Source organism: Rhinolophus hipposideros (genome assembly GCF_964194185.1).
Source record: "Rhinolophus hipposideros genome assembly, chromosome: 8".
Lineage (NCBI taxonomy): Eukaryota > Metazoa > Chordata > Mammalia > Chiroptera > Rhinolophidae > Rhinolophus > Rhinolophus hipposideros.
In genome coordinates this window covers 27208849-27353027 of record NC_138054.1, presented here as the reverse complement: position 1 = coordinate 27353027, position 144179 = coordinate 27208849, and the positions used below count along the sequence as shown (strand labels likewise).

Below are 144179 nucleotides of genomic sequence, written 5' to 3'. Positions count from 1 at the left end.
TCATTTGCTAGACTTAATGGTAGGCAACTCTTATCTCAGGTTGGGGGAAAAAGAGAATATGTGGCTTTGATTTTAAATAAAAATATAGTGTTTTCATTTACATAAAACCAGAGTCCAGCATGCCATATAAGGAATTAGGCCTTTTTAGGAAAACTTTACATTCTAAAATAATTAAAATAATATCATAAATCCCTTCAATCATGCAAGTCCTTTAAACTTTGTTTTAAAGTTTTAAGGAAAAAAAAATCATGTACTGTGAATAAACTTTCTGATTTCTAATTTATTTTCTTCTCTTGATTTACTAACTTGAGAGTCATCAATACGTTTCCATTTGTATAAATGAAAGGCCAGTTTTTAACTCTTTCATAATAATATTCCTTGAGTTTTTTGGAGGAGAAGATAAACATGTTTTAGTCACATTTGAACAATTATTTATTAATGCCTATAGGGAGCATGTTCAATCTCAAAGTGAAGTGGAAGACCTATAGCAGGTAATGAATAAATGCTTACTGAATTGATGAATACAGGAAAACAAAACCATATCTTGAGTCAACACATATGGAGTCCACTGTAAAATTAACTCCTACAGGATTTGGTCTATATAAACACAACTTCTAACTATTATGTAACATCAACTCTAAAGCATCTGCTTAGATTTGGATTACTTTAGATTTCAGAATTCATTCATTAGGGCCCTAGCCATACCATTGAACCTAATCACTTGTTTTAAGTGACTCCTGATATAATTAGTCTTTAATACCCATCAGTAGGTAGTAGTCATTAACAGTGGAGTTTTACAGAAAATTTACCTGACTCCCATACCTGAGATAAATTGATCATTTCACACATGCAGCACTTGTGCTAAAAGCATATGGTCTCTCATTTAAGCTAGCATATGAGACTACCTTTCACAGTAGAGCTATAAACATACTAGTCTCCTAACTTTTCCAGTTATTCCAGATTTAGAAGATGTTTGATCTCATAAATAGAGCTCTCTCACTGACTTATGGACTATTTGGTAGGTCCCATAACATCTCTGTTTCTCAGTTTATATGATAGAATAGGAGGAAGAAGAAGTCCTCCTTCCTATGGGGACTTTTGTGAGTACTTATCAGTATTTATCAATACTTACAAAATGATAAATGCTACTACCTCTTTCAGCATTTTGAAAGATGCCAACCAAACAAAATATTTTTGGTGTGTGAATTAAAATGCTCCTTCCTGACGGTCTCAGATGTTTCCTTGTAAGAAAGCACGGCAAGAACCGGCTTATATATTATCCGTCCTCCAGAACGCACTGACAGCACACTTCCTAAGAGCCAGGTATGATGGTTGCTGTCAAAATCGCCTGCACAGACACATCCGTGCCCTAGATTGACATACTGTATTAGCGTGACAGAGGACTAAAAAACCAGGAACACCTTGCGAGGCACGACTTGGAGCACACGGGATAGAGGGCTACTCTATGTGTGAGCCGAAGGGCCGCAACCCTTCTTATGGTTCAACTTCGGAAGAGAACGAAAGTTGCCAGGAGGTCGCGTGGGCGGGGGTAGGGAGGCCACATCTGCGAGTGCCTGCGACAGAAGCAGGAAAAAATCAAATTCGAAACCCACTCGGGGATAGGCCTTGGGGAGTCTCGTCTCCATGAGCACCACACAACGGCACTCATTTTGCTGGGACAGGTCCTGGAGGCAGGAGGCTGCGGGGCGCGACCGTTCCCGAGGCGGGCGGGGAACTCGGGACCACGGAGAGGTCGGGCAGGGTCGAGTCCACCGGCTCGGCCTCGCGAAGCGCTCCCCGCTTCCCAAAGGGTGTGACCCGCCGCCCTCGCGACCCCGCGCACGGGCGGCCCCGGTGGCGCCTGGCGACACCGCCCAGCTGGCCCGCCCACTCCTCGCCCTCCTCTGGGGTTTGCGGGGGGCATGGCTTCCTCCGGTCTGCGTCTCTCCATAAGCCCCCTCCCCAGTTGCGGCGTGAGAACCAGAGCCACCCGAGCCGCGGGCGCAACTGCACACAAAACCCCAACGGGGCCGCGGCTCCTCCACGCCTCGCTCGCCCGGCTCCCGGAGATGAGAGCGCAGCGCGTGGCGTTACCGCGTCCGCTCCCGCGGGGATGCCCCACTGAGGAGAAGCCTCAGCGCCAGGTGAGATCCGGCGCACGCGAGCACCCCCCACCCCCCAGCAGGGCCCTCCGCCCGAGGCAGACTCTCACCTCTAATGAACGGGCGCTGCCGCCTGCAGGAGGAAGGCGGGTGGGGAATAGTCACACCGGGCCGGGCCGCGCAGGGACCTCGCTGGGAAGGACACGCAGGCTCGCGCCGGGGAGCGGAGCCCCAGCGGCTTGCGCCCGGATCGCATCCTCGGAAGGGAGGCCTCTACTGTCCGGCCGTGGACCTGCAGCCCCCGTGCTCGCCGCCGCCGGCCCCGCCCCGTCCCGCCGGCCCCGCCCCGTCCCGCCGGCCCCGCCCCGTCCCGCCGCCCCGCCCCGCCCCGCGGCGTCCTCTTCTCTTGCAGGCTCCCGCCCCTCTTCTCTGCCTGCCGGGTGCCATCGGCTCTCCGGGAGACAGACGCGAAGCGACGAGGAGATCCTTCCACCAAAATGAGCTGTGATATCCTTTTGATGGCTGTAATTTATTCCAAATCCTCCCTGGACTGAAACGATCAATTAGCAGCCAGAAACGCACTGTGAAGTCAATTGTCACACTCTCCATTACAGGATCGTTATCATATATTTATAAGGTGTGTTTTCTGCAATGAGAACCAACAAGGTGTTGAGCGATCAGTCATAAACGTACTTATTCAAAAAGAGTGGGAGAGAAGCTCCAGCATTGTGTGGCAGGGGAAAGAAATCCGTATGACAGTTATTACCTCTCCCATCCTCTGCCCAAGGGTGATATTTCCGCTTGGCAACTGGGAAGTGCAGTGAGAGTAAGAGCTCTGCAACGACTCTCTAGGCCACGCGTCTGACCCCACGAGCAGCGAGCGCGGGAGACATATTCGCAGCCCCAATAGGGGAGGTTTCCTTTTCAGGGTAAATACGGATCAGGCAAAGAATCGCTAACTCTCTGTCTTCAGTCCCACCCCGGAGAGTAATATCTTACTCTTGTTTCTAAGCTTCTAGCAAAACATTTGCATTCTATACTTAAAGTTTCTGTTCTTCCTTGGGTCTCAAGGCCTTGCCCTCCTCTTTCTACTATTTGGGTGATATGTACTGTAGAGATTATGCCAGGGTACTATAAAGTTTACCCACGGAGAGAGCTGTGCATTCTGAATTGGAACCTCTGCAAGAATGCTTCCATCACACATACCTGAGATGACACAAAGTTCTGAGAAAGTCCTAAGAAATTCTCTTTCAGTCTGAAAGGTTGTTTTGACTGGACCAAGTCACGGAGACATTGTTATTTTCCTTTTAGTCATCCTCCATGGTCACGAATATACATCCAGATCGTCTGAGTTTCCCCTTACAAACTGTCATCACATTGTTGTCCCCCAACACCTACAAATCATTTTTTAGAGGGGTTCTGGTTTGTATCCAGTTAATATTCCTTTTGCCTAAAAAAACATAGCTCTAGAGCCCAGGCTACTGATTACTGATTGTGAGAAGTTTAGCAACCAGAAGTGGGCAATAAAATGGTATTTGTGGAGAGTAAGTCACAAGGTGGGGGATAAGATGCAGAGTTGCTACCACATACTTCTTAGGTTAACTGCCCCCGTGATTTGTGCATGGCAGGGTTTATCTGCAACACCAACCTCTGAAGAATGGAGAGAAAGGAAATCCGGTTGGGTATTTGAGTTATAGGGGCAGCTATTGCCACTGGGCTTCCTGCAGCAGAAATGGGCACCGTGTTCCTCTCAAAAAGTCAGGGGTTACCGACGCACACCTCATTTTGGAGTACTGGCACCTTTACACTGTACCTTCCAACAGTATTGATTTAATTGGCATTGAATAGTTAAAATTTATTGAGCAGTTACTCCATGCTAGGCCCTGTGCTTTCAATTATATGTGCTACTTTATTTAATCCTATCAATAATCTTATGGGGAAGGTTCTTCATTTTGCCGGTAAGAAAACTGAGATTTGGCAAGGTTAAGTAACTTAACAAAGGTCAGCCTGCAACGCCCATGCTTTTCACCTCAATAACATAATGCCTCAAAATTTAAGATTTCGATTTAAGATTTTCCACCAAAAAGATTTTAGTGGAGCTGATGATACAATGAAAGTGGTGAATTCTAGAAGAATGAAAGAATAGCTAGCTGTTTGCAAAGGAAAGACACAGTAGATACTTATATACCCCAGCCTGGGTAGATTACCCCTTCTGTGTTCTACTCTTCCTACAGCCTATGGTTTCTTTTTCGGAGTTATCACCTGCCATCTGGTGTCTAGCCAAAGAGACCTTCCCCAAGGTCAGTGGTGGCTGCTAAGTTTGGGGGCAGGGAGTAGGGTGGATGCAGCAGACCCCAGAGAAAGCAGAGCACCCTGTGGAGGAACCTTCAGTGGGAGATAGAGTTGGCCAGAGGCCCTTGGCCCAGACCCCCACCTCTGAGAGTGAAATGTTGCTTCCTAATGGACTTTAAATTATCAACATCGCTAAACTCTCCCTTAATAGACTTGTAAAGATCTGCTTGCTACCTTTTTCCCCCTTCATGTAGAATTTGTAATCAAGAGCCCCATTTTGTCATTTGGAAATACTAATTATCTAATCACGCCATGCTGTATAACGTACTTGTCTGCCCAATTAACTAGGACAATTATTAAAATTCAGAGGCCTAATTATGTCTCAATTTAATGCTGGCAAACTTGCATACAGAGCAGTAATTAAAATCCTCTCTTTCCCTCTGCCTTTAGGGCAGGGAATGATTAGGCCCTGTCAGGGGTGTACTGAACTAAACCAGTGAAGCGTATTGTGCAACATGACCCGGCATTGTTAAGTATGTCAACATATTAACCTGAATTCCCTTCAGCCCCCACATAATCACATTTGGTGGAGGAATCAAGGAGCTAAAACATGAAGCATTTTATTAAAAAAACATAAATTCTTTTTAATTAATGATATGAGGGTTCTGATGAATTTCATGCTTCTAAGTGCTGGAAGACATCAGACTGGTTCATCTAATTACTAGCAAATTTGCTCTTGTTAAAATTACTTGTTTTTTTTTTTCTCATTTAAAGAAAATGCTTTTTTTTGGTGGCGTAATAAAAAGAACCCCCCCCCCCAAAAAAAAAAACACCCTAGCTAGTTGGCTTCCAGTAATACAGCTGATTACCAGTTTTGTTTGATGATGGAACACAAGTGAATGTTGACTTCCAAAAGAATCAAACCCAAGACTGGAGGCGTTAAAAAAAGGACTAGAATTTAATACTTGAAACATGTTAATAAAAGTCAAACATTAAAAATCATAATATTGAAACAAATTCAAAATATTTATCTTTTAAGCTCTAAAGTTTGATGTTGGAAATAAAACCAGCATGAGGAGACCAGAGCACTGCACAAATTCATGTTGTTTTAGAAGTCCCTCAGCATGCCGGCACCCAGTGTGTGTCTTCTCTGTTAGCTTCTCAGCCCTCTTCTCTACAAACTAAGGAGAGCCACAAAACCCATTAAGACTTCCTTCCGTGCTGTCCTCTAAATTTTGGTTTTCGTTATGATGGAATACATGATAATTATGTATTCATATATTGTTCCTATATTGACCTGAAGAAGGAAAGCATTCAGTCTAGACCAAAAATGTATTATTCTGGAGAAAGGAGGACTTCTTTCAGCTATTTCCAAACTTCTTGCTCTGTGGGTAGCTTCCAGAGAGCAAGACACACACACATACATACACACACACACACACATACACACACACACAGTCAGTTAATTGAAGAGAGCTCTCTCTCAATTGATCTCATGACATGTGACATAGTAGGAAAGGCAGACATGTCTCCATTTTATTAATGGGGGGCAGGTAAGATACTTGTCCAAGTTCACCAGTCTATACCCTCTAATTATGGGAAGGGCAAGACGAGAGCTCAGTTCCCCTTGATACCCAACTGCATCAGACAGAGTAGCTGTGGATATGACACCTATGGGGGGTGCTTGGTTTACTAAAATAACTCAAGTTGAGAAGAAAGTACAGATAATGTTATAAATAATGAGGCAACAAGGGAATAGTCTACATACCAACACCAGAGGACTTCTGTCAGCCCTTCTGTCAATACTTCTCTGTAACATGTTTAGTCACATTTGTTCATACTTGGTGCCTTTGGCCCATTTACTTCCTCTTTAAGTTTTTATATTCTCCAAGGTATGTACAGTGATATCTGAGTTGGTGTTAGTAAAAGTAGAGTTCCTTTCTCCAACACCTTCTCTGGGTACAATGTAGGATAGAAGACGGTTGTAGGAACAATACTGGCTGGTACATGCCCACTTACTAACAAAGGCAGTGACGATGGACAGTCTGCTACAGGAGATGGTTGACTGGAGCCAGGACAGGCCCCTAGGTTCTTGTGCTATAAAAAAACGGGGAGGTGTGGGTGTTGCCCCTCCCTTAGGCCTCCCACAGAGTGTGCCCTGTGTCTTGAAAATGGCCTTACTCGAGTCTCTTTGGATGGCAAAGTGAAGTGCAAATCTGTGTTCTGACTTGTTCCCGTGGCTGTCAGCATGTTTTCCTCTTGTCAGCAGCAATTGACTGGTCAGGCTCACCCCTGTACAGCAATTGTAACAGCTCATTGACAGACCAGTGACCCAGCTGGACCTGATAATGGAAAACTATTGATTTTTGTGGGCTCCACGAATCTAAAATGAACGACTGATGTAATGTCATCAATTGTCTTGGACTTTGATAACCCAGGGGAGAAAAGTTTCAGGGATTGCTCGTATTTCCTGACAATGGTGTTTCAAAATCTCACTTGAGTATATGTAAGAAGCAGCCCATGTCTTGGGTGTTTTTCTTAAATGACCTCTATTAGTCATCAGGGCTCCCACACCTAGCCTTTTATATTAGTAAAGTGGGAATTAGCACTGCCTATTAGCCAAACTGGGGCATGATACACCATTAGGAAAGATACTTGAGGGTCGGCACTTTGCAAAACAAATGTTTATTTATTGTAAAACAAACTCACAGAAAAGAAAAAAACACTTGGGATTAAACCAAAATATATTGGCTCTCAAATAGTTTTGATGTATGAAATTTTGATAAACCATTAGGCTGCTTCTGCATGCCTGGGTTGATTTGTTTTATAGTAGAAAGAGAGGCTTGATAATAATGAAGAGGTAACTTGGGTGTGTGGTGGGGGAAAACACTATTTACTTTTGTTTTCTAAACACTCTTCTCCTTAATTGACCATTTCAAAACTTTCAAATGTTGCTCAATGTATTCTTCAGAAACAAGAGCTGTTTCTTCTTGAGCTGAATTAGCAATGGTTTGGAGCTAATTTTGCCCACTAGACGAATCCAGAAAACTCTAAGGACTCTGTGCTGAGTTACAGACAGAATGTCTGTTAATGGTCTCCGCTGAGGGGAACTTCCTTTAAGAAAAAAAAAAAAAAAAAAGAGGGAAGGCTATTGATCTGGGCTTCCAACCTGATACATTTAATTCACAATCCATTTGTAGTGAAAACATAATCATCTTATGGTCCTGATCAAATTCAGACATTCTTAGAAGAGTGTTCTGAAGGCTAGCTGAATCAGAGAGCACGGATATAACGGGTGCTTCCCCAGCCATTTGCTCAAAAAGGACTAGAGAGAGAAGTCTCAGTGAGGAGCTGGAAAGAGGTGATGAGTCCATGTGTGGCTGGGCTCCTATTCACAGGATGCGGCAATCTTCACACTCTCCTATAATGGTCCCTTTTATGGCCTTTGATTAGCTTCACCCTTGTAACACTAAGTCTCTGGTTTCCTATCACTATCAAAATTAACGTTGCTAACTGTTCGCTGCCTATGAGTAAGGATATACAAGGTTGAGATCTGAAAGAAATTAAGCTAGACCTAAAAAAAATATTCATGTATCCACTAGCATTTTCTTTAACAAATACAAAACATTTGGTGCAAAGAACACAAGGTTTTCCTGATTGTGTGACATGTCTTATGGCCCAGCCAAGGTAATAGCAGCTAAAGGTCAGAGGCTAATTCTGACGTGTTTTGGGGTTCTCCAGAGTAGCTGCCATAAGGCCTTACATGTCACAGACATAATAAACAGTCACTGAAAGAAGAAGCGAAAAAACTACTTTTCAGTATAGAGGGATGAAGGGAAACACTTTCTAGTCTATAATAGATTTAGGAGAAAATTGCTGAAATTAATGGCTCGTGGCAGTCTTCAAAGAACTTTCACCTGTCTGTGAAAAATATATGAACAAAACTAAGTTAATGTGATTTTATAAAGCAAAATTTAATTTTTTAGAAATTCCACGGTTATATCCTTTCTGGGTGTTAAACATTGTTTATAAATGATAATAGGTAAAAGATGCTTTTAATTAATATACTTGACAAGGCAAGATAAAAAGTGGACAAAATCATACGTTGGTTCCAATATCTTAAAAATTACTCTTCTATAGAAACCAAAAGAATGAGTAAATCTTTAAGCTATTCAAGTACCTAAAATTGAAACAGTACAGTCATATGACTGTCAGTAAGTAGAAATATTTGTGATAAAGCCATACAGCACGAGTCGTGATAAGTGTGACTGCACTGGATTAAGATCTAGTCATTTGGAGCTTTTTAAAAAGATTTTTATTAAAATATAGCTAACATACAATATTAGTTTCAGGGGCACGCCATTGTTATTCAACATTTATACCTAAAGAAGTGATCACCATAAGTCCAGCAACCATCTGACACCATACCACACAATCACAATATTATTGACTATATTCCCCATGCTATACAATATATATCCATGATTTTATACTTGTGTATTTGAACCTTATTCCCCTTCACCTTTTCCCGCCTTTTAATTTTCCAATTACAGTTGACATTCAATATTATTTATATTAATATTTTTCATTAATGTCAGGTATACAGCATAGTGGTTAGACATTTATATAATTTAAGAAGTGATCCCCCTGACTGGTCTAGTACCCACCTGGCACGATACATAGTAATTACCATATCATTGACTGTATTCCCTATGCTTTACTTTACATCCCTATGACTATTTTGTAACAAACAATTTGTAATTCTTAATCCCTTCATCTTTTTCACCCTGCCTCCCAAATCCCCTCCCATCTATCACCCCGGTAAATCCAGTAATCATCTGACACCATACAGTTATGACAATATTATTGACTATATTCCTTATGCTGTACCCTACATCCCCATGACTACTTTGTGACAACCAATTTGTACTTAATCCCTTCCCCTTTTTCACCCACTCCCAACCCCTCTCTCATCTGGCAACCATCAAAATGTCCTCTGTATCTGTTTCTGTTTTGTGAGTTGATAGTAATGAGGTCATTTTTGCGAAGTCCTTACATCACTACAGGATGGGGGCTGGTTGCCAGAGGAGCCGACCATGTGATTAGAGGGTTGAAATTTTTAGTCTCCCACCTCCACCCCCATCTCCAGGGAAGGGAAAGGGGCTGGAGGTTGAATCAATCACCAGTGGCCAATGATTTAATCAATCATGCCTATAATGAAGCCTCCTTTAGAATAAAAATTCTAAAGTCTGGAGTGGGGGGTCAGGGGTGGGAATGTGTGTAAGGGGTTCAGAGAACTTTGTCCAGAGTTCACCGGGTTGGTGAACATACGGAGATGCTGGGAGGGGGGTGCGCCCAGGAGGACATGAGAACTCTGCCCCTTCCTCCATAACATTCCCGATGCATCACCTCCAAATATATAGCTTTTCCTGAGTTTTATTCTTTTATAAGGAACTGGTAATCTACTAAGTAAATTGTTTTCCTGAGTTCTGTGAGCCAATCTAGTTAATGATCAAACCTGATGAGTGGGTAACGGGAAGCTCCAATTTATAGCTGGTCGGTCAGACGCACAGACAATAACCTGGACTTGCAGTTGGCATCAGAAGTGGGGACAGTCTTGTGTAAATTACACTAGACAGTGTCAGACCTGAGTTAAATTATAGGACACCCAGCTCGTGTCTGGAGAATCAGAGATTGGCTTAGTGGGAGAAGACACCCCCAAACATTTGGTGACCAGAAGTGTCAGAGTGAAGTACTGAAAATGGAGTAGCCTGTGAATAGACAGAACACAAGAGTTTTTTCCTGTGTGATATCTATGAAAATTAAAAGCTAACATCATATATAATGGTAATATATTGAATACTTTCTTCCTAAGGTTGGGAATAAGGCAGCAATGCCCATTCTTACAACATTGCACTGGAGTTCCTATCCAGGGCAATAAAGCAAGAAAAAAAAAAGCACAAAGACTTGAAAGGTAGGTATATATACCTTCCTTTTTTATATTTATATTAATACCTTTTTGTAGATGTGTTCAATTAAGTAATAATTTAATAAGTATTAGTTAATTACGTGTCAACTTAGCTGGGCCATGGTACCCAGCTATTTGGTCAAACGTTATTGTGGATGTTTCTATAAGGGTGTTTTTGGGTAAGACTAACATTTAAATCAGTGGACTTTGAAACTGCCCTCCAAAATGTGGATGCACCTCACTCCATCAGAGGAAGAACTGAACAGAATAAAAGACAGACATCCCTGGAGCAAAAAGGAAATCTGCCAGTAGATGGCCTTCAGACTTGAACTGTAATATTAGCTCTTCTCTGGATTTCTACCCTGCTGGTCCATCCTGCAGATTTTGGACTTGCCAGCCTCCAACATGTCAGCCAATCTCTAAAAGGCATCTCTCTGTATGGACTCACACGTTATTGATTCTGTTTCTCTGGGGAAACTTATTAGAGTAAAGTATAAAGATATAAGGTCCAAATATAAAAATGATTTGTATTTCTTTTATTATTCTATACTAGCAGCAAACAATTAGAAAATGACATACAAAAATAAACCAGTTCCATAACAATAAAACCAAAATAACATACGTTTTAATTAATGTAACTAAATGCATGTGAGCCTCTGTCTACACTGAAAACTATTAAATATTGTTGAAATGAAATAAGACCTGGATAAATAGAGGCATTCTTCCACACTTATGGGTTGGAAGACTCAACGTTGTTAAGATGTCAATTCTCCCAAAATGTATCTATCAATTCAACTATAATGCCAGCAGATGGTTAAAATAGAAATGGACAAGCTGATTCCAAAAGTTTTGTGGAAATGCCAAGGACTCAAGGTATCCAAAACCATCTTGCAAAAGAAGAACAAAACTGGAAGACACATCACCTGACTTTGTGACTTATTATAAAGCTAGATCAGTCAAGGGCAGTATGGGATTGTCGTAAGTATAAACAAACCGAATTAAGTCTTAAAAAGAGCCATATATATATATATAGCCATTTGATTTTCAAACCAAGTAATTCATAAGGTAATTCAATGGAGAAAAATAGCCTTTTCAATAAATAAATGTCTTGGAGGAAAATTCTAGAGCTGGGGCGATAGTAAAAGGAGTTCGCGGGCGGGCTCCAATCTCAGTGTGTTCCAGGGGACAGGTGGGGATTACTGTCCTCCTCCTGGCTGTGTCCCTCTCTGCCTCCTGGGGGCATCAAAGCATCTCTGCTCTTTCCCCCAAGACCCTTAGAACCTGTTGGGAAAACCGCCCTGGCTGAGGATGAGGCTTTCTGCAAAGGGTCCATGCCTATGTTATGAGGTGTTCTGAGGGAACAAGACAAATCCTCTACGCACTTCCTAGTCCCCCCTCACTCCACCCCCCCACTTTTGCACAGCTTTTAAGAAATGTGGTAAAATACACAAAGCATAACATTTACCATCGTAATGAGTTTTAAGTGTACAGTTCAGTGGCATTAAATACATTCACATTGCTGTGCAACCATCATCACCATCCATTCACAGATCTCTTTTTACCTTGTATCTCTGAAACTGTACTCATTAACTAGTAACTCCCCATTCCCCCCTCCCTCCAGCTCCTGGCAACCACCATTCTACTTTCTGTGTCTATGAATTTGATTACTTTAGAGATCTCATTATCAGTGGAATCATACAGGATTTGTCCTTTTCTGACTGGTATAATTCACTTAGAGTAATGTCTTCAAAGGGTCACCAATGTAGTAGCATGTATCAGAATTTTGTTCTTTTAGGCTGAATAACATTCCATTGTATGTACATATCACATTTTGTTTATCCACCCATCCATCAATGAATAATAGTTGGGTTGCTTCCACCTCTTGGCTATTGTGAATAATGCTATGAACATGGGTGTACAACTATCTCTTCAAGACCCTGCTTTCAATTCTTTTGGGTGTATACCCAGAAGTAGAATTGCTAGATCATATAATTTTACTTTTCACTTTTTGGGGAACTGCCATACTGTTTTCCACAGCGGCTACATCATTTTACATTCCCATCAACAGTGCGTAAGTGTTTTAATTTCTTCACATCCTTGCCAACATGTTACTTTTTTAAAAAATAAATTTTATTGGGGAATATTGGGGAACAGTGTGTTTCTCCAGGGCCCATCAGATCCAAGTCACTGTCCTTCAATCTAGTTGCGGAGGGTGCAGCTCAGCTCCCTCCACAACTAATCCAGTTGCCATTTTCAATCTTAGTTCCAGGGGGCTCAGTGCACCAACCCATGTGGGAATTGAACTGGCAACCTTGTTGAGAGCTTGCGCTCTAACCAACTGAGCTATCTGGCCGCCCCTGGGTTTATTTTTTTGTTGTTTGTGTTTTATACTAACCATCCTAATGGATGTGATTGTGATTTTAGTTCACATTTCCCTAAATTGTTGAGCATTTTTTCATTTATTCATTGGCCATTTGTGTATCTTCTTTGGAGGAATGTCAAAGTCCTTTGTTCATTTTTAAATTGGGTTGGGTGTTTCATTGTTGTTTTGTGCAGTTTTTTTATTTCAGTTTACTTATATATATTTTAATATTACACAATGCAGGAATACATCCTCATTATAAAAATTAAAACAAAGGCATATAAGTAAAAGCAAAATATCCCATTTACGCCCCCTACACATAGTTAGAGTACTTACTGTGGACTCACGATAGTTTGGCAGGTCCCTTTGCAGAGCTTTCCTGTCTTGACATATATACATGTACAATCAGAAATGGATCATTTGGGAGTCTTTTCCCCAGATGTGAACAATGTTTAACACTCCTGGGATCATCGCACTCTGCCCATCCCAAACCCACATACCAGCAGGTTCTGACCCTTGTCTCACCTCCAGCTTTGCTCACAGGTTAACGTAAGCGGGCCCTTCCTGCAGTTCTCAGGTGGAATTACAGTAGGGGCTGTTCTAGCTTCTTTACATTACCCAAAGGGTGATTCTCCAGTGGCTAACCATAGATTCAGACGGACCGAGTTCCAGTCTATTTTACCACAAAATGTACTTTAAGGCCATTTCCAAATGACTTTATCCAATTCCAAAAGCCTAAGGAGCATGTGTATCCTGCCTTGGCAATTCTCGGCCCTTCTTCCCCTGAGAAGGAAATGCAATATTCTGCGAATAACTTGGATCTTTATCATTACATTATACAATTGAGGGAAAAACAACCCCAGAAATTATTGCTTTAGAATTCATTCATATGAAATATGCTCTCAACAGCACAATTTTTTTCTGTTGGCTTTAGGTCTAACCTTATTCTCAGTCTCCATGGAAAGTCTGGCCTTCACAGTTGGGTTTCTCTATTTCCAAATCACAGGTATTTTAGGCTCACATAATCCTTGAAGTTTGTTTTGTTGTTTTGAAAGCATTAGCTAACTGTTGATCAAAGCTTTGTGGGGAGGAGCAGGGACAGGACAGGAATGGGAAGGACTCCATTGCAAACAGCGATTTTTAGTTATGAATATGTTGGAAAATCTTTTTTTTTTCCCCCAAAAAGCAGTCCCTGGTCAATTTATACCCTTGCAAAAGCCTAACTTTCACTCTGTGGCATGGGAATTCTTGGTCTCCCATTGGGCCACACTGCTCATGCACTGGCAACTTCCTGTGAGATTCCCACTTGACTAGTAAACACCTGTTTTTACCTTGAAGCTTTCCAAGGCTGTGAAATTACTCAAGGTTGATAAGAGTTTCTGAGAGTCACCGCTGCATTTAGAAATCAGTAAATTGAAGCATTATGAATTTAAGCCTCACACAGAGGCTGAGCAGAGCAAGCAGCAAACTAACATTTCCTTCATGAAGAAAAAAAATGATCCATTTCTGAATGTACATGTACATGTGTCAAGACATAGGAAAGCTCTACAAAGGGACCTGCCAAACTATCATGAGTCCACAGTTAAGTATTCTTTAACTATGTGCAAGGGGCGTAAATGGGATATTTTGCTTTTACTTATATGCTTTTAATTTTTATAATGGAAAGCTTTTTTTGAGCAAGCAGCAAAGGACAATTACACCTCACAACACACAAGAACACTCTCTAAAACTCGCCTGTCTATCTGCAAAGCTACACTTCTTGGCCAAACTCAGAACCCCTGTCTTTGCCCTCTGCCCAGCCTCTCCTTAGTGGGTTGTGGCTCTCTCCTCACTGCCTTGCCTCCTCGGCCTGTGTGTGTGGGGGTGGCGGGGGTGGGGCACGGGGAGAGCTTTGTGTTTCTTCTCATGTGGAGTGATCTAGCCTCTTTCCATTCCCATCACTTCTCACTTCCAGGCCCAGCAATGACAAGGTCTAGTAACAACAAGGAAAGAGAAGATGGTAAGGAAAAAAAACACTTTGAATCTTATATATATACATATATACACACACACACACACACACACACACACACACACACACATAATTCCTGGCACATAATTAATCCTGAGCAAGTAATTTTCTTTGCCTGGCCCAGAATCACTGTTCTCCCTTCTTCTTCCCCTCCTGTTCCCCTTCTCTCCTCTTTTCAGGTCACTGTCATGTGAAAGCCCTACTTTCTCTACTCAATACTACTTCACTCCAAAACAAGTTGAGAACGTTGTTGCAAATGGCAGGATTCCTTCTTTTTTCAAGGCTGAATTAAATTCCATTGTGTATGCGTGTGTCTCACATTTTCTTTCTCCATTCATCTGTTGAGAGACACGTTTCCGTATCTTGGCTATTATGCATAAGGCTGCAATGAACATGGGAGTGCAGGTATCTCTTTGTCATACTGATCTCATTTCCTGTGGATATATACCAAAATGCTCTTTCTGCATCTACTGAGATGATCATGTATTTTCCCCCTTTATTCTAATATGGCGCAATACATTATTTTTATATTGCGAATCACCTTTCCATTCCTAAGATAAATTTCACTTGGTCATGGTGTATATAATCCTTTTATATACTGTTGGATTATGTTTGCAAGTATTTTGTTGAGGATTTTTGCATTTAGAAGAGGTATGGTCTGTAGTTTTTCTTTCTTATGATGTCTTTACCTGATCTTGGTTATCAAGGGAATGCTGACCTCAGAGAACGAGACATGAAGTATTTCCTCTTCCATGTTTTGGAAGAGTCTGAGAGTTGCTAATTCTTCTTTAAAACTTTGGGAGAATTCACTGGTGAAGCTATCTAGTCCTGGGTTTCTCTGTTGTTGGAAGTTTTTTGATTAGTAACTCAATCTCTTTACTTGTTACAGGTCTATGTAGATTTATTTCTTCCTGAATCAGTTTTGGTTGTTTGTGTTTCAGGAATTTATCCATTTCACCTAGTTATCTAATTTGTTGGCATATAATTGTCCATAGTATTCCCTTACAATCCTTTAAATTTCTGTAAGGTCAGTAGCAATGTCCTTTCTCATTTCTGAATTTGGTAATCTGAGTCTTCTTATTTCCTTGATCTAGCTCGAGTTTTGTCAATTTTGTTGTTTTTCCCCAAAGAACCAACTTTTAGTTATGTTAATTTTCTCTATTGTATTTCTATTATATATTTCATTAATTCTTGCTGTAATCTTCCATATTTCCTTCTTTTTGCTTGCTTTGGGTTTAGTTCTTTTTCTAGATTCTTAGAGTAGAAGTTTAGGTTGACTTGAGATCTTTCTTCTTTTTTAATGTACAGCTATACAGTTTCCTCTTACTACTTACTGCTTTGTTGCATCCCTTAAATTTTGTATATTGGGACTTCATTTCCATATATCTCAAAATATTTTCTAATTTCCATGATTTTATCTTTGACATATTGGTTTTTAGAAGTGTGTTAATTTCTACACATTTGTGAATTTCTCAAGTTTCCTTCTATTATTGATTTCTATTTAATCTTTCTGATTCATTCTTTCACGAGCACAAATTTGTTGCTGTCATTCAAGTGATTCTTTCATTTGTTATTATACTTTTAAAATTCTGTTTCCATTTATTTAATTTTTTATACTTTCTAACTATTGATGGTCTATATTTGAGAGACATCCTTCACATACTTTTCTTTAGTTCTTTAGGTGGGGTTTCCTTTGAACATATTTAAAATAGCAAATTTGAAGTTTTTGTCCAGAAAGTCCAATGTCTGGCCTTCTTCTGTCCATTTTCTATTATTTTTTCCTGAGCAGAAATCGTACTTTCTTGTTTCTTAGCATGCCTCATTTGTTTTTAGAAAACTACATATATTGGTTATAACGTGGCAAGTCTGAAAGTCAGATTCTTTCCTTAAGGTTTGCTGTTTTGTTTAGTGACTTTTCTGAACAAATCCTGTAAAGTTGTATTATTCTGCGAGGCAATTTCAGTTTCTACTTAGTTGGTTTAGTGGTCTGCTAATAATTGCACTGAGATTTCCTGAAATTCCTGGAGCCATAAAATCAGGCTTTGCTGAGGGGTGTTATGTGTTGAGACACACACCTGCGGCACTCCATCAGGCAGTGCCCGCCTCTGACTTAGTCTTCACCGTCTGCTTCTACAGTCTCAAGGTCATCCAGAGGTGACAGCCTCGGGCCTTCTTGGGACTTCCTGAGCATTCACAGCCCCGTGCGTGTGTGTGGCCTTCTGCATTTCCAGAAATATGCCAAGAGCTTTTCAAAGCCTTTAGGGACACTGCATTCCCTAGCCTTTTCTCCTAAGCTTTGTCCATTCATGTATTGTTTTCCCCAACTGTTATCACCCCTGGCAGCAACAATTAAAACGTCTACCTGTAAATATTTCAACAAACATAACCTGTGTACCAGCTCTAGCACTAGACAAGCTCTAAGTCAGTTTACATAGGTAGAAGCTTCTATTTGTTCTTCTACGAAGCCACCTGTCAGTTCAAATAATGACAATTTTTTGTAAAAGGAGCTCGTTCTGCTCCCTGAGGTACCTGAAATGTGGGCTATTTTCAAAACTACTCAAGAATGGGGAGGGGACTAGGGTATATTTAAATGGCACCAAACTCATGGTTCTTAATTTGATTCAGCTGTTGAATAGCTCCGCCTCAAGTAGCTGCAAGCCTTTGGTTAATTTCTAGCACTCTGAAAAAAATTGATTTAGAATGTTTTGGCCAATTTTTACATTGCTTTTATGAAGGGGTGGAATTTCAGTTTCTCACTCTGTCATCTTCACTGACATCACTCCTTAGCGGTTTTCTTTTAATAAATAGATGTTGCAGAAGTCATGCTGAATGTCTTCCAGGGCTAGGCCAGAGAAGGTGATGCAGTTTCCACCTGGCTTTGTTGAGTCTCTTATCCTTGGAGTGAGTGATAAATGGTGACAACTACCAGTTTGGAAGAATGCACAGAATGTGGAGCGGCTACACGATGGTGTTCAAGGCAACAGCCTAGCTAGAGTCCGAGCTGACAGCTAACATTAACTACCAGACATACGAGTGAATAAGCCGTCAGTAAATTCACCATTGAGCAGCCCCAGCTAAATGGAGGAGGAATGAGTGTTCCCTCACTGAGCCCTGCTCAAATGATAGTTTCAAGGTTAAAAACAATGCTGTTGATTTAATAAAAACTGTATATATTTGAGGTGTACAATTTGTTTTGATATACATAGTGAAATGATTACTGAAGTCAAGCTAATTAACATATCCATCTATTCATATTATCTTTTTTATAAATGGTCAGAGCACCTGCAACCTACTTAGCAACTTCCAGTATTCAATAAAGTTATTATTAACTATAGTCATCATGTTGGATTTTAAATCTCCATCCTTATTCATCTTACAAGACTGCAACTTTGTATCCTTACACCAACATGTTCCCATTTCTAGCACCTGGGAACCACCATTCTGTTCTGTGTATTCACTGTTTTTAGGTTCCACAGATAAGTGAGATCATGTAGTATGTTTCTTTCTCTATCCGGCTTTTTTCACTTACCATAAACTCCTCTAGGTTCATCCACGTTGTTGCAAATAGCCGGATATCCTTTGTTAGGCTGGAATATATCTTTAGCAACAGACACATTGTTTCTGTATCTTGGCTATTGTGAATTACGCTGCAATGAACAAGGGAGAGCAGGTATCTCTTTATGATACCGATTTAATTTATTTGGATATATACCAAGAAGAGGAATCCTAGATCATATGGTAGTTTTTCTAGCATTTTACTATTAGTAAGCATTGAGATAATTTAGCATCTTTTACATATTTTACAAACTTACCTTGTTTCCAAGTTTCTAGTTTTATTAGGTTGAACCACATGCCATGATCATTTTGTAGATCAAAGATGGTTGAGTATCAGCAATTTCATATGGTTCCACATAATTACCTTGTAAATAAGAAGTCATGTTCTCTTAGATGGATTAGCAATTGACGGAAACGCCCAATTTACTTTTGTACTTCTACATACCTTCTGATGCTTTTCCCGTGGTCCTCTCCAACTTAATTTTTATTAAGATCTCCTTTCCTCTTCCTCTTCCTCAACCAAGGGAGCTTAACAATTGTTCTCATCTCTCCTGGAAATAGTTTGTGAACAGGCTGCTTGTAGTTCAGAAATGTCACCAAATCATAGCACTCTCCAAACCTAAAAAGACTACATCTACCAATGGAAGTAAGCAGTTGTTTTTTCTTTTCCTTCTTAATCATTGGGCTTAGATGTTTAAGAAAGTTCTTTATAAACTAAGACAACTGCCTTTCAGAGGCTATAAATGCTTTATCATTCTCTACATAGTGCCATCTGGTGGTTCTACACACACACTATACTTCTTGCTCTGGCTTCCATTTGTAAAACCTAGCATACAAGAGAGCAATACAGAACTGTGACTCCAGATTTGGCTCTCTCAGTGTTTGGAAATCACATATTTACACGTACACGCCCTGAAAGTGGCCCAGGGTTGACCATGCATTCCAGAATTTGGGGGAAGGGTTTGTCTTGAAAAACCTGCAGTGAGTAGTTTTTGGGTTGTGAGACCATGACATTGTACAGATTTCTGTATCTAGTTCCTTTTAAAAGCTCTTCACTTTCTGTCAACATCTGCTAAAGATATGGAGGAGATAACTGTCCCAGAGAAACACCAAAGCTGTCGATACAGCCCTCGCCACCAAAGAAAGCCACTGTTTCATTGTGTATCGAATCTAAAGTTCTTTGGTGACACTCTTAATTTGAATCAGGAAGCTAAATCATCAGCCCCCAAAGAGACACAGAACGATTCCCTCAGAAACTTGTTTCATCCCTGTATGGAGTTTACAGCTCTACATGTCCAAGTGCCTTAACTGTTTCCTAGCACCACAGAGAGGACTGAGCTGGAGATCTGACTGTAAGATTTGTAGAAAGCCTTACTGTGACGCTTCACATGCCTCATCCTCCACCATGAATGTTTTTAATAGCAGAGGAGAAGTCAATGGGATGTTAAGGCAGATGACCAGGAGGCCCTCTGTATGTTGTTTTTAAATTTTCTTCTTTAGGCAGATTGTGACCTTAGTGTGTTAACTAGGAAGTTTGTTTTCCTCCTGCTTCTTCCCTCTCCTTCCTGTCCTCTTCTACATGTCACCTTGTCAGTGACACGTCCTGTCAGCCACATTGGAACTAGCCAATGCATCTAATCTAATACATTAGCCAAAAGCACTGCAGAATAGCCATGCTAACTCACAGCAGTTAAGATGATTGAGTCACCCCGTCATTAACTGTGACTATCGGGGAAAAATTTTCGTGAAAACATAAATCGTACGACCTCAGAAGTGCAGTATATAAAATTCACTGTCTTAGAAATGTGTTCACCAACTGTGATTATTTCCATTAACTAGCCAAACAAAACAAAACCTGCCAATCAAACAAACCTAACAACAAAAAACTTTATTAGGACCATGGCAATGACCATTTGAGCTTAAATTCTCTTCTACTGATCAAATGAGAAAATAAGAGTTTCATATAGTCTAAATGTGTGCGAGCATTTCTAAGTCAAATACTAACGGGTTGGTCTTAATTCATCCTGACCGACTCCATAATGCTTCACCACAGAAAGCACCTATCACCTATTTATTGAATAAATGCATATTAATCACTGGTAGAGGTTCTGAGACTGGACGATGATGACATTTTACGTTACCAATGTTACTATTGTGTAGTGGGAAGAACATTCATGTGCAGATTCACTGTAAATGTTATGAACGTTACCAGTTTAGAATGAAGGTTAACCATACTGTAATTGGAATGACTATGTCCTAAGAATCCATTTACTTTCTCCCCTAAACTTCAGGAGAGGTTTTAGGAAAGTTGCCTAATGGTTTTGTCTTTTAAATACAGAAGTGATTGTGACAGCAATTAGATTTTCCAGTCCTTACCAAAGACTTGAGGCAGGAACTCAAGCCGTTTGGATACTGTGGCATTGGAAAAGTTAATGCCATTTTGTTTTACAGAAAGTCTTTTACAGAGAAACTGAAGATATGAGACACATGTGTTCTGGGGTCAGAAAGGTAAGTGCAGGTCTTGGAATGAGGTAGGAGGTGGGCCAGGAACCGACTGACATGTTACTGTAACAGTTCTACTGTTTCCAAGAAACAGAAAACGGAGACAACCTGGAACTGAGACAACCTGTGAAATGTGTTTCCAGCCAGGCGTTTACTGAAGGCTAAGTAGTATCTCTCGGTGTTATCTGTCTCTTAAACACCAAACGTACCAAAATCCTAAATAAAAATGTGCCTCCAAAATATGTTTCTATTCTGAAGGTTGTGCTTACTGGTTCTAAGCATCAGTTCTGTAACCTGTAAACATTCCTTTTTCTGTTCGTAGCAGTCAGAACATACAAGGGGCTGGATGATATTACTACAAAAGCAGTGTCGCGGGGGAATCTGCCGTTAAATAATGAAATCTTTAGGATTTAAAAATCACAGCTTCCAGATGGAGGAGAGGGCATATATTTGGTTTGCTTTTAGAGCATTTGTCACAAGGCAGAAGTTCTGCTTGATGATGACAATGGTGGCTGTCACTGAATGACACGGAATGATGCTTCTGCACTTGGGAGCTTTAAGTCCACTTAACACAGGACCACTGGTGTGCTGGCGCAGAAGAGACCATTGTGCACAGCTCTTCCCAGCTCTGCCTCCAGTGGTGTCTTTCTGGGAGCTTTCCAGGTGGCCGTGGTGGGAGCATTTACATCATAGAAATCGGCAAATGCTACAAATCAGGTACTTGTGTGTCCCTTCACCCCAACACACACTCCTTGCCTGGAAACCGAATATTAAATATTTACTAGCACACCACTGCACAGGACTAAAACGTCTTACGTTTGATTTGTGATTCTACAGGTACAGACTGTATGGTTTTTAATGGGTTGTTCAAATGAAGTCTAAAAATTCTAATCTAAAATGCCATAATCTTCCTGTATTGATACCAGCAGAAACAGTTCAATCTCAGTGAGGTATCCTAGTTCTCAGGATTCTATTCATCAGCATCCACGCCTTCAGTATAATAACCTGGCACTGAGCTAATGCTGTAGAGTTCTTCGAGTCTCTAAGAGCGTGAATCTTCTGGAAGTCAAAGGCTATACAATAAAAAGGCTATGCATTATGACAGTTTGATACAAAAAATATTCCATTCATGCCAAATGTTTGATTGGAAATTTTCTTCAGTAGATGGCTGTTCTAGAAACTGTCTACAGATCACAGATGTCAATGAGAATCAGACTCAATTCAAAATTGCGTCAACTGACAAAAGCTAAAAACGAAGTCTCCTTTGCTATCCAGTTAGAATGTTTCTAGAGTTTAATTAGCAAAATACTGTTACTATGTTCACCTATACAAAACTCCCATTTCTGTGGTTATGTATTTGCATGCTTCTATCTTGTATTATTTGGTGTTTATATTGATTATTCCCCAGCTCAGAGCCTTGTGCAATTCATCACATCTTTTACTACAAGGCTACCCACGCCGCAGACAATGTTTTGGGTGAGCTAGTAATGACTTCCTAGAAGACTTCCACAGAGTAAGCTTCACTCACTAACCCCACTATGGTTAACAATATTCTTCTTCATTCTTTGCCCAAATCCTTCACACTGCAGCTTATGCCCACTTTTTATTGATTGGAACTCAGGGGAGAAAGAGAACAGCTGGTCAAGCTCTTCCATATAATGGCCCTTAATATTGGGGTGGGGCTTACATTCAAGATAGAAGCTTGGGCCTGTATTGTATTAGACTGGCTAAACAGGCTTTTTATTATTCAAAATGTTAAAACTGCTATTACCCAGCCTACTGCTCTTTTAAATTTGTTAATGAACTACAGTTTTTGGTGTGTTTTTTCCCCCTAGACTAATTTCAGTGCTTTTCCAGACTAGAAAGTCCAAGTGACTAGACATTTGAAAATATCAACATTATGATGTTCTTTCGGGGTCTGCACTCACCTCACTACCCATCACAATAGCGGCTCCCCTATCATTTGGATCTACAATATTTTACGTCAATTCTTGAAACACGAAATGCATTATCAACACTGTATACCGGAAGAAGTCCAACTTAAGTAGGCTTTCCCGAGAATTTATTATTTCTTAGCTTATTAGTCACATTTCCCCTCTAAGTTTCTAATTGTTTACATGAAATTGGCATTAATATTTATTAATATTTCTTCCTTCTCAGATCATTTTGAACCTTTTGTTTCTCATTTATAAAGAGGCCAGTTTCCTTTTTCTTTGAGTCTAAAGGATGATGTTTCCATTTCATTTTACTTCTGTGAAATGCAGCTCAGTTGCTGACTAGGTTCTCTCATCTTATTCCAAGAAAGGGTTATAGTTGAATATAACTTTGTGAAGAAAATGATTTTTTAAAAATTTATCCCCATTTCTACATCATGCTCCTTCTTTAGCATTTATCTGTCAGAAAGTCTTAAGTATTGAACTAGTGATCTGTAGATTTGGGGTGCTTTTAAAATAATAGAAGAGTCTATAATATAGTCTCCTTTTCCTCCCAACAGCTAATAAATATTTAGCAGTATAAGGAATGCCAAAGTCTACTTAAAAGGAAAAATACTTTCCATTTAGGCAAATAATACTGTTCCTCCAGAAGTGTAAAATATTTCCAAAGTAATATAGAGTAAAAGAAGCCCAACAGACCCTACCTCAGAGTCTAGAAAGACTGGATGGGATTGTCTTTATTGTGGAACATGCCTGAAATCATAAAGTATAAACTAAAAAGTCAAAATCTTAGAGAAATTTCTCGAGTGGTGCTCATCTTACACACTTCCCAGTAGGTTGTGACAGAGAACAGAAACTCTGATTTTTGGAACTCAAACTCTGTGTTTGGAGAGTCAGATTACCTAGTCACACATCATTCTTTTTCACTTCTGTATTTTACCACAAATAATGAAAAATTTAAAGCACATCTAATTGGCTTCTCAATTTAGGCTGAAATTTACAATGTACATTTTTTTTGAAATTGTGGTTCTGACAAAGGCAACAAGATCAGTAAATGTTTATAGGCTTACCCAGAAGACTATTGTTTTAATAATTTCCAGAACAGTTTCCAGAATATAAAAGTAGGGTCATAACAGCCTTTGTCGTGAGAAGAGGATGTGCTCATGTTTAAGCAAATGTGGTGCATCCCACTGGGTTACGTGTCATTCAGTGAGACGTGCTCCGAGTCAGGGGCCAGATGGTGGTGCAGAAGTCTTTTGCTAGAATACATCTCTATAGAGGATGATGTCACACTGGACTTGGTGACAAGGCTGACGCTGAATGCAACTCAGTCACGGTATTTAAATCACATTAAGACTCTCTTTTATTTAGGACTCTCCTTGTGATTTTGTCTGGCTTGATGTCTAATTGCTAGTCTCCATGAGGTGATACGATGTGTTATCAGATCTGCCTTTTATCTTTGTGAAAATGAACTCTGCAGTGCCAGAGTTCTGAGATATGGAGGGTCCAGAAAGAGATGTTACATAAACCAATTACAATTAAGCATACACTTAATTAAAAGGATACCTTCCTCTCTATGCTATTTTTCATATTCTTGACACTGTTCAGGCTAGTTTATTAGGGTTAGCGTGGACACCTGCTATTGGAATTACAGAAATTTTAGAGGTAGAAGGACAAGAGATCATTTGGTCCACTTCCTAGTCATAGGGAAAATAAACACAGTATGAATTCAGGGTCCTGGGTTTGGCTAAGACAGGGAACAGCCAGGCCTAAAAATCAAGGTTGGTTCAATATTCTTTCCACTACTCCCAACTTCCTTCGTGTAACAGCCACTAGCCTTCAAATACGCCTTTGTCATTGTCATCACCATTGTGACTTCACCATCATCAACTGACCACGGTAGGAAATGCCGTCAATTTTCTGTTTTTGAAACCATGAAAAAAAGGTCTTCTTTCTTATGGTCAGGGGAATAATACTGTATTTACTCGGTAAAATAAAAAAATCATCTGTTTGTCATTTGGGTGTTTCTGACAGTTGTAGTAGCAGAGAAAGTAGCTATGTGAGAATCAGTGGCAATGACGGAGAAACAGCTACTCTTGCAACAGAAGTTCTCTTCCTTTCTGCATCAGTTTAAACAAAAATTCCCCCCTCGGTATACCTTGGTATACCAAAGGTGGTTTTTTTTGGTTTGTTTTTTTATTCTTCTGGTTGGCTCTTCAAGCATATCCACTGGTTTGAGTTGGAAATTGCTCTAAACGAAGTCTCCTTCCTAACAACATCTAGTGCTATTTCTACTCTCTGATCACCTTTTTCAGAAATAGGACTCTTTCTCCTGTTCAGCTTTGTCAAACCTCCTGTTTTCTCTACCTACCACTCCTACTCAATGCATTTAATTCCTCTGGAGTATTTCTTAGGATAAATATGATTTTTGTCCTCATCTACACTACTTGTATCAACCTGAAGTACCTGCTATAAGGATTAGTATTTACATTTAACACAGATAAAAAGTCCTTCTCTTACCTTCCAACACAGGTACAACTGGATTCATTACGGTGAAATCTTGGGCTACAGACTGTTAAGTTATATTCTTGGCCATTGCAATTCTTGATAATACTGCTCTTCTTTAAACTATTAATATGAAAATACTTTATTTACTAAAAGTAATTATGCCAAAGCCCTAAGACAGAAGTCTAGTAAGAGATCAACTCACCCCAAAGCATATAGGATTTAAAACTCTGAAGTCAAGAATTTCTACCAAGTTATGTATTTTCTTTAGAACTCAAGACAGAAATGTTTCAGATATGACTCCTAAAGGATCAGTGGAGCTTGTTTATCAAGTTTAGGCCTGTTTGGCAAAATTATTCAGCTTCATGTTTTCTAAGAAAGAAAAACTTCCACAGTGAAAAGTAATCACTTCTGAAATGGTTGGGTTTACATTCCACCCTTATAGTCTGTAGGTCAATTCTTTATTCTCTTTTAGTGATTTCATATTAACATCAATTCCTTCTTCTGCTGCTTTTTTTTAAAACTTCTATTTATTTAAGTGTGTTTTTCCTGGACCCATCAGCTCCAAGTCATGTATTTGTTTCAGTCTGGTTGTGGAGGGCGCAGCTCACAGTGGCCCATGTGGGGATTGAACCGGCAACCTTGTTAAGAGCATTGTGCTCTAACCAACTAACCTGCCACCCCTAAAATTTCAACATTCTTGCAAATTGTAATTAAAACACATGAGGGTACAGAAGATAAAACTACATATAATGGGGTACCAGGGCAACAACATGGCTGAGAAAAGCTTGCCTGTTTTATATTATAATGGGAGATTTAAACTATTTCTGATGAGGATAACTTTCGAGAAGGAACCAAAAAAAACAAATCAAACAAAAAACAGTAAATAAGAAATACTAATAACTCCCCTGTAGGAATGGTGGTTGACTGCACAACCTCTTGCACTCAGGAAGGGAAAAGCCAATCAATCATAAGAATGCTTCCGCCTTGCCAGTAACTGTTTAGGAAGGGGCATGTGACCTCGGCCATGTCTGCCATGAGAAGGAGCTTAGTCAGCCACAGTGATTCTGATGTTTCTTTGCTCTTAAAACTTAAAAACTTAACTGATCTTGAGGATTTACTATGTAAAATTTTTTAAATCAGCAGTTATTTATAAAATACTCCTACTAAATGTTTATCTCTCTCCAAAGATGATGTAAGTATGAAGTGACAAACTAATAATGGATTATAGGCAATTCTTTAAGAAGTTCTCTAAGGAAATGTCAGGTTAGGGTCTAAAGAAAATAACTCAAATTGAGTTATTAGTTGGTCCCTCCCCCCTCCCTTTGGTAGGTACTGGAAGGTTCCCGATTTTTTTTTTTATCTACCATCTACTGCCACCAGATTCCAAAGTAGCAATTCAGAGACAGAAATCTTGTTTTATTACTAATCTGATTCAGCTCAGGGATTCTTTTTCCTGGACCAGACATCAGGATCAGAAAACTCTTTCCTATACTTCCTTTTCCCTAGACCCCACTCTGGTTCCTATTTAGCATACTAGGAGCTTCTAACAAAGATACAGTCAGCCTTGAGCGCCTTACCAATGAGAAATACAAAGCATAAGGAAACCAAAAAGAGGTAAAGTCAAAAGATTACAAGAGAGAAAGAGTTCTCAGCCTAGAAGCAATCACTTTTAACCTTCTGGTTACATGAGAAACTCCACTTTACAATGCCACGATAGGCAGTCAGAACCTATCAGCACTACCGCTCATGAGGAATGAGGATTAGGGTAGGGAGTACTCACTCTTGGAAACTGGAATGTGCTGCTAACATGTCTGAAAACTGAGATTTAGAAATACTTTGTTTTGGTTAATAGTTGAGCATAGCCTCTGATGCCAGACTGCCTGGATTTGAATTCTAGCTTCACTATTTGCCAATTGTTGGGAAAGTAAGCTCTTCATGACCTTTTCTCATTGTAAAAGATGGTATTTCCTACTTTACTGGATTGCTATGAGAATCAAACAAGATTAATATATGTAAACTATTTGGAATAGTGCCTGGTACATGGCAAATGCTCAATAAATGTTATTATACATGTTGTCATTACTGTATCTAGCTCTGACAAGGAATTTTGCTGTAAAAGAAAAAATAGAAATGGGTGGTAGCTGAAGAGGGTAGTGGGAGCCAAAAGAGGGCTTTTTTGTTTGTTTGTTTTGTTTCATTTTTAAAGATGGGAGAAAAAAACATCCTAAGTGTACAGAGCAGGTTTAACAGGGGTTGGGGTTCTGTCAAGAGAGTACACAAAGTGAGAGGAACAAGGGATGAGTGATTACAAGAGAGTAATCTTGCTGAGGAACTGATGAATGCAATCTGGTAAGAGTAAGGGAGAACGTGAGTCAGGGAAAAAGGTGGTAAGATCAGTGAATTATAGGCCCTGATTGGGATGAAGAATTACGGGACTCGGAGAATAAATAAATTGGAATAACAGAAAATGTTCAGAGAGTAGGAATATTAAAACTGAGAAAAAAGATGGGGTTGCAATTATGGATACAGACAAGGTTTAGGGCATGATCATGAGAGTGAAAGATGAAAGTAAGATAAAGCATATACATTTGTTAGAGGCTTCATGATCATACATGCCGTACAGTGCCACAGAGGGCCCCTATGACCTAGCTCTACATTATTTCTGTGACTTTATCTTCTACTTTTCCCCTTGCTATTCTCCAGCCATAATTACCTTCTTGCTGTTCCTTCAGCACACTGAGCATGCTCTGCTTCAGTCTTTACACTTGTTCCCTCGGCCCATTTCACTTTTCCCCAAGACAATTGCATGACGAAATCCCTCGCCTTCTTTGGCAATTTGTTGTAATGTCACTTTTGCATAGATTTTGAAATCTTCAAGGTTTAGGACATGGGTTATGTTGCAGAGACTAACTAGTAGCTAAAATATTCAAGGCTGTGGTATACTGAGAAATTGTCAGATAAATGCAATAAGGAGCAGTAGTGAGTAGTATGGTCTGATAGCATGAGCTTCAAAGCTGAAGATTTTTAGAGAGGAGAGAAGGAGAAGAGTCTAGAAGTAGCAACGAAGAACACATAGGATCAGACCTTTCTTCCCTCTAAAGAGTTATCAAGTTTATAAAGATTATTGGTATGAAATTTAATAAATTTATTAAGGTTATTGGCAGAGCTTACATAAAGCGAGCCCTAGCTGAATTTATTAACTGCTAGCTGTACATACTTCATTTTGCCTGTGTTTTTAGGCAATTCAGTAGATCATCTAGAAAATGGGTCATGACAATAAAGTAAGATTTACTGTTGTGCTAGTATTACCATTTAAAACCCTTTGATTTTAGCAGTAACTATGTGAAGAATTGACTTTCTTCTAAACTATGTAGGCCCAATACCATACAGTGGACTGTGTATTCTACCAGAGTTCCCAATCATCAATTCAAAGAGCACATAGGGTTAGTCTTAGGGAGAAGGCATCTGCCTGCTGTTTTGGAAGAGGCCATACAACACATGTCTGATGAGAAATGGAGCTTTAAAGTTACATATAAGAACACAAAAGTTTCATGTTCCCAGTGAATGGCCTTAAGTTCTTATTTGTATTGACCTTCTAGGTGAGAAGATCTCATAAGTTATGATCTATGGACTTCTCAAAGGGCTTGAAAATAACTATATATAATGGCAAAAACTATATAAATAATGGCAGGGGTCTCAACAAACCATGTTAGCAGAATATTTTTCACCTTTAGTAAATAATGTTTCAGTTCTGAAATGATACCACAATCGACATTTCAATTTAGCAGCTTGGTCATTTACAGCAAAGAGAAAGAAATAACAATAAATGTCACTGTCTAAAAATAATGAAATAAAAAGTAAAAAAGCAGAATACAAAATTTAAATCACAGGGTAAAAGATTTACTTATTTTAATCATCTATGTTTTAGATTAACTTCCAAAATAATCAAATACTTTCATTTCTTATCTATTTCTGTGCATCTTCATGAAATATACAGAGGGTGCCAAAAAATTCATATACATTTTAAGAAAGAAAAAAACTGTATTAAAATTATGCTGATGGTAACCACTTTGAGCACCTCCTGTAGTTGCAGAAGTCAAACGTGACTTGTATTCATCTCTTGTTATTGGTATATATTGAATATTACAGTTTGAATAGTTTTTTCTTTTCTTAAAATGTGCATACATTTTTTGGGGCACTCTGTACATTTAGTGACTTCAGAGAGTAGAAGCACTAATCTGATACTCTAAAAGAATGCTGTTTTGAATTATAACTACCATGTCTTCTAACATGACTTCATAATGGTTTAGCGAAATGTATGTACATAAACTGTTCTCCTATCAATCCAAAAAAGGTTTTCACGTAAAAGTATGTCATGAAACTGTGTATCACACTGAGAAGTTTACCAATGATTACAAAACCATTGGAGAAGTGATCTGGGTGAATTAGGAAGGTTATAAACTCATAATAATTTATTGATTAGCTTCTGAAGTTCTGAATTAAGACCTGGATTGAACATATACTTAGGATCCTCTTAATCCTTAAAAACTGGCATAAAGAAAAAATTTAAAAGTCTGTAACAGTACTGGGAAAGAAAAAAGTGTACTTTGATTAATCAGAAATTCTGGGTAATTCCTGAAAAATTAGAAGGTAAATGGAATCTGATTGAAGGATGAAATCTTAACTCAAACTATACATGAGAAAATGGCTCCAAAAGGTGGGAAGGACTCCAGAGGTTCGGATGGTTTTAGTTCAGCCATGAAAGAGGCATGGTATTAACAATGAAATCTCAGAAAAAGAGATAGAAAAAACAATTCCTTTTGCAATTGCAGCAAAAAGAATAAAATACCTAGGAATAAACTTAACCAAGGATGTGAAGGACCTATATGCTGAAAACTATAAGACATTTTTGAAAGAAATTGAAGAAGACACAAAGAAATGGAAAGACATTCCGTGCTCATGGATTGGAAGAATCAACATAGTTAAAATGGCCATATTACCCAAAGCCATATACAGATTTAATGCAATCCCCATTAAAATCCCAATGGCATTTTTTAAAGAAATAGAACAAAAAATCATCAGATTTGTTTGGAACCACAAAAGACCCCGAATAGCCAAAGCAATATTAAAAAAAAAGAACAATACTGGAGGTATCACACTCCCTGATTTTTCCTTGTACTACAGGGCTACAATAATCAAAACAGCTTGGTATTGGCGGAAAAACAGACACATAGACCAATGGAATAGAATTGAGAACCCAGAAATAAAACCACATAAATATGGACAGATAATTTTTGACAAAGAAGCTAAAAACATACAATGGACGAAAGACAGCCTCTTCAATAAATGGTGCTGGCAGAATTGGATAGCTACGTGCAAAAGAATGAAACTGGATTGCTATCTGTCACCATGTACCAAAATTAATTCAAAATGGATCAAAGACTTAAGCATAAGACCTGACACAATAAACTGCATTGAAGAAAACATAGGTACTAAACTTAGGGACCTTGGGTTCAAAGAGCATTTTATGAATTTAACTCCAAAGGCAATGGAAGTAAAAACTAAAATAAACAAATGGGATTATATGAAACTGAAAAGCTTCTGCACAGCAAAAGAAACTATTGACAAAATAATGAGGCAACCAACTGAATGGGAGAAGATTTTCGCAAACAGTTCCTCTGATAAGGGGCTAATATCCAAAATATACAAGGAACTCATGAAACTCAACAACAAAAAAACAAACAACCCAATTGAAAAATGGACAGAGGACCTGAAGAGACATTTCTCCAAAGAGGATATACAAATGGCAAATAGACATATGAAAAAATGCTCAACATCGCTAATCATCAGAGAAATGCAAATGAAAACCACAATGAGATATCACCTCACCCCAGTCAGAATGGCTTTCATCAACAAAACAAATAGTAACAAGTGTTGGAGAGGCTGTGGAGAAAAAGGAACTCTCATACACTGTTGGTGGGAATGCAGACTGGTGCAGCCGCTATGGAAGGCAGTGTGGAGGTTCCTCAAGAAATTACGAATAGAATTACCATATGACCCAGCAATCGCTCTCCTGGGTATCTACCCCAAAAATATAAAAGCATTTCTCTATAGAGACACGTGTACGCCAATGTTCATTGCAGCTTTGTTTACGGTGGCCAAGACATGGAAACAACCAAAATGTCCTTCGATAGATGAATGGATAAAGAAGTTGTGGTACATATACACAATGGAATACTATTCGGCGTTAAGGAAAGATGATATAGGAACATTTGTGACAACATGGATGGATCTCGAGAGAATAATGCTAAGTGAAACAAGTCAGACAGAAAAAGCAGAGAACCCTATGATTTCACTGATATGTGGTATATAAACCAAAAAGAACAAGACAAACAAATGAGAAACAAAAACTCATAGACACAGACAATAATTTAGTGGTTACCAGAGGGTAAGGGGGTGGGGGGTGGGTGATGAGGGTAAAGGGGATCAAATATATGGTGATGGAAGGAGAACTGACTCTGGGTGGTGAACACACAATGGGATTTATAGACGATGTAATACAGAATTGTACACCTGAAATCTATGTAAATTTACTAACAATTGTCACCCCAATAAAATTAATTAAAAAAAAAAAAAAAAAGAAAGAGGCATGGTATTTCTTGACAACACCAAAAAAAAAAAAATAGAAAAAGAAAAAAAAAAAGTGAATGTAGTCTACACTTCTAGAAGACTTCATACTGGTTGTACTCTTTCCCTATAAACACCAGAAACAGGATAATTAATAAAACATGTGCAGAAAATCTAACAAGAAATCTGAAATGCAAAATGATCCAACAAGCAAGAATCACCACATATTTGAGGGAAACCAACACGAAAGAAAGACATCAAACTCAACAAAATTAATCCCTCAGAAAACAATTAATGGAACAAAAAGACCTAAAAATGTATACAATTAATATCCCAAGAAAGCCATAAGGAAATTACATCCATGAAATTAAACAGGCTCTTAAGAAAACCAATTAAAGAACTTATAAATAAAAAGTGTGAGTGCCAAAAAACCAACCAACCAAAACATCAAACCCCAAAACAACTCATCAGATAGACTGATTAGCAGAATGAACATAGCTTTAGAATCAATCAGTATGTTGGGAGACTGAGCTAAGAAATTCTCCCAGAGCACAGTGCAAAAGACAAAGAGATAAAAAATGTAAAAGAAAAAGAGACATGGAAGACAAATTTAGGAGTTCTAATATACACCCTGAAGAAGTTCCACAAGTATATAACAGAAAGCATAAAAAGAAATAAGCAAAGAAATAATAAAAATAAATATCTCAGAACTGAAAATAGACCTAAGTCCTCAAATTGAAAAGGTCCACAAAGTGCTGAACAGGATGAATGAAAAATAAAGACACATCATGAACTTTCAAAATATTATGGAAAATATATTAAAATTTCCAGAGAGGGAACAAAAAATGACTGACAAAGAAATTAGATCAGATTGGTACCAGGCTATCCATGATACTAAATATAAGAGGACAATGGAAGAATATTTTCAGAAGTGTAAGGGAATTTGATCCCTAGTCAAATTGGAAGTAAATACATCTTTAGATGTACAAAGACTCAAAGAGTTTATTACCCATAAGCCCTTTCTGAAAAAAGTTCCTTAAGGATATATTCCAACAAAGATAATTCCAAGAGGATAATAGGCATATATCAAACCATGGAGGGCAGAGAAACTAATAAAAATCTAAGAGTTAAAATAAATTATTGATTAAAAATAATATGGAAGCAGAATAGGCTTGGGGCTCTGTTGGGGGTCCTGTCTGAGAGGAAAGGCAACTGATATGGAACTTTCTTCTCTATGTGTTGAAGCTCAGGGGTGAGAACCAGAAGGTGGTAGGTCCTAGGGAGAGCCTGACTATGAGGGATATTTGGCTCAAAGATGCAGTACACTTCCTTGACTAGGAGGGATTAGGAGGTAAGTGTACTGCATACACTTCCCTGACTAGGAGGGACTAGGAGGGAAGTGTACTGCATCTTTCTGAAGGAATTGCATGGGAAAATCGAATACTCCCTGACTTTGAGACTGAGAGATCCCAGAGAGCTGAGAGGTGAGGGATGCCATTTAGGGAACTCAGCAGGGACTGCCACTTCACTTTTCACTGCTGGAGAACTATTAACATGCAGGATATCCCAAAAAACAGATTTGAACCCAATGAGCTGAAAAAAGAAAAATAACCCATTTAAGGCAGCCCAGCAACCAGAAACAAAAATCAGCAGAATAATCAGAACACAGGAGAAAAAAAAATCAGTAAAATAGAAATGCTAGAAGACAAACACATGAATAACAATAACAGTATTTAAGGAGATTCAAGTGTAGTGAGCATACATACACACACATTTGTAAAAGTTTAGTAACACTTTCAAAACAAAATCTTAAATGATGAATTTAAGAGTAGGCTGGTCATTGCAGTGCAAGAAATATCTCAAAGTACAAAACAAACTTACATAAAAGAAAATCAAGACAGAAAAGATTTGAAGACTAGATCAAGAGATAATGGGATTTCTAGAAGGAGAAAAAGGAACAAATGGAGAAGATGAAATTATTCAACAGATAATAGAAAATTTTACTTGAGTTAGAAAGATGGAAGTCTGCTAAGTTCCAGACTGCACTGATGAGAAAAGCACAAATTTAGGCATGGTTGGTCAAGTTCCCGAACTCTAAGGATATACCGAAAACCTTATAAACATCCAGGCAGAACGAACTAGTTAAAAGGAAAGTCAGACTGGCAACAAAATAGCCAGCCTATGCACCCTGAGACAAACAGCATCCATAAGCCCCCAGAGAAAAGGATACTTTACTCACTCAATTTATTATTCACCCTTCAGAGCAAAAGTAAGAAACAAACTAGGAAACAGACCTCAAGATGGAATAAAAGAAATGGAAACTCTGGTTAGCCATGTAAAATTAAATGTACATGGATGAGGACAGACGTCTCAGGACTGTGAAAAGATGGACTTGAACTCATGAAACAAAAGAGAAGGGTAGTAAAATCGCTGTAAAGATTTCACTGTGGGAGAACAGTGAAGGAGATTAAGTATATTCTAAAGAGGAACAGGGAACCTTACTCTGCCAGTTATCAGAACACAGCATAAAAAAACCTCTGTAATCAAATGTTACTGATTTAGAAAAAGACAAAAAGAGCAGCTGAACAGCACAGAGATTCCAGATGCTGATTCCAAGTTATATGAAAATTTAGTGTGTGACAAAAGTAGTGGTTCAATTGTTAAACAAAGAACCATTTAGTAAATGGTGCTGGCACAACTGGTAATTCATTCTGGAAGAAGAGAGACTAAGTTAATTACCAATGGACAGTGATTTAATCAATCATGCCTTCATAAGGAAACCTCCACAGTAACCTATAATCCGTAGGGTTCAGAGAGCTTCCAGATTGAACACATCCAGATGCTGCGAGGGCGGCACACACACACACAGAGGGCATGGAGCCCCACAGCACCCCTTTCCCCGCATACCCTGCCCTGCGCATGTCTTCCATTTGGCCGTTCCTTAATAACACACCCCTCATAATGAACTGGCAGAGTCAAATATTTTCCTGATTTCTTTGAGCCATTCTAGCAAATTACTGAAGCTAAGCAGGGGTGGGGAGTGGGAGTGGGGTGGGCTTGTGGGAATCCCCAATTTATAGCTGGTTGGTTAGAAGTACAGGTGACTTTATACTTGCTACTGGCATCTGAAATGTGGGCAGTCTTGCAGGACTGAACTTTTTAAAACATGGCACCTGATGCTAACTCCAGGTAGTCAGTGCCAGAACTGAATTGTTGGTGCCTGGAGAATCCGAGAATTCGTTGTTCATGTTGGAAAAAGCTCCAGATCTAGCACTCGAAGTTTAGTCTAAAACAATGCAGCACTCAAATGTAAAATGAACTTTGGGAAAACGAGATACATTGTAATACATCACAATCACAATTATACTGAAACAAGTAAGTCAAGAGAAAGAAATGTAATAAGCTGTTAAAAGTAAATGTCTTTGAGTAATGATATCAAATGTGATTTTCCCCATTTTTCACCTTTTCATTTTCCTAATATTTCTAAAATGAACATATATTACACTTTCCTGTAAGGAAAAACAAATCAAAGCTATCTTTTGGACTAACATGTTTTAACATGTTTGGACTAACATGAGAGGTTATGTGTATGTCTCTTAGAAAAGTCTATTAAATTACTACTGAAAAGCTATCATCTCCCTAACCCATATTTAACATGTGAAATCTAAAACAGAGATGAATAGAGGTATTAGCTATGCCATGGTTCTAATATATTCTAAAGAAGCATGGCGGAAAATATTACTTTCGGAGAACTTAACATTTTGGTCTTGATGCTATTAAATAAATCCACACTTTCAAGTATTAAAGAAGCTGAAATATCTTAGGCAATAATAAAAGAATTAAAAGAAAATCAGGCAATACTGAATACTGAATCGGGCCATTATTTGACATGAAAGCCTATCATGTAACTTAAGACAACATTTTATAATTTTCTTCTAGTGGAAGTCAAATGAAAATATATCATTAAGTTTCTAGCTGCCCAATAAAAAAATAAACTTTGCTTCCTAAAGAATTTTAAAAATTTTGTAATCCAAATATCTTTACTATGCATAATGTTCTTTGTTTAATTTACTTTTCAAGAACGCCTCTATTTACTGTTTCTAATTTGAATTTTAATTATTTTTCGATCTAAAAGGAGAAATAAGTGTTTTAAATATAGGTTAACATAAAAAAATTTAATACAGATTTTTCAAGAAATTTGTGGTCAGACTACCTATTTTATTTGTATTCCTATATCTTGATAGTTGGCTTAATAAGATAAAATTACAGAAGTACAAAAATTAGAGCTAAAAGGGGCTCTAGTGCTAGTCTTCCCGCCAGGAATCTTCTTTTTTTTTTTTAAACTTCTGAACTCTATTTGCTATGTAGTATGTCTTCCAATTCAAAAAAATATACTCAATGAAACTTGCTCAAGAGACAACTAGTATACAGATTTAGTATATTTTCAGTCAAAAGTGTAATTTGATGTGTTAGTCTCATCTTTATTTAAAAAATACAGTTTCTATTAGGCATTTGGATAAATGAAAATAACTTACAAGTACTTTTCCCTTTTCTGTGCCCGAGGATCAGGAGACCCTTGAATGACCCACCTAGCCCAACTCCCTAATTTTACAATAAGGGATGTGAATAAAGTAACTTGCTAAGTATAAACAATTTAAATCAAATGAAACACAACCTCAAGTGGACTACTTCCACCAGTGATAAAAATAAGAAATGCTTCACACTATACACATTATAATTTTCTTTAAGTCTTTTTTTATTTAGAGATTTTTCTGGTAAGGAGATATACCATAGGAAAGCAATTTCACTGGCAGTGAGGTATGTATATACTCTACCAAAATACTCCTTATTTAATGTTTTTAACTTTATTTACATACGAAGAAAAGTATCAATGCATATCCTTGTTTCAACTATAGTATTAGCCATACTACATGAAATAAAATGAAATGGTGCTTGCATACAAAAACTGTTATTTGTAAAGGAATCTGATTTCAGCTTAAAAGAACTAATTTGCTTTTGAAAAAAAAAGTTTAAAAGAAGAATCACGATTTATCATGACCAAGACACCTGCACCATATTTTCCATTCCTCACAGCACATTTATTTCAGTAATTCTGTTATGTCGGTTCTTAGCATAAGCATAGTGTTACACGATTTTCGTACATATAATCACATCCAAAACAAGTTCTAAAATTTAAATTGTAAACATTCTCATCATATGTAGAAATATTTCAATCGGTGTATTAAGTTTTGCTAACTGATCAATTTTGGAAGAGAATATAAATGAGAAATCCTATTCTAAATTGTGTAGTGAGCATTGTTTATTAATTACATTTCTACAACGTTAAATAAAGTAAGAGGCAAACCTGTCCTGTAAGCATGTCAAATTTTAGGTAAAACTCTAAAAAGAAATAAGTCTGTTAACAAAAGGATGTCTTGCCATAAAGAACATTAAATTTTTAAAATCTATTATGATACAAAAATGTAAAGGGTAAATAGCATCTTTGTTGACAAAGTAGGAGGTAGCGTGGACGCACCACTTTATTGTCTGAGAAATGCAACTGGAGTAAAGAATATTTCCTTACCACAAATAATTTCCAGGACTATGTACATATTTCTTTTAGAAATACTTGTTTAAACAAATCTCCCTCCACTTTTTAGTATAAAAAAAACCGTTCCATGTGATTTAAAAAAAACACTTACACATCTAGATAGAATAGTACTCTGCCCTATTTGAGTGAACAGTCGCAATCTATGAAGTACATGATATTTAATGCCCTAAATTGAGTAAATTTAGTTAGCAGTTCCTGGTATTATACAAAACACTAAATACATACAAACAAAATATAATATCTTATTTTTCAATGCAAGTCTTGTGGGGAAGAAACAGAATCTTGATTCTGGTAACACTGCAGAGAACATAATTTTCCAGTAAGTCTGTCTTTAAGTATCCATGTGCAACAGTTTATTAATGACTGCTTACATGTACTGATCTTTTACTGAGTGAATACAGTTCACTGACAAAACCCAGTAACCTTAAAAACACATCTTCCATCCTATATAAAATATATAAACAACTTACTGTTTGAAGTACTCAATTTGCTCTGATGTCACTGTTAATTCACCATTCCCCATTTTCCTGCTTTAGTATTTATAAACGGATAATTTAATGTGACTTAGAAAAAAAAAAAGACAAAGAATTTCAAATTTACATCCAATTCAAATTTGCTATTTAAAAGGTTTCCTTGTTCTATGAAGCTGCTTCTGCCATTAGTAGAGAAAATGAAGTTTCTGTAATGGAGGCAGGCTTTTTAAATAGTGATGTGACTTCCACCATGCCAGCTCCAGTCCGTGGAAGATTAGCGTTTACAATGTGTCGTTGTAAGTGCTTAATCCAGTCTTCCTGAACAGACAATGGTCCACGAAAGACTAGGCCACAAAACCTATAGAAGAAGTTGATGATAGTTCTCTTAACATGACCAATTCCCTTTATTTAAAACCAATACCCATTAAATCCAAAAATATAAGTAAACTTTATATTAGAGATAGTACTTGACAATAGTTTCTAAATATACATATAAAGTCAAAATGATTTAATGCAGTATCAAAACTGCCAATTCGTATGTTTTAATAGCCATAAGTCTCGTAAATTTGCAGAAATGGGAACATTATTACTAGGTTAATATTACATAAAAGGTCTTAACACCTACACATCTTCATACAATGAAAATAATTCTATTTCCAAAATATACCATCCTTTTTAAAAGACCCTTGCCCAATTCAGAATTCTTTAAAATGTATAAGGGTGAGTATGGAAGGAGGTATGAATGGTTTGTATAGCTATATTTAGACGTATGAATGGAGAAAATATGTTCCCAACAAGCAGAAACTCAAGACAATTAAATAACAAACCAAAAAAAGCAAATAAAATACAACACAACAAAAAAGCTACTTTTATAATTCACAGCATCATAGAGGCTCCTGGCTAATATAAAAAAGTCGATCTATTAGTTACTGAAGTACAACATATTATTAACTGAATAAGACTTTAAGCTTGTCTCCAAAAATTCATTTATAATTTGTTAAGAATGCACCTTTGCCACAAATTAAAAATCCCAAATGAAACAACTAATACATCTCAACACAAAATCTGAAGAAACTAAGTAGATTCGGCAATATAGGCATGTACCTGCATCGGAGAATGTAAACCTCGTCAGCACCATGAGGTAATGTTAGCATTTTCTTCTTGCTTCCAGATCTTGACCTTGATTTCTTTTGCTTACAATCTAAGGCTTAAAAAGGGAAGAGAAAGACTTAACATTTCTTATATATTCCAAAATACAGATGTGTATATACGTACATATATACACATATACATGTGTATGTATGTACTTATACACACACACATACATACATTTCTAGAGAGGTCAGACCATGTAAATCAAGTTAGAAAAAGACTGCATTTATTTGTATTCCCTGAAGCATGCACAAACAGTAGTAATGCTATCTGCATACATTCTTCCTGTACTGCTTTTCTAAATAATGCTTTACCATACCAAACTGGAACTGAGAAAATGTAACTAAATAACTTGAAGTTACTAAATTGGTCAATTATTACAATAATGGTAATCTTTTCTCTTATGATCATACACATATTATTTTAACATCTGGTTAAATCTTCCTAATTTCCAGTTAAAGTATAGCCTTTTATTTAAGTTTGCATTTGGTTACTACTCTATTTAAGTAGGTCTTACACGCTTTAAAAACTTAGTAAAGGAACATCAACAATGTAATAAAAAGATCAATGAAAAATCAATTTTATAGCAAATCACTTTGAATTTTATAAGAAATAGCTCTTAAAATTATATGATGTCCTACATTTGAAAGGGCAAAAAAAAGCTCAACTTTCCTTTTTTAACTCAACCAGAATGGCATATACAATTATGTATGTTTCATTTTACTAGAAAATAAATATAAATCAGATTATCTCATCTAAGTTTACAAATGGATTGGGAAGATTAATGCTATTTTGTTTTACATTTTTTTTCATTTTACATTTTCTCCGATAGCTATTTTCAAAATGATTAAAAAGGGGGAAATTTATATTAAAGTGGATCAAAATTTAAGTGCTATTCTTGAAAATTTTCTCTTTTCCTTCCATCAATTATTCCACAAAATCTAATTTAATAAAGGAAATACAGAAATTTTTATAGGTAGGAATAGTCAGGATATAACATTTTATTGGTCTTTGAAAACATCCACACCATTCCTTTGGATAAACCGATGATAGTATTACAGGGTGCTGCTGGTCAATTAACAGGAAGAGAAAGTAAGAGTTTTTATCTAGGGATCCCTAGGGGGAGAGAAACAAATGTAACAGAAGAGTTACAAATGGCTTTTCTTCTGTTATGCTGAATCCCCCAGAAAAATTCTAGGTAAGAGAGAATAGGAACTGGCTGTTCAATGCTTCTGTGAAATGAGTTGTTCAAAGTCCAGATTCCAAAAGAGTAGATGTTATTATTACAAAACCAGTAAACATAGTTCCTTACAGTAGTCAAATGGCCATACTAATGGAAACGTCATACAGAAAATTAAAAACCACAACAAGTCTAAATCTCATTCAAGCCGCTGTTTTCTACTTCCTGTCACCTGCCTCTTTAAAAGTAAAATCTAGGGCCTACAGTCTTTCTCTGCTTATCCTCAGAAGAAGAATCTGATAAGAACTACAGGAAGTCAAGTATTAAAGGATGGCTAATTCAAAGCTTTTACCAAAACCTGGAATAGAAAAATCTTATAAGGTTCTCAGTAGTTATCTCAGTAAAGAGCCTGGAACATAGTAGGAACTCAACAAATACTTCTGAAGTAAAAAAATAAAGGAAAACCCAGTAATTTAACCTTTGACATTTATTACAGACAGCATATGAACGGGAATTTGTTCTACCATCACGTCATACAGGTAGTATTCCAGTAGAACAACTCTGCATCGTTTGTTTACATGAATATGTTGCTAAATTCTTCACTGGTCAGTCTAGTTTAGTTGTAGAAACTAGGTTCTTCACATCCAGTAGGAACAGTGAGGTATCATGTACTTGACAATCAGCACTTTCTTTTTCCTAGTTGCACTGGTGAGCAATTTGAATTTAAATGAATTTTAAAGCAATTCATACACTAGAAGGAAAGAGTTTGAGGAACTCAAAGGCTAGATGTCAACTAATCTTTCCTTATTTATAAGGTAAACCACACACAATCCGTCTTTGTTACCTAGAACAGAGCAAGCATTTGATACATATTGAGATTATAGGTAGAATCTTACTTCCATGAGCTTGCTGGTTGTCAAAATTGCCACACTGTATTCAAATTCCCTTGTAAATAAATTACTGTAGGATACAAATAGAATACATTATAACAATCCTTTATAATATTGTTCACAGAATGCTAATGTTAGGTTGCAGAACAAATTGAGGTAGAAGGGCAGAGGGCAAGGAGGAAGTATGTAAAATACTGTTTTATCTGTTACAAAGTGTTCAACTTACATTTAGATGCTGTGATACTTTTCAATTCCAACTGGACACGTTTACTCTGAAGTGTAAAAATGTTTTTGACTTTAATAGAGGAAATAAATTTTCTAATTTGATTTTATATGGACTCTAGAAACTGAAGTTTACGCTATTTTATGAATGATCAGATCTAAATGTTAAATGAGAATGTCATAGTGTGGTGCAAAACTAATTGCGGTTTAAAACATTAAAGGTAATTGCAAAAACTGCAATTACTTTTGCACCAACCTAACAGTATTTAATATTTGAAGGTATTATGACTTTGGAAAGTAGGATGACTCTGCCAGCATGTCATTATCTCCAGTATCCAGGGTTCCAAGTAAGTTTAGAGACCACATGCACTGGGAATCCTTGGAAACTTGTCCATAAAGGATAAAAACCTGGGGCCACTGGTAATTATACCTAAATACTTCAGTAGAATATCTCTGAGTATCTCTATGATCATTTTTAAATGTCTTAGCCCTTGAAGTGCCACTTATTTACTTAAAAGGTAAAACATGAATACATTTTAGAAGAATAGTTTTTTCTAATAACATCAAACCTTTATTTACCCTTGTAATACTGCCTAAACAATTGAGAAAAAACTTTAAAAAAAGAAAAAAAATTTTAAATGAGTATTTAACATATTAATCTGCACACAAAGGGAACAGCTATATGGTATTCTCTATACAAAAAAAAATGATTTACACAAAATATTCCATCAAATAAAAAAGATGATGTACAAACGTCCATTATACAAATGTTCTCATTTTACAGATTTTATTATACCTAGACGGAAAAGCAGTTTTATTCTGGACTGTACCAGGAATCACTAGTACATTAAAAAAAAATATCACTAACACATTCAGTTTTAATATAATGGGGCTGGCTTATCAATATTAACTGATAAACAGCCAAAGGTTTAACAAAGTTGTTTAATAACCTGTCAAACAGATAGTTTTATACAAAGCTTTTATTTGCACTTTCTTGCTAATGTCAAAAACAAAACACATACACCATTTTTCCTGTTCCACAATACTTTAAATCTAACATTGTTTCTTTACTTAAAATTTACAAAAAATACTAGATTAGTTTTAGAAATTCTTAATTTTCTTCTTCTTAAGTATAATTGCTTCTTTAGAAAGGAACAAACTCAGTTAACTCCAACATTCCTAAGGTTCCTATTCAGGGTGGCAGAAAATGTTTTAAGTGATCGATTTTAACCAGAAGACTGTAAAAAGAAATATTTGCAGTTATCTGATTTATAAAGGATTTAAATTGCTACCAGGAATATTCTACTTGCGAGGAGAATGAATTGAGCTGTAAGGTCACTTACAAAAATTTTGAGAATATACCGTTAGGTAAACAAGCTGTTTTGATCAAATAGGAGTAAGTAATACAATAGACTTATGAGCCCTTAAAAAAACACCATACTGCTGTGCTACACAGAACAACATGAAACACGAGAACCTGAAACACAAGAACAACATCTGTGTCTAAAGCACTAAACTGGATTGGTGAAAAACAAATCAGTCAATAACGTAACATACAAATTCAAGATTGTTTTCTGAGACATTATTTAGTTTTATTTATACAAAGAAGAAAAAGAATTTACTTTGGGCTCTAACATTATGAAATAGTCCTTTTGCCCATTCCATCTTTCTGCCCATTATATACAATAACTGTCTCAATTTTATTTTCTTTTTATTCACTACACAAATGCCCTCCAAGAATGAGGAGTTATTTCTTTAAAATACTTGAAACTTATGTGATAAAGAAGCACATCATAACCACATTAACATTCACCAGCAAAATACTTTTATTTGCAGTTATGCTCCCCTGACCGTTCAGTTAAAAGCTCCATTTCATCTGTTTTGTTCCTCAATGAATCTTGGCATCTCTGGGGTAAAGTGAAACTTAATGTAATGGCCAGTTTATATATATCCAAAATAAGAGGCATGGAATCGCTTTACTAGGGTAGGGAGAAGAAAATTTCTTTCCCATCTAGTCAGCCTGTATAAGGTGGGCAGGCAATAGAAACTATGAACTCATTCGGGAAGACAGTAAGGATAAAAATGACATGACCAGGTAAGCCATCATTCCACCACCATTAACAAGCTGGTGGTGGAGTTGGCAGCGGCAGTAGTGAGGTGGAAAGAGGATGCAGAAGCCCTAAGGGGTACACGGCGTGAGATGGATAAACAAACAAGATTAGCTGTTGCCATTAATCCTTCAAGGTTCGTAAGTCCCAAACACATAAAAGACTGTGCAAATAGCATTTTCTTTCCCTCAGCCTTAACTGAAAAAGAAGCATAGCTTTTTTGAGGGGTGGAGAGAGAAACGTTAGCTTGCATAACAAAGGGATGGGGGGATAGGGAAAGCCATTTGTTGAAAAGCCAAATTCTTATTTCTTCAGTGTACCTTTTTCTTTTTGCATAAAGTGCTTAAAAGAGGGTGTACATTGCAGTGTCGCATAGGGCCCTACACTTGGTTTAATGCTCTGCTGTTGCAGTCTTGAAATTCTTAATAATTTTTGAACACAGGGTACTACATTTTCATTTTGCACTGAACCCTGCAAATGATGTGGACAGTTCTGGGTACTAAGTACCTACCACTGTAAATGAAAAAGGCAGCCCTCACGTCTCCCTCTTAATCTCGTAGCCCGTTAAAAACAAAAAGCAAACAAACAAAAAAACAGCTATTAAGAACAACTGTTAAATCCCACTCTCCTTCAGTCCATTAAAATTGGAAAAGCCTTACTTCCCTACCTCCCAATACCAATTCTTTGCTCCTGTTATACTGCCATAATCGAACCAGTCATTATTCCCAAGACGTGAAAAGCAATGTTGCCCTTCCAATCAGAAGTAAGCCTACATATACACAATTATCAACTTCAAACGTATATTTTCATTATTTTCTCTTGATATTTGCACTCCAAAACTGGGTATTTTTTCAGTACCCTAAGTTACTTTCATCAATTTTTTTTTGTTTCCATTCTCAATAACTAAAAAATAACTAACCTAGAATCACAGAGCAATCGTGGTGAAATTAATTAGATCTGCATGGTTTAACATTTTACCTGGAATAGAATGCAATGCAAAATATCTGAAAAGCAGATTTCCTTTGCTTTAAGCATGAGCTTTATGGTTTAACAATATTAGTCTAGAAGAGACAGGTAGCTTGGGTTTGCCCTATAAAGTCCAGAGGTTGTGTTAAGGGTACCAACAGTGTCATATCCTTGGTTCAGAGAAAGAGTTAAAGCAAATGAAGGCAGCCTTTATTTAAACTTGGGTCACCTTGGGAGAAGAAAAAGCACATTTAATTTGTAGAAGCCTCTGTTATCTCAAAGCAGAGGGGATGACTAGTAAAAGAATATTTTGAGCAAGTATTTTCAAGATGTGAGAGGAAAAGTTAAACAAATATGATACTTCATCACACATTTTTATAAACAGAGAATTGAAGGCAGACTAGTTTTTCCAGCTTGCCAAAAATTAAAAGCTAACAATACCCCAGCTACAAGTTGCTTACTGGTCAGGAGAATAAATACATTATTTCTCTGTGGTGACAAGTAAGAAAAGACATTTAAAATTTCTCCTTAAGATGGTGGACCTGCATGCTGTTTTATTCAAAATAGGTGCTTATTATTATCAACCGCTTGTCTATGAAATCTAAAATTGGAATAAACATTAAAATACATAGTGACAAATCTGCTTTAAATCACTTTTGTTTAAAATGACCTGAGTGTAATCACTCTCTGGCCTCTAAAAGTCTCAGTATTTCCAAAAGTATAATTTCATATTTGGGAGTAATTAAATAATTGTTCCTGATTACAAAATTAGTTAAGAAGCTAAACTGCCTTACTGTAAAATTTCCCATCAAATTACCTTTAATATAATCATGTTCAACTTAGATAGGGCTCACAATAATTATAATAGTAAATCTAAATGTCACAAATCCACGATCCCAATAGATCTGACTTTAAAATAATTTTGAAGTGCTTTACACATTCCAGCCAAAATCCAATCTATAATCAAACATGGTGCTGAGCTGGTATCTTCTGTCTCAGGCAAATTCCTGCTAAGGCCACAATTAAATATATATTCTAAACACTGGACAGAAAGAATTAACTTATCCCTCAAACTCCAGACACAACAAAGACATTGTGAATCCAGCTTTTCTACTTCTTAGATAAGGAGGGACCACCAGTCTCCAACAAGCCATCCTTTTGCCTTAACCTCCAAAGAGAACATCTGCGTACTACCTTGTTATTTCCATAAAGTCGCTTAGAGCAGATTACTTACACTTGAGCTCTGGCCAGGAAAATACCTTGTTTTTGTAAGGCATTACAACTAACTATCTTATTCCAGACTATAAATAGACCTCAAAAAACTGTAAGAATAGAAATCACAGCAAACAACACTGCAACTGAGGATATAAAGATATTAGACATGTTAGAAAAATCCAAATATATCAAATCCAGGTTAAATCAATTGTTAAAAAATCAAAACAAGATATAAAAAGCAAAACTCAGAGAATTAGTAACAAAACCAACAGAAATGCTAAGAGACTAGTTAAGATTTTTATGAAAAACAAGATTTTGGTCAAAAGAGATTAACAACCAAACAGAATTCCTAAATTTTATAACCAATGGTCAGCAAAAGGAGGCAGCATGACATGTAAATCTATTATGCTACACTGGTACAAAATTCTTAGGCTCCATTCTCCTAAAAACAAAACTACTATTTCAGTAAGTATAGTGATTTGCTTTTAACAGTGGATAGCTGGATGGAGAAGCGCTGCATGACAGCGAGTGAAGTAATGAAAACTACCCTTCTCTTACCAGACCCCATGGTAGCAGATGCATTAACTGTACTGGTATAATCATCCTCTTGGTAACAAGATTTAAAACCTGAGCTATTTCTGTCTCTTTCCTCATATTCTTCCACCTCTAACCAATCTGCCAAATTTTGCTTACTGTTACTTCCATAATATCATCCGGACATCTGTCACACTTCCTTTACATTCCTACTGTCATTGTCCTGATTCAGGACTCCTCAAATGACCTCACCTACAATTTCTACATCTCCCCACCAAATCCTTTAACTTGTATTTAAAAGGCATTTTTACAAGCTTTACAAATTCTTTTTAAAAAATTCTTTAAAAGCAAATTCTTAAAAAAAACACACCCACCACCTTTATTAGCCCCTAAGTAAATTAATTCCAACACCATAGGTTAGCATTCCAGCATCCTATGTCCTTTACCTATCCATCGTAATTCCTTTATTTCCTACTTCCTAGTATTTTCAATACATTTCCCACATTTTCCTAACTTGCTCCCTTCCCCAGGTATGCGCTCCTTCCCTATCCCTGACCTCCATCCATTTCCATTTCAATTAGCTACCCTACGGGGTCCAAATCAAATGCTACTTCCAAAAGCTTTGCTGGGTCTTGGTCGAGCTGAAAGTACCTTCCTCTTCCTCTCATTTTCCACAGTATTTCAAGCACATCTCTCCAAAGACACAATTTGTCTTGTGTTACAGTTATGCATATATGTGCTTCTACTATATTGTAAGATCCAATTTATCTCTGTAGTACTTAGCACAATGCATAAACCACAGGAAGAGCTGAAAAAAATTCTTGTTGAATTGGTGAATAAATCAGCCAGTAACTTTTGAGTCTTGTGGGCAGATAGCCAAATTCTTGCTGGCATACTAAAACAATTAGTATCCATAAAGGTGGCTCTAAATACTCAAATGATTAAGTTACCATATTCAGGCTATCGTTTCACAAGGCAGAAATAAGAATGTTTTAGAAACATTACTATCAAAATGGTTAGGATAAAATCAAATTTGACAGTAGTCTTCCATTACCTGGAAAATTTACTCAACTTAAACAATTCATTACCTTGCTAATCCTGCATAAATGACACGTTACTGTGCAGATAAATAATATAATGGATATATACTTTTAATGAAAAAATAGCACTACGGAGATAAGGTATAGCCAAGAAAATACATCTTTCATTCTATCAGGGATAGCTTTTTAAAATACAAGATTGACTACATCATCCCCTTATTTTAAAAAATCCTTCAATGACTTTCTAAATTTTTTAACAAGCATTTAAAGCACGGACCCTATCTTTCCTGCATCACTCTCTTCACAAACACCTTTAACTCAATCTACCAGCATCTCTTGGACTTCAAATTTCATCCCTTTGTGCCACACTATGTTCTTCTCTCTAATTGGAATGGTCTACTCTTATCTCTTCTTCCTAAAACTACTCATCCTTCAAGTTCAGGGCCTGGCTGAGACATTATAAAGCTTTCCATAACAGTACATTTGTACTTATCCTACTGGATCATGATAACGTTTATGCAGCTGGGGTGCAAGGTCATTATAGTTTCAGAGCTACTAGCACAGTCCAGGTATAATACAACTAAAACTTTTGTCGAATGAATGAATGAAATTTCTCTTCGACTGCTGGTTTTATTTTTTTCTTTCATTTTAAACATGACAAGAAACATACCTGCATGAAGTATTTTTCTTTTTTAGGCTCTGTTTAACAAATGAGACAAGTAGTAAAGGCAGCAAGAAGAAAGGAACACAACTTAATTCCCAGCTCCCCTCAAAAGGCCTGGACTAAAAGAAACGCCTTAAACTCCTACAACATTTACATCCTACACACCATTTATTTGTATACTATCTTGCACAGTTTTATAATTTTGATAGTTTTGTATGTGTTGCCAATAATCCTTTCCTAAGTTCTTTGATGATAGGGACATGTCTCACACTGCTCATGTATCCCCCATCATGTATCCAGTCTGGAGGAATTACCAAGGTATTCGCTTTAACTAGAAGCTGATTTGCTCCTTGAGAGTTTAATCAGAATAAGAAAAACTTTCTCTTTGTATTCTTTTGGGTTGAATGAATCACTATAAAAGCATGCAATTTATTGAAGATACAATACTTTAATAATATTTAAAAAGACACTGCAGAGACACTCATACAAAGGGCAAGTAATTTAATGCATCTTGAGAAACTTTCACAAGACTATTTTTTTCTTTCCATCACAGCAGAAAGTGTTCCTACAGCACTTTCCCTAACGTAAGAATTATTGTTCTGATGACCTACACACCCAACTCAGCATTGGGCACTGTGCTGTACGTTCATTAGCACTTGTTGCAGGCCTCTACGGCCAATTATATCATTACAGCTGAAAATAAGGAAAGCTCCTATTAAGCAATATGTAATCTACTATTCTACTGAAAAGTAAATGACTACTGTGCTGTACACCTGAAATTAACGTAAAATGTCAGATGTCAAGTGTAATTCAAAAATACAAACAACAAAAAATAAATGGTATGAAAATAAAACAATGACTCGACTAAAAAATGCATGTAGATATACTGCACTAGGGATATGTATGTATTGATTCAAAGACTCCAGTACTTATTAAGTTATTCTTTTTCTCATTGGAAAAGTCACTCTCTAATTATGATGGTGAGTCTGCTGTTGCAGAATGGCAACAATCATGCTTTATTTCCAAAATATTACCACGGAAGTGTTCTGAAAACAGTAAAATGAAGCCCTTTCCCTAAATATATTTGCATATAAGAATATTTTTCTTACATTAATTTTAAGTAACCAGAAATTTCTAATTTACTTTAAATACCAAAGATCAGCATTTGAGTAACAAAATATGATCTACAGATAAACATTTGAATTCAGTAAGAAAATTCACTTGCTCCCATAGAAGTGTTATGATTTCTAAAATATCACTATTGTTGATTCTAGTCAGTACCAATCCCTAAGAGAAAAGAGTCACATAAGGGAAATGTTTTCAATCTGGGGGTTGTAACTTCTTAGTGGGTAGTAAATCCACTTACTGGGTCATGACCAGCATTAATTTAAAGAAAAAGAATAAAATAGATAATAATAGAGTGTATCACACTCAATACAGGTGAATGAATGACTGAGTAGGCATATGACTGTGTGTTTGTGTACAGGGTCAAGATGTAAAATAGAGTCCCCATAAAAATGCTGAACACCGCTCTTATTCTTTCTTCTTTTCAAGGTAACAGATTGTGCAAACATGCATTCATCTTACTGATATATTTCCTTTCACAAGATTCTCTTTACTCAGATTTTTATTACCTCCCTTTTTTCACCTGTTGAAGTTCATGCTTACTTTGACCTCAAAGTATTTTTTTTTTGGTTCCTGATTGCAGATTAAGTTGACACAATACACTTTGCCTTCATTTAAAATGTTTTAGAAATTTTAATAACCAGGGTGACCATATAATTTATTGTCTAATCCAGGACTCTTATGAAAGAGGCACTATTATTTGGTTGGGATAACAGGGCTAAATCAGTGTGTATGGTCATTCTGTTTATAATTTAGTAATACTGTGTTCTTAATATTGCCAGTATAAAAAAGTTATCACTTAATTAAAACATTATTAATCATTAAAAGGCCAATAGTTGAAAAGTCCAAAAGCATTTAATATATAAAATTTCTGAATTTTAATTAAAATTAAATAATGTTCTTATTAAGACTGTATAAAGAATTAACCAGTAACCAGTCTGTGTGAGCGAACAAAACCTGAAAAATAAATTTACCAATAGTGCTGTCTATGTTACTGTGTTTCCCCGAAAATAAGACCTAGCCGAACAATCAGCTCTAATGCATCTTTTGGAACAAAAATTAATATAAGACACGGTATTATATTGTACTGTATTATATTGTATTATATTATATAGACCCGGTATATTACATTATATTATATTATATTATTATATTATATTAAATATATTAATTATATTATATTAGAACCGGTCTTATAGTAAAATAAGACCGGGTCTTATATTAATTTTTGCTCCAAAAAACGCATTAGAGCTGATAGTCTGGCTAGGTCTTATTTTCGGGGAAACATGGTAATTGGAATAAAACCTTGCATAAGAATTATGCCTTGAATTTACAATACAGGATATAAAGCAAACCTTTTGTACTAGTCTCCTTAGACAAGTATCCACTAAAAAGTAAAACAGCTTCATAAACAATTATCCACAACTGAAAGCACATGGAAATTAGTAAACAATTTATTTGAACCTGCCCAAGAGATGATAAATTGGGTAAGTTCAGGGCAAAATTTTGATCTGTGAAGTTTATTCTTCTTTGACAATTTAACTCTGTCCCAAGTATGGCTACCTCTTCCATGTCTTCAGTTCCAAAGCTTTCCTACTTTCTTCATCGTTTCCTTTTACCAAAATTATGAAGAACGTTGTATTTTAATTTATATCTATGACCATATAAAATTGGTTTTGATATTACACAGTTCTGGCATTTCAAGCATCTTTTAACTCTTAAAGAAAAAAAGATTTCTTAGGGCTACTGATTCCCAGTTGTATTCTTTGCACTTCATTTTTATTTTGGCATTTCCCCTTTCTCAGTTTTCCGCCAGAGGAAAAGTCCATGAATAATAACCTTCAAAAGATATGCAAAGCCTATATATAGAAAACTTTTCATCTGTGATGAATAAGTGCATAAGTTTCTGGGATGGGCCCACTGCTTTCATAAAATTCTCCAAAAGGTCAATAATTCCCCAAACTGAGAACCATCACACTAGAAGTACTCTAGTCACATCCTCTTCAGTCTTTTCAGGCCACTAGCGTATTTCACCCCCTCCAAAGGCTACCAGTTCCCAGAAAAGAGGCCAGGAGCTGGTGGTTTTCTAAGAAAAGGTGGCCAAGCAGGTCTTTAGCATTTAGCCTGGGGCTATCTAAGCTTTTTCTTGAAGAGTAGGCCACATAATCAAAAATCCACACAAATGAGGGTTGAACTATGGATAGAGACACCAGACATTCTTATGGAGGCTTTAGTCCCACCCATTTTCCCTTTACACTCGTTCCTGTTTTGTGATATACTTGGATTAAGGTAAGGTTTTTAAACAAATGATTCTGTATTTTATTCATCAAAACAGCATATTCTTGAAAAATAATGCTCATATGAACTGATGAATCCCTTAAAGGGACCATAGGCTGGGACTTGTGCTTTATACCAGTGAAGCTAATGCAGGGGAAGCGAGTAGGCATGTGGAGTTTGTAAATATAATACAGAATTCTCCATTTGGAAAACAAAAGCATTATTAAAGCTGATTTAAAAAAACTACTTAGTGGCATGAATAAGCAGGAAAGACATCTTCTGTATAGCTCTGCTGGTCAAGAAGATTTTTTAAATCAGGGGAAAGTTTCAGAATTTCCAAGAAAAGAAAGCATGAGTTTTTTATTTTTCTTAAAAGTGGGTATGGGCTGTGGAAAAGATCATCCTGGACTTTTTCTTCAGCTTTTCGTTTCCCTTCTCTTTGTCTTAACACTGCCAAATACACTTTACATTTTCCAATACTTCTGACATTTTGGTTAGTATTTAATGATATTTTTTAAATAACATGCCCTTTTTTTCTTGATGCCCAAAGAAATGTATTCCCATTCATTCTATTATATATTACTTTTTTCTCTAATATTGAAATTTTTTAGGTAATAAAGTATTCATTAGGATGCTCCGTTGGTCAATGGAGGGTTACTACCAGTTATTTATAAACAGTCCTATGTTTTGAAAATATTTCAGATGAGGTAAAAACAGTTTTTAGTGCACTACAAAATCTGCACTAGACAGATCTGCCTTGCTAATGTTCTTAATTGACAGAATAGAATTTTTTCTAAAATCTTCCCAAATCTAATCCAGTCCTATTTTTTGGATCCCTGCTCTAATTTATTCAGACTTCACCGAAATGCTCTATGCCTTAAACCTGACTTTATTTTAAGATTTTTCAATTGCTTTCATTGTGATAGATAACAGATAGTAGTGATTAAAAACAAAAGTCTATGGTAAGACAGCCTTGATTTGAATTTCAAATTTGCTATTTATAATACATAAGTTTGGGCAACTTACTTGAAGTTCTCTAAGCCCTAATTTTCTATAAAACTGAGAGAATTATAGTAGCTGTAACTCATATGGTGGTTGTGAAGATTAAATGCTAGGCACATAAGCTGCATAACACACTGCCTGACACATAGTAAGTGTTAAAGTTAGTGACTATGATAATTATGACGATTTTCTGTTTCTAGTCTTATTTTCACTGCCTCCCTGCCTCTACTGTCCATAATCACCATCTAAGCCTGAAGAAAGTGGGAATCATATCATAAAAACTAAAACCTCAAGGTAGGAGGACTAATCCAGCAAAGCACAACTTACTCTATTCTCCTCTTTTTAATATAAACGGTCAACAGTCATCCCGGGTCATTTGTATATCACGTCAAAGGGTAAAGCAAAGAAGCAGAAAAAGACATTACTATGAATACAAGTATTTTTATAGTAGCAAGAACATACTGGAAGTAGCCATAGGAAGACATGAAAAAAAGAAACAAAAAAGTTGGGAAAACAATTAGAAAGCAGAAGGCAGTGATCTAAAAGAGCAAAAGAAATAAAGAGATTGGAAGAAGAATTTTAGGCAAAAGGATTTGTGTAGATCTATTTCGAAAAGAGGGTACAGTCTAAGATGTGAGAGAAATAGGATCTGCTAAATAAAGCAGGGAAGCTTGAAAGGCTACAAATGAAGAGCAAGGCATTTTGTAGGGTAAGAAGCAGTGTTACACATGCTTAAGCTAAGAAAATTGTCGCAAACTAGCAATCTCAAGAGGTATCTGCAAGGTTGGGCTAACCAACCAAAAATAACACAGAAATGTGCATGTTATGTGCACAGCACTATTTATTAATCCTAAATATAGCTCAGGGGCATGAAAGAAAAATCCATTCAGTTGTCAAAACGGGCCATTATTAAGGCCTGCCCCTTTAAAGATTTGATCTATAGATTAATAAAAAGTCGTTAGTTTGCTTAGTTTTCTAATCAAGCTACATAGCTGAAATTTCATGATAATTTCCTAATAAAGCATTTTCCTAAGCCAGACTTAGTTTTTTGTCTTTGTTTTTTTACCTAAGAGAGGTGTCTTATAGGAATTGACTAACAAAACTAAATTTAAAAGTCAAAAAATAGTATCATTTAAAAATCAACGGAATACTGTAGAGTCAAAAAAGTTCCACACCTCTACTGGGTTCTTTTTTTTCCAAGTCAGTAAGAGCCAAATGAAAAAAACAATAATTTGCTTAAAATTATATCTTAACAGTTTACAAGTTGCTGAAATTTAATGTGTATTCAGACTCAATTGCTGCTTACCAAAGAAAGCTACAAATATCACCTGAATTAGCACCAGTCTGGTGAGAAAAAAAAGTGTACTGGATCAAACAGACTTGCTGTGTTATCTGTTCAAACATACCTGTAACAGTCAAAAGTCCATCACTCTTCTTTCGTGCATAAGCGCGTAAGTGGTTGGACAGGCTAACAGCACTTGTAAACGTCGTATTGCAATGCACACATGTTCTAAGCTTCACAGGCATACCTATCGTTCAAAAGAAAACTATAATCCAGTTCTCACTTCAAAAAGTGAAATTTTCTCAGCTAAAAGCGTGATGAAACGTACCATAATAAAGATGGTTTAAGAAACGTTCATTGAGTTAGCTTGAATTAAAATGCGGAGGGAGAATTAAGTTAACTATTGTTAGTATTTAGAGCCAACCCATGCTCTCTGGAAAGGTGGAAGAAGAGTGTCTTGAACCTTGGAGCTCCTCTAGATTTAACATCTATTACCACTTTCTTGCAGATTTCTGTGTTACGCAGATCAATTCCTAAATCTAAAATGCAACCCTGTGATTTGGATAGCACAGTTCTGTTAAGAAGTTTCAAAGCTCAGAACATTACCAATAAAAAGAATGAAAAAGCCTAGTTAACAAAGTGGTAATTAAAGTGTTTTACCCACAAAACCGTAAAAGACTCAATACTAATTTAGGCTTTCTGATGAAGGCTGGGAGAAAGGTGGTAAAACACACCACTGAATAGCTGTTAAACACGACATTTTATTCAGGGCATTTTATATGTTCATTACTCTGAGTGCGCAATCAATAATGAAAGTTAATGATTTGAAGTTTTTTGCTAAAATCTTTGTGTGAAACAAATGATCAACACACTAGAATCTTAGTCATCACAGGAAAGAAAACATCGACACAATAAAACACCTCTAACTTTTCAGACAACCCTCACTCCCCCAACAGCAACGTTTCCACTGTCTTCAACATTATTGCAATAGCCACGAATGTTCTCTACCTCTCTGAAGTGTACTATACCTTGGTCAACACAGCTGACACGTTTTCCTTACATTTTATCCTTCTGAAAAAGTGACTTTGAAAGACTTCATATGAAGGAAACAGCCCTATTAACCAGAAGTCCATACATGATCAACTACTTTTCAGACCACATACAATACAAGGTAATCTTTCTTTAAATCAGAACTGCACTGCCAATATTTGGGATATCTCAATGTCTGCCCAAAGTGAACAAATCAACATTACAGTAATTTTATTCAGTATTAATTCACTGACAAATTTTTACCTTAGATACATTCAACTCAGGGCTAAAATTGAGACCTTCTAGGTTAACCTTCAACATTCTTAACCCCCAAAAGAAACCTATAAAGACACTTAAAATTTTCCTAGTCTAAAAGTATAAACCAGACTTAGCAACACCTTAGCAAACTTATCAAGTTTGGCTAGTTTATCTGCCACATCATTTGCCAACATACGCAAAACATTCCTTTGAAAAGCAAAAACTATTGATGCATGAACACTCAGCTAAAACATCTCTTCTGTTCCGTTAGAACTATCATGAAATCTAAAACCCCAAACTAATGTTTTCCACGCACAACAGTTGTCCGAAACCAAACTATCCCACAATACAATGAGGATTTGGAGAGGAAGAAGTTTCTTTGGATTAATCACAACACACAACAGACACCAATCCATTCAGTTTAAAGAGTCTGTTTTGTTTTGTTTTACCTAAACTGCAGGAAAACCAACAGCTAAATCTTGAAACCATTATTACTTTTGAGCACTGGCAAAATTTCGATAAAAGGCTTGCCTTTTCGGTAATACTATGCTTTTGAACAATGTCAACCTCCCATCCACAGAACCATCTCCTGGTCATAGCAAATTTTATTTTTATAGATCAGCTTTTTGTTTGTTTGTTTTTGCTTTTGTTCACCTTACATTTTGACCAAGAAATGAGGCGGCACAGAGAATTCAGTGCTGATGCGCATCAACTGATGATTTCTATAGAAATGACAGTATAACCATCTTTGCTCTGCAAAAAAAGCAGCTTAAAAAGATCCTACGCAAGTATTTTCTACAAATATTCCAATAAAGTAAGCATAACTAAGTCATTTAAGTTATATGTAATAGTCATAAACGTCCTCTTACCTGAGTGCATAGTCAAGTCCATTTTTTGTGGTTGATACATCAATGAAGTGTCTTCATTTAATGGAAGAACACATTTCTGAACAAATCTCTTTCTTGCAGTTTGATTATGGATCTTTTGAGGAAAGATAGAATTCCTTTCTTCTCCCATCCTTTTATTTTTAAGCAGTTCTATCAATGTAAGAGACTGATTCTTTTTTCCACCGGGCAGTTCTGGTTTTGTTTCATCATATTCATTTAGGAAACTCAGCCCTTCTTCCTCTGATGCAGACACTGACAAAGCTTCAGTCTTTAGGCCATTACGGTATGCTTCAAGAGGTATAACATTTTGAGATAGAAAGTCATCACTTGATGCAAGTTTTTGAGCTACAAATGGTCTGGGAATAATACGACGACTGTTCAAAGCCTTTAAGATTTTTTCGTATTTTTCTTCATTTTGCATCATCTCATTCAGAACACAAATTGGAGATTTGTGAGCATCCCACTTGGTCTTTCCCAGTCTTTTCAGGTGGCCTCTAACATGATTTGATAATCCAATTTTAGTATCAAACCAACCACCACAGAGCTGACAAGTGTGTTCAGAAGTGGTTTCAGACTTCTCTATAGCTAAAAAAAATTTTTTAAGAGTGGTATCAGAATTTTTTATAAATTGACCATCTTAAAGCCAATTAACTGAAATATGACATTATGTGATGTTAATAAAGACCAAATTTGAGCAAAACTTTGAAATCCTTTGAATGTGAATACAGACATATTAGCACAAGTTATCTACATGAAAACTTACCTTTTCTAACTCGCTTAACAGGTGTCCCTGTGCCAGTTCTTTTGAAATGTTGCATTTTGTCACTTGTGGCTATTTGTTCGGGTGATACAACATGGCGAGCTTCATAGCTTAATCCTGCTCTATGAAGATGGCCCCGGACATGATTTGACAACCCAACACCTGTTTCAAATGTCGCTGGGCAGTAAGGACACGATTTCTTCTCAAGAGACAAATCAGTCCAATGAAAAACAGAACTATGCTTTGACAATGAAGTTTCTGCATTTTCTAAATGCTGAGGATCATGTATCTCATGCAGAAAGTTATTAGTTCCAGCATCTTCATAATATTCAAAATAAAATCCATCATTTTGATCATAACTTAGGGTAGCATTTTCTCCAGACTCCTGACTTTCCACCTTGCTTTTAAATAGAGGGAATAAGTTTACATGTTCTTGATTAATATCATTATAAGTTTCATCTTCTATAGTCTGTGTAGTGTAGTCACCTAGCTCAACATTATCCCAGGAACTTTCATCTTCCGTTTCATAGCTATCTTTCTTTTCTGCAGAATTAAGTTTCTGCAAAACAACAACAGTCATTTTATGCAGGAAATCTGGGTAGCTATCCAAGTCTTCTCCTCCAGCAGAACTTTCCTTCTTAGATTCCTTACCTCTTCTCTTTACAGATACACGCCTATGATCTTTGAAGCTTTCTGACCTTTTGGTATGAGAGTTTTGAGGGTCTGAAATAAAACTATTGTTGTGAGAATTACTTGATGATGAAAACAGATGTAAAGAATTTAATGACCTAGCTTCTTCTTTTTGGAAATGCAGAGGATATGATTCACCTGATTTTTTGATCATCCTGTAGTTTTCATATTTGTGTCTATATAAATAGTTGCTATTTGCCTTGGCATTAGATTTTTCTTTTGCGGCTTGATGAAAATACTTAGGTTTTTGGTCAATGCTGTTTTTATTCATTACAGTCTTGTGAGAATTATTTTGATTGCACACAGACTGGGCAATGCTTTTCCGAGCCTTTTGTATTCTGTGTGGCCGTTTATGGAATTTTGAAACGCTACTTGACTGGGAGGATGACCCAAATGCTCGCTTTACATCTTGCTTCAAAGCAGAGTTCTTTGGAAATGTGGCTGACTGCTGCTTAGCTAACGGTTTAGTGCTATCAGTATCTACAGGTTCTTCAAGGACGTCACTTTTTCTTTTACCAAGTCCAAGAGCTCTACCAAATGAATCAACGCATGATGATGAATGCAAGTATTCCGTGTGTTTTTTCAAAATACTTCTGGTTGAAGTAGTAAAAGGACACATCTTGCATACGTAGGTGGCTGATTTTTTGGATGATCCTATAACAGAGTCTTTCATAAAAGACTTTTTTTGCGTTTTCCTCTGAGCTACATCAGAACTGACAACAGGACATTTTACCACTGCTCCATGGGCAATGCCTCGATGGCATTCCAATTCATTTTCTGTGACTGCCATGAAGTTACACTCTTCACAGCAGTAGTACCTTTTATCTTTTTCATGGGTTTTAGCATGTTGCACAAATGTTTTAGGGCAATTGGTACCAAACACACACTGAGGGCACTGTAATCGTGCACTTCTTCCTTCATCCTGAAGTTCTTTCAATTCACGAATTTCCTCCATCAACTTTTGTCTTCTTTCTTGGTGAATAATCATATGCTTTAAAAGTGAGTTACGATCTCGAAATGTCCGTCCACATTCTCTACAAGCATATGGCCTTGGAACATTAAGATGACGAAAGTGACTGTTCCCATCTAAATGATACATCATATGCCTATGGAGGTGCTTTTTCTCCCGAAAATTCACATTGCACTTTGTACAGGGGTAGAACGATGGCTCTTCGGTGCTGAAAGTAGCAGGTGACTCTGAATCACTTTCTTCACATTTCTTTTTTAAGGTATTTGAAATAAAAGTGCTAGTATGAACAGGTGAACTGTCTTCTCCACACTTATCTGGGTTATAAATTAGATGTTGAAAAGCACCCACAGATTCCAAGTCTTCATCAGTTGATTCAGGCTTCACTTTTGATAATGCATATTTCTGTGAGTCTACTGCTTGTAGTTCTTCATTCTGTTCCAGAAAGTCTACTTCTAGCATTTTTGACTTATTGGGTATACAATTAGAATCACTAAAGCAATCCTCAGTATAACGAGTTATCTTGCTTACATCCATTTTTCGCTTTCTCTTTTTTTCTAGACCTGCTTTAGAGTGAACTGGAGCTTTATCCACTGTGTCTTCATTAGTCATAAGGAACTGAATGAACTCTTTTTGGGGGTCCCAGTTTGTATCATTTTCTGACCTAAATTCATCTGTACCTGAGGAAATTCCTGTTAACGTATTGACACAATCATCTTTTACCAATAACTCTTCGCTGTCCTCACCCACCTCTACTTGATTTATTAAAGTGCTCCCTGACTTTATGCTACTCCCTACAGAATTCTGAATGTCACAACCAACTGAAGCAGAGGTAGGTAGTTTTTTAATGGAATGGGTTGGATTCTTAGCAGGTGCTACATCTGATAACAAAAATAAAACTTGATGTTGACTTGCTTTCTGCGGGGGAGACAGCTGAAGATCAGCTGTCACCTTCAAAGTTGAGCAAGATTCTGTTGTTGGCTGATCCACAGGCTGTCCAGTGGTTAATGAAACACTGCCTTTATTCATATTGGAAGTCTTAGTTAAGGAGGAGTGTGAAACTGGTCCATTAACAGCAGCTCCTTTAGGCAAGATAACGTTTTCAATAGAAACAGCAGGAGCACCAGCATGTATAAATAGAGTAGACTGGCCTCCACTTAAGGCTTTTTCAGATTTGTCCTTTGACAGTTCTTCAGGCAGAGTGAATGGATTACTATTCTGAAATGATGTTTGACAATCTTTTGGTTTATGAACTCCACTCTCTTTGTCTGAGATAAAATTGCTGTCATCTAGGAGTTCTTCTTTAGCACCAGTAATATCGGTGTTTTTCTTCAAATCATCCATATTGTTGGCAAGGCCATTTAACACATTTAGTCTAGAAAATGGAAAAAAGAAATTTAGATTTGCATGAACGAAAAATACTATTAGAATGTATGGAGAGTTGAAAGTATACATTTTTATTAGCTTAATTATACTCTTTATATCGAGATCCTAATAATTTCCTAAGAATGAAGAAACACTGAAAAATAGACTTTAAAAGTGTCTCAAAGGTTAATGTTTTTCTTTGTGCTGCACAACAACGCAATACTGTATATACACAAAATGTCTAGGGAAAAGCAGCATAACCACATATACAGAGGTGTATACGATATAAATAAGATGCCACAGACAGGAGAAAAAAAACCACAACTTTAAAATCTCATATAGAGATTGCTAATAAAAAGAAAATTACCTCACTTAAGTTGATTTATTAAGGGCAGTCACTCTATACTACAGAATAATGTGGATTTTTTTCACTTAAAAGTTCATTCTTGGAAAAAGTTAACAAAACACCATTCAGTAAAGAACCTTACTTGAATGAACACATTTGCTATCAACATCAACGGCTAATGCATGAAACAGGAATTTTTTTGTTCTCAATATTTCATTCTCCTAAAATTCTACTGATTTAAAAAATGTTTTATTATCCTTACGTAAATTATCCTTAGTTCTAAATCAGTAAAGTCAAAATTCATGAAGGTTTATGTTACTTTAAATTTTCATAACCTGGGTTCACAAATTCTAGGCATTTCCTAACGGCAGTTATCCCATTTACGTATGATCTGACAGTTTACTGCAATGGCCTAAAACTTTTTACTCTAAAACATCACAAGTAAGTTATGATTTTAGTTGACTTCATATAAAACATAAAATTTTATCTAGGCATTTTGAAAAAATATTTAATCATTATGAGAAGACAGCAGAATATTTTTTAAAAAGACTTCTAAAAGTTTGGGAAACCTATATACACAGATGGCTATAACTACTGCCCCTACTACGAAGAATTCCTTTGCACCGTTTTTATCCTGCTCCAAGAAATGGCCACATTATACAGGAATTGCCTGTCTCTTTGGAAGAATGTAAGCTCTTTGAGGGCAGGGACTGTGACCCAGTCACCTTTATATCTCTGGAACCTATGCTTGGCATAGGCGCTCAGGCCATATTTGTTGAATAAGGACTAAAAACACAATTGCGAAATCAATGCAAAAGTTCCTAAAGTAATAGAAGGGAAACAGTTTTCTTCCTGCGGATTTGGGTCCCCTGTTCAAACAGTTCAAATTCCATCATGGTTCTGATTTTCTGACTCACCAACTGTAGCAAGGCCTTCAAAATATCCAATAATCAATTTAAACAACCTGCTATTTGGCAACCCGTGTATTAACTATTTGATGTACTGGCATAAAATCCTGTAGTTCTCTTCCTTTTGTACAGAGTAACAAGTACAGTTCATTCATTCTCCAAGTATCTAATGAGCCCTTACTAGGTGCCCAGCACTGCTCTTGTATGAGGGATACAGTTGTAAGCAAGACAGACTAGATAAAGAACAGTCTTCCATTTTCTTTCATAGTATTCTTAATTTGTATAATGAGTAATACCATTTGGGAACAGCAGGAACTTACAATCTGGTATTTAGAAATGAAAACATTTTCAATAAAGTTTATTATGTCTAACGTCTTTTATGGTACCCAATTACATGCTTTGGAAAACAGTAAGTCTAGATCAAGAATAAAATAGTGATTTCTAATTGCTTTCTTCTTGTTTCACAACTTGGAACAAGTACTCATACATATGACCTTATCTTACGAACAAATGTGTTCTTTAATACAATACATATTACAAATACATATTACAAATATCTTTCTTTGGTATTATTTATACCAACAATCATTTTTTTTTCTGCCCCTTCAAGGTCTTAGAATTCTGTTCTTAGATTAGCAAACTTGCACAGTAATAAAAATAGACTTCCAATAAGATCATATTCAATGATATCACCCCAAAATGGTGCTAATGCAGCACCCAGCAGGAGTCTCTCCATCACATACACAGAAGTTAAAAATGGGCAGCACATAAACGTGTTAGGAAGGAGTACGCAAAACGTCAATGAAAAGAAAAGCAAACATTGATGCTATACTATTATTTATTACTGAGATTTCTGATTAAATTTGGTGTAAAAAGTTGAATGCCCAAATAGGAACAATCTCATAAATCTGAAATGGGAAACAGAATTTTTTAAAAACTATACTGAAAGGCACTTTCTGTTCCTACTTATTATGATCACAGAGGTAGACAAATATATGCTCAGTCGATGTGAAAGGCTGTATTAGCTTTTCTCAACAGGAAGCAACGTTGCTAACGAAGTGGTAAATTCAGTGTTAATGAGTGGCTTCACTGTTACCACCTCAGAGGTAAAACCTTCCATGTTCCACGTTCTATCCATCTGTTCTGGTGTTAGAGGTTCAGAGATGGAACAGACGCTTCCCATTTAAAGCAACTTCATTGGTACCCCCTGAACAGCAGGGTGACAAACTATGAGAATATCATGTCGGCTTGAAGACTGTATCCTCATTACCAAAATGGCTTTATAAGAGCCTTCGATAAGTTCACATGCTGAAGATACCAACTGTTTTGCTCAAAAACATACAAACAATATATGTGCATAACAGATCTTTTCTCTATAAAACACATCTAGTGAAAAGAAAGACAAAAGATCAAATTAAATAGTTAAAAATGTAAAACGAGGTCTTTAACAATCAGTTTTCCTTTACACCTACATAATGAAATATGCCTCACTTGCCCTCAAACTAATAATTATTTCTACTCAAAAAGTCTTTCTTTTTCAGAATTTTTTATTAGCACATGAATATTAAAAATCTACTCCATCGGTTTAAAAATATGCTATAAGAAATTGACTCAGTAAACTAGTATTTTAGCAACAATGAAAAATCTTCCTGTTTTAATTTTCAGAATACATTTTAACTGAAAAATGTTCAAAATACATTTTTTTCCTAACAGAATTCAAGACGCATAGGTGTTGCTTTGAGATACAATGAGGAACAATGAATCATCAAAAATATGTTGCACTGAATAATGGATCTAGAATTTGACATAAAAAATTACTTCCCTACATTCATGAATCCAAGCAAGAAAACATTTGACCTATAAGCTAATTTCGCACTCTCATACAGCTTTTCCAACTATCTTTATATAGTCAAATATACATAACAAAGCCATCAATAGCAGGTTATATTAATATAACTAAGTAGGGGACATATTTGAAGGTAGGCATTATTCATTAAGTTTAAAAAAGGGAAACTAATAAATTAATAAACAAACTAATGTTATATTGTTTAGACTCCCTACATTTCAATGAATTTGCTGTATCAATTAGGATCTATTTTATAAAATGTTTAGACACTATTATTATGTCCTCTATGCAATCCCATAACCATAGGATTTTTCTTTGAACTGAATTTTAAAATGTTCTTTTAAAAAACTCACATGCTTTATAAAAAGCTGCAAATGGAATTTTAAATCTACATAAAACATCTTTCACTTTCTAGAAAATCATGATGAGTTCTACAGCTATAACTGCCTGTAGTTATATACTGTGAGCATTATAAAAGAGGTGCAAAGGTCAGATCTGTCTTCAAGATGACAGATCATCACTTATATGCCTCAAGCTAGACTTATTGTCTCAGAAATCTCAAACATCAGTATTTTTGCAAACTATCAGCACTTGCTATAACACCCTCACTACACTACATCTTGAGGTTACTACAGAAGAAATGAGGTGATAATTGCATATTAACATAATTATTCTGTAATCCCTCTGAGCAAGCTTCCTAGGTCACTCAGTAATTCAGATTAGATTCAACCTTCCTGTCATCAAATCTATGCTGTCCACTTTCTGTTCATGAATTAATTCTTTTTTGATAGAAAATTAACTTAATTCCATTCTTTTATGTACATTATTAATTGTATTTATTGCCAAATAGGTTAATATTTTGTGGGTACTTATTACATAATGCCAACCTTGTCATGTAGTATTAATTTCACACAAAAATATAATACAATTTGCTCTCGATCTACATTAGTACACTAATAACTATACTATACAGCTATAAATAAATTACAATGTTGCCCACAAGCTGAATAGGTTTACAGTTAGGATTTGTCACATTTCCATAAACCCTATGTTCATTTAAATTATCCTTGGGAACACATGACAACTTCAATTGGCCATATATGAGACTGGGTTGAGAAGAGAAAACCATTTACAACAGTCATTCTAATTGTAAAACAAATCTTAATTAACTGAAATACTACATCTAAAATTACTGCAGCATTTAGGTCTACATATACTATACTCAATGCACAAGCACATATACCTAAGTCTCACCTAGTTTACAATGCCAAGTGAAGACAAGAGTATACCATATAACCATATCATCCAGGTAGTCTCTTACTCTGGATGTCACACTGAGAGGAAACACTAAAAAAAATACAGAACATTCATATAAGCATTTCTGGCATGCCACATAATGAAATGAAGAGAAACTTGGTATGTTTAGCCTAACAACCAATACAATTAACAATCTTTCAATGTTTGAAGATTTGGAGTAGAGAAGGAAGAACATACAATTAATGTGTTTGAACCATAAAAATGTGCATTTCATCTCTAGATTAAGAAAAACTAGAAACAGGAACCATACAACAATACAAAGGGTTATCTTACACAACAGTAAACCGAATGGCTCAGCAGGCTGTACTATTATTTGTCAGGAACAATGTAGTAGGGAACATGGCATTGGAGGTTGGATGAAATGATTTCTAAGGTTCTTCCTTATATGGACTATATATGTTTAATGACTGGTTTACATTATTAACATTTAATATAACTTCAAATGAGCTAAAAAATAGAAGTGAAATACACTACTGGACTTTAAAAACCTTGTCTAAATTCAAAATTACCTGAAATAATCCTTTAGTTAACTTGTAATATGTGGATAAACTGAGTCTTGAACAAGGAAAAGTATGGCACCAAATGACTAACACACCGAGGCCACAGAGCTCATTTGCATCATGAAAATTACATACAAAGAGGTTTTTCCTACTGGCAATACCAAAAAACATTGTCTCTGAGTTTGAACATCTAGAAAATACATAGATAATAAGCAGAAAAACAAAATACATAGGGCACATGCTTTCCTGTCTGCAATATGTGGCACTGATGTGACAAACTAATGATCTGTGATTTTACCACCTACCACCAAATTATGTTAAACTTGAATAGTTTTGTTCCTGATACCATGTATTTAACCTTCATTATTTAATAAAAAGATGTTACAAATAGTTAGGTACTAGATCATAAGTACTCAGAAACACAAAGTGATTCTAACCGCAGAGTATATAGTAAATACAAAATATAACGAGACACATATCAAAAAGCTGCTGTATGGTAAAACTGAAGCAGGTTACTACAAGAAGGAAGGACAAAAGGAAGGTGGGAAGGACTACAGAGGCGTTATCTTTAACAACCTGGCAAAATTATGTAATTAAGGAGAAGCAACTGTAGTAGAAAAATAAATGGATATTCACTAATCAAAGATTAATTCCTAATGGAGAATTTTGCATTTGGAAAACGCAAAGCAATAAATTACAGCTGCAACCAGTGGAGAGTGCTAAGTCATAAGCAGCATGGGCTGACTACCTGTGTTGTTTATGCTTGCATGTGGTCAGAACAAGTGATCATCTCAGTTCTGACTGGGTAAGGAACGTACCTGTGCACATTGTTCTAACAAGAGTAATTCTTTTCTTTTTAATTAAAATGAGTGGTAACGTTTTAATATGTTTTTCAAACCAAACTTTTGACCACAATTGTATAATTAACACGAGTCAAAAATATATTAACTGCCATAAATCGGTATTCTACTTTTGCTTTTGGTGTTCTTCAGTGTGTGATGAGTTTGCTGTTTGTGCATAGTTTGGGGATATTTTTTATGTATTAACCGATCATGTATAATAAGTGCAAAAGAAGTATGTTAAAAGTCCTAGGAAGACACACATATAATTATATTAGGAGTGAAAACAGAGATAAAAAACATGGAATGAGCTACTTTAGAGTTGAAATAATTCTGATCGACATAGAGAATTCCACCATTAAAAATTACTGTGCCTACACATTTGACAATAATCAGCAAGAGATAAGAAAATGTGATAAAGGAAGCTTAAGAGTACAAAATCAGCTTCGATGTCAGATGTCTATTTGCCTAATGGCTATTCAGGAAAGGCTAGAAATTTCTTTAAGAACTTAAAAGTTAAGAACGTTAAATAGTGCTACTGATGAAACTTCTGCTCCAACCATATTATGATTCCACAGGATCAAGGTCCATTAGAGTATGCACATCAAAGTTAGTGGCATGACTACAAATGCAAACATTCGTGGCTTTCAAGAAATTCCTCACAATAGGTGAAGGGTTGTTTGTGCCTTAAGATAGGTTGCCTGAAACATAACAAATGTTATACTAGTTTCTTCTAAACCTCAAACAATTTTGCTCTTTCAAATTCAAAAATTCAGATTCAACTGTATATACATTTACAAAACGTTTGTAGATTTTAATAAAGTAAAATCTCATTACAAAAGTTACTTTAATTCATTTGATAATCACATATTAATCATATTTAGAAAATATATACATTTATAGTCTAATGGGAAGTAAACTTGAACATAGAATATTATTAAACCAGAGAATAAATTTCACTGATTTATAATTTAATTTTATTGAAAGGGGGTTCAGATTATAAAAAGAAATTCTGTAATAATCTGTAACAAATACTTAAACTTTCACCTATATTATATATATTTAAACTCTAGTATGTAAATTGAAATGTATATATATTTAGATGGGAAAGTGTGACATTTTCATTGAGAACTAGAAAAACAAAACTAGAAATTTTATTTTCTATAAAATAATATTTTTATTAAACGTGAACTCTCCTCTTGATATTATCATTTACTCAATGCTCATTTTTTTCTTTCTAAAATCTGCCCCCGAATACACAATTATCTTCTAAAAAAATATTCCAAGGTAATCACTACTCTACAATTATCTTCATGTAGGGTGTTAAAATTCAAATACAGAAATTTGCTTTCCTTGAAACAAAGTATGTAGTAATATGTACCTCTCAAAGACCAGTTTCTAAAAATACACACACACATGTGCGCACGCATGTGTGTGGGTGTGTGTGAGATGGCAAATCACAAATCAGCCAATAGTTTTTTATCTTATTTAACATTTGAGCTGCTAACAAGTTTTTAAATATTGAATGTTCAATTTTGGAATTTCATTTATAAAACCAGAGACAATTATTTATTATGAATTTAATTACAAAATTTCACCACAAAATGTTACAGAAAACACTACATAATATTTAGAAAATGCAAATAGTTATCAGTAATCAAATGTATAGCCTTTTTCAAGCCATTATGATTTAAAGAATTTCCTTCAGGTTTACTCATAGGAAGAGAGAATGATGGCATTGGTCAAGAGTAGCAATTTTGAACCATAAGACTTACAGAACTCATGATTTCCAATGTACCCAATCCATAAAACCAAAATGTTATCAGTAGTACATTACTGTTTTATAAAAGGTGACTAAAGCATATTTAAAATTGAGATCATTTCAGGGAAATTTTAAAATTTTCTTAACACTAATCAAATGGTATCACTGGTAGTTATTTTTTGTTTATTTTTTACTGTACTGCTATTTAACTGAAGAAGACTGTACAGGACACACATGTAGAAAAAACTGCTGTCAATAAATAGCACTACATTATGTTCCCAGTGAGCAATACGGATTATACATTCTATACTTCAGAGGAGACATAAGGTCCTATAAAATACCATGGCTAAGAAAAGCTTCACAAAACAGACGGTTGGGCTAAAGTTTACACTGCGGTGCCAAGAGACTCTTTGCAGGTAGACATGCCTGGGTCTGAAAAGTGGCTCCATAACTTCTAGCTTGGGCAAAGTTACTCCACCTTCCTAAACTTCAGTGGCTTCATCAATAAAACAAAGATAAAACCTACTTATAGAATTGTGAAGATTAAATAAAACATGTAGCACAGGGCCTGCCATTTAGTAATCGCTCATAAATGTTATTTCCCTATGACCCTTGCCATTAACTTGTTTCATTTATGGAACGATGACACTTAATTTGTGCACTGCTCCTAGCGATGAAAGAGGCCTTCACAAGCAGAAACTTATTCTAGAAAGGCATACCTGGGACTTTATACCACTCCCAGGGTATAATAAACAGGATATGTGAGTAGAACCTAGAGTCAGAAGAAGAAGCATATCTTAAAGAGTTGCTGGGGCTAGAATGGTAACACTCCTGTGGGGATAAAGCAGGGCTTCAGTGAAATAGTTATTCAACAAGCAATAAAGAGGGGAATTACAGCGCTTGACCCAGTGTTCTAATGAAAAAGGACATGAAGCGCCCAATCAGAATTTAAGAGTTTCTGTTTCCTTAGGGTCTCTCAAGAACATGAACTGATCTTTGCTCTCTCATAAAACACCAATGAAATGAAAGCAGATGGACTAGAAAAAAGAGACATACTAAGGCAGAGAAAACCATGAACTAGAATAGTCATCGACAAGCGCTGCAAAGAATGGCATGGTAATCTCAAATAAAACAATCAAATAACCTAAAAACTGATTTTATACAAAAGAATATGAATTGGAATAGCGTCAGACTTTTCACCCTCAACACTAAGTGTTAAGTCAACGGAGCAATAACTTCAGAGTTTGGAAGTAAAATTATTTTGACTACAGAATTCTATACAGAGACACATAACATAATATTTAAATGTGAGGGCACACAGCCTCTAAGACATTACCACTCACCACCATCTTAGAAAAATTTTCCCAAAAGGTTGAAGTGTGTGGGGATCTGCAAATGACTGAAATTCATGTTAAGTGTATTTTTTATTATTTTATACAACAATGAGATTATAGATAAACTTATTAATAGTGACAGAAATATATAAATTTAAATGCTTGTTAAAATTATGTTTAATCACTAGAATAAAAAGAGGAAGTAAATATACTCAATATAAACTTAATATCTTCAGATTCTGTGTTACTGTGTTTTAAATAAGTACAGTATGCTTTGAGTAAGAGGCTGACAAAGAACTTGGAAATGTAAAATTACTTTGAAAAAAATAAATAAAACAAAACCAGAAACCAAAAACAATCCCTAGTAGGTAAATGGAACAGCAGAGTGGATACAGCTGATGAAAAGAGGTATTTCTCCTGAACACGATTGTTTTTAAAAAGGGGTAAAAAGGAGCTAAAAATAATAGTAAGAGAAAAGTTAGGAGACACAAAGTCTAGATCCACAAATTAAACCAAGTTGGAATTATAGAAGAAACTCGGGGACTGGAGAAGAGGACACAATAGAAAACAAATCCGGAGTTCAAAAAAACAGAAATCCTCAGATTAACAGGACTCAATGAGTGCTCAGCAGGAGGAAGAAAAAGACATACCACTTGACAAGTCCTGGGGACATTTTGGAACTCTGAGAATAAAAGGAAGAATTCTACTCATTTCCAGAAAACAAAACAAAAACTAGACTATCTACAAAGGAACAAGAATACACAATTCATCATCAGTAGTGTTGTCAGACTTTTGAGGGAAAATGATTTTTTAAAATAAAATTTGTCTGAAAATATTACAAAAGTAGAACATATTTGTTGCAATCTCCTCTACTTTCCCCATTCTCTCCCACTTTAGACACCAATGTAACAGTCAGGTATATCCGCCTTTTTGTTCTTCATACAAACACATATACATATGTTATTTGTTTTGTGTTTATCTTTACAGAAATGGGATTATATTATACACGATACAATAAATATCCTTGTATAGCCTTATAGTAGTGTTTTAATTTCAATAACATAGGTTCTTCAAAGTTGTATGTGTATTTTTTAGTTTAATGCACATTTCCACCTCATTTGCCCAAATTTCTACCAATAATGCATGTCTACCTTGAAGGTATAAAAATGCCTGTTTCCCCACATTCTTATCATTTTTGCTAGTACTATGCTATAAGGTATGAAAATAATTTTCAAGCCAGAATTCTGTAACTAGATAAACTAGCATTCAAGTATAACAACAAAACATACATATTTTTGGACAAGCAAGGATTCCAAAAGTTTACCACCTACAAATGAGATAATTACTCGTGGACCTACTCAGGCATAGAGAGAAGATAATATATTTAAAAAGAAGACATAAAAATCAATAAAATTAATGAGCAATTAAACCACTAAAACATGCAATTAAATCTGTCGATAATTGTTCACACCAGATTCCTATGAAATGAGAAGCATATAATACTTAATAACATGGGCTAAAGATCTAAAGAGAATTCAGTATGGGAGGTTAGACTAGTAGACACTGATTAAATGAAAATCTTTTTAAAAATGTGTTAAAATCTTAAGGATAACTAATGAAAATCATTAAATAAGATATATATTAGGTTGATGCCAAACTAATTGCAGTTTAAAAGGTTAAAAAAAAAAAAATTGCAAAAACCGCAATTACTTTTGCACCAACCTAATAGTTTCAAATCTCTAGAATTAAAAAAATAAAGAAAATTTGACCGGTCCTATAAAAATTTATAAAAAGCAACAACAATGGAACATACCAAAGAGAAAATAAAAATAAGAAAGCAGAAAAAGCCCAAACACATCAGTATTCACAGTAAATGAAAGGTTAATATATTAAGAAAAAGGCATTTGGGCAGTTAGATAGTTGGTTAGAGTGCAAGCTCTGAACAACAGGGTTGCCGGTTCGACTCGCACATGGGCCAGTGAGCTGCACCCTCCACAACTAGACTGAAGACAAGGAGCTGCCGCTGAACTTCCAGAGGAGCAGCTGGATGGCTCAGTTGGTTAGATAGAGTGCAAGCTCTCAACAACAGGATTGCCGGTTCAATTCCCGCAAGGGATGGTGGGCTGTGACCCCTGATACTAAAGATTTGAAAAAGGCAACTGGACATGGAGCTGAGCTTTGCCCTCCACAACTAGGCTGAAGGACAACTTGGAGCTGATGGGCCCTGGAGAAATACACTATTCCCCAATAAAAAAAATTTTGTTTAATCAATTAAAAAATAAAGAAAAAGGCATTCATATTTGATTTGTTTAGTTTTTAAGGATGCTATAGGTTGTTTATAAAAGAAACATGAAGATTAAAAATAAAATGACAAAAAGATAAACTAGACAAATGTTAAAAACAAAGATGTCACGACTATCAAAAATCAAATGAAATGTTTGTCTTGTACACCTGAAACTAATAAATTTTTTTTAAAAAAAAGAAAGACTAGCTTTCTAAACATTTGTTAAGGGGAAGTTACAGGAGTATTATGTGTGGTCACTGGTCTCTCACCCTTAGCTGATAAAAGGAGAGATGAGTGTCAAGTCATCAAACCTTCAGTCTGGGTTCGCTTTCCTCTGGAGGTTTTAGAAACTAAGCCACTTTACACAAACACACCTAAAATGAAGGAAGATTGAATGTGAAATTGTCAAGTTGTGTAATGTTTGACTTTCTTCTACAAAATATGGAAGGTAAACTGAGTGATTTTTTTTTCTCCTTCTTAGAAATACTTGGAAACTTTGATAAAGAAATCTTGTGGTTGGAGTTAGGGGTTTTAAGTACAGAGAGAGATTGTCTCATCACCAAAAATTATTATCTTAAAGTCTTGTTATTTCAGTTTACTATGCGTTGCCTCCACAAATAAATTGTGTGTATAAATGTAAAAAAAAAAAAAAAAATCAAATGAAATGAAATTTAACAAAAAACACTAAATTTGCTACAGATGGATATTATATATTAATAAAGTATACCATATATTAATATCATATATTAAATTAATACCACATATTAATATCATATATTAATATATATTAAATATATCAATGATATTCATATATTAATATATTAATATCATATATTTAAAAAGATCTACCAAGATATAATATTCATGAACCCTTCTGCATAAAACAAAATGGCTACAAAGTATATAAATAACAAACTTTTATTAGTATTAGAAGAAACTGACAATCACAGGGAAGGCTTTAAACACTTCTCCCCCAAAAGTCAACAGATCAAGGATATTGTAGTTTTCCTTAGGGCTAATACAATAAACAAATTCAGCAAATTTGAAGGTATAAGATCAATATGCAAATGTCAGATGTGTTTCTCTATGCCAGAAATGATCTAAAAAGGAAATTAAAAATAATTTCATTTACAAAAGCATCCAAAGTAAAATACCTAGAAATAAATGTAACCAAGGAAGCAGAAGATTTATACACTGAAAACTACAAAACAATGCTGAAAGAAATAAGAAATTAAAGAATGCCTAAATAAATGGAAAGACATCCATGTTCATGTATTCAAAAATGAAGTATTAAGATGGCAACACTTCCCAAAATGATCTACAGATTCAATGTAATCCCTATCAAAATTCTAATGGCCTTTTTTTTTTCTTTTGCAAAAACAGATAAGCTGATCCTAAAATTCATATGGAACTGCAAATTCATATGCAAAGGGTTGTGAGGAGCAAAAACAATATTGAAAAAGAAATAAAGTAGGAGGACTCACTGATTTAAAAACTTACTACAAAGCGATTGTAGTCAGTGTGGTACTAGCATAAGGGTAGGCATATAGACCAATGGAATAGATTTGAGAATCCAGAAATATACCCAAACATCTGTGGCCAAATGATTTTTTAAATAACCTGCGAAGGGCATTCAATGGGCAAAAATTAAGTCTTTTCAAAAAAATGGTGCTGGGAAAACTGGACAGTCACATGCAAAGGAATGAAGCTGGACCCCTATCTAGTATCACATACAGAAATTAAATCAAAATGGATCAGCAATGTAAGAGCTAAACCGTAAAGCTCTTAGATGAAAGCCTAAGGAAGGATCTGTATGACATCAGATTTAGCAATGGATTCTTAGATTTAACAGCAAAAGCATGATGAATAAAAGAAAAAAATAATTTGGACTTCATCAAAATAAAAAGCTTGGGCATCAAAGGACATTATCAAGACATATTTGACAAGGGTTTAATATCTAGAATATATAAACAACCCAACAACAAAAAGACATATGACCCAATTTAAAAAATGGGCAAATGACTTGCACAGACATTTCTCAAAAGAAGATACATAAATGCTCAATAAGCCCAGGAAAACATGTTCAACATCTTGGTTATTAAAAAAATTCAAATGAAAACCACAATGAGATACCACTTCACACCCATTAAAATAGCTTTAAATTAAAAAAAAAAAAAAAAAAAAGAAAAACAAGTGTTGATGAGAAATGAGAAATAGAGACCCTCAAACACTGATAGTGAGAATGCAAAATGGCAGATCCGCTGTGGAAAGGTCTGGTGTTTCCTAAAAAAGGTGACAGAATTACGTATGACCCACCTATTCAACTCCTACTAGGTATATGAGGTGTGATCAAACAATATGGTAAATATTTAAATTTTTAAAAAAATATTAAAGTAAAAGATACACAGCCATTAATTCCTCACAAAATACTCCCCCTCACTTCGAAAACACTTATCCCATCATTCTTGTCACTTTCTGAAGCAGTTCTGGACGTCCTCTTTCATGTCTTTAGTTTCTTGCTCTCCCCCCACCACCCCACACACACGGGAGAAATGAAAACATATGTACATACAGAAACTTGTACATGAATGTTTATAGCATTATTATTCAAAATAGCCAAAAAAGAAACGAAGTACACGCTACAATTTGTACGAAACTTGTAAACATTACGCTAAGAGAAGGAAGCCAGACACAAAGGTCACATATATGGTTCCTTTAATATGAAATATCGAGAATACGCAAATGCATAGAGACAGAAAGTAGAGGGTACCAGGTGGTAGTGGAAGGGGAAAACAGGAAATGATTAGTTAGTGGATATGAGGATGTTGAAACAGTTTTGCAATGAAAGAGGGGGTGGTTGCATAATATCCTGAATATACCAACTACCAATGAACTGTACACTTAAAATGATTTATGTATGCTACCTGAATTTCACCTCAATTAAAAAGGGGCAATCATAAAATGTCCTTATGTTCTGACAACATCCAATTTAGAGCAAACGTCTACTTCCTTAGACTCTCTAAAATTAACCACCCAAAGTCCAAATTTTATAATAGGTTCTTTCCAATACCCTCTTAAAATCAGGAACAAAGGTTCCCTATAGTGTGCAGAATTCCTCACTGCAACAAGTAAAAAACTTGTTCAACTATAGGTGTTCATGCTCATCTTTTTGGCTGGAGGTCATTGACAAGAGTAACAACTAAGTTCTCAACAGAAACAATAGAAGACAGAACACAAAGGGATAACATCCTTGTTCAAAACAACAACAAAAAAATTGCCAATCCAGAATTCTAACTGCTGAAAAACTATCATTCAAAAGTGATGGTGAAATGCAAAACATGATTACACAACAAAAACTGAATTTCTCGGCACAAATCTACATCAAAGGATATACTAAAGGATGTTCTTTGGGGAAATAAAACAAAATGATCACAGATGCAGGAAGGAATAAAAAATGATAAAAATGGTTAATTATGTGGGTAAATTTAAAATAATGACATAAATGATGATGATGTCCTATGGAGATTAAAATATATAAGTGGAGGTAAAAATACATGATTATAGCAAATACACTGAGCAAGGGGTAAGGGGGAATTAATGGAATTGAAGTGTTTTGGGCTCCTTGCATTGTCTGGAAGACACAAAATATCTGAATTAGACTCATAGGTCAAGGATGCACATTGCAATCTCAGGGCAGTAGTTACCAAAAGCGTGGTCTGCAGAGCCCCTGGGGGCCCGGAGACTTTCTTAGGGGGTCCTCAACATCACAAATATTTTCATACTAATGCTAAGAACGTATTTGCCTTTTTTCCTCTCATTCTTTTACAAGTGGATAATGGAGTCAGTCGTCCAGAATGTCTTGTGATATCCCAATGCATTAAAGCAGAAGCAGGTATGAGAACCCAGGTGTCTTCCATTAAGCTAGGTATTAAAGAGATTTGCAAAAACGTGAAAACAATGCTACTCTTCTCACTTTTGGAAAGTATATTTTTCACAAAATTATGTTATTTATATTAGTATTTCACGGGATATTCTTGTTCCCCCAAACAGAAAATTATCTGGCCTAATATCAATTGCGCCAAGGTTGAGAAACACTGATATAACCAAATAAAAGTTCTTTTTAAGAATTTAAATCGGTCTTGAGAACACAGTGTGAGATTCACTGATCTAAATAAATAAAAGGATAATATGACGTCATGGATTGGAAGATTTAGTATCTTGAAGATGTCAGCTCTATCTCAAATTTTAAAAGACTCAATTTTCATACAACTGACAGGTGATTATAACAATTTATATAAAAGTGCAAAAGGTCAAGAAGAACAAGGTGGAAAGACTTGCTTTATTGAAATATAGACTAGTTATAACGTCATGTAAATTAAAACGGTGATTTTGGCATAAGGATAAAGTAGACAAATGGGGGGCGGGGGAACAGATCCCAGAAACAGACTCCTGTGTATAAGGTCACTTGATTTATGACAAGGGAGACGTGATTTATCACAGGGGAGACAATCTTTTCAACAAATGGTGCTGCATAAAATGTGTATCCATAATAAAAAAAGAATACTTAGAATATTCTGAACATAATATTCAGAATTAGTTCAAGGTAGAAGGTAACTCTAAGTACATGATAAACAATGCACAAAATAATACACAATATTCAGTTCCAGGAAGAAGGTAGAAAGCAAAACCACAAAGCCTCTACGACAGTATCTCTCATCTTCGGCACTGGTGATACTTTGGGCTATGTAGCTGTTTGTGCGCTGTAGTATTCTGTGCGCTGTAGGATGTTTAGCAACATCCCTAGCCAATCCACAGGAGGCCAGGAGTATTCCACCCGCCTAGTTGTAAAACCTAAAAATATCTTGAAATATTGTCAAATGTCCCACCCCGGTGGTGAAAAGTGTGGGGTGAGGGAAGAAGGAAATTGCTTGTAGTTGCGAACCACTGTTCTAAAAGATAACATAAGAGAATATCTTCATAATCTTGGAGCAGGGAAAAGACTTCTTCAACAGTACACAAGAAGCATGACTATGAAGGAAAACAATGATAAATCGGACTACATTAAGATCTTCCTTTCATCAAAAAAGAATATTAATGCTGAGAAAATGAAGTCAAAATGGGACATATTTTTCCAACAAATGTAACTAAACAAAGGGCTTCTATCTAGCACGTATAAAAACACCTAAAAACAAAAGGAAAAGGACAGAAACTCCAATAGAAAAAACAGGTCTCACATTCATAAAATATATAACACCTATAAATCAGTAATATACAAAGCTCAATAGTAATAATAAAGAAAAAAAGGTAGGGGGAGAGAAGACGTCACAAAAGAGGATATCAAAACAGCCAATAAATTTATGAAAAAGTACTCCATCTCATTTGGAAGCAAGGAAAGGCATACTCCAGAGGGCTAAAATTAAAGAGGCTATTAATACCAAGTACTGGTGAGAATATGGAGCAACAAGAACCCTCATATCCTATTGATGGATAGGTATGAATCACTTTGAAAACAATTCTTGTGTTATCTTCCAAATTTGAACATGTATACATGAACGACCCAGCTATTCTACTCCTGGTAATACTCAACATAAATGTACCCAAAGAAACATGTACGAGACTCTTCATATGACAGTATTATTCAATCCAAATGTGCAAAAGTAAATCTACGAGTCAGCTATCGCTACATGTGAAAATATCCACTAATCTCCCAAAGATAGTGTTGATAAGCAAAATAAGCAGAGACAAATACTACTACTATATAATTCTATTTCCATATAAGTCCAAACGCAGGTTTTCAAAATAAAGCTATATATGTATTATTTGAAGCCAGGACAGTGGTTACTCAAGGAAATTAAAAAGGGAAAGAGATTGGGAAAGGAAACATAGGGGGTTTCTGGATTGCAGGTAGTACTGGACTTCTTGATCTGTGGTGGTACTTTGTGGTGATTCACTGAGCTGTATACATACACTCTGTGCACTTTCTTGTATGTATTAAATTCCAATTTTTTAAAAAGACACCTTTTATATGCTGTATATGCAACCTAGAAATGAATAATTACAAAAATACTTTAGCTATTAAAATCATGTCAGGGAACATAACTTTCCACATCTTACAGTTCAGGATCCTTTGTCTAATTAAATAAAGTATCTTAAAAAGGGCTGAGTTTTCAGTATGCTACAGGAAAACATAATGAAATATATTTAAATTTGCTTTTCTATGTGTTACATTACCTTGACCATCTGAAAAAAAATCCCGTTTCTTAGCTTTATATGAGACAAAATAAAAGACACATCTTAGAAAATGGTGATATTAAAGTTAAAGATGTTTGTTTCTAATATTAAAAATATATTTTTCAAACATTTAGACACCAAGAGGATTAAGGCAAAATATAAATGATGCCTGAACTAAATAAAGGAGATTTACATAAAAAATTTGTATGCTTCCCTCCCCACCAAACTAAGTCTTGATTTATATTTTTATATTCCACGTGGCATTTTATAAAACTCACTTTTATGCCAATTATTATTTTATATACAAAATAAGAATCAAACATTCATAATAAAAAGTCGCTTAATATCAAATAGATCTCCTCTGAATCTAAACATGTATGTAGAACAACACACACTTAACAGCAGACATTCTGATTCATTTTTAAGCCAAGTAGTGCCACCAAGTGGTAGCAAATTCTTTTTCCAAAATACCACTCTGAAGCAACAGCAAAAGTTATACTAGAATACTGAAATGGAAAATCAATCTTTCAATAAATGTTAATAAGACTGTAGAATATCTTGGCACAAAAGTTTAAAAACAAAAGAGGTCAATCTTTTGGGGGCAAAGTATGTATTACTATGATGGATTTAGAGTTTTAATATTAAGTTTTTCTTAGAAAGCAAGGAACTATGAATGTAATATTGTAGTGCTTACTCTTTGTTGCTCGTTTTTAAATCCGTATTTTCTTAAAAGACTTAAGTTGCTTTAGAAATTAATGAAACAAACACACAGTAAAAGAGTGAAGGTTTTAGAACACTGTTACAGTCTTTATTTTTTATTTATTGGGATGACAGTGTTTAGTAAAATTACATCGGTTTCAGGTGTACAATTCTGTAATACAATCATCAATATATCACAGTGGGTGTTCATCATCCAGAGTCAGTTCTCCTTCCATCACCATCTATTTAACCTCCTTTGCCCTCATCTACTACTCTCTACCCCCTTACTCTCTGGTAGCCACTAAACTGTTGTCTGTGTCTATGAGTTTCTGTTCCTTTGTTTTATATCCCACATATCAGTGAAATCATACGGTTCTTAACTTTTTCTGTCTGACTTCGCTTAGCATAATAATCTCAAGATTTATCCATGTTGTTGCAAAAGGCACTATTTCATCTTTTCTTACAGCATAGTATTCCATTGTGTATAGATATATACCACATCTTCTTTACCCAATCATCCATCCGAAGGACACATTTTGGTTGTTTCCATGTCTTGGCCACCGTAAATAAAGCTGCAATGAACACTGAAGCACATACGAGGTATAACAATTAAGTTCGCGAACTTGCCACCATGCGCTGACATTGGCAGCACTGTACAAATAGCTCAGTAAGGTCTCATAACCTTAGGATATCAATGTCTCACAGTTGTGTTCGTGTTGACATGTGGCAGTGTCTTGCTGAGTGGCATTATTGTTGCGTGTTTTTGTGTGCCGTCACAAGAATGTCAGAGCTTGAATTACAGCAACGAACAAACATTAAATTTCTTGTTAAACTTGGATAGAGTGGAAGTGAAATTGGGGACGTTAGTCCAAGTTGATGGGGATAATGCCATGTAGAAAACGGCAGTGTACAAATGCATTAAACGTTTTTATGAGGGGAGAGAAGGTGTCACTGATGAAGAGAGGTCAGGGCAGCCAGGAATGAGAACTGACAAAAACATTGCAAAAATTCATCAAATTGTGCGCCAAAATCATCGGCTGACTGTGAGAGGCATAGCAGACCAAGTAAATTTCGACAGAGCAACAGGAAAATCATAACTGAAAATCTTGGCATGAGAGAGGTGTGTACAAAAATGGTCCCGAAGGAGCTCACCGATGAACAAAAGCAAAGGAGAGTCGAAGTTTGCCAAGACCTTTTGGAGAGGCTAGACGATGTCTTGGGCCGTGTTATCACTGGTGATGAAACATGGGTGTAACCAATACGACCCTGAAACAAAGCGTCAAAGTGCACAATGGAAGTCAGCCAATTCTCCATGACTAAAAAAGTTCCGTCAGTCCAAATCAAGAGTCAAAACGATGTTGCTAACCTTTTTTGATATCAGAGGGATTATTCATCGTGAATTTGTACCAACTGGACAGTTAACCAAGTTTACTATTTGGAAGTGCTGTAAGCTGCATGAAAGACAAAAACAACCTGAACTTTTCGCAAGCGATTCATGGCTCTTGCATCACTACAAGGCACCAACTTACACGGCACTGTCTGTGAGGAAGTTTTGAGCCAGTAAACAAACAACTGTGTTGGAACACCCTCCCTACTCACCTGATCTGGCCCCCAGTGACTTCTTTCTTTATCCGAAGATAAAGGAAATATTGAAAGGAAGACATTTTGATGACACTCAGGACATCAAAGTAATACGACAACAGCTCTGATGGACATTCCAGGAAAAGAGTTCGAAAATTGCTTTGATGGGTGGACTAGGTGCTGGCATCGCTGCATTGCTTCCCAAGGGGAGTGCTTTGAAGGTGACCATAGTGATATTCAGCAATGAGGTACGTAGCACTTTTTCTAGGATGAGTTCGTGAACTTAACTGTCAGACCTATTACACATGAAGGTTCCATATTATTGTGTTATATATGAATAACTAGTAATTTTTGCTTTATTCAATATACAAAGATCATCTCTACCATGCTTTCTGCTAACTGGTGGGGCCTAAAGAATATCTGTTTGGGCATATGAATAGGTTTACCTAAGAAAAAATCTGGTCCTGCCTACCTCTAGTACTGCAACCTTATGCAGCAATTAGATGGATTGATACACACATCAATTTCCTCAACGTTAAGAAGAAAACAACTTAGTTAGCTACTATATGCCAGATATAGAAAACACATACGGATCTCCTTTCAGCGTGCAATATTTAAAAAAAAAACCTTATATTTGAGGCCTTTGCAAATGACTGTAATTAAAATACTTTGCTAACTGTCCTTTTCTATGGCCAAGAAAATTGTGGACTAGCGGTCCACAAAAAAACCTAGCTGTGCTTCAGAAAAACCCTAGCTGTACTTCAGAAAAAACTTGTCTTTTCAAAAACACAGGTTGCAGAACTTCTTCCTTGGCATTTCTGATTCAATTTTGCTAAGGTCCACAGTATTTTTAAGTACTCACAGACAACTCTAATATGTAGTCAGAATCATCTTGAACAGGTTTTTCAAACAGGTCTGCACTTGGAGACCTATTAAAAAATTCAGATGCTCAGTCTGAAGAATTTGGAAATGTGATTCTGGCACTATTAACTTTAAATAATATTAAAATATTATATACATATATATTATATGTAAAAGACTACACACACACACACACACACACACACTAAAAGAATCTCCTAGGGACCTCTGTTAAACAACATTCATATATATCATATAGCAGTGTTAACTACAATCATCATGTTGTAACTTATATCCCTAGTACTTATTCATCTTATAACTGGAAGTTTGTACTTCTCGACCAATCCCCTTTCCCCTACCTCTTGTTAACTACAAATTTGATCTCTTTGTCTATGAGTGTGTGTGTGTGTGTGTGTGTGTGTGTGTGTGACACAGGGGGAGGAGGGAAGGGAGAGAAGGGAGACAGAAAGAGAGGAAAGAAAGATAGATGACTGAATATTATTCAGCTATAAAAAATAGGCAATCCTGCCATTTCAACAACATGGATGGGCCTCGAGGGAATTATACTAAGTGAAATAAGTCAGGCAGAGAAAGAAAAATACTGTATGATCTCACTTACATGTAGAATCTAACACACACACACACACACACACACACACACTCACACTCCACATACACAATTTCTTTATCTGTTTATCCATTGATGGATACATACTTAGGTTGTTTCCATGTCATGATTATTGTAAATAATGCTGCTATAAACATGGGGGAGCAGATATCTTTTTGTGAGTTAATGTTTTCATTTTCTTCAGATAAATTCTCAGAAACAGAATTGCTGAATCATATGGCAGTTGCGTTTTTAATACTTTGAGGAACCTCCATACTGTTTGCCATAGTGGCAGCACCAATTTTTATTTGTACCAACAATTCCTGTTTCTCTGTATCTTTTTTTTGCTTTCTCTTTTTATTGTACCTATGAGATAGAAGCTAACTAAACTTACTGCAATAATCATTTCACAATATATGTAAACCAAACCATTATGCTGTACACCCTAAATTTATACAACAATACATGTACATTATATGTCAATAAAACTGGAAAAAACAAAAAACAATAATGATAGAAAAAATCAACATGCAAAAGTCAGCTGCATTTCCATATACTAACAACGACCAAGCTGAGAAAAAAAATTAAGAAAACAATTCCATTTACAACATCAAAAAGAATACAATATTTAGGAGTAAACTTAACCAAGGATGCTAAAGACTGGTACAGTGGAAGCTACGAACACTGCCGAAAGAAATTAAAGATGACAAAATAAATAAAGACAGTTAGTGTTCATGGACTGAGAGACATAATAATGTTAAAATGTCCCACCCAAAGCAAATTTAATGCAATCCGTATCAAAATCCCAATGGCATTTTTTTTACAGACAGAGAAAAATTAATCTTAAAGTTCATTTGGAATCTCAAGACACCCCAAATAGATAAAAACAATCTTGAAAAAGAACAAAGTTGTAGGTCTTACGATTCCTAATTTCAAAACTTACTATAAAACCACAGTAGTAAAAACAGTATGGTATTGGGGGCAGCCAGATAGCTCAGGTGGTTAGAGCACAATGCTCATAACATTAGGGTTGCTGATTCTATCCCCACGTGGGCCACTGTGAGCTGCGCCCTCCACAACTAGATTGAAACAACTACTTGACTTGGAGCTGATGGGTCCTAGAATAACACACTTAAAATAAATAAAAGTTAAAAAAAAAAAAGTGTGGTACTGGCATAAAGACATACAGACTATCGGAATACAATAGAGAACCTAGAAATACACCCTCACGTATAAGATCAAATGATTTTTGACAAGGATACCAAGACCATATGACAGGAATAGACAGTCTTTTCGACAAATGGTGCTGGGAAAAAGCTGGATAAACACATGCAAAATAATGAAGTTTGATTCTTACCTTACATCACGCTATGATCTCAATGTTTGTGCTCCCTCCAAATTCATATGTGGAAATCCTAACACTCAATGTGATAGTATTAGGAGGTGGAGCCTTTGGGAGGTGATTAGCTCATGAGGAAAGAGATTAATGCCCTGAAAGAAGAAGCTCTAGAGAACTCCCTGCCCCTTCTGCCATGTAAAGACACAAGAGGAAGTTTCTGACCTGGAAAAGGGCCCTCACATTTGACCACGCGAGCACCTTGATCTTGGACTTCCAGCCTACGGAACTGTGAGAAATAAATTTTTGTTGTTTATAATCTATCCAGTCTGTGGCATTTTGTTACACCAGCCCAAATAGACTAAGACACACCATACGTACAAATTAACTCAAAATGGATCAAAGACCTAAACATGAGAGCTAAAACTATACAACTCTTAGAATAAAACATAGGGAAAAAGCTTCATGACATTTGATGTCGCAATTATTTCTTGGATGTGACACCAAAAGCACAGGCAACAAAAGTAAAAATGAATAATGGGACTAAGTCGAACTTAAAACCTTCTGTGAACCAAAGGAACTTGTGGAATAGGAGAATATATTAGTAAATCGTATACCTAAATACACAAAGAACTCTGTGACACATAATAAATATGTATTTGGTCTGTGCCCCTGGTTTCTAACAAAAAGTACCTAAAACCCTTCTAATTTCCTGAGTGATAGGAAAATCTTACAGAAAGATCCTAAATCCCTTGGAATTTCCTTAGTGATAAGAGTATCTTTTGTTCTAATGAAGTGACTCTTGGTGGGTTCCTGGGTGGGGGCTGGTCACCAGAAAGACCAAGCCATAATTAGAAGCTTGAAACTTTCCAGCCTCACCTTCCTCATCCTCTGGGTGAGGGGAGAGGAACTAAATATTGAGTTAATAATAGATCAAACCTACATAATTTAAGACTCCATAAAACTTTCCAATTTTTCAAATATTTTGTTTCACATTCCTTAAGCAAGTGGTAATGTTCTAGAAATTCCAATAGTTCAGTGGCCAAACATCCCTCCAGACCACATATGTATCTAGAAACAAATTTTTAAAAAATCCTTGACAACATTATCACTGTAGGTATAAATAATAGTGAACTGCAGAGCTACTACTAAAGTAAATATCTTCAAAGACAGCCGATGGCAGAAATCAGAAATATTTCTCTAACCTCCAGATTTAATGCACCTGTTTACCTGTGGCAGGTATGAATGGGTGAGAAGAGTCACTACAAAAACAACTGTTTTATAGTCATTTTGGCATGAGAATTAAGTAGAGTAGAATTCTCTTTCAGGCATTTTGATCTTTCTCCCATTGCCTAACACTTCATTTCAAACTACTTAGGCATATTCTAAGATTGGAAGGAGTGGTCAACACACGTAAATATAGGGGGAGCCAGATAGCTCAGGTGGTTAGAGCACAAGCTCTGAACAGTAAGGCTGCCGGTTCGATTCCCACATGGGCCAGTGAGCTGTGCCCGCCCTCCACAACTAGATTGAGGACAACAAGCTGCCACTGAGCTGCTGGTAGGGTGGCCAGATGGCTCAGTTGGTTAGAGTGTGAGCTCTTAACAACAAGGTTGCTGGTTCAATTCCTCATGGGATGGTGAGCTGAAACCCCTGCAACTAAAGATTGAAAACGGCAACTGGACTTGGACCTGAGCTGCGCCCTCCACAACCAGATTGAAGGACAACTACTTAGAGCTGATGGGCTCTGGAGAAACACACTGTTCCCCAATAAAAATTTAAAAAACAACAAGACAGGTAAATATAAGTTAAGGTTTAACTTCTTTATAATTGGATATATATATATATATATGTAAAATTAAAAATTATACAATTGCAAAATTTCTTAGATCTTTCCATAGCACTACCATAAAATTACAGGCAATTTATTCAAAAGTTACTTTTGTCATTTAGAACATTTGAGGACTATCACTCTATAACAGTTGCTATATTCTGATATACCAATTAATTACATGTGTTTTGTTTTTTTTGTTTTTTTTAAGGAGGGCGCAGCTCACAGTGGCCCATGCGGGGATCGAACCACCAACCTTTGTGTTATCAGAATCACATTCTAACCAACTGAGCTAACTGGCCACCCCGCTACTATTTTTTTAAAAGGCTAAGTAATTTAAAGATTTTAAACCTAATGATTTTTACGAAACAATCCCTTCCACCTCCCCCCACCCCCCTCCTCCCCACACACACACTCAGTACAACTATAAAATCAGGAACACAAGAGATAAACCAAAGGTGGTAAGAGGGAGATGAACGTTGCTAGGGACCTTGGGACTGGAGGATACTAGAAGGACATCTTATGATCCTGCACCCAACAGGTGACCCGGGTCCACTGTTTCCCAATAAAGCACCAGAAGGTAGCTCAAGGAGGCTCATTTCTTCTCTGGACCAATCAGTAGTCCCAACCAGATAAACTCAGCAGAAGCAGCAAGGGGTATCAACTGGAAGCTCTGCTGATAATAAAAGCACTGTCCTTCATTGTCAGGTTGAGAGATTGCCTTCCCCTACCCAGAAGATAGGGAGCATTCGCAAGGGGATCCCACAAAAAGCACCAAATCCAGATAGCATTCTTTGTATCACCAGAGACTACCTCTCCTTACCTAAAGGCAACAGGTGGCCTGGTCTGGGAAAGCATCTCCCTACAGCCCCACCCGTAGAATGAGTGGGAGCAGGGACGAGTGGGAGGCATGAAATAAATCAAGTACTCATAAATAAAAACAATACTTAGATAATCAGACTGTCACTGAAACCACAGCCCACAAAAGTAGACCAAGACCTGCATGCTTTATCTGAACAGGTAGGTATATACTTATTAAATTTTTAAAGGTCCAGAATCTCTGAAAATAGCTAAAATGTACAGAACAGAAAAATCACCTGTCATACAAAGAATCAGAAAAATCACAACTTTAATGAGAAAGAAAATCAACGGACACCAATGATAAAAATCAAATGTTAGAATATACTCTGACAAATGTTTTAAGCAATCATTATAAAAAACTGATTCAATAAGCTGCAACTTCTTAAGCAAATACACAGAACCTATAAAAAAGCAAATAGAAATTATACAAACTCAACACACTTTCAAAAACTTGTTGGATAAGCTCAATAGTAGAATAAAGATGATGTCAGAATCAGTGTACTTAAAGACAGAACAATAGGATACACTCAATCTAAATAACAAAGAGAAACTAAAGAACAGAGCCTTAGGGAGCTGTGAGAAAAATAACGAAAAATTCAATATTCATGTCATTGGAATCTCAGAAGGAAAAGAGAAAGAAATGTGAGGCTAACAGAATATATGAAAAAATTCTGACTGAAAACCCCCCAAATCTGGTGAAAGATACATGAGAAATCTAAGAAACTGAATAAACCCTATACAAGAAAAACCTAAACAAATACTTGCCAAAAATCATATAATTAAAACATTTGAAAGCTAAAAACAAAGAAAACATCCAAAAAATTAACCAATAACATATCACCTACAGAGAAAACCAAGGTGAATAACAGAGTTCCCATCTGAAATTAAAAAGAAGTTACAGTATTTTTTAAGGGCTGAAACAAAAGAACTATCAATTGTCAATTCTATATCCAGTGTAACAATTCTGTAAGAGTGAAGGGGAAATGAAAACACTGTCAAACAAACAAACAAGAAAACTAAACTAAAAAAAAAATATTGTCATTAGCAGACCTACACTTAAAGACTGGCAAAAGATCAGCCACAAAAGAAACGATAAAAGAAAAAAATCTTGGAACATATGGAAAGAAAAAATAAATAAAAAGAACAGAAGTATATATAACAAGAACAGACTATGCTTTTTATTATAAATTATCTTTCATGATTGAAACAAAGTTACGATATGATAATCAAGACACTAGTATTTAAAAGTGAGGAAGGTAAAGGAAAGGCAAATGGAAGTCAGGTTTCTAGATTTCACTCCAGGTGGTAAAACGCTGACACCAGTAAACTCTTAATAAGCTACATATGTATATTTTAACAGACAGAAAAACAAACCACTATAAAAATTACAGAGATAGAGTCAAAAATTCACTATCAATAAATGATGTAATCCTTTAAAAAATGTTCAAGTAACCCACAAGAAGGGAAGCAAAGAGAAAGAGAGAAATGACAATCGGAGGAAACATATAAAAAATTATCTTCAATGTATATGGTCTAAATACATCAATTAAAATAAAGAAAATGACACAGTCAAGATGGCGCCTTAGGTAAAACACTGCTTACATTCTCTCACACCACATCAAAATTATAACTAAACTACAAAACAATCACTATTGAGAATCACCTGAAATCTTGCTTAACGAAAGCCCTAGAACTAAGAACATGCAGAAAACGCCACCTTGAGACTGGTAGAAGGTGCAGAGACGTGAAACGGGCTGGTCCCACACCTGCATGTGACCATTACAAACTGGGAGGGATATCTCAGCTATGGAGGTCCCCCACCCAGGAGAAGAGAGAAGTCCCAACCCCACACCAGACTCCCCAGCCCAGGGTTCCAGTGCCAGGGACAGAAGTCCCCATAATTTCTAATTGTGAAAACCAGCAGTGATTGTGGCTGAGATGGAGAGCAACTGGAGTCTCTTAAAGAGATCACACCAGACTTACCCATAGAATCCCTTGCTCTGAGTTCCAGCGCTGGGGCAGTAGCCGGAGAAGTGGCAGGGACATATAGTGGGGAAATAAGTTGACTGGAGTCAGGAAGGGGGCTGGAGAAACAGCTCTTTCACAGATTTAGGAACTTGTGGAGGCCATCTTTTTTTGTTGAGTTCTCCCCCTTCCTAGTGTACAAACACAGGCACTGCCGTATCTGGGATACAGCAAGTTGGGTAACGGTAATAGTTCATCACACCCTGGTGAATCTGAGACTCTGTCCCACCCAACTTTCGTAAACACCCAAGCCACTTCCAGTGGTTTTTTTTGTACAGATCACCTACGTTGCTTCATGATTTCCCTAGGATCCCTCAAAGGTTCAAGGAACCCAGAAAAGCAGCAGTTGGCTTGACCGTCTCCTGTAGCTATGGCTGAGCTGGCCTAATCCCAGAACTAGCACAGCTGGCCTTGGTTCGCAGCTTACCCTCTTGAGTCACTTCCATACACAGCACAGCACACAGACATTTGCAGATTGCTTTGTGGCTCCTGCTGGGTGACTCCGGGTGTGGCACAGGCTGCGGCTGACTTGATCTGCAGCAGGTCCTCTCTCAGGCAGCCACAGGGCTGGTGCACCCAGTGGCCAGCTTTGAAACGAGCTGGAGCATCACCCATCCATCTCCAAGGACAACACACCCAAGGGGCAGCTGGAAAGGCACTAAAGCCACTGGGCCTCACAGGACACCTACTAAATGAGGACTCTCTACTAAAACATAGCAGCCCTACCTAATACATAGAAATAAACAAAGAAGCATCCATAATGGGGACATGAAGAAATATGTCCCAAATAAGACAGAACAAAGCTCCAGAAAATGACTAAATAAAATGGAGACAAGCAATCTATCAGATGCAGAGTTCAAAACACTGGTTATAAGGATGCTTGATGGTCTCAGGAAGAAATTAAACAAAGAGACAGGAAACATAAAAATGGAGATAGAAAAATAAACAGGAATCAGCCAGAAATGAAGAATACAATGACATAAATGAAAAATACCTTAGAATTAACAGTAGATTAGAAGAGAAGATCAAATCAGTGATTTGGAAGATAAGGTAACAGAAAATACCCATCAGAACAACAAAAATTTTAAAAAATGAGGATAGTAGAAGGGGCATCATCAAGCATACCAACATTCACATTAAAGGGGTACCAGAAGGAGAAGAGAGAGAGCATGGAATTGAAAACCTATCTGAAGAAATAACGACAGAAAACTTGCCAAACCTAGGACGAAATATTAGGTTTTTGCAATTATTTTCACCCTTTTAAACCACAATTACTTTTGCACCAACCTAATAGATATAACAGCAGAGTCCCAAACAAGATGAACCCAAAGAAGCCCATACCAAGACACATCAAAATTAAAATGTCAAACGTTAAAAACAAATAGAGAATCTTAAAAGCAGCAAGAGAAAAGCAGTTAGTTACCTGTAAGGGAGTTCCCATAAGACTATCAGCTGATTTTTCAACAGAAACATTGCAGGCCAGAAAGGACTGGCACGAAATATTCCACGTGACGAAAACAAGGACCTACAACCAAGACTACTGTACCCAGCAAGGTTATCAATTAGAATCAAAGGACAGATAAAAAGCTTCCCAGAAAAGAAATAGCTAAAGAAGTTCATCACCATTAAAATAGTGTTACAAGGAAATGTTAGAGGGACTTCTTTAACATAAAATACATATATATATATGTATATATGAATAAAAAAAGTGCCAATCACTACATACCTATCAACAATTACTTACAATGTAAATGGATTAAATGCTTCAATCAAAAGACAGTGGGCTGAATGGATAAGAAAACAAGACCCTTACATATGCCGCCCACATGAGACTCTCTTCAGACTGAAAGACACACACAGATGGAAAGTAAAGGGATGGGAAAAGATATTTTACGAAAAGTGGAATGAGAAAAAAAAAATACTTACACCAGACAAACTATACTTTTAAACACAGGCTATAACAAGAGACAAAGAAGGACCTAGTAATCCCACTTCTGGGTGTTTATCCAAAGAAACCCCAAAAGCTACTTCGAAGGGACGTGCTGATCCATATGTTCACTGCAGCATTATTTACAACAACCAAGATATGAAGGCAACCTGGCTGTCCCTGACTGGATGAATGGATAAAGAAGAGGTAGTACATATATACAGTGGAATATTATTCAGCCATAAAAAAGAAAAAGAAATCCAGTCATCTGTGACAACACAGACCTATAGGGTATTGTGCTGAGTATATTAAGTCACACAACAAAAGACAAATGTCATATAATTTCACTTATAAGCGGACCCTAAAGAACAAAATAAACAAATGAAAACAAACTCATAGAGAAAACATTTTGATGGTTGCCAGATAGGAGGGTGGATGGGGATGGATAAAAAAATTGAAAGGGATTAAGAAGTACAAATTGGTTGTATACAGAAGTCATGGGGATGTAGGATATAGCATAAGGAATATAGTCAATAACACTGTAATAACTATGTATGGTCGCAGATGGGTATTAGATATATTGGGGTGATAGACAGGAAGGGGTTGGGGGTAGAGTGAAAAAGGTGAAGAGATTAAATAAAAATTGGTACTTATAGAACAGTCATGGGGATGTAAAGTATAGGGAATATAATCAATAATATGGTAATAACTATGTATAGTGCCATGTGGGTACTAGTCAGGAGGGTCACTTTGTAAATTATATAAATGTCTAACCCCTATGCTGTACACGTGAAACTAATATAAAATAATATTGAATGTCAACTCTAATTGAAAAATTTTAAAAGGGGGGAAAGATAAATAAGAGGTTTAAATTTCCAGGTCTTGGGGATGTAATATACAGCATAAGAAATATAGTCAATAATATTGTGATAGCATGGTACAGTGTCACATTGTTGCTGGACTTATCATGTGATCACTTCTTTAGCATAGGAAATATAATCAATAATATGGTAATAACTACATATACTGCCAGAAGGGTACTATTGAATAACTATGATGTACACCTGAAAGTAATATAGTATTGTATGTTAGCTACGTTTTAATGAAAATCTTAAAAAGAAAATGACAGTGTGGAAAAAATACACATTACTATATGTTGCTTATAAGAAACTCATTTAGAATTCAATGATACACGTATGCTGAAAATAACAGTATGGAAAAAGATACACCATGCAACAAACATTTATTTTAAAGAGGCAAGAGTGATTATATTACTTTCTGGGAAAGTAGACCAGAACACAGAAAATTACTAGCAACCCAGAGCGACATTAAACTGATAAAAGGATGAACCAACCCAGAAGCCACAATTATCCTACATGTGTATGTATACATACTAAATAACACAACCTCAAAATACACTAACAAAACTGAAAGCTGAAGAAGAGATGAATTCACAACTGTAGTTGGAGACTTTAACACTCTCTGTCAGCAAATGATAAAACTACTAGACAGAATACAAGCAAGAATAAAAAAAATATGAACACAATCTACCAACAAAATCTTACTGACACAAATAGAACACTCCACCTAGCAACAAAGGAATACACTTTTGCAGTGCCCATGAAATACTCATGAAGACAGACAACATCCACAGCAATAAAACAAACCTGAACAAATTGAAAAGAATAGTAATCATACAGTGTTCTCTAACCACAATAAAACTAGAAATCAATAGTGTGGAAAAAAAACAAACAGGAAAATCTTTATCAATTGAAAATTAATACTTCTAAATAACCCATGCCTCAAATATTCTATAAAAAGTTTTTTAAAAAGAGAACTTAAATAAAATGCAACTTATCTAAATATGAGATATAGCCAAAACAATGCAAACAGGGAAATTTATATCACTGATCCATTTGAGAAGAGGAATATTCATTCCAATAGAAAAAGAAGAGCAAAATAATTCAAAAGCAAACAGAAAGGCGAAAAAAATATAATAGAAATAAATGAAATTGAAAACAAAAATATAACAGAAAAATCACTGAAACAAAAAGTTACATGAAAAAAATCAATAAAATTGATAAAATTCTAGCAAGACTAACAAAAATAAGAAAAGATAAAAATTACAAATTTAATAATAAAATCGGATATCGCTATAGACCCTAGATATCATAAAGATAATAAGGACATTCTATGAACAAATTTACAGACATAAATTTAACAATGTGGATGAAATGGTCCAATATTTTAATAAACACAACCAACCACAACACACTTAATATAAAATTAATATATTATAGCCCAGTAACTATTAAGGGCATTGAATTTTAGAATTGTGAAATTCTCCCCAAAAATAAACCTCTAGCTCAAGATGGTTTCATTGGAGAATTCCAAACTGGAAAATTATTTTAAATAATTTTTTAAAAGAATTAACACCAATTCTATTTAATCTTTTCCAGAAACTGGAAAAGGGAACATGTTCCAATTCATTTTATGAAGTTAGTATTACACTGTTACCAAAACCAGACAGTACAAAAATATAAAAACTATGATTTATATCTCAGAAGACCTTAAATGCAAAAATTCTAAGATATAAGCAATATGAATCAAACAATGTATAAAAACAATTATATGGGGTGGCCGAATGGCTCAGTTGGTTAGAGTGCGAGCTCTGAACAACAGGGTTGCTGGTTTGATTCCCACATGGGCCAGTGAGCCGCACCCGCCCTCCATAACTAGATTGAAGACAACGAGCTGCCGCTGAGCTTCTGGAGGAGCTGGCTGATGGCTCCATTGGTTAGAGCACGAGCTCTCAACAAGGTTGCCGGTTCAATTCCCACATGGGATGGTGGGCTGCACACCCTGCAACTAAAGATTGAAAACGGCAACTGGACGTGGAGCTGAGCTGCATCCTCCACAACTAGACTGAAGGACAATCAGTTGGAGCTGATAGGCCCTGGAGAAACTCACTGTTCCCCAAAGTTCCCCGATAAAATTAAAAAAAAAAATTATCCACAATAACCAGGTGGAGTTTATTCCAGGTAGTGACAAAGTATGTGACATTGATTCAACATTTGAAGAAAAAAACCCAAATCAATGTAATCTGCCACATCAGTAGACTAAAGAAAAAAATCATAGACCATACAAAAGGTGCCAAAAAAACCTGATACACATTTCAAGAAAGGACAAAACTATTAAAGTTGTAACACTCAAGATATACTGATAAAAAAGACAAATACAAGTCACGTTTGACTTCTGAAATTACAAGACGTGCTCAAAATGGTTACAATCAGCATCCAGACACTTCTGATTACAGCTTGAGCATAGATAACATCTCTTAAAATGTGCATACATTTTTTTTGGCATGCCCAGTATACACACAATCTATTGGTTCTGTTTCTCTGAAGAACTCTGACAAGTACAGTAGGAAAATTAAAAGACATGCCCCTGCCGCCGCCCCCCACCCCCACCAGTGAAAACTGAAAAAAAGAGCAGAAATTCTCAGAACAAGCAACTTTCTCCAAACCCTGGAAAACAGTAAAAGGTTTATAGCAACAAAGCAAATGCTGAATCAAGAAAAATCCGACTTAAAAGTCGTAGATAAGTCTAACAGAACTTTAAATTAGCTGAGCTCCAACCCCCTGCACAGTACTGCAAAAGTGAAAGACATCAGCCAGCATTCTTGTTTTGAGGACCTGGTTCTGGAGAGAGCAGAGCCAACCTTGTTCCAAAAGAAACACATATGTTTGCTTTGACCTGTCTGGGGGTTCAATTATGGAGTAACAAAATGCACATGCTTTTGTTTCATCTAACTCAAAAATGCCTCAACACAGAAAAGCAGCAAAGCAGAGGATGTTAGAAAGATTAAAAGTTGGAAAGAAGGGTACCTTGGTGAATGAGGGCTTTGAAAAGCTTGTGAATAGAATGAAAGATCTAAAAATCCCTGCGACGCCCAAGTGTCTGCTCAGAAAAGACCAGAAAAATTCCAAGCTTCCACCCCTGGTTAATTTTTAGACTTAGTGCAAGCAGAAAGAGAAGAGTGAGGCAGAGTTATAAATAATCTGGCTAAGAATTAAAGGAGTGCCCAAACGAAAAAGAAAAAGTATTTTTTTTCCTTACACAGTCTTCTCTTCTCCTCCCCTTCCCTCCCCTCCTCCTCTATCTTTTGCTCCAGGCATTTAAGGAAATTTTTGTCAAACCACTAGGCGACCACAAACTAAAGGAACAGAGATTCCAAAGACACATGACAAAAATGTAGCTTAAAAAAAATTTAGAAGTCACACTACAATTCAAAGGAAGTAACAAAAAAACCTCAGAAGGAAAAACCTGATGGCCAGAGTTACTACATAATAATCTTCAAAAGGTCTCGTTTTTCAATAAAATTACATGGCATGCAAAGAAACAAGAAAGTATGTCCTATTCATAGGGGAAAAAATCAACTGAAATTGTCCCTGAAGTAGCACAGACAAGGGACTGAGTAGACAAAACCTTTAAATTTGCAGTCTTAAATATGCTAAAAGATTTAACAGAAACCACACTGAAAGAACTAACTGGTGACTAGAGAATAATGTCTCAGTATAGAGAATATCAATAATAAAGTCAAACAAAAATTTATTAGAAAATAAAAGACAAAATAGAAATCCTGGAGCTGAACAAAAATTAAAATGAAAAATGCACTAGTGGGTTTCAAAGATAGACTTCAGCAAGAAGAAGAAACAGTGAACATGTAAGTAGGTCAACTGAAATTATGCAGTCTGAGGAATAGAAAGAAAAAAAAACAATGGAGAAAAATGAATAGGGATGAAAAGACCTGTGGACACCATCAAGTGTACCCACATATTTATAGAGAGGTAAAAAAAAATAGAGAAGCAATATTTCAAAAAGTAATGGCTATTAACATCCAAAATTTAACAAAATACATAACCATCAAAGAAATTCAACAAACTCCAAGTAGGATAAATGCAAAGAGAACCAGACTAAGTCACATTAGTACAAAACTGTGGAAACCCAAAGACAAAGAATAAATAATAAAAGCAGCAATAAAGACGAACCTCTCCCATGCAACAGATCCTTAATAATACTAACAGCTAATTTCTCATCAGAAACCATGGAAGTCAGAAAGCATCGATATATTTATAAAGTGCTGAAAGAAAAAACTTGTCAAGCAAAAATTCTATACCCAGCAAAACTGTCCTTCAAAAATGAAAGAGGAATTGAGCCAGTGCCACGCCACATAAACAACAGCTGAGAGTTAACCACTAATAGAAACATTAAAGGACGACCTTCAGACATCAATAAAAAGGTACTGTATGGGGGCCGGCCCGGTGGCGCAGGCGGTTAGAGCTCCGTGCTCCTAACTCCGAAGGCTGCCGGTTCGATTCCCACATGGGCCAGTGGGCTCTCAACAACCAAAAGTAAATAAATAAATAAATAAAGCAGTATACCTAAAAAAAAAAAAAAAGGTACTGTATGGTAATAGAAAGCTATAAAAAGAAAGAACAAAGATAAAGGCAACTACATAGCTAAACACAAAAGCCTATTATTCTGGTATAAAGATGTAACTTGGGATAGTAATAAAACAGGGGAGGGACGGAGTTGTGGAAGAACGGAGTTTTTACACTACTGAAACAAAGTTGGTATTAATTCAAACTAGGTTATTATAAGCTTAAGATGCTAATTGTAACTGCCAAGGCAAACACAAGAAAATAACTGGAAAATATATATATAAGGAAATGAGAAGGAAACCACAATGATGTACAATGAAAAGATCAATTAAATACGAAAGAAAGCAGTAATGGAACAACGACACAGATTATCAATAAGAAAATACAGAACTTGGAACAACACTACAGACCAAGAAGACCTCAACAGACATATACAGAATAATCCACCCAACAACAGCAGAATATACATTCTTCTCAAGTGCATATAATACATATTCCAGCACGTTAAGCCACAAGAAAAGGTCATAACAATTTCAAGAAGACCTAAATGATACAAATATCTTTTTCTGGTAACAATGAAACGAAACTAGAACTCAATAAATAGTACAGACAAAACTGGAAAATCCACAAATCTGTGGAAATTTAACAACATACTCTTAAACAGACGATGGGTCAAAAAAGAAGTAAAAAGGGAAATTACAAAATACCTTGAGACAAATGAACGTGAAAACACAACATACCAAAACTTGTGAAATGCAGTGAAAGCAGCGTTGGAAGTATATATCTAAATATACTTACTTTAAAAAAGATCTTAGGGCCAGCCTGGTGGCTCAGGAGGTTGGAGCTCCATGCTCCTAACTGCGAAGGGTGCCGGTTCGATTCCTATATGGGCCAGTGGGCTCTCAACCACAAAGTTGCCAGTTCAATTCTTCAAGTCCCGCAAGGGATGGTGGGCAGTGCCCTCTGCAACTAAGATTGAACATGGCACCCTGAGCTGAGCTGCCGCTGAGCTCCTGGATGGCTCGGTTGGAGCACGTCCTCTCAACCACAAGGTTGCTGGTTCAATTCCCGTATGAGATGGTGGGCTGTGCCCCCTGCAACTAGAAATGGCAACTGGACCTGGAGCTGAGTTGCGCCCTCCACAACTAAGACTGAAAGGACAACTTGCAGCTGAACGGCACCCTCCACAGCTAGGATTGAAAGAACAACAACTTGACTTGGAAAAAACATAAAAGCTCTGGAAGTACACACTGTTACCCAATAAAGTCCTGTTCTTCCCCAATAAAATCTTCAACAAAAAAAAGATCTTCAATCAACAACTTAACTTTACTCCTGTAAAAATTAGAAAATAAGAAGACTTAAGTCAAAGCTAGCAGGAAGAAGGAAATAATAAAGGTCAGAGCAGAAATAAAAATGCAGAAATAAAAATACAGAACAAAAAATAGAAAATTCAATGAAATAAAAGGTTGGTTTTATGAAAAGGTTAACAAAATTAACAAGTCTAACTACATTAACTAAGAAGACTCAAATAAATCAGAAATAAAAGGAGACATTATAAACAATGCGACAGAAACAAAGAGTATTATGAGAATGCTATGAACAACTGTACACCAGAAAACTGAATGACCAAGAAGAAATAAATTCTTAGAAACATACAGCCTATGAAGATTGAATCATAAAGCAATTTAAAAATATATGAACAAACTTACAACTATAAGGAAACTGAAGCAGTAATCAAAACCATCCAAGCCCAGGATTGACAGCTTTACTGGAGAGTTCTACCAAATATTTAACGAAGAATTAACACCAATTCTCTTGAAACACTTCCAAAAAATTAAAGAGGAGAAAACATTTCCAAGCTTATTCAATGAAGCCAGCAGTACCAATACCAAAGCCAGACAAAGACACAAAAGAAAACTAGAGACCAATATCCCTGATGAATACTGGTTAAAAAAAAAATCCTCAACAAAACACTAGCAAACTGACTTCAACAACATACTACTATTCCTATATACCACGACCAAGTGGGATTTATTCCTGGACTGCAAGGATGGTTTAACATACAAAACTCAACCAACGTGATATGCCACATTAACAGAATGGAGAAAAATAACATGATCATCCCAACTGATGCAGAAAAAAAGTATGACAAAATTCAAAACCATTTCAGGAGGAAAAAAAACACACTCAAACTAGAACTAGAAGGAAACCTTATCAACATAATAAAGCCCACTTATAAAACACACACAGCTAAACTCATACTCAACAGTGAACATTGAAAGCTCTACCTCTAGATCAGGAACAAAACAAGACGGTCTGCTATTGCTATTTCTAATCAACATAGTACTGGAAGTCCATGCACGAGCAATTAGGCAAGAAAACAATAAAAAGCATTCAACCTGAAAAGGAAAAAATAAAATTATCTCTGTTCACAGACAATATGACCTTATGTAGGAAACTCAAAAGACTACAAAAAACTGTTAAGAAAAACAATCTCATTTAGAATAGCTTCACAAAGAATAACATACTTAGAAATAAGCTGAACCACGGAAATGAATGACTCGTGCACTAAAAACCACAATACATTCCTGAAAGAAATTGTTTTAAAAACACAAATAAATGGAAAGATACCCAGTGTTCATGGACTGGGAAACTTAGTATTGAGATGTCCATATTATCTAAAGCAGTCAACAGATTCAACATAATAATCACTATCAAATTTCCCACGGCATTTATTTTTATGTCGAAGTAGGTAAATTCATCCTAAAATTCATATGAAATCTCAAAGGATCCCAAATAACCAAAATGATTTTGAAAAACAAAATTGCAGGTATCATACTTCCTAACTGCAAAATAAATTACAAAGGTAGTAATCAAAACATTCTCCTACTGGCATAAAGACAGACTACTCACAATAGCTTCAAGGTGTAAAAAACCCAAATGTCCATTCACAGCTGAATGGATAAAGAAACTGCAGCATAGCCATTTAACAGAACATTATTCAGGCATTAAAAAATAAATAAATAAATGAAGTACTCATATGCTAAAACATGGATGACCCTCAAAAAACATTATGCTTAGTGAAAGAAGACATAAAAGGTTATATATTGTATGATCCCATCTATCTGAAACATCTAAAATAGGTAAATTTATAGAGCTGGAAAGCAGATTAGAGGTTCCTAGGGGCTGGGAGGAGGAAGGAATGAGGAGTGCCTGCTTAATGGGTACAGGGTGTCCTCCTTGAAAGTGACGATATATTAGAGAAGTAAGTAGTCAGAGGTGATAGTTGTACAACATTGCAAATCGAAAAGGCCACTGAATTTTATACCTTAAAATTAGTCATTTATTTTAGGTGAATTTTACCTCAAAGATGAAAATCAATTACATTTCTATATACTAGCAATGAACATATGAATCTGAAATTAAAATCACAATGCCACTTACAATGTATCCAAACAAAGTACTCAGGTATAACAAAACACATAAAATATCTGTATGCAGAAATTACGAATGCTGATGAAAGAAATCAAAGACCTAAATAGAAATAAATAGATCAGGATATTAATTCTTCCCAAATCAATCTATAGGTTTACTGAAAATCCCATCAAATCCCAGGAAAGATTTTTGGTAGAAAAGGCAGACTTATTTTAAACCTTTTCTCTCCAAGTGTGAAAGTATATCAATATATTTTTTTTAATTACCAATCTGGGTAGGGTGGGGACCAATAAGTATCTAGATTTGCTCCAAAATAACCTCAGGATGAAGAAGAAATGAGTGGGTCTAAATGAGGTAAGATTATATATTTCATTATAGCATTTTTCTGTATATTTTCTTCTCTTCGTAGCTAAATTATTTTACAGCTCTAATGAGAGGCAGTACTAATGGCCTATAAAAGTACAGACACTGAAGTTAAATTACCTGATTCAAACCCTAGCTCTCCCACTCATTGTAACTCCCACTCATTAAACTCATTGTATCTCGGTTTTCTTATCTGAAAACTGAAGACTGAGTTAATATTTTTAAAGTATTTATAACAATGTCTAGCATAAAGTATATAAATGTTAAAATAAATCTGGGCTTATCATGGTTTTGGTTTTTAACCAATAAGGCAAAAAAAAAATATATATAATTGTCAAGTGTAAAAAGAGTAAACAGTAAAAAGAAAAAAGAAAAAAGTGGGGGCAGCAGCCGGTCAGAGCGCAGTGCTGCTAACACCAAGGTCGTGGTTTGATTCCCACATGGGCCAGTGAACTGCGCCCTCCACAACTAGATTGAAAACGACGACTTGACTTGGATGGGTCCTGGACAAATACACTGTTCTTCAATATTCCCCAATTAAAAAAGAAATTAAAAAAAAAAGAAATCTAAGCTTGTCACAGTTTTAGTTTTTAATCAGTCGAAAAAATATAAGAAACTGTCAATTGTAAAGGATTCTGTAGAAGATGTTAACATTTAGTACCTTATTATCTTTCATGCTTTTAGGTCATTCAAACAATGGGTGGTTCAGTTTACAATTACTGCAGATATAGAAAGTGACTTCCTAAGAACTATATCACCTCTAGACAAAGGCAAGATTTGAACTGTGTTTGATAGTTAAATTTTAAGCATACAGATGAACTGAGGATGAGACTGATGAGAAAGATATGAATAATGGTGAAAGTGTCAGGATTTTTTAAGAGCAATGATAATCAATTAGGCTGCAGTTAACATGCTTATAAAAAATAGCAGGAGATGAAACTGTTAAAAGTTGATTGGAACATGATTTGGAAGCTCCTGATTATGAGATCTAAGAATTAAAATTTATCCTTAAGAAGTTTAATGTTTTTGAGCAGGTTAATATAACTCCCTAAAAAGCTGAATTAAATGTAATTAGACAAATAAAATGAAGTGAGCAAAGACCTATCATTCACAGATGAATGCCATAAACAAAACAGCAATGAAAATGGAAAGAAATGATACATACAACGTTGATAAAATAGAAGCAAAAAGGCCTAGTAACTGACCAAATCTTCATGACAGAAAATAAACAATGTAAATATTCACAGATTTTGGTCTTGATAACAAGAGAATGGGGCACTAGCAAGAACAGGTTTTGAAAAAGTAAAAGTGACTAATCAATCCAATTTAGACATGGTGATGTCAGAATACACAAACGAAAATGTCCTAACTGTTTATGTTTTTATTAGAAGACATGTTTCACTAATGCCATTAAAAATGTTTATTAGAAAGTGAAATATGTCTGTTTGTTGGAAAAGAAATACAAAGAAACAAGGCAGTATAAATACGAATAATTATAGTGTAACTTAATCGGGGAAAACATTACTCAAATAAATTAACACAATTTTTAAGTTGGAAGAACTAACTTGTCTCCCACTGCTGTCATTTGACTAAAAATAAAATTTGATTAGATACTAAACATTATACGTAAATACTGACTGATCATTCAAAAAATCTTTGAGTACCTCTGTGCCAAGAACTGCTCTAGATGGTGAGTATACAATGATGAACAAGGCAGGCAAGGTCCTACCTACTCTCACATATATACGAGGTGGGACAATCAAGTTCACTACTTGTTGGAACAATGTTGCTAACCTTTTTTATATCAGAGGGATTATTCATTATGAATTTGTACCAACTGGACAAACAACCAAATTTACTATTTGGAAGTGCTGAACAGGCTCCATGAAAAAATTAGACGACCTGGACTTTTCGCCAACAATTCATGGCTCTTGCATCACGACAATGCACCAGCTCACACAGCGCTGTCTATGAGGGAGTTTTTAGCCAGTAAACAAATAACTGTATTGGAACACCCTCCCTACTCACCTGATCTGGCCCCCAATGACTTCTTTCTTTACCTGAAGATAAAGGAAATATTGAAAAGAAGACATTTTGATGACATTAAGCAAATCAAGGGTAATACGACGACAGCTCTGATGGCCATTCCAGAAAAAGAGTTCCAAAATTGCTTTGAAGGGTGGACCAGGCCCTGGCATCAGTGCACAGGTTCTCAAGGGGAGTACTTCAAAGGTGATTGTAGTGGTAATTCAGCAATGAGGTATGTAGCACTTTTTCTAGGATGAGTTCACGAACTTAATTGTCCCGACGTCGTATATCCTGTATCTGAATGATTTGCTGAATCATGATTAACCTAAAGACTTCAGGACCACTTTAACCTAAACTGCTACTCATGCTGGAAAATGTCTGCATTATCAAATATTATCAGAATTCATGTTTAGCTACTATGTATTAGACAGTATGAATGGAAACCCAAGACTTAACACATTTACTACACTCAGCTATTTAAGTATCTTTGGTAAGACTCTTGCCATCAGTAGCATGATTAATTACTCATTAATGGTATTAAATCTTGTTTAATTAAGAATAAGCAGAGGCCAGAATCTCTAATAAAAACACCAGCTATAATTCTATACGGATTAAGTCATTTTTCAACAATCATCAGGTCAAGTATTTTAGAAAAGATGCAGAGATACCAGAATTAAAAATAAATCTGTGACACATTATGAAGATTTAATGCTGATCTCTCTCTTAAGTTATAAGTCTCATATCTAACTTCCACCTGGTTTATGGTTCATGGCTTCCTGACATTTCTACTTAGCTATCTTGAGCTACTTCAAAATAAAGAATCTAAAATTTTAGCTCGTGTTCTCTATAAACCTGCTTCTTCTCCACAGTTCCTACCTGTGAATACAGCATTACTGCCCAGGACAGAAACATGGATATCATCCTTAACTCCTTCCTCCCTTACTCTCCTACTCCCAATTCCATTATAATTAATCACCAAAGCTGATGTATCCCGTTGACTAAATCTCTCAAATCCAACCATATCTTATCCCCACTATCAACCACTCTAAAGTCAGATCAGCATCCTCCCTGTACTAACTGGCCATCCTGAATCCAATCTAGCATCTCCTCAGACGCGTTCTCCACATTTTAATTAGGGGCCTTTCCTAAAACACAGATCTGATTACATCACTTCCTCACACTTATACTCCTTCAGTGGTGTTTCATTAACCTGTTAACCCAAACTCCCTAAAGTAGTTTATAAAACCCTCAATAAAATAGCTCAAGCTTTACTCTGTCTTCTCTCTTGACACTCGCCCCATCCTCACGCGATCTAGAACTCTACACTCAAAACATACATTTCCTTCAGTTCTACCAATCTTCCCTTTCTCTTACCTTTCATCATTTCCACTTTATATTTCTACTGCTAAAAACAGTCTTTCCCTAACTTTTTATCTAGATAAACCACCAATGGTTCCTCCGAGTTTTAGTTTAAATGTCACTTCTGGGAGGTCTTGCCGTATTTCCACTCAGTCACTCAAAATATATTTATTAAATCCCTATAAATAAAATGCTGTCCTAAGTGTTTACATATTAATTAATAAAACAGACATGGTCCTTGCCATTCAGGAACACAGACTATCACAATACTAATCACATTGTATTGTAATTACATATTTAGTGATCTTTCCTCCTCAGACTAATAACAAATATCAAGTATGAGCTAAAACCAATGTAACTACAATAACCAACTCATGAAACATTGAATGAATAAAACATTAAACAAGTATTTACTGAATACCAATCATGCGACAGGTAGGCCTGCCTGAAGTTCTCAGTCCAGCTAGAAGACTAAAAGGTTTCAAATATTTACTTTAATGGTCCTTTCAAAAGAGCAGTAGATCAGAGGTCAGAAGACTTAGGTTCTAATTTTCTACCTGACCTCAAGTCAGTTTTCAATTATTTATGAACCTCACACCCTTTAAGTGTAATATTGTAATTTGTAAATTAATGATAAGTATGGAGGCTTTCACAGTATAATTTATTTCTTGGTGGGTTCAAATTAAGATTTGTTTTAAAAGTTTGGAAAAAAACAAACAATTCAATGAATTCCTAAGCTGTAGTCAACTGTAAGCTTTAGTACACTTAATAAAATGCCAGTAACTTTGACAACATGGACATCGAGTCAAATGAAACTGTTTTATAAAATAATTTTTGGAAACTAAAATTTAGTTCACACCCCCTCTATCCACTTTTCCCCACAATCATCCTACAATAAAAATTCTTTTGTTTCCTTCAGGGTCCAACTCAAATGTCACCTTCTTTCTATGAAGCCTGCCCTGATATCTGCCTTCAAAATTCCCTCTGTAGTCCTACTATACCATACATACCTGACAGTGTTCTGTTCATAACTTGTAACATAATACATGGCACTGAGAAGTCTAATTATCAATGCATAAGTAACATATAGCATAGTGCCTAGAACATTATGTTTCAATAAAGGCTTACTGAATGCTTTGTTTTACTTAGCACTTTTATTTACAGTTTAGACCTACCATAGAATATTCAACTACAGCAACGGCAAAATTATTTGGTCTGACAAGGCCGTTTTATGGTTTCCTGTTCAGATATTGAAATGACATTTGCCACTTAGCCTTTAACTGTTAAGTTGCAAAACAATTCAGATTTAGCTAGAAATTTTTGTAATAGATAGAGTCATGGATGAAACTTTCTTTGGAAAGATAAATTGACAATTCAGCTTAAAAACAGACGAACGCTGCCTACTTAACCCTTTCATCAAATGAAACAACATAGTGAAACCAAGGATGAGTTTTAAGATGAAGAATAAGAGAAATATAAACATATTCAGGAGTAAAGGCATTACACTGGAAAATACTGCACAAAAAAACAGCCCCCCAAAAGCCAATTATCTTAATCCTTAAAAATAACTCAGAGAAACCATCATGATAATGTTAGGGATTTCCTCAGCTCTCTTTTTCCTGGTCTTAAATTTAGCACTTGTTAGAATTAAAGAATTTGAAAAAAGGAGTTCATTGACTTTAAAGCTGGATCTAATGCTAATAATTACAGATTTTCACATATGCTAAAGGCAGTTAAAAAAAAAACCCACAAAGAAGGAGAGTTTTCTAATGCTTGAGTTGCAAAAGACAATAGATTTTGAGTGGCATGCTGTTAATCTAGATTTAATTAACTTAATACTTAGTAATGGCTTTTATTATATTTTTACTTATAGACTATGCTAAAATTAATGTATACCAAATTATAAAGAAATTCACCATCAGGAAATATTTACCCCGAATAAATAGTACAAAGGGAAGCAAGAAAGCTATTTGCTCACTCATAAGCATATATGACTTTTATTAAAATCTGGTTATTCAATATTAAAAACTGAATGCAGTACATAAAACACCAAGGTATGTTAATTGATGGATTTAATAAAAAAGGAAACAACCTTTGCAAATTATATATTTTTCCATGGAATTAAAATATGATGAAGGTGACATTTCAAACCTTTAAGGGAATCTCACAAAGAAATGCAGTCAAATAAATACTTTTAAACACTTTAAATAAACACTTCACTGAATAGATTGGCAAGAATTAAAATACAAGTTAATATTTAGCAGGGTGTAGGGAAACAGATATTCTCAAAAACTGCCAATAAGAATGTTAAGTGCTACAACTTCATTGCAATTTTGCTATAAATATCAGAAATTAAATGCACATATACACTGACCCAGCAATCCATTGCTACAAATTATCTTACAGATACTCTGCAGTCAAGAATATTTATTGCAACATTGCTTATTCAAGCAAAAAACAATCTGAGATATACCCAAATGTCTATCAATAAGAAAAGTTACATTTTATTAAATGTAACACATATTTGTAAAATGTTCAAAATATACTAAATGGAAATGGGGAGATGTAGAATACATACCAGTTAGTTTTGGTAACTTATGAGGAGTACAGTACTGGGTGACAGAAGAAAGTTTTACATCTTATTTTAAACATTTCTATACTATTTGCTCACATATATAAATAAATGTGACTTTATTTAAAAAATAAAATTTTGAAAATACTAAGTGTTGCTTGGCAATATATTTGAAAAAGGTCAAACGTACACTATGCAGTCTCATCAAGAATGAAGAACACATAATTTTATTAATTAAAAGGTTCTTTTTCACATTACAACACTGGGTTACACATCTATGGTGCTACTAAAATTGAAGCACAGATAGTTAACGTGGAAATTAAGGCAATTAAACTAATGTAAGACAAACATGCACAAAGAACTTCAAATGCTTGAATTCAAGGATTCTGCAAAATGGAAAAGCTTAGCAGCAGTTGACTACGGTACATAAAATACTGAAGCACAAAATCAAGTGGAAGAGTCTGAAACTGAGGTATACATAACAGCCTCTGAGAAAAACTAGTCTCAAATATTTTAAAGACACATAAGCAATCACAAGGTTAAATTTCTCTGAATACTCAAATTAATCAACAACAACAAAGAAAACTAAACACATTTCACATCCAGGATGAAACAAAAGAAACAAGTGAGGGTCTACATTTAATAAAAATCTGTGTCTAAGAAAATCCTTGAAGGGAGACAGAGGAACAGCATGAGATGGGGTCAATGTCCAACTCTGTTCAACCTTTACAGCAGAAGCTGCAGAGAGGAAAAGCAACAAATTGATCCCAGTGGGAATGAACCGCTCCTTGCTTTGGACTTGCTAGAAGGCAATCAAGCTTCAGGCACAAAAATCCCCCAGGTGACTACGATAACCAACCCAACTAGCCGAATTTAAAATATGGACGAAAACTAGCACAAATGCTTTACATTTTTTTTAAAGTTTCATTTCTTAGGAAAACATACTGTTTAAATATATTACAGATCTACAATGACAAAACAAAAATTTTTAAAAAATACTTTTTAGCAAACAGCAAGCTTTCTAAGCTATAGGAATCAAAAATGTTATCACAATTCCAGGCTAAGATTCAATTTCTTCCTCCACTCCAAGTTTTTTACCCTCAGGAAAATGAGGAAAAGTAGTCTTTACTTTTTACAGATGTGACCAGTCTTCCTAATCTTCTACTTGTATTAGTCTAACACATCTTTTAAAATATTTAAGGAAATAACTAGTACAAAGTCACAAAGAAAATACTATTATTATAGTAGCAAACACTTTAATTTCCATAACATGGATTAATACCTTCACCTGGAAAAGAATAATCAAAATTAACAATGACTAGTCATTTTATTCCAACTGGACTGAAAGAACACTTGGGGGATATTTTATTTCTCTTTCCATAATGCCTATAATGCTGCCTCTGTATTGTTCTCACTGGCTCCTTGCTACAGCCCAACAGCAACTAAAGTGCCAATGCCCCCATCCCATTCCGGCAAACATTCTGAATCCCTATTTGTCTGAGAGAGAACGCTGTTCATGTTTAACAAATATTCACAAAGTATATAGTACTTTGGCACTGTGATCAGAAGATAAATAGGACATATATAGTATCTACCTTCAAAGAGCTAACAGACTACTGCAATATGGCCAGGCGTTGCTTAAAGGCCAACATGATGTTTGAGATGGACTAATTCAGGAGAGAAGCGGACATCCAGCAGGAAGGACAATGGCAGCTAGCAGGCAAGGGGTTGGGGAAGAGTGACAACAGATACATATGATTACAACTAGGAACAGGAAACACATTTTGTTTATTTAGTTAATTCTAGGCATTCTGGAATAGCTACAGGGAGATCACTGTATGCCTTCCTATTGAGCTTACATTTTATTGGGCAGGTGATGGTGGTCAGTGAAAGGGACAACTAGAGGAAGGCAAGCAGTGTAGAATTTTGGGAAGTGAGGTCTTGAGACTTGAAGAGAGACTTGAAGAATCCAAAAAACAAAATTAAAGAGAATGCATAAAAATTTGCAGTATGTTTATACAACAGAATATTTACTCATCAATAAAAAATAATGAACTACTGATACAACATGGAGGAAACTCAAAAACACTGAATTAAAAAACAGATACAAAAGGGTACATGTTATATTATTCTATACATGCAAAGTTCAAGGAAAAACTAAGGTATGCTGATAGAATTCAGAAAGATGGAAGAAAGCCTAATGGATTCGAAAGGAAGAACAAGAGGAACTTTCAGGGACAATAAAAACATTCTACATCTTGACCTAGATGGTAGTTATACATGTAGACATGTATATGTAAAAACTCATGCAGCTCTATACTTTCAATTTTTCACATTTTACTATACATAAACTTGAACTTAATAAAAAAGTGCATATATAATTGTGGTGGCATAAGGTCAGAATAAATTAAACCAGTGTCATCCCATGAGCAATTTCTAACATATAAGAAATCAAAGTAAAGACTCCAATAGACACTGTACATTCAACTAATAAGCAAATTCCCTAGAAGATCTTAAATACAAAAGTCTAGCTGCTTCTCCTCTTCAGGAAGTTATATAGACAAATGTTATTCATAATAAACGCTATGAAAATAAAGTACTCTTCCCAAAGAAAAAGAAACTGCTCACTATTAACCAAAAAAATAAAAATTTCCTACCTTAGAAGAGGTACTATAAAGATTAATAAGGCACAAGGAGCACTTAACATGACTTAGAAAGATTACTCTTCAAACTACAACTAATATTACTATTACGTAATAGCAATAAAAGAGAAAATTTGCTCAAAATATGCCTAATCCTCTTACTGAGACTATAATATTTAATGACATATCACTCAAATATAGCACTTCTCAACTAGGGTTTTTTTAAAAAAACTTTGATATCAGCAAGCTTCTGGCAGCTGAAACACCTAGTTAGATTAGAGAAAAACCAAGTTAACTGCAATTTTATCAAAGTATTCTTCTTAATCTGTTTATATCCTGAAGCCATGTTCACATACCAATAGACAGTAAACGTATCTTTTTTAACATGTCAACAGTTTATATCATTAAAAAGTACTCTTTCACCAGACCAAAGAACATGACTACAGTTCAATATTCTGAAAGTCAGCAATCTTTAAAAATTAAAGCCAATCAGAATGCTAAATTGGAAAAATCATTCAGTAGAGATACCCACAGAAAAATATCAAAACAATCACTTATAATTCTGAACGTTATATAACGAAATCAGAATTTGGATAATTTAACCAATTTATGGAAGTGTTTCATTAATGAAGTAAAATTCACAAAAGCAATGACTACCAAAGTACTATAATCAACTAAGAGGAGAACACTGAAGCAATCTAAGAAATCTCTTATTGAACTGATTTTTGAATGGCTAAACCAACCACCAACTTGATTTTTTAACATGTTTTATAGTCATTGGAGACTGCACACCTAATTCTAAAATTCAATATAAAAAGGAAAAGAATTTAGCTCCACAATTTGATAGCTGTATTTTTACTCCCATCAAATAAACTGGACCAAGTGCATCAAATAGTCAATTCTTCGTATTTCAAAGTTCAAATAGTCAATTCTTCGTATTTCAAAGTTTTATTAAAAAACTCGATTCTGGACTTGGAAGCACATTTTTAAAAAATAAACATTTTATATTACTCCTACTTTAGTATGTAACATTTAACAAAGTAGTCTTCTACTTACCTAGATTGTGCCTTATTAACATCTTGCTGCAAGAACAATCTCATTCGAAATTAAATCAAACCTGAAAGAATACAGGTAAAACCATCACTTAGTTTTTTGCTTCAGGTATGAATAAGTACATCTATGACACACTATGCTTTTAAATTAAAAACTGCAAATCAAAATTTTTTCTTGATATAACATCTACCTGAAAAAGTGCTCAACTAAAACACGATCATTTTTACATTCAGGAAACTTGGCAAAGTATCATTATCTTGAGAAACAATAATCTATTCAAATGAAAAACTTAAAACTTTCTAGTTCTCTTCAAAATAAATTTACAAAATTTGTTTTCATTAATTTTAGTGGTATGGCAATAACCATAATTAAAATCAGGATTTGTTCAAAAAACACACACTACTATCTAGATCAATGTTTATCTAATACTACTGTGTATATACCAAAAAAAAAAAAAAAAAGCCAAAAAGCTGAAGAAAAAAATATAATGAGATGGCATAAAAGTATATACCAACAGTAGCCATAATAATTGCTAACACTAAGTACTTACTAAATGCCAGAGATCATTATTCCAGAGAATAGCATACATTGATACTCACTACTTCTTCAATTTAATCTTCACTCTAGTGTAATGCAACCTCTACCCTAAAACTCCACTGAAAATTAGGTTTTCAAAAATCTACCGACCTCTAATTTCATCACATTCCATAAATTCTGAAAACTCAGTTATGTCCTGGCCTGAACTCTACACCTGTCCCCTACCTGAAAACAGCTTGTTACTCTTCTGAATTCTTTTCTTAAAAAATGGCACCACCATACCTACTGCCACTGTTACCTAAATTACTGTAACTGTGCTATCTCCAGACTCACTATCATCTCAAATTCATCCTTCCCAGAATTAAGTAATCATTTTGCAATGGCTGTCTTGAAGATGTCAGACCTATGCTTCCAGTCCTTCAATCGTACTCATCAATGATCTTAGCCATCTCTATCGATCCTTAATCATTCCTCTCCCATTCACTCCACGTTTCTACTGTCCCAAACCCCTGTGACTCCCAGAGGAGCTGCCATGCTCTCAGCTTTCATGTCGTCACAGGGTGAGCTATATCCACCTTATCTCTAACTTTCCTAATACATTTTTACTGGTTTTTCAATATTTAGGTCAGTCACCCTGACAGATCCTTCTTTAATTTATTCAACTACATAAAGCTGTGTTTCTCAATTGCTATAGCAAGTAGTGATAGCTCTTTATCAACCTAGTTTACTCATGTATTTTCTGAACTACAGTGTGGACAAGAATTCTTTTATCTCATATTAGCACTTTCATTGGATGGCATACTATAAAGGCATGACAATGTAGGCTCAAAGACTACAGAAATTATAAATTCTACAGAAATTATAAAATTCAGGCTAATGAGTTGAATTCACATTTTCAAAGACCAGAGGAAAAAATTCACATCATTTTTGGATCCAATAATGATACTTTATGAAGTAACTACGTCTAAGTAAAAATACAACTGACAATAATCAGCTAAGTGCAACCTTTCATTGGATGAATAAATTAACTTCATTATCAGCACCAAAATTTTGGTACTAAATGTTTGCATCCCTACAAAAAACAAAGTCTGTGGACTCTAAGTCCTAGACTAATTTAAGTATTAGCTTTAGGCAGTAAAAGAGTTAGACAAGAAGGCAAATCTGGTTTTAATACTAATAATATCCATAATCTAGAAAAGTGATTCTCAAACTTGAGCATGCTCAGAATCACTCAGGCTTGTTATATAGAATGCTAGGCCCCACACTCAAAAGTTCTTGATTATGTAAGTCTAAGGGTGGAGCCTATAATTTGCATTTCCAGTAAGTTCCTGAAGTGACGCTGATGCTGCTACTTCCAGGACCACATACTGAGAACCACAGACAAGAGTTTTCTGTGTAATGTCTAGAAGAAATGAGAGTATTTTCTCTGTACCCACTGCCACCAACCATTACCCAGAACTGGATATTGGGACCTATTACAAACAAAACTATAAATCAAAGTGACAACAATCAAAGTGTGATAGGCCCAATAAAAGATATCCACATCCTAATCCCTGGAACCTGTGAATCCTACCTTATATGCCCCCTCACTCCCCCAAAAAAAGTCTTTGCAAAAGTAATGAAAGGTCTTGGAGAGATTATCATGGATCATCTGCGAAGACTCTAAATACAATCACATGTATCCTTATAAAGAGAAAGATGGGGAAATTTGGCCTTAAAGAACTCAGCCATAACCAAGAACACCAGAAACCACAACAACTAAAAGAGGCAAGGGACAAGTTCTCCCTAGAGCCTGTGCAGGGAGAACAACCCTGCTGATACCTTGATTTCTGTCCAGTGATACAGATTTCAGACTTCTGGCTTCCAGAGAGTAACCTTCTGTTGTTTTAAGCCACCTTGATTGTAGTATATTGTTAGAAAAGCCCCGAGAAAACTAATATACTGATTGTAGGTTCTCTAGGAAATAAATTAGAAGCGCTACATAAAAGGTGTTATGGACTAAATTGTGTCCCTGTAAAATTCACGTTGAAGCCCTAAACCCAATGTGCCTCTATTTGGAGATAGGGCTTTTCAGGAGGTAACCGAGGTTAAACGAAGTCACAAAGGTGGGCCCTAATCCAACATGACTGGCATCTTTATAAGAGAGACACCAGGGATGCATGCACAGAGAAAAGGCCATGTGAGGACACAGACAGAGAGAGCCAACTACAAGGAGAGAGGCCTCAGCAGAAACCAAACCTAACACGCTAATCCTGAACTTCTAGCCTCCAGAAATTTCTATTGTTTAGCCATCCTATCTGTGGTGTTTTATTATAGCAGCCCCAGCAGACTAATACAAAAGGATGTGCCTGTTTGTACAACAATAAGACTGCACTTAATGCCATTGAACTGTACACTTTAAAGTGCTTACTGTGCTAAATTTTATTACGTGCACATTTTACCATAATAAAAAAAGTACACACAAAACTCATCCCACACAATAGCTACTCTATTTCCCTGAAAATAAGACTGGGTCTTATATTAATTTTTGCTCCAAAAGACGCATTAGGGCTTATGTTCAGGGGATGTCATCCTGAAAAATCACGCTAGGGCTTATTTTCCGGTTAGGTCTTATTTTGGGGGAAACATGGTAACTCAGACTTCAACTGTTTATTAATTTTTTTCTCTTGTTCTGGTCATAGTTACATTTCAAAGTCTAGGGGAAAAAACTTTTAATTGCATTTGTTCCCCAAGAGCCAAACCAGGTCATTTAAAACACTATATTTCCTTTAAAAGGAGATTTTATAATTTTGATAGAAAGTACTTTTAAAAGTACAATTGGGATATTGTTAAGGTGAGTGTTGGGAGACAACAAGAAAACTACAAACCAATATCCCTGATGGGAACTGAGCAAAACTCCTCAGCAAAATACTAGCAATCCAAGTTCAACAGCACATTAAGTGAATTACACAAAGTGAAACAAGTTGGATTTTTTCCTGGAATGCAAGGATGGCTCAACAAATCAATCAATGTAATATATCACATTAACAAAATGAAGGTCAGAAACCACAATCACAACTGATTCTGAAAAAGCATTTAATAAAACTCAATACAACTTCATCACAGAAACACTCAACAAAGAACAGAAGCAAACTGCCTAAACATAATCAAAGCCATATGTGAAAGGCCAACAGTTAACATCATACTCAATAGTAAAAGACTGAAAACTTTTTCTATAAGATCAAAAAGGTAAGGATGCTTCCTCATACTGCTTCTATGCAACATAGTCCTGGAAGTACTAGCCAAAGCAAATAAATATGAAAAAAACAATAAAAGGCATCCAAATTGGAAAGGAAGAAATAAAATTATGTTTGCAGACAGCATGATCATTTAGGTAGAAAAACTACAGATTCTTAAAAACAAAAGAAAAAAACTTAAAACTAGTAAATGGTTTCAGCAAAATTGCAGGATATGTAATCAGTACATGAAAATCAGTTGTTTCTATATACTAATAATGATCAATCCGAAAAAACAAAATTATGGAAACAATCTCATTTACAAAAGCATTTAAAAAAATGACCTGGGAATAAACTTAACCAAGGAGACAAAAGACCTGTACACAGAAAAACTACAAAACTTTACTAAAATAAATCAAAGAAGATACAAATAAATGGAAAGACATCCTATGTTCATGGATTGGAAAGCTTAATGTTGTTAAAACATCCATAGTACCCAAAGCAACCTAAAATTCAATGCAATCCCTATCAAAAACTTCTGCCCATAAAAGCAAACAACCAACAGAGTAAAAGGCAATCTACAGAAGGGGAGAATAATTTTTGCAAATCGTATCTGATAAGGGGTTATTATCCAAAATATATAAGGAATATCTACAACTCAACAACAACAAAAAAAATCAAATAACTCAATTAAAAATGGGCTAAGGATTTGAATAGCCAAATATCCAAAAGATATACAAATAACCAAAACTATATGAAAAGACACTCAGCAATGCTAATCATGAGAAATGCAAATCAAAATCACAATGAGATATCATTTCATATCCAATAGGATGGCCACAATCCAAAGAACAGAAAATCACAAGTGTTGGCAAGGATGCAGAGAACTGGAACTCTTGTGGAAACGTAAAATAGTGCAGCCATTATGGAAAACAGTATAGCAGTTCTTCAAAAAATTAAAAGTAGTATTACCGTATGATCCAGCAATCCCAGCTCTGGGTATATATATCCAAAAGAATTCAAAGTAGTATCTCAAAGAGATATTTACATATCCATACTCACTGCAGCATTCTTTACAATAGCCACGAAGTGAAAGCAACCTGAATGCCCACTGACAGATGAACGGATAGAGGAAATGTGATATACATACAATGGAATACCATGCAGCCTTTAAATAGAAAGAAATCCTGTAACGCTACATTATGCATGAACCTTGGAAAGATTATATTAAGCGAAATAAGCCCAGCACAAAAGGATAAATACTGTGCGATTCCATGCATATGAGTACCTAATGTAGTCAAAATCAGAGAAAAATAAAGTAGAAAAGTGGTTGCCAAGGGTTGGCAGTAGGGGGAGAGATTTTCAGTTTTACAATATAAAAACTCTAGAGGACTGCTATACAACCACTGACCTGTACACTTAAAAGTGATTAATGGTAAATTTAATGTTATGTATTTTTACCACAATTTAAAAAATAAATACCAAGAAAAATACAAATGTCAAGATGGAGTAACAGGGATTGAGTTTGTCCTCTCCCTGAAAATTCTAAGAAACCAGAAACATACATGAAACGAGTTTTCAGGTATTAGACAGGCAACTACCAAAGGTGAACTCTAAAAGAAAGGAAACAAATTAGGTGAGCTCTCCAATAATTCCCAACTTACTGCCTAGAAAGAGTACCCAGACAGAACCTGTGTTCTCCCTAAGTTGAGGAGACTTAGCTAAAAGTCAAAAAAAGCCAAGATAGCTAAAGACTGCAGGGCAGAGTACTGGAGAAAAGACAACTGCACAGATCGAAAACACCCTTAGTATCCAGTACCTAAGGCCAAAAGAAAGAGCCACCCAAAAGGATGAGAGGGATTATTGCCCTAGTCTCACACAAAGCCAGAAATAATTCCTATTCCCTTAAGACAAAGTGGAAAACCACTTACTTCAGGCAGCCCTGACTAGAGTAACCCTGTATTAAACGCTGTTTGAAAGCCAGACCCAAAAGGGGCATGTGGCTCAGAAAGGAAGAATTACAAAGTAGCATAAGGAACCTTTTGGGGGTGATAAATATATTAATTATCTTGTTTGTGGTGATGGCCTCCTGAGTGTATACCTTATCTCAATACTTACCATACTACACACTTTAAATATGTGTACTTCATAACATGTTAATTACACGTCAACGAGTCTGTTTTCAAAACCTCAATTACAACAAAACAAACAACCCAATTACCATCTGGGCAGAAAAGTTCAAGCAGCACTTCACCAAAGATACATGAATGACAAGTATGTGCTTGAAAATACACTCAGCATCACTTGTCATTAGGGAAGTGCAAATAAGCCACGAGTTATTACTACCCAACTATTAGAATCAATAAAAGCAACCATACCAAATGTTGATGCACATGTGAAGGAACTGAAACTCAAACAGGAAAATGAAATGGTACAACTACTTTGTAAAAAATTTTACCATTTCTTAAAATGTCAAACACACACCTACTAAATGGTCACCTATCATTGCACGCCTAAGTATTTACTCAAAGAAATGAAAGCAGATGTTCATATAAAAACTTATATACAAACGCTCATTTTTATTTGTAATTGTCAAAAACTGGGGGGCAAATGTCCCAACAACATGTGAATCCTTACATCTTTATAATGAATACGTAGTACTAAACTTATGATATATGCAACGTGGATGAATCTAAGAATAATTATGCGGGGTTAAACTGGTTAAACTATGTAGACAAAATGATTACATACTGCGTTAAGGAGAGAAGCAATGAATAGAAAAAGGTTATGAAGGTGCACAAGAAAACTTCTGAGAGTAAAGAATACGTTTATTATCTTGAGTGTGGTGGTGATACTGTGGGTGTATACAGACATCAAATCTGTTCAAATTGTACACTTTAAACATGTGTAACTTATTATACATCAATTATCCTTTAATTAATCTGTTTTTAAAAATCACAATATGAAAATAATAAACTTGGAGAAAAAAATGAAGTCAAATCTCAAATTAAGAAAGTTAGGATGCAATAATGAATACAAAAAGAACACTGTCTAACCGGAAGAGCAAAGATACAAATGAATTATCTTTGAACATTTCCAACTGGTACTACAATTACCCCACCACTGGTAATTCTATATACAAACAATGCTTCTAAAATCTCATCAGACATACCCTATGAAACAAATATAACTAAAGTCATCTGGACTACTGAACAGATTGATGTAATTTATACTTGCCCCAACTTCCATACTTAAACATAATTCCTACTGAAAATAATGGGACTCAACCTAGAACTAAATAAACACTGAAAATTAATTTTACAGTATGAATCAAAACAACTGTCTTCAAAAATAGCCCCAATTCTGCACCACCCCATTATCCATTCATTTGGCAATGAGGCTTTGCAATTTCTCCCATCAAGAGGCAGTCTCTTCCCTCACTATTTAACTCTGGGCTTGACCTTATTAGGAAGACCAGTAGAATGCAGCAGATGTCACAGTCTGCCAGTCTGAGCTAGGTTTCTTCTGCTCCTCTTGGAATCCTGCCACCACCACGAGAACAAGGCCACTCTGACCAGCTGGAGGATGAGAAGATGGCACAGATGTCCCACCCCAGGTCATCCTAGAGAACCCAGCCAAGAGCAGCAAAGCCACCTTCCTTTCTTGTTGCTGAACACAGTCTCACAAATGAGCCTAGCAAAGACCAGAAATACTGCCTAGATAACGCATAGACTTGTTCTAATAATAAATGTTTTAAACCACCATATTTTAGAATAATTTGTTAAACAGCAATAGCTAATACAGCAGTCAGAATGAAATAATGAATATAAAACATTCTCATTTATAACCAAAAGAGTAAAGATACAAATGAATAATCTTTCAACACTTGCAAGTGATACCACAACTACTATCTTAGAGCTACAATATTAAATTACCCTTATCCACAGAAGAGTTATCTTAGATTAACAATTGATCTAGGCCTCTAAACTTTTGATAGCAAGAGAAAAGACAGTGTCTTTTATTCTTGTATTAGCAGTGACACTACAAAACATTTCGTCAGTTTGTCAATCTCAGAGATATGTTAACTTAGCATAATCATTTTTACAAGAAATTTTAACAGTCAACTATAATTTTTCAACTTTGTTGCTAGACAGCTTTACTGAATTCAGCCATACAATGAAATTTTTCAGGATACTCCAAAAATCTATGAAAACTGTTACAGGGCAATCTGCTATCTTGCCTAACATTCCTTTTCCTATTTATGTTAATGGCACTCTGATTATCCTTTAAGAAAACACTCTTACTCAATCCTAGGTCCCTGAACCAGCAGGTGACACCAGGTTGATAAGAGTACCTTGTCCTCCTAGCCACAGTAATCTGCTCATGGATGGGAGTAGCCAAAAGTGGGTCATGTGGAATCCTCCTCAGAATGTTTGCAAGTACTGGGAAAGGTACACTCTTCAGTGGAATTAACAGCTATGAGAACAATGTAGGTCAGAGCAGCCATTAGCCATCTTTGCCGCCCCATGGAGACAATACATTTAAGAATGAAGCCACCACAGGAAAAATCCAAACCAAGAGAGGGAGACATTATCCTCATATTGCATGCACCCATCAAGCCAAACACACATGAAGTAACTGCAGTAATAGAACAGGTAATACTTATCAACTCTCTTACTGAAACCTACTAGAGAAACTAAACAAAATATTCAAAATCTTCAAGTTGAAAACATCAAAAAGCTAATACAACAGTAAAGAATGACCAGGCCAAGATCCAAGACAAGATGGAATCCTACAGATATAAATCCAGCACCTGTGGATGTTTTTCCCTTGGGGATTATTTCCCAATCGAGATGAGGCAGCTGAGAAACTAATCATTTATGATGTTGTAGAGCTAGAGGGACCAAAAGGGGAGAGCAAGGTTCAGAAATAGTGAGAACCACGCTAAGCTGCCCACTATTTGAGATCCCAAAGGACTTAACTCATGTATGTACCACAGCCCTACCTAAAGGCATCTAGGTAGCCAAATAAAAAAAATCTCAATCCCCAAAATTTAATTAAGGTGCCCTAGACTGCTGGAGACCCCAGGCGTGCTGCAGCAAACAAAAGAAAAAGATAGTATCACCATAGGGCTTAAAGTTTAGGCCTGGAAAAGCAGATGGAAATTTAAATTGAGAGAACATAGCAGTGAGAGGATCAGAGGAGGAGTAAAACAAAAATTCTCCCAAATCACTGGATGACTGATAAACTATATGTATGCACAAAGAACTGAAAGGGTTGGGAGTTGGGGGGAATTGGCAGAGCCAGAGAAAAAGCTACACTTGAAAACTAGAGTTGTCCTGTGAGTTTGATGCTTTTTCAACAGTGTGCATTGCTCAAACTGTGTACACTGGACAGCAGAAAGCTGAAGCCCTACAAGGCTGACGTGTCAGAAGATAGAACCCAAGCCCGGCAGAACAGTTTGTAATTAGTAGAATCCCTAGAAAGAAGAAAACCACAGGGAAAGATTCAAAATCTGACTATAAACTTCACCCAGTAATTCTCAGAAGAACATTAACAATCCAGAGTCACTAAAACATATTCATAATGTCCAGTTTTTCAAACGAAAGTTACAGGATATGCAAAGAAACTGGAAAATCTGATCCGTACTCAGGAAAACGGGGGAGTCAATAGACATTAATACTGAGTACCCTGAATCTTGGAGTTAGCGCATGAAGAATTCAAAATAGCTATTCTGTTATTAAAATTAAAATACATTCAAAGTATTAATAAAACTTTACATAAAAAACAAAAAGCTGAAAAATTACTGAAATAATTTACCAGAAGGAAGTGTTTGGAGGTGGCAGAAGAATTAGTAAGCTTGAATTAGGGCAATAAGATTGTCTAAACCAAAAAAACAGTGAAATGACTGGAGAAAAGTTAACAGAATCTCAGAGACCGGTAGGACAATCTCAAGTAGTCCAACATAGATATAATCCAATTCAACAAAGATGTACAAGATACAACAGGAGGAGGAGTGGAAAGGTACAAAATAATTTTTGTTGGAGAAATAATAGCCAAAAACATCTCAATTTTCGTAAACAATATTCATTAACTTACATATCCAAGAATCTCAAAAACAAACCCAAGCAGGATAAACACAAACAACCACTTCTATATACGTATCAGTCAAGCTGCTAAAGGCCCAAGAAGAAACCTTGATAGCAGCCTGAGAAAAATTAATGGTTACATGTGAGAAATGACAATACAAGTAATGGCTAACTTATCATCAAAAAATAACTGAGAATCAGAACAACATCTCCTATATCTAGTGACATTATCCTTCAAAATGAAGGTAAAAAAAGATAATTCAGATAAACAAAAATCAGACTTGTGAACAGCAGATAAAACAGAGTAAAAAAAAAGGGGGGAAGTAGGGGGAAGGATGGCAATACAACAAAGTCAGAATAAATACAAAGCACACAAAATCATACATTTAAGCCTCAATACATCAATTATATGAAAGCTAAATAAACTTTATAATTAAAAGAGTTAGATGGCACTGAAAGTAAAACAATATGGTGTATACACAACAGTTTCAAAACATAAAGGAACGGAAAATTTTAAAATAAAACTTTTGGGGAGAGAATGAACCACACAAACACTAGCTATAGGGTGGCCGGTGCAGCTATGTTATTATCAATCAAGGTAGGCTTCACAGCAAAAAGCATTGCTAAAGATAATGAGAAACAACGATAAGAGAATCAACTCATCAGAAACATAAAGCAACTCTAAATTTGTGTGCCTCAATAACACGGATTCTAACGTATGAAACAAAAATAGCCACACAAGAAAGACAAATCCATAATAGCAGTAGAAAATTTTAACAAATCTAATTAAAACAATATGCAAAAATTAAATTGGTGAGGATGTAGAAGTTTTGAACAATATGATTAACAAAACTGACAACACATATAAATACTGCACCCAAAAAACTGCAGAATACACACTTTTCAAATACACACAAAATATTTACAAAATCTGGCCAATAAACAAAAAGTGCAATCACATTTCGATCAGCGAAATGGAAAATAAAATCATGGACAAACCACTATACATCCTCTAGAATGGTTAAAATTAAAGATTAACAATATAAAGTAATGAAGATAAAGTGAAAAAGGAACTTTGTTGATGAGACTATAAATTATTACAATTTAGAAAAAACATTTTTAAATGTCTTCTAAAATCTAACATACACTCTAAAACCAAGTTATTAAAACTCCTAGGTATTTACTAAATATAAATGTGTGCATGTATGCACTTTGAGACAGGTACAAGGAAATGCATAACAACATTATTCACAAAAGCCTAAAATTGTTAACAATCCAAATTTCCATCATACTAAAATTAATAAATAGCGGAATATTCAAATAATATACTGTAGCGCAATGATTAGTGAACTACAGTTATACATATGCAAAAACAGAGAGGAATCTCACAAAGGAAGTAAGGATCCATTTATATAAACTTCGTTAACAGAAAAAATATATATATAGTTCAAAAATGTATTTTTAGGGGCTGGCCTGGTGGCTTAGGTGGTTGGAGCGCCACGCTCCTAACGCCAGCTCGCAAGTCCAATTCTCACATGGGCCAGTGAGCTGCGCCCTCTCAGCTAGGATTGGGAACAACAGCTCTCCCTGGAGCTGGGCTGCCTAAGTACTGGAGCTTGGCGTGCGCGGCGGTGGGCTGCTGTGTGCTGCCGCAGGCTACCGTGTGCCACAGTGAGTAGTTGGCGGCCAGCAAGTGTGGCCAGCAACCATCGTGAGCTGTCGTGTGCTGCCACGGGCCAACATGTGCTGCCATGAGCAGCCAATGGCCAGCGTGAGTGGCCGGCAGCCATTGTAAGAGGCCGGCAGCCTGCGAGAGCTGCTGTGAGCGGCTGACAGAGGACTGGTGACCGACTGCCTCAGCTGAGGGGAGCGCAAGGCTCATAATACCCGCACGGGCCAGGGAGCTGTGTCCTACACAACCAGACTGAGGTGAGAAATAACAGCTTGAACCAGAGTGGGGAAGGGAAGCGGAAGAAAGGGGGGAAAAACTGTAGTTTTAACTTGTAAAAATATAAAGCAAAAAAAGGATTACCATAACAGATAGGCTGGTAGTCTCCTAAGGAAAGACGGAGACATGTGATTGGAGGGGCCAGAGTAGAGGATATGGCAGTGTTTAATTCTTGATTGTGGGTGATTAAGCAGGTATACACTTTTGAATACTTAAATTGTATATTTTTTCCATGCATTATTCTGAGTATCTTTTCCACAGTAAAAACTTTTCAAAACTGGACTGGCCCGGTGGCTCAGATGGTTGGAGCTCCGTGCTCCTAACACTGAAGGCTGCCGGTTCGATTCCCACATGGGCCAGTGGGCTCTCAACCACAAGGTTGCAGGTTCAACTCCTCGAGTCCCGCAAGGGATGGTGGGCTGCGCCCCCTGCAACTAAGACTGAAAAGACAACAACTTGTCTTGGAAAAAAGTCCTGGAAGTACACACTGTTCCCCAATAAAGTCCTGTTCCCCTTCCCCAATAAAATCTTAATAAAAAAAAAAAAAAAAGCTTTTCAAAACAAAAAATAAACATATTTAAGGCTTTGAATTTTCCCCTAAGTAATGCACTGGCACCATAGTATTTTGTTTTTAATTAAAATTATACAAATGCATATTTTAAAATCAAATAAAGCTTGTTATGAAAAGCAGCACTACCCACCACCTTTTTCCCAATCCTCCCACCCCACCCCATTTCTACACAGTACTGTCATACTGGTATACTGACTGTTCATTTGGATCTGATTGCCTCCTATATAAGAAAATAACTTAACTCTTAATATCCCTCCTGTAATTTCCCCAAATTATACCACAACTCCACATGAGGATAGCTAGCTGACTTTCTAACAAAAATGCAAAAGCAATTCAATGGAGAAAAAAAGTCTTTTCAACAACTGGTGTAGGAGCAAATGGGTATAGAGGGGGAAAACATACCAACCTGAATCTCACACATTATACCTATATTAGTTCAAAACAGCCTATAGGCTTAAGTGTGAAATGAAAAACTATTAATCTTGTAATCGAGAAAAATCATGAGGATCTAGAGCTAGAAAAAATTCTTTGAAATAACACTAAAAGCATGGTGCATAACAGGAAAAACTTAATAGACTTCACAAATGAAAATATTTTACGCTGTGAAAAACCTGTTAAGAGGATTTTTTTTAAGTGTCAGATTTGAAGAAAATGTTTTCAAACAACAGACTCGTATCTAAAATCTAAAAACTCTCAAAACTCAAAAGACGTCAGCAAAAAACATCAAAATAAAAGACATTCAAAATCTCCTCCATAAAATCCACAAGAACACTGGCAAAATAGAGTCAACATTTTCAAAACTCTAGAGAGTAACCAAAGGCTTTCAGCAATCTTGGTAGAGCTTATTCAAGAAAAATGGCTAAATCATAAAACCAACAAACTCTGTGACATTTTATTCTGCCCTATTCCCACCCACCCATCCCAGCCCCATAGTTTTGAAAGCCAATATTCCACAAGTCTAGGAAAACCACCAGCCTGGTAGCTACCTGACGGGAGCAGAAGAGGGTGGGAGCATTTTCACTATCCCATTCCCAGAGGACTGTCATTATATGACACATCTAGTAGTTTCCTAGAAGACCTCACTCCCAAAGCTATCTTAATTTGACCTGACTCAGAGCTCAACCAGTGCAAAAAACAGTCTTTTCTCCAAAGGTATTTGTCAAAAACAGTCAGAGGCAATTGTTTCAAATGGTAGCTGAGGCAGTGGATAAGAGCTGAGACAAGCAACAGGCTAACCAAAGAAATTAAAAATGAAAAACTGGGGACTCAGAGAAGTTCAAATATATTCCTGAGAGTCTAGATGGCCACACGCGTGCAAAGGGCTCTGCACGTGGCCATGGCTGTGCACATGCTCAGGAAAAGCCTGAGAAGGCCCTACGCACCTACCTCTGGCTAACCTGGAAGCTCTGCACCAGCTGGAAGTGAAGGGTATGACAAAGTTACAAACTTCCCGGCTCAGTGCTGCCATGTCGGAACACACACAGAAGCTCTCAATAAGACTGTCCCAATGTCTTAATGGTCCCAAGCATTTAAGGAAACCTCTGCCCAATCATTAGCTGACCACTAAGCTAATTGAGCAGAGAGACTGCAGAGGCCACACATGATAAAAACAACACAGATTTTATAAAATTAGTTCAGAAAAACCACTGAACAAACACAACAATAAATAGTGGGAAGGGGAGAATACCTGTTCATCAGAGCTGCCATATTATTTTAAATGTACGTTTTTCAACAAAATATTTAAAAAAACAAGTATGACTCATACATGTGTGTGTGCACGTACACACACACACACATATATACACACACACAGAACTGTCAACAGAAAACGCCCCTGAGGAAACCCACACATTGAACTCACTAGACAAAATTTCAATCAGCTATTTAAACATGCTCAAAGAATTAAAGGAAATCCATTTCTAAAAAAACTAAAGGAAAATATGATATGGATGTCTTACAAATAGAAAATATCAATAAAGAGAAAGTATAAAAAAGAACAAAATAAAAATTCTGGAGTTGAAAAACACAATAACTAAAATTAAAAATTCACTAGAAGGTTTCAGCATCAGATTTGAGCAGGCAAAAGAATCAGAGAATCTGAAGAAAGGTCAATTGAGATTACCTACTTTTCAGAACAGAAAGAAAAGACAAAAAGAAAAAAAAGGAATAGAGTCTAAATACTTGAAGGACACCATTAAGCATATCAACATACACACAATGGCATTACCAGGAGAGAGGAGATAGGCAGAAGAATATTTGAATAAATAATGACTGAAATTTCCCCAAGTTTAGTGAAAAACATTAAACACCAAAATAACTCAAGAAATTACAAATAGGATCAACTCAAAGAGATCCACACTGAGACACACCATAACCAAACTGCTAATAAAGAGAATCCTGAAAGAAGCCAAGAGATAAATAACTTGTCCCATGTAGAGATCCTCAATAAAATAGCAGTTAATTTCTCATCAGAAACCATAAAGACCAGAAAGTAATGGGAAGATATATTCAAAGTACTGAAAAAACTAAAACTGTCAACCAAAAGTCTACAACTACTTCTCAAAAATAAGAGAGATATTAAGACATTCACAGATAAACAAAAAATAAGAGAACTGGTTGCTAGCAGACCTAATGTATAAGAAATACAAAAGGGTGTCCTTCACACTGAAATGAAAGAACACGAGATAGTAACTCAAATCCACCTGAAAAATTAAAGAGCAGGGTAAAGGCAATTAGGTAGGCAAATATAAAAAAGAGTATTTTTTTTTTAATTTGTGACTTTTTTACAATCCGATTTAAAATATATATAAAGACGTAATTTTGGGCCGGCCCGGTGGCTCAGGTGGTTGAAGCTCCATGCTCCTAACTCCGAAGGCTGCAGGTTCGATTCCCACATGGGCCAGTGGGCTCTCAACCACAAGGTTGCCGGTTCAACTCCTCGAGTCCCGCAAGGAATCATGGGCAGTGCCCCCTGCAACTAAGACTGAACACGGCACCTTGAGCTGAGCTGCCGCTGAGCTCCCGGATGGCTCAGTTGGTTGGAGCGAGTCCTCCCAACCACAAGGTTGCCTGTTCGACTCCCGCAAGGGATGGTGGGTTGGTGCCCCATGCAACTAACAACAGCAACTAGACCTGGAGCTGAGCTGCGCCCTCCACAACTAAGACTGAAAGGACAACAACTTGACTTGGGGGAAAAAAAAGTCCTGGAAGTACACCGTTCCCCAATAAAGTCTTGTTCCCCTTCCCCAATAAAAAAAATGTAATTTTCATGAGAATAGGACAAAAAAGAGGAAACAATGAAGATATAAAAGAGCAAACTTTTTGTGTATTATGGAAATTAAATTGCTATTAATCCAAAGTAGAGTGAAATAGTTATTCATTGTAATTCCCAGAGCAATCATTATGAAATGAAAAAACACAGTGCAAAAATCAACAAAGCATTTAAACGGTAGTAGAAAATAATCTATTCAGCATCACAAAAGACAATAGTAGAGGAAAAGAGAAACAAGAGAAAAAATTTTAAGACATACTAAAAACAAACAAAAGGGCAGACATAAATCCCACCTTATCAGTAATTACATTAAATGCAAATTAACTGGGCATTTCAATCAAAAAGCAAAGACTGGCAGAATGGGTAAAAAAACAAAACCCAACTACATGCTGTCTACAAGAGACACAGTTTATATTTGAATAAATTGAAAGTAAAAGGATGGAAAAAGATACATACTATATAAACCAAAAGAAATATATATAATCTTATACTAGAATAACCAAAAGAGAATAACCAATAATCAAGTGGCCATACTCTTGTCAGACACAATAAGCATTAAGAAAAAAGTTGTTACTAGAGACAAGAAAGAAAATTTTATAATAAAAAAGTTAATCCACCAAAAATTATATTCAATTATAAACATATATACCCCTAACAACAAACACAATATATATGAAGCAAACCTTACAGAATTGAAAGAAACACAAAACAAACAAAAATAGACTTATATATCTCGCTTTCAATAATGGGTAGCACCAGACAGAAGACCAACAAGGAAGACTTGAACATTGTACATTTAACTTAACAGACACCTATATAACACACTCCCCGCAACAAGAGCAGACTACACTTTCTTCTCAAGTGCATTCTCCTGTATAGACGATCTGTTAGGACACAAAACAAGTCTCAATAAATTTAAGAAAAATGAAATCATACAAACTATGTTCTCCGAACACAATGGAATGAACCTAGAAATAAATAAGAAGGAAATCTGGAAAATTAACCAGTATGTGGAAATTATGTAACAAACTCCTAAATAACCAATAGGCCAAAGAAAAAAAAAATCACATGGGAAATTATAAAATATATTGAGATAAAAACAAAAACATAATACATCAAAACTTATGGGATGAAGTGCAAGCAGTGTTTAAAGGTAAATTTATAACTATATATGCTCACATTTTAAAAAAAAACTCAAATCTATTTTAAGAAACCAGAAAAAGGGCAAACTAAACCCAAAACAGAGGAAAGACATAATAAGGATCACAGCAGAAATAAGCAAAACAGAACTTTAAAAATAATAGCGAAAAATCAATGAAACCAAAAGCTGGGTCTTTGAAAATAGCCAAGAAAATTGACAAACCTTCAGCAAGGCTGACCATGAAAAAAGACAAATTATTACAATCAGGAATGAAAAGGGGATCATTACTACTGATGTTATAAGAAATAAAAAGGATTATAAGGGAACAATAGGAACAACTAGATGGCAACAAGTTAAATGACTTAGATAAAATGGAAAAATTCCTAGAAAAAAACAAACTACTAAAACTGATCAAAACCCAGAAATTTTGAATATGCCTATCACAAGCAAAGAGATTGAGGGAGCAATGAAAAAGTTCCCAGAAGGAAGCCCAGGACAGAATGGCTTCTCTGGTGAAATCTACCTTTAACCGTTTTAAAGACTTGACACCAATCCTTTTCAAACCCTTCCCCTATCCCCCCAAAAAGGAGGGACCACCACCTCATTTTACAAGGCCATTATTACCTTCATACTAAAACCAAACAAAAACATCATAGGAAAACTACAAATATCTCTTATGAATAGTCACGGAAACCCCACTGCACGCGCGCACCGCTATACCATCTAGACCCCTTTGCCCTGCCGTCCAATCTGAACTGATTATTCTTCAGGCCTGTTTGCACAGCACTCTCTTTAGATCTCCCTTCACCATCATCCTATTCTCTTCACTGCTCTCCTGTATGGGATCCTAAATCTTTTCTATTTACCTCATCATTTTTGATGGAACCCATGTCCTCTAGTAGCTTCCTGAGATATATAATATTCTTACCTGTTAGGTTTCAAAATTTTAGCCTACTCCCACACTTCACAGTAAGGTATAGAATTAGTTTGGAAACAACTTTCCTTCAGCGTTTTGAAGACATCATTCCATTATCGATTACTTTCCAATGTTAGTGATTCTTAATCCTTTGTATGCTCCATACCCAAAGGCTTTTAGGATCTTCCCTTTATTTCTGATGTTTGAAATTTCACCATAATGTACTTTGATGTGTTGTTGTTTTGTTAACCAACATGCTGAGCATTCTGTGAGCCCTTTTAATGTGGAAACTCAAGTTTTTGTTTTATTCTTAAATAAATTATTCTTAAATAATTTCCTTCATCCATTTTCTCCCATTCTGTAATTTTTATTTTTCACACATTGCACTAAGTATGATCCTAACTTTATTTTCTCCTACTTTGTATATTTTTCTCCTGCTTTGTGGAAGATTTCCTCAATTTTATCTCCCAACCTTCTACCAAAAATTTAATATTCTAAATTTCTAACTCTACTATTTCGTATTCTATGTTCTAATCCTATTTCATATTCTAAATGCCTAAGAGCTGTTTTCTGAAGACCGTTTTTTATAGCATCCTTTCGTGTTTCAAAGATATAGCTACCCCTTTACTTCCAAAGACACCAATAACTTTTTTATCTTCTTGAACTGTTTCTATTAGATTGGTGCAAAAGTAATTGCGGTTTTTGCAACTTTTTAACCCTTTAAACTGCAATTACTTTTACACCAACCTAAGTATTTCCTTGTTCTCTTTCATATAGGGGTTATCCTCAAATGTTTAATGAGCCTCAATCTCATGTTTTAAAATGAAACACTTAAAAGTTGCCAAGAATTTTTGTTAATAGGAGTCACAGTCTGCGCCATTTCCCTGGTGGACCCCAATCCATTATCATTTGATCTTTTTTCCTGATGATCAGTTTGCTATAACAAAATGAATTTTCCCATTTTGTATTCTGAGATTAGAAACCTGATATCCAGTATTCTCAGCACTAGGAGGGGAAAACAGGCTGACACCCTTAACTTGAGCTGTGCCTGGTGTTCTCAAGAACAGACATACTCCCTTTGAATATCAAAAAAGAAACTTGAAGGTAAGAGACCCCAGTCCCATTCCTGGCACTATGTGTGGCTTACTTGTTACAGAATTTTAGACAATTCTTTCAAGGTACCTGCAGCCCCCAATATCTGAAGCATCCCACCGCTACTACATATCACCAATTCTAGGCCTTCCCCACTAACGGGAAAATTCAGTTTTCTCGCATCTACAATGTTAGTTACCACTTGTTGCTTTCCAGCTTCTAAAATTTTACTTGTGATCAACTTTCCAGTTTTCTTTGTCCTAGACACCCATGCCTTTGTTTTTTTAAAAAGATCATTTATTTTGGTAGGGATTTAATAGCAAATAAATGGTGACAATCTACCATGTTTAAATGAATATTCATTTCATCACTTTTGATGTGTTAGGTCCTTACTGTTGTTCATTTCTGAACACAGTAGTACCTCGGTTTCGAACATCTCTACTGATGAACATTTCGGTTTACGAATGCCGTAAACCTGGAAGTAAATGCTTCGGGTTTTGAACATGCCTAGGAAATCAAACATGTCACACAGCTTCCGCTGAGTGCAAGATTCTGAAGCCTACTTGTCGGCTGTTTCAAACGTTTCAGAACTTGAATAGTCTTCGGAATGAATTACGTTCAAAAACTGAGGTACTCCTGTAATATGAAATTTAAGCTCGAGTTCCAATAGAACAGAGTTTTTTAATCTTCCAAGTAGTTACAACCACTTTGGCTTAACTAGTTTTATTATAGTGTAGACCAAACAAAACTGGTCTATACGATTTCTCTTATTTAAAATTTCAAATCCTTTAAGAATCCCAAAGCACAATTTCAAAAAATTCACAGGAATTTAAAAGAAACGTGAATTCTCTATTGAAAACAAAGTTTGACATACATCTATTAAACAAAGCATATTGCTATTCAGATCTTTACAGACTTAATTTTTGTTTACTTGATTAAATTCTAAGAGGTGAATTATAGTCTCCTAAAATGACAGGTATTATCAATTTCTCTAAAAAAAGAAAAAAACTATTTCCTATGTTTCAGTACTATCAGTTTATCACACAAAAATCCAAGCTGGATACTGTTTAGTAGTACTAATTATTAATTTAAAAAATTATTTTTCACTTAAAAGTTCTGGCCTAGAAAAGCTTTATCCTTTGCTGATGTCAATAAACTTAATAGTATTATTTTTGACATTCTTTTATTTTCAACGTTTGTGGCATTTTGACTTAGATAAAAACTCATAAAACCGCACAAGAATTTTTAAACCAGTTTGAAAAGGGGATGAGGGACAATCAATTCCAGTTAAATTAAGAAAAAGCTGATGGAAAAGTATTAGGTAATCAAACTTGACAAGAAACTCAGTGAATGGGGCTTGGAAAATACGATGAACCGGGAGTGTATTACTGTTTATGGCACTGCTACCATTAAGACATTCACTGACATAGCACAACATTTTTGGTTACACCACAGCCACTGAAAGTTATCTCTATCTTCTCCACCTCTTTTTTTGCATGACCATACGAACTGTTTCAGTAGCATCAATGTATATGAAATAGTCAGTTTGGTTTCCTAGTCCCCATCCCTTTCAAACTGCTCGCTCTCCTCATGCATGTCGTGATTTTTTTAATGGCTTTTCAGCTTGCAGAGATCCAAGGCAGCATACACAGGTGCAGAGGGGTCTATTACCAAGAAGTCTGCAAAACTAGGTATACACAGGGAACTACTTAAGAAGTTCAGGGCAGGATTTTCCAGACAAGCTTCCTATTACCATACCACTAGTTTATAGGATAATCAGGGAAACAGTAAATAGTCCTGCTATCATCCCTCTTCATCCATACTATCTATACAGAAACCCCCAATTTCAGAGGTGTGGATGAAATCTATTTTCCCAGTGATATTAGGGGATAATCTATTCTCTTTTGCTTTAGCTGATATGCTTCAACAGGTAATTTGGATGGAGTCGAATGTACCTCATTATTTTACTATGTTGTCAAAAACCTCACTAACTTCTTTACTAACTAAAGTTAAACCTATAACTGTGAGAATCGTTAAAATGTAAGTTTGTCATAATAAGACTAACATTCTATCTTAAAACTCTAAGATTCTATTTACTCCCAAATTCTGTCCTATTTACTAACTTTAAACAAGGCAGAAAAGATTCTTTATATTCTATAACTTTTTCACATTTTCCTAATTCTGTTTTAATAATTACCTTACTCATTATAAGACATACTAGTATACATTCAAGAACTCTTAAAAACTCCTGTTAAAAACAAGTACCTTACATCATAAATGTCAAAAACTACTACTGCCCCAAAGGAACTATATATTAGGGATTTTTCCCCCTATAAAAGCAGTGTGTTTTCAACTGTTCCTAAATTTTAAAACAAGTATCTATTTTAAAATAAATTTTAAACATTGGTAGTCCAATGGTTAATTTTTATTCTCTCTTGTTTTTCCACGAACTCTTATACCAATTAGAATATCTCTTAAACCATGGCTAAAATGTACTATTATAACTCAAAGTACGGCATTGCAATTACAAGTTCCTCTTACCATTCATCTCAATTTTCTTTCTTTTTTTTTTTTTTTTTTTTAGTTCACAGTACCAGCAATTCAGAAAATACCACTATAGCATAACTTTCTTGGGTTTTAAGTTTTCAAATGAAACTTTAAAAATCTCATCAGTTTTTTTTTATAGAATAAGGCAGATGGACCTCAATTAGTGTTAATAATCTACTTACAAACTGTCCAGGTAAATTTATTTTTAATATTGGAAGATGAAAAAGAAATTGTTCCATTCTTATTTTAACTTTGTACTACAAACTTGGGAGGAAGTATTTCACTTTATTTTAAAACTACCGCGGCCCCTCCCTTTCTCTTGTATAGTGGGGTGCCAAAAAAATGTATACACGACTTGTATTCATCTTTTGTTACTGGTATATATTGAGTATCACAATTTTAACACAGTTTTTTCCTTTCTTAAAACATATATACATTTTTTTGCTCCGTTGTATATACTCGACCGATCCCTGCAGTAATAACCTCTAACTGGCCTTTCTCACTTCAATCTCTTCTCCAATCATGTTGTTTCTGGTTGCTAATCTTTCTCATTTTTCTTTATGTATTTCTGTTCAATGGCCTTCAGTACTCCTTATTTTCTGGTGTCTAATTCAAATTTCTTTAGGTTCCTTCAACTCAGCACATAATCTTACCAACTTTACTTTTTCATTTAATTCACTTAAAATAGAATAAGCAAGGAAAATGCTTGCACTCCACAATTCCCATCTCTGTGTTTAACATGCTTTCCCCCCTAGTTAATATTCCCTTTCCTCTCCACCAATCTATATATATCACTTTTTCAAAATCTAAATAAAAATTTTGTGCCAAGAAGCTTTATTAATTAATCCAGTCTTACTATATGCCATTCATGTTATGTCAGCTCAGTTTCAATTCAAATGTTTCATTATTGAGTGTTCTTCAGTAGTGTCTTAGATTTGTCTTAGATCCATGAGATCTTTGGAGCAGTAACCGTATCATTTGCTGTGTATATCCGCATTCTTACCCCTTGTGAGGTACTAAGTGAATTTTGTATAATAACTAACTCAATTAAGACAAGCGAAGATAAGATAAGATATAAACACATAAACAAGGTTTCTCTGAATACAAAAAAATCAAATCTCCCAAAACTAAATTCAAATATAATATTAATTTTTTTGTGAAAACAATTAAACCTTCCCCGTAAGTGTATTTTTTACACATTGAAGTCAGCTCTTAGGCTGTTAATAACATTCTAATTGGTTTTTGAAACTGAGCCCAAAAGGTTATTATATAAAGTCTTAATATTTTGTAGATAACAAACATACTTTTTCAATGTCTAACCAATTTTGCTTTTAACCTTCTATAGTTGACAAATACAAAACCTATAAGAAAAGTTGACAGATGAGGTTTTATTTCTTCAAGATAACTATTAAAATTCCTGGAGCAAGAGTATATAAAGCAAACTTATTACATAGTCCAAAAAATAAAACTTCACCACTTCTTTATTTTCATTCTTAAGCTCAAAAGCATTCATAATCCAAACAATGATAAAGTATTTTCATGTTCATTTCTGCACAATTTATAAAACATCTTTCCTCAAAACTAGGCATACTAGAACATGAAGATACATATTTTCATTGCTATATACTTTTTACAACTTTATTATAATATTTCCAAAAAAATCCTTATCCCAAAAGCACCAATTATCACACTACCATGAGGCTTCTGCTGCTCAGTATTTATGAAAAACAATGCCGTAACCATTAATTTCACTTGAAAAATAAAACTGATTCAAGCAGTAGAAGTAAAAATCATGATCAGTAATTCCATTTCACTTGTCAGTGTATAAAGTTCCCTTCATGGATTTTTAACCAAACTTTTGTGTAACTGTCCAGAAAGTAACATTCTAGTTCCTTACTCATAAATGTCAAAATCTTTCTGGTTGAGAGTGAATACTTACCTGTAAGCATAAGTACACCAATTTATTTCTACCCTTACAATCAGAACCAGAAATACTCAAATACCTTATTAAGTAACCTGAAATGCCTGAAAGTTAACTTACATAATGCCTAGAAGCTACTATTAAAGAGGTTCCAAAAGGCATCTATATAAGGAGGCAATCCAAGACCTCTACCTACTTCTTGGCTATATGCCTAGAGAATACTATAATGAAAGAAAGCCAGACAATTAATGTTATCTGTAGAAGCAATTCAAATTTCTACATTCTAAACAAATTTTCTAATGATAAAACAAACCTCTAAAGGGTTACTATTAATGAAACTATGAAACATCTCTCTGATAGTGATATAAATACACTGGAAAAAACCTCCAAATTCACACAATGCCAAACAAGAATAGAAAAGAGGTTAGAATCAATTCTCACTACCCTAAGAAAGGAAGACAAATATGCCATAAGCAAGTTCAAAAATAAGCCAAACTTACTTATGGTGGTAAGAGGTCAGAATAGTGGTAATTCTGGTAAGGGGGAATGAATAAGAGGGGACATAAGGTACCTTTTTCAGTGCAGAAAATGTTATATATCTTGATTAGGGGAAAAGTTACCTGGGTATACTTATATGTAAAATTTCTTTGAGTCGTACTCATCATATGAGCACTTTTCTGGAAGTTATATCTAAGTAAAACATTTTAAAAAGTCATCAATGGTCAAACCCAAAAGTCTCTCATTTTTGATCATCTCCATCATATAGCTAATCACAGAATACAAATATTCCCTAAATGCAACTCTTTCTTTTTAGAAGATTCACAAAGTTTTTTAGTATTCTTCCAGAATTTTTTTATTTTGCCTCATATTAATTCACTTAAACATTAATTCAATATTCATTCAAGTGCTTGTATACATGGATTAGGCACCTTCCAACATAGAATATCACACACACACACACCCACACACCAGAGAAACCAAATTCCCTAAACTGGGTTCAAGCCAGTCTGTTATCTGGTTTCAAGTTATAGCTCCCATTTTAATTCCCATCATTTTGCAGGAATGTTCTTCGCCACAACACTCTTTTCTCAGCTATCCTTTAAGGCTCGGTTCAATTTCTACTTTATCCTTTCTTCATACTTGTACAGAACTTACTATCTGTACCTGTACTGCTGAATACAGTATATGTGGCTTTTGAGCACTTGAAGTCAGCTAGTCTGAACTGAGACGTGCCGCAAGTACAATACACACATTGGATGCTGAAGGCTTAGTGTGGAAAACAAAAGAATGCAAAATATCTCAATCATGTGTACATACTGAAATTATGTTCTGGATATACTGAATTAAATATAATGCATTAATAGACTTAATTCTACCTATTTCTTTTTCTTTTTTAACATGGCTATAGAAAATTTTAAATCACATTTGTCGTTTAGCATACCTCTATTGGGTAATGCTAACCTATACAATCTATTTATAAATGCCCCACAAACTATCTTTTAATATAAATGTAAAAATAAGTGTAAAAATTCAATACTAAGTTTTTTCCCCACCATAAATTAAGGATTACTACATTAGGAATTATTAATAGTAACTAAACTATTAAGTGCCTATTTTTAATATCCTTTTTAAAAAGTTCAACAAAGCAAAAAAAAAAAAGAAAAAAAAGTTCAACAAAGAAGCTTAAAGCATTGAAGTGTAAAAATTTAAGAAAAGTTCAGTTCTCATACAGCTATAAATTGAAAATGTCATCTACATTTTTACATATAGCCAATTTTGAGTTAAATGTCTCCCAGAAAGGATAGTTATTATTAAACCAGCAGCATTTCTAATCCCAGAGAATATTATTTCTGATTAAGCTAGTTTTCTTCTTAGTCACTCAGTAAAGAAAAAGGCAGCTTCCATTTTGACCAATATCATTGCACCAATGTCCAACAGCCAAGACAAAGAGCCTTTATATGGTGGTATGAATAAACAATGTGGGCAATAAGATACCATTTGAAATAAGGGTAGGCAAAAAAATGCTTTTACAATGTTAAGTTTTATAAGTAGGACATAAAACTTACAAATTATATAATTAGGTTAAAGGACAAATATATAGAAAGGACATGAAGGCAGAATAGAAAGACTAATCTGTAAAATCAAGATAGGCCTAGATTTAAACTTGGCTGCTCTAGTATTTACTAACTTTCTGACCCAAGTCTGTTGTCTTGCATGTAAAATGGAAATATATACATCACAGTATTATTTAAAAAAACGTATCAGTCTCATCTCCCTTTCCTTTAACACTGATGATTATGTATATATTATATATATATATAATATATACATATACATATTTTAGTGGTTGTTAAGATTATGGGTGAATTCCCCCCTTCATTTTTCAAACTGCTAAAAATATTTTTTAAGCACAATTAAACTTCTAGTAATGCATACTCACACCCCTCAAGTGAACTTAAGATTACTTTTACTAGCTGCCTTTTATAATTTTTTTTTAACTTAAAATTTGTATTGGTCGTAGGGGAGGTAGACAGAAGAAAAATTAAAGGGGGAAATAAGTTTAAGGCCATACCAGCACAGACATATACAAAACAAAGTGTGGAGAGGAAAATGGTAAAAGGAAATGCTGTCTGAGAAAATTAAGCAATGGAAAGATAACATGCCTCTCCAAAATCTAGCTACTGTTGAAGTCACTCCTCACTCTCATCTGGGGTTTACATGTACATTACATACAAATACACACAGTCACACACCCTCTTCTCTCTGCTAATGATCACCACCATCGTCATGATCAAAGATTTAGAGGGAAGAAATTCAGGGTGTTGTAACCAAAAAAAAAAAAAAAAGAAAAAATCAATACACTGGCTGAGAAATAACCTCACTAAAATGTACCCATTCCCAAGTGCATTTATTCATCAGCTGACAGTCATAAAAGGGAAATGTGTTCCTGAAATACTGAACTGTTAAACCTGTATAAGGCACAGTGTGATGCCTACCTCTGATTTCCTTTACAACAGCATTCGCTTTGTAGATAGGGATCTAAAAATGAAACACTGGCAAAAGTATACTAATCCAAATCACTCACATGTGAAAATTTCAAAAAATAATTAAAAATGGCAATTACTATTATTATAAAAGATAACATTTAATCAGCATTTGCTGTATATCAGAAAGCTAGTAATACAGTATTATTGTTAAATCCACTTACCTACTGCTCACACAGCTAGATTTTAACCCCACCAGTTGTACTTCAAGGCTTACACTTTCAAATCTTATCTCATCCTGCCTCTTTATTTATATGTACATAATTAGAAATGCAACTATGATTTTCTGTGTATATACACACTTACATATGTTTGTGTGTGTACATAATATTCAGTAAGTCGATAGCGAGCAACAGGCAATTATTCCAACTTTGACAAGGTTTTTATCTACTTTCACAAACCATTCAACAACTGGGAATCACCCCCTCCCCAATAAATGGTGTTTTGAAAGTACTAGTTATATTTAACATCTTCCTCAAGAAACTGATGAAAAAGATATGCTTTTGAATAAAAGGATACACACCATGAAAGGATAAAAATGTTAATCTTTTAAAAATTTGATCAATAATTGATAAAATACAGATAAATGTTTTGTAAACTATAAATTAATCCTAACATTTGTTTTTTGTTTTGTTTTAAATGATAAGTTTGGCTTATAACATTTACATTTCTGGATTTTGAACAAAAAGTCTTAACAGCTGTATTTGCAACTTCAATGAATGACATACACAGTAAAACGCTTAATAACCTAAAATCTTTGTTTATCACTCTAACCAACTTCAATTGCACCACAATCTAGACTAACTAATTTGCTCCTTAAATTTCAAGGAACAAATCACATCTATACTTTTCACAAAGTTATTCACAAGATCACAGTTCCCAGAATTCCAAATGAATGGCAAGGCTACAGCTTGTAGACGCAGTGGAACAATGATTAGTAAGTAGAGGGAGAGTAAAAGAAATCTCTTAGAAACACTAACCATAATCCAGTCTCACCTTTCCCCATTCAAGAGAAGTGTGCACTGCTGCTGCTTCTGCCCTGACATTATCCTCCTTCTCTCCCTTTTGAAATCCTCTGCTTTTCTCCTCCTGGGAAGTTATCTCACAGAACTTCTGTTTTTTCTTGCTACAATCTCTCAATTGTCAAAGGATGTCTTCAATTTAAAAGAACAAAAACATACCAACTCCCCATAATCACATTAAGAGTTCCCAGTAAATTCAAAGAGAATAGTGACTCCATCTTTCAACTTTGGCAGATCTAAGAAAAAATTAAATTTAACAGGAGAGCAACTGAGGCCCTAGATATGATATGAGAAAACTTTTTTCATAGAGACTCCACCTCCCTGAAGAGAAACTATCAATTGAATTTGGTGTTTTATCATCTAGGTCTCAAATGATCTTTATGTTTTTGTTTGTTGTTTTTTTTTTAAGAGGGGAAAGAAGAGAGATACTTTAGCCAACCAGCAGGGTGAGCTAGTGCTAGAATTTGTTTGATTATTCTCAATTCTCTCAAAATTCAGTGGTGTAAATGGCTTACACTATTAAAAGCAGCTATTTCCCTCTAATAAACCTAAATTAAAAGACACTACTTCTAGAATTGCTTCAATCAGTGCTACATCTCATTAAGTTTGTTTAATATTTACAAAACAAACATTCTCTATACCAGAGGGATTAATAAATAAATGTAAAAAAAAGCTCATTTGAATATTCAAAATATTGCAGTAGCGATCTTTTATTCTCATGGTTTTTTTTTTTAATTTTATAGGGCAATCAATGTTTTTAAAAATTAAGAACACTTTTTTTAAAAGGATTCCTAAAATTAATGTTCTATAAAATTAGGACTGAGTAATTCAACATACCAATTTCTGCATTCAGTGCAAACTACAGCTGCCTTAAGATCTGCCTGCAAAGCAGTCATGAGAAAAACATTCCTACAAGAATAAGGTCCACTCTTTTCCTTTGGAATCACAACCTGAGAAAGAGTCTAAATAAGTAACTCAAAACTCTAACAGTATGTTTGGGATGAGAGAAAGGTGAACCTGATCTTTTCTGACAACCAATTTCTCTCAAGTACAGGTATCCCAATCACTTCTAGTGACTGTCCTTCAGTCTTTCTTTTCTTCTCCTGCTATCCAAAACAATGTCAATTCAACCACAACCAAAACTCTCCCCCTTATAACTTGAATGACAAATTAAACCTGCAAAATTTTTAAGGTTTGCAGAGACAGATTCACTTTATAATTGCAAATATTCTGGGAGTAATTCTAATTATCACAAGACTAGCGTGTAATTAAATCCACTTACATAGTGCTAAAAATTTAAAAATAACTTTCTTAGAAAAGGCAATAATTTAAATGCACCTTAAATAAAAGCTTTAAAACCTCCATACAACTTAACCATTTTTGTTAAATTTGATATCCAAAAAAGTTCAAGATAACTATGGTGTCCCACTATAGATGACTTTACTACTTGTTGAATTTTCTAATAGATTTTACAGAACTACTACTCAGTAGCAGTAGTTAGTCTTACTTTGTTTCTAACTAGAGCCAGTGTTAAGAGGCATGTTAACTTACCCAACTAAAACACAATTACAAAATGAAAGGCACTAGCATCATTGTTTTCAGCATCTATCTCATTTCTTACGTAATAACTGGTAATAATGGCAGTTATTTCAAACTTTCCAAGAAGTTTATCAAGCTACCTTTTTTTTTTTTTAATCTGGGTCAAGATTGCGTTTTGAGGGGCAGCCGGTTAGCTCAGTTGGTTAGAGCACGGTGCTCTTAACAACAAGGTTGCCTCCGGTTCGATCCCCGCATGGGCCACTGTGAGCTGCACCCTCCACTAGATTGAAACAACTACTTGACTTGGAACTGATGGGTCCTGGAAAAACACACTTAAAATAAATAAAAGTTAAAAAAAAAAAGACTGCTTTTTGAAAACCCCCAAATTCAAAAGCAACATTGCTCTGAAATGTGTTATTTTTTAATCTGAATTTGTTTCACTGAAAGTACTTTAAAAACTAAGTTACCATATCATGTTGAATGTCTTTAACTTGCCAGTTCTAATAAACAGCACCTAACTAACAAGTATTCTCAAACACACTTTTTACTTTTTAACCATTATTAGTTACAGTCACCTTCTCATGCCAGCAACATAACCAATGAAAACAGCAATGGGGTAGAAGTTGAGAGATAATTTTCCATTATGCCACTAACTTAATCATCTCTGACCTTCAACATAGCATAAGAGAGTAAGACTAGTTGTTTGAGATTCCTTCCACTCTAAAACTGTGTAATTCAGTAATACATTTTGCCAATGTTATTACCACCTATCCGTTAATACAAGAAGATTGTTCTCTTGTTAGGAGAAAAGCTAAAAGCGGGGAAATCTGGAGGGGGAAAAAAAAGGAAAATGAAAATTTTAAATAAAGTTGAAAAGTTCAACTTGAAATTTGAACAGAGATCTAAAGTTAGTGATCGAAATGTGTTTAAGTATTCTTTCAGTCACTTGAATAATTCTGTTAATGTGACGTGGTCAAAACATGAGTTGTTTCCAAACTTTGTACTTCAAAAATTAGTTAATACCAATATACAAAGCATAATGCAGCCATTCAGCGCAGTATAACTTTGTTAGAAATTCTAACATTTACACTGCCATAATTTTAACAGCAATAGATATATGCCATGGCATTAATATTAGTCAAAACTTCATGTTACACCTATTAAAATGTCTAAATTATAACTTCTTCATAAAAACTATTTTTTTTCTTTCCAAACCTACCAATGCAATATTGCTGCCATCAAGTTCCCTGGATACTTACACATGACACTGAAGGCAAACAGCCGGTTTCCTCTCTTTGAGCAACTCGAGTTGTCTATTTTTGAAATGCTTTACTTCTTGCAGGACCAAAAAAATGTAACCAAACTACTGCAGAGAGGCAACATACTAGTAAAACAAAGTTAAATCTATCATCCGGATGCAACAAGCCTGGCATTAGTCAGGACTGGCCAGAATCGATGATGGTGTTTTGGTATGTCTGTCGAAATTATTTAATTTGTATACAAAACAGGACCATCATTCAGGCCCCCCATTGAATTTAATCCCTTGTTGAGTACTTGTTAATGACCACACAAAATGTGAAGTCTAAACATAAACGTTCTATAACAACTAAATTCACGTCAGGTATTACTTAAAACAGTTCAAGAAAAGTTTTCCACTAATGTTGCTAAACCATGGATGGATCCCAACACGAGGGTCGTCTGCGGAAGTCTCGTAACAAGAAACCTTTAGCTCCACCACCTAAGTTTCCAATCACTGAGAAGGGTCTGGGACAACTCATCTTCAGGTTCACGGGAGAAGTGGAGCACACCTGCTTTCCTCTGGCAGAGATTAAGCTCCCAGGGACACAAAGGCCAGGGAATCAGACCTGGAGAAGCAAAAAGCTTTAGCTGGACACCCACCAAGTCCCTGGCAACCCCAACACTCTGAGCGATTTACCTCTTGCTGCTACTTCCCGGGCACCTAGCGGCATACGCTCTTGCAGAACTGGGGGAGGGGAGGGCTATGCGGTCCTGGTCCCATGTCAGGGGAGGGATGTGTACAGTTAACGCTGGAGCTGGCGCTTCTGGCCAAGCCGGAGCAGCCACCAAGAGAGGGCTTGGTGACTGCTCCCGGACCGCCCCGTTACTCAGTGCACTGCAATGGCGACCGCCAGGCTCCCCAAGCCGCCAGGTCTGGGCCCCTTCCCCCTACCGCTCACTGGCTGCTCGTCTTCATGTGACTAAACAAAACCCCCAAGTCTAGTGCCCAGCTCAGCCCCTTTGTGTCCGCTACCGGGTCCTCCGACGCCGCCGTGGAAAGGTCCTCCCCCTGCCGCCTCCGCCGAGTCCCGCCCAGCGGCGGCGGCCGCCGCTCACCTCAGGTTCCGCCGCCCCCCGCGGCCGCCGCGGCCGCCACCTCCCCGAACCCGGGGCCCGGGCTCCTTGTATAGCACCAACTCCGCCTCCTCGGCCGCCGCCGCCATCTTAGCCTGTGCGGCAAAATGCGTCCTTTTGGATGGTTGGGACCCAGCCTAGGGCGTAGCTCCCCGGGCCCAAGCGCCGAAGGCCGGGTCCCCCAACTTCTTCCGCCACCCCCAGTCCCCCGCCGCCACAGCCCAGAGTCCCGAAACCCACTCGGGTCCCGGCGAATCCGACCAAATAACCCCTGAAACTCACAGTTTGGTGCCGTGTGCGTCAAACCGGGGCGACGTTGGGAGCGCGCGGCGTCCCCGCGTCACACGCTGCACTGTACGCTACTCGGCTCCGGCGGCCCCCCTCCGCTCCCCGCTTTTCGCCGCCGGCCCCGGTTCCCACGGCGCAGGCGCGCTGCTTTCCCGCCTCTACCGAGCTGCGGGCCGCGGGGGTGGCCAGTGAAGGGCTCTAGGGCGGCTTCGCGCTGGTGGAGCTGCTGGGCCAATTAGACAAACCGGGGAGCAGAAACAGTGCACCTCTGTTGTCGGGTGCCAGAAACCAAACAAGGTCACCTCCCCCAGCGCTGACCTAATCACTCTCAAGGAGGTTCCCGCCCCAAAGTAGGCACGCTCCAAATATGGTGGTGCCCAAACTCTGCAAGACCCAAACACTTAGGCAAGCCTAGGCTCTTTAAGGTGGAACAGGCCCATATTTGATTTCCACAATCACCAGCGTGCCAAGATTCCTTTTCTTTTCCTACTGTTGAGGAACACAGCTAAAGAACTCAAGTTGCCAGTTACGACTGTAGAGTAATGGCAGGGGAAGGTTTTTGGATCTGAAGGGGACCAATTATTGGGAGATGCTTGCTGGCCGGGCAAAGCATCAAATGTGGCATCTCAACTGGCGGAACAGCCTCCCCTCCAAGGTGCCCTGGGTTTGGTCCAATTTGAGTCTGTGACGATACTTTCTCTCTGCATTACTGAATGTGCATGAGTCTCCAAATTAAAGCGATATAAGAAGAAGCACCTGAGACATGGGTTAACCTTCAAAGAATCAGTAGGCCCCAAGAGAGTTCTGGAAAGCTTTCTTTTAACGAGCATCCACTACGGGAGTCTGAGGGCAGAGTTTCACACTTTGAGAAACACAAATTAGAGGCTATTTCTGTCTTTGCTTTTGAACTGAACAAACAAGAAGTTGCTAACATGTTTCATATGAACCAAGTTCCCCAGCAATCTACTAGTCCTGCCTTAATAAATTCTTTGGCTTTTCTGAATCTGTTTTCTCAAAAAAAGGAAAAAAGTTTTCATTAGTTTAGCAGCTATCATAATCTGTGCTCCTCCAAACCTTCAAGATGTTATTGGCATTCAGAGGAATACACTGTAATTACACTTATTTGAGAACAGTAGGAAACATTCTTTTTCCTATAAGATAGTGACTTCAGCAGCAGCAGCAAACATAGGTTCCAAACAACAGATAGGTATACTTGCTGCATTCGTGAATAATAATAGCGAACACTTCTGAGTGCTTACTATGTGCCAAACATTGTTTAACTCATTCCAACCTAATAAGGGAAAGAGAGGTTAGGTAATTTTTTCAAAGTCACACATCTCTTTGGACCCTTTCAAAATGCGATTTTTCTTTCTTCACTTACACAAATCAATAAACAATAAAATACACTAAAAAAATTTTCAGCCAATGGTGGGGTGTCCTTTGGGTCATTTCATCTACAGAATCCATTAAAACTGGACATTCTCAGTTTACTATTGGACTTACAATAAACAATAAAAGTATTATGTACTATGGATATACTCATATGTTGTATCACTACAAAAACAGTTACCAACAACAAAAAAAGCTCAGTTGTGGATGTACACTACTGACTGACTGATGTGCAGACAGAGCGTACCACAAAAAAGTAGAACTACTTACAACTCAATCATGATCAGACACTTATCTCACTAATGAAGCTGTTCGTTTATACTAGAATTCAACAATTAAATGGTAATACTAAAGAAATAGTAATAGTAGTAACTGTAATAGTCAAAGTAGTAATAGTTGATGAAACTTTATATAAATAAAATATATGTCAAAAAACTTTCTATAAGTGGGAGAAAACTTGATAAGGGCAGAAAGCTTGAATAAGGTAATATGGAAAGAAATTGTAAAAAGGAGGCAAACTGGAAAAATCCAAGAACCAGTTATGTGGCTCAATGCCAAAATATTTAAAAACATTAAAAGGAAATTGTAGTTGAGAATGAAAATCAAGATGTGAAAAACAGTTTGGCCCCGAGAGAAAATTCACAAAGCACATCTACTCACTATAATAAAATAGTGCTCTGATGAATTCACCTGATGAAGAATCGAGAGAGAGAGAGAGAGAGAGAGAGAGAGAGAGAGAGAGAGAGAGAGAAAGAGAGAGAGAGAGAGAGAGAGAGAGAGAGAGAGCAAAAGAAAGACCTGGCTATTGTTAATATGTTAAAATCTGACAATGTTGGACAATATATGAATCCATCAGTTATTCCAGTGAACGGAATTACCCAATAAAATATTCAAATAAGCTGTGGTCTCAAATGACTTAATCAAAAAGAAAATGCAATTGTTTTTGTTGGCTAAAAGCAGATAATTCTCAACATTCCAATACTTCTGAATTCCAGGCAAAAAGAAAAAATGAAACACTTGATTAATCTACCATCCTAGTAATAAAGTCAAGTCAAAATTTGGATTTATTTTAGGACCTCACAAGAGATGGTTCCGGACCCATCTCTGAGTACAAAAGAGCAAGGCAGTCTCATCTGTAAAACCGCAAATATTATAATATGTTCATTAATTAGGGTGGGGTAGGAGGATGTTTGACAGAGAGAGAGATGAAGAGGTAAACAGAGATCAAGCCTTATTTTTTGTCTCATGGTAACCTCAGCACAGAGCCTTACACATAATGGGCATACAATAAATAATTCAATTCAACCAACATTCACCAATTGCTTACTCTATGCAAGGTACTGTACTAGGCACCGTCAGCAAAAAGAGAAATAAGACAGTTCCTTGTACATATTCAATAAGTAGTAGTTAAATAAATGAGGAGCTTTGTATAGTCCAATAAAAGAACTAGACAAAAAGGTATCATCAACTCTCAATTTACCGGGGTATGGGAAAGATGAGGAAACAGATACTAAAGATTTCAAAATCATAGTTAAACAAAACCTTGTAAAACAGGGTACAAAATAGGTTTAGTATAACTATATTTAGTAAAAATTATATCTAATATTGAGAAACACATTTATTACTCTAACTCTCAGTTATCAGAAGTAGACCATGAGAGTATAGGAGCTTTTTCACAGAGCACATATAGGGAAAGTAAACAGTGGGCCACAGAAACGTAGATAAAAAATATTTAAGGAATTAGTAGAGAAAAAGTCCAAGAAAATAAGAAATGAAGGGACAGAGGAATAAGAGGAGATTCAAGCAAGTGTGTAACATCACAGGAGCCAGGGAGCTATTGGTAACAGCTTACTGCTGCAACAAATAACCCCAATCTCCATGGCTTAACATAGTAAAGTTTTATTTCTTATTCACATCACACTCCACTGAAATCAGTGGGAAGCGGGTGGTGGAGACCTGGGAGCAGTTATTCAAGCACATAAGGTCCTTCCGTTAAATACTTGTATATGCCTTTGCAATCCCCTTAGAGTCTTCTACTGGATCCTCTGCAAAGAGAGAGAGAACACACGTGGAGAATCATGAGTGTGACGAGGTGAAGTGGCCAAGCCCGGAAGTGGCACAGGTCACTTCTCACTTTCCACTAGTCAGCACTCTAGTCAGCACTCTAGACAGAGGCTGGGGAATGTAGTTAGGCTCTATGGCCTGTAGGAAAGGAAACGGGACTGGTGGGCACAAAGCAGGGGTTCTGCACATCCTGTGTAAATGTAGCAGAGAGGTTATGAAAGATAAGTGGTGTCCATTGGCGATACAAGATCACTGGGGACAGTGGTGTGAACAAGAACAGTGGGGTGTCTCAGCCCACTGCAGTGGATTCAGGAGTAAATGAAAGGGAAGAAAGGGAAAATAGTAACTGAGTCTGATCAACTTTGGAAACCTAGCATCTGCACTCACAAGGCTGAGAGACAAATGGAGGCTTTAGGTAAATGCCACTGCTCGAGGATTCTTGGTAATTAATCAGCTAGCCTTCTCCTGTTAAGATAAAAACTCTCACTAGCCTTCTTCAAACTCCACACACATTAAACTTAAGAAATGCCTTCATTGTGTATTTTTTCCAGAGTGAAAGATTCCAGATGTTCCAGAATATTTGGTTGCGATCCATCCAAGGAAAAAGGGCATCTGTAATTTCAGCGATCCATGTGCTTCACTAAAGAAAACGAACGTAAAATAGTAAGCCAAAATATTACACTATACGTGTTGATTTCCTTTGTTATCAATAATGGAGAGATAAGATTGTACAAATGTGTTTAACTACATGAAAATAATTAGCAATTGGACTTTGATATCTCTAACTTAATTGTAAATGAAATTAAATGTCTTTAAATTGAAACTTAAAATCTCTATCATGTATTATTTGCTTAAATTTTCTAAATATATTGTAAGATGGAAAAGAATGGTGGTTGCAACCTTCAAAAATAGATTTAGATAGCAATTAGTCTGAAATAGAAATACAGGACTAAAAATATAACTTGGTGATGTCATCTTTATTTTTCTGATCCATTTCTCTTTTTATTCCAGAATATTGAAGTGCCTCTTACAAACTGTCAGATTCCTTCCTGATTGCCATACTTCACCCTCAACATAGAATGGCTGTGGTCTCCAGGAGGCTGATGAATTTAATGCTTTTTTACCCAGAGCTGAAAGATGCACTGAAGATACAGACCCATCATCTCTTCTAATATTCTTGCAGTGCCTACAATGTTTCAGGCATTGTACTGGGCTCCTGAACAATGTAAAAATAAATAGAACACATTCAGCTATCAGATATCTTATAGTCAAAGAGATCAAAAGTCATATACTTAAAGTGCTATTTGCAAGACAAATAGCAACAAATGTTGGAGAGGCTATGGAGAAAAAGGAACCCTCATACACTGTTGGTGGGAATGCAGATTGGGAATGCTATGGAAGGCAGTGTAAAGATAGGTTCCTCAAAAAAATGAAAACTAGAATTACCATATGACCCAGCAATCCCTCTCCTGGGTATCTACCAAAAACATCTGAAAACATTTATCCATAAAGACATATGTGCTCCAATGTTCATTGCAGTTTTATTTATGGTGTCCAAGACATGGAAACAACCAAAGTGTCCTTTGATAGATGAATGGATAAAGAAGTTGTGGTATATATACACAACGGAATACTATTCAGCCATTAGAAAAGATGAAATAGT

General features: G+C 35.9%; 1 protein-coding gene and 1 long non-coding RNA gene across 10 annotated transcripts in view; both read right to left on the bottom strand.

Moving 5' to 3' along the window:
• Positions 1-2452, bottom strand: part of LOC308500516 — a 19002-nt gene extending 16550 nt beyond the window's left edge. Inside the window, exon 1 of the long non-coding RNA XR_013993743.1 lies at positions 2213-2452. This is a non-coding gene — a long non-coding RNA (uncharacterized lncRNA). The remainder of the gene's footprint in view (positions 1-2212) is intronic.
• A 33749-nt stretch (positions 2453-36201) lies between these two features.
• On the bottom strand, positions 36202-139393 carry ZNF644 (zinc finger protein 644). Of its 9 annotated transcripts, XM_081055245.1 has the most exons (10): positions 139058-139146; positions 137662-138267; positions 107553-107613; positions 80068-80134; positions 79224-79501; positions 56540-59568; positions 55759-56361; positions 53727-53849; positions 39050-39152; positions 36202-38303 (listed from the first exon to the last, which is right to left on the bottom strand). In XM_081055245.1, the coding sequence occupies exons 5-10, from the start codon at positions 79286-79288 to the stop codon at positions 38111-38113; spliced, it is 4116 nt and encodes a 1371-aa protein (XP_080911371.1). In that variant the 5' UTR covers positions 79289-79501; positions 80068-80134; positions 107553-107613; positions 137662-138267; positions 139058-139146; the 3' UTR covers positions 36202-38110. The 9 variants fall into 9 exon arrangements, with proteins under 9 accessions (XP_080911371.1, XP_080911372.1, XP_080911373.1 ...); XM_081055246.1 differs by lacking the exons at positions 79224-79501; positions 80068-80134; XM_081055247.1 differs by lacking the exons at positions 79224-79501; positions 80068-80134; positions 137662-138267 and having other exon boundaries at positions 139058-139393.
• Positions 139394-144179: the final 4786 nt, after the last annotated feature.

Excerpts from the sequence above, each read along its gene's own strand:
- ZNF644 (XM_081055245.1), bottom strand. The coding sequence starts at position 79,288 with ATGTCTTCCTTTCAATATTTCCTTTATCTTCGGATAAAGAAAGAAGTC. Across the intron at positions 59,569-79,223 it reads GTCACTGGGGGCCAGATCAG|ACTAAATGTGTTAAATGGCC; the intron begins GTGAGTAGGGAG and ends TCCATTTTCTAG. Across the intron at positions 39,153-53,726 it reads TGGACTTTTGACTGTTACAG|CCTTAGATTGTAAGCAAAAG; the intron begins GTATGTTTGAAC and ends TCCCTTTTTAAG.